The 121,896-nt window shown below is 43.4% G+C and overlaps 1 protein-coding gene across 2 annotated transcripts; it reads left to right on the forward strand.

Moving 5' to 3' along the window:
• The first annotated feature begins 29,427 nt into the window (after positions 1 to 29,427).
• CDYL2 (chromodomain Y like 2) lies at positions 29,428 to 120,541 on the forward strand. Of its 2 annotated transcripts, none has more exons than XM_048515925.1 (7): positions 29,428 to 29,746; positions 62,291 to 62,879; positions 79,909 to 80,126; positions 89,559 to 89,731; positions 93,057 to 93,267; positions 95,682 to 95,825; positions 120,374 to 120,541. In XM_048515925.1, exons 1-7 carry the CDS (start codon positions 29,723 to 29,725, stop codon positions 120,386 to 120,388), a joined length of 1,374 nt encoding a protein of 457 aa, XP_048371882.1. In that variant the 5' UTR covers positions 29,428 to 29,722; the 3' UTR covers positions 120,389 to 120,541. The 2 variants fall into 2 exon arrangements, with proteins under 2 accessions (XP_048371882.1, XP_048371881.1); XM_048515924.1 differs by lacking the exon at positions 120,374 to 120,541 and adding an exon at positions 99,816 to 105,895.
• Positions 120,542 to 121,896: the final 1,355 nt, after the last annotated feature.

The raw sequence follows: 121,896 nt of genomic DNA on the forward strand, positions 1-121,896 counted from the left end.
TGATGGGGGTCAGCTTCTTAATGCCCATCCTTCCTGATGCTCACTTTGATAGGTGGAGAGGTAGACTCTCAGCTACCATTGGCTCCAGTGGCAGGATGTGTGGCTCAGTGAGAGACTGCCTGTTTCCATAAAGAAAGCCCCCTGTCCAAGTTCAACCTCCAGCATTGGTAGTAGAAGTTGCTGGAAAGGAATTTCCTTGGGTGACAATCCAAAGCGAGTCAACAACAGAATCTATCATTTGTGTCCTCAAAGGAACGTTTAGAGTGGCACAAAGACAAAATGGGGGTGCGAAATGGTACAATATGGCCTGATTGCATCAGATCTCAGAAGCAAAGCAGGGTTGATACTTGGATGGGAGACCACCAAGGAAGACTCTGCAGAGGAAGGCAATGGCAAACCACCTCTGCTTAATCACTTGAAAGCTTCTTGCTAGGATCTCGGCAATTCAGTTGTGACTTGATGGCACTTACATACATAATGTCAAAATGTACAGTTTATTTTTAGTTGGGCAATTTTTTGAACACCTTCACAGTTCAAGAACTGCCCAAGGTGGTTTACACTCACTATAATTACCACTATAAAATCTTAAAGGGAAGAAATAGCAGTAAACCCAGAATTTAAAACTAGGATAGGCATTAGTTTTAAAAGGCCCTCTAAAATAATTATTTCAATTATCTTCTCAAGACCTGCAATATGGGGGACAGACCCAGACCTATAGAACATTCCAAAGATTCCTTCCATGCACATATAGAACTGGAGGCAGACACTGTGTGAAAGTATCTTGAGGCACTACTTTATGCTACTTTACATAAGTGTACACCCAGATTTGTTTTGTCCTGCTGTCCCATCTGGTCAAACAGGGTTTGCTGGTTTATGAAAGAGTAGAAAAACTTGCTTACCAAAGGTGACTATTTAACTGTATACAGTGGATTGGATTCCACCATGTTTTTCACCAGCAAATGTAGGAAGAGAAACCTCTTTTGGCTAACAAAATGTGGGGCCCATGCAGACAAAAGCGACATGATATAGCCTACAATGAGCCCAAGAACCATGCAAGAATGAGTAGAAAAGCGGATAGGATAAAACAAACAACTATTCTTTCAAATTGCCTTCAACTCAAATTGCTTTCAAATAACCTTCTCTCTCCAGTATTAAGTGTTCCTCCTGACCTTTGTCTCTGATGATTCATCCCTCCCACTCCATCCTGAATGCGACAGTATTGATGTGACAATGCCAAACACTTACAAGGCACTTTGGACTGTTCAGTTTGGTTAAAATACACAATCAAACGAATGCTGGCCCAACACTAAAAACTAGATCACTACTATCTCCATAATGTGAATAGGAGAGGACAAATCAATCAAAACCGAGGATGAGAAACTGCTTAATATCAGAACATCTGTAAATAATGAAGTAATTGTTTTTGTTTGAGTTGGAGTGTAATAGTGTAATATATTTTTATTAGGGCTGCAAGCTTTAATTAATATAATCAGAATAATCAATTTGCATGTTACTTTTTTAGTGGGCAAACAGCAATTTTACTGAGCAAGGGCATAATATAATTGGTGGGATGGTGAATTAAGGGCACACAGTGCCTTCTGAAGTTATTTTGTGTGTGATTGCACTATGAAGTCCGAAAACCCAAACAGCTAAGGAGGGACCTTTGTTGTAACAATGAGCGATAAGCCTAAATAATATACTCACCACAAATGATTTTCTGCTTTCACATGATGTATTTGTTTATTTCTAAAAGGGTTTATGATTCTCCTTCAGAATACTGGCTTCAAATACACTCTCTACAACTGCACTAAGAAACTCAATAATTGTAGAGTTGCCAGGTCTTCCTTAAGCTGCCAGCTCCAACTTGGGAAATTTCTGGAGATTTTGGAATAGAATCTGGGGAGGACAGAAACCTCAGTGGAGTACAGTGCCACTCTCCAGAGCATCCATGATCTTCTAGGGCCATGGTGGCGAACCTATGGCACTCCAGATGTTCATGAACTACAGTTCCCATCAGCCCCTGCCAGCATGGCCAACTGATGGGAATTGCAGTTCATGAACATCTGGAGTGCCATAGGCTTGCCACCACTGTTCTAGGGGAACTGATCCGTGTAGTCTGGAGATGAGCTGTAATTCCAGGAGATCCCCATGTCCCCATGTTAGAGACTGGGTTGCGGGAGGGGAGCTCACCTACAGCCCATGCATGCTCATTTTTAGGAGCAACGCCCACACTTTGGAACAGCCTGCTGGGTACAATGCAGCAATCTCTCCCATAAAAGGTGCCAAGCAGAGTTTTGATGCACCTTTGGCAGAAGTCAGCGGTGAATGTTTCTGATTGGCAGCAGGTTGTGATTATGTCGTGGAAGTACCAGTTTTAATGTAGAGTTGCCAACTCCTGGTTAGGAAATTCCTAGATATTTGGGGGTGGAGCCTAGAAGGCAGGGTTTGGGGAAGGGAATGTCCTCAGTGGGGCATAGCACCATAGAGTTCACCCTCCAAAGCAGACATTTTCTTCAGCTGAACTGATCTCTATTTCCTACAGATCTGTTGCAATTCCTAGAGATTTACAGGCTTCACCTGGAAGCTGGCAACCTTATGTATTTCATTGTATGGGCTTCAACTATTTTTTCAGCTGTGTACAATTTATATTTGGTGTACCTCCTTGGACATTGTGGAAAAGGGCAGGATGTGATATAAATATTTTAAATAAATAAATGTTGGATCTTCAGAGTCCCATGGAAGCAGAGAGATACACTCTGTGATGGAAGCTTTTAATAACTCCTTTACATCCCACAATGCTTAGTATCATTTGCAACCATCCACTCCTGGCCAGTGCTCATACCAGACATTCCATCATCAGCCAGAGGGAAGTATATCATTTAGTCTTCCATGCAATTTCTGTTGATCAATGTTAAATTATCTTGCTCTTCTTTCAATGAAAAAACACCTTGACAGCTTAGTACTCAAACAATTAATTAAATCTTTTGCTGATCAATCAATTAAACATTCCTTACTTGGCTGACAGGGCTATTTTTTTTTATCGTTCTTGATTTATTTGTTTAACCTGCAGAATCGGGGGGGGGAGGGGAGTAAGAAAAGGAAATGCTATAAATTGTCTTGAATAATTCCTTTGAAACTGGTGAGACTACACCAGTGTAAGCCATCTAAAGTTTGGACGCAGAGGTACTGTTTTGTGGCCTGTTTGCTTATTTGCGTATCGAACTTCTAACAATGAGATTCTATGTATAAAAGTCCTACTTCATTCAGTGGGGTTTTCTCTAAACAGTTTGCTCTAAACAGTTAGAAGGCAGCAGCCAACCTTGTTTACAGTCGAAACAGTAAGGCCCCTAATGGAATAGTTTATGATCTAATAGATATAACAAAGAAGGACAACTAGATAAGAATCCAGCAACACCTTCGGTTTTCTGTGTATAAGCTTTTCCCTCATTGGATGTTTCTTCAGAGAGTTTTGACTCTCCAAAGCTTGTTGGTTTCTCAGGTACTACCAGACTTTAATCTAGGGCCCTTTCTGCACAAACCTTTTAAAATGTCTGGAGGCGGGAAATAAAGCGTTTCCTCCATGGAGTTCCGCATTGCTTTTACCCCCAAATAATTTATTTACAGACTCAAAATGAGTGAGTGAATCTTCCTTTAAAACGATTCTCCGGCTGAAAATTTTTGAAAATGTCTTCAGTTGCTGTGCAATCTATTGACTACGTTTCTCATGCTTCTCTGCTTCCCTGAATTTCCTCCTGGGTCAGAGGCGTTCCTCCCATTGGGCAAAGTGGGCAGTTGCCCAGGACGTAGCCTTGTGGGGGGGCGTAGGTTCGTTTGTGAGATTTTTTGTATTTTCAGTGTTCTTTCCGTTTTTGGCCTGCAGGGGGCGCAGTTTTTAGGCTAGCAGTACCAAAATTTCAAGGATTCTTTGGGAGACTCTCCTGATGCTATCACCCAGGTTTGGTGATGTTTGGTTTAGGGAGTCCAAAGTTATAGTCTCCCAAAGGGAGTGCCCCCATCCCCCATTGTTTCCAATGGGAGCTAATAGGAGATGGGGGCTACACCTTTGAGGGTCCATAACTTTGGACCCTCTGAACCAAACTTCACCAAACCTGGGTGGTATCATCAGTGGGGTCTTACGAAGATACTCTGAAATTTTGGTGCTGCTACCTTAATAATTGCACCCCTGACAGCAGGCACCCCCTAAATTTCCCCAGATTCTCCTTTTAAATCCACCCCCTTCCTGCCAATGCTTGTTTTCTTTCTTTCTTTTATTCTCTCAATGCCTAATAAAGGTTATTATTATTATTATTAAATCCATCCCCTTCGGCATAGATTTAAAGGGAGAATCTGAGGTCCCTGGTTTAAACATTGAAAGTTATGCTGTTTCAGGATGGGGGAGAATCCACCCCAAAACAGCATCACTTTCAATGTTGTTTAAACGGGGGACCCCAGATTCTCCTTTAAGGTGGATTTTAAAGGAGAATCTGGGCTCCCTAGTTTAAACACCATTGAAAATAATGCTGTTTGGGGGTGGATTCCAGCATCACTTGTTTAAACTAGGGAGCCCAGATTCTCCTTTTAAATCCACCTTAAAGGGAGAATCTGGGGTCCCCTGTTTAAATAACATTGAAAGTGATGCTGTTTTCCCCAATTGGAGGGACTGGATACAACACTATAAAATGTTTTCATAGCAGTAATAAAACATTTTGAAAGCATTTTGAAATGTTTTCAAAAATATTTCTGCTGTGTTCAGATTTGTGAGCTGGGGCATGTTCTATAATGTGATGGTGACTTTGAAACAACCTGGTGGAAAAAATCATTGTTTGGTTACCGTGGGAGAGGTTGGCCGCCCATTGGGGGGGGGGATCAAACTCAAGTCTTGCCCAAGGCTCCAGTTTGCCTAGGTACGCCCCTGTCCTGTGTGCCATTTCCTGAACTCACTCAGTTCCCCGCACCTGTTTATTTGCAACACTTCTCTGACGGTTCTAAAAAAAAGGGGGGGGGATTACATAATGGCAGTCAGGAATCATTTCAAGGTGGGTTACAGGTGTACATCATTGTAAAGGGGGTGGGAATTGAAAACGTTTTAGAAACATTTTAGGGGATTTGTGGAAAGGGCCTAATTCTTCTACTGCTGACCAATGCAGCTACTCTCTGAAACTAACCAAGAAGGTTTAAGGAATAATTATGAACAAACATGGCAATTTGGATATCTGAAGTAATCACTTTTGCAAATAGGAGATAATTTAGCAGTAAATGTTAAGTCTTAACACCAAACATTTGATGTAGGAGGTTTTTTTTGAAGGACATGAAATGTATGTGGAACAGTTAAAACTAGTTTTCAGAGGATTTTTCCTAGGGCCTCTTGTGGGAACACACACACTCAACTCGTCACAACTAATCCCTTCAATGCCAGGGCAAGCTTCCCATCGCACATTCAACTGAATTTTAAATCTAATCTTATCCTCACAAGGGATCTGGCACAGTCATAGTGGTATCTGGATAATAAGCAAGTGCCTTATCTTTAAAAAAAACTTAGACATTACATGTAATATGTAGATGATGTGAAAGACCCACAGCTAAGAGAAAGATGCTGCGTGTCAGAGTAAACAACGCTGACCTTGATAGGTCATCTATCAGACTTAAGTAACTTCTCAACTAAATGAAAAAAAATGCTCATTTAGAGAGAGACCTGGTTCAGTGGTAGTGCATCTTCCTTGTGAAGAAGAAGAAGAAGAAGAAGAAGAAGAAGAAGAAGAAGAAGAAGAAGAAGACGACGAAGAGTTGGATTTATATCACCCCCCCCTTCTCTCCTGTAAGGAGACTCAAAGGGACTTACAAACTCCTTTCCCTTCCCCCCTCACAACAAACACCCTCTGAGGTAGGTGGGGCTGAGAGAGCTCCGAAGAACTGTGACTAGCCCAAGGTCACCCAGCTGGCATGCATTGGAGTGCACAAGCTAATTTAGTTCACCAGATAAGCCTCCACAGCTCTAGTGGCAGTGCAGGGAATCAAACCCAGTTCTCCAGATTAGAGAGCCCCTGTTCTTACCCCCTACACCAGGCTGGCTCTCACCAAAGGTCAATCTCCAGTTAAACTAATCCAGTAGTAGATCATGTGGAAGACCTCCGTCTGCCTGAGACCTTGGAGTGCAGCTTGGAGAGCAGAGTGAATACTACCAACCATGATAGCTGAGTGCTCTGACTCAATGCAGCTCAATGTGTTCTGAAGCTAAAGATGCATGAGTTGAACCGGGGATCCTGTCTCATACCAAGCATGATGTGGTGGTTAAGAGTGCTAAACCAGAGAACCAGGTTTGAGCCCCCACTCCTCCACATGTGCAGCGGACTCTAATCTGGTGAACTGGATTTGTTTCCCCACTCTTCTCCATGAAGCCTGCTGGGTGACCTTGGGCTAGTCACGGTCAGAACTCTCTCAGCCCCAGCTACCTCACGAGGTGTCAGTTGTGAGGAGAGGAAGGAAAGTTTCTAAGCCATTTTGAGACTCCTTACGGTCAAGAAAAGTGGGGTATAAATCCAAACCTTTCTTATTATTGCTATGGCCCCTGAAGGTGACAACAACCTCGTTGAAAATGCATTCTCATTTACATTTCAGCTCTCACAATTCATTGTCTCATGAGTATCAGCAATTAACATGAGTACCTAACGCTGTATGGTTCCTTGCTGATGTTCTTATGACAGTTGAACGTCCAGATTCTTCTCAAGCTGCTGCTTTGAATTGTACGAAGCACAGACAGAAAAAAAAATGACCAGAGCAGTTCAGAGAGCAAGTTGCCTTGCACGCAACTAGTTTGCACCACCTCTTCTCATAATTACCGTTTACTGTTTGTGGCTGCATCGGCAGTCTCCGCACACAGGAAACAATTTGCATTTCATGCATGGACATGCCACTACAGTGCAAATGAATAACCGCTCATGGTACTATCCTCCATGAAGTTGCTATTCTCCTTTTAAAACCAGCTGAGCCTCATGGGCATCTTGAATTTAGGGGACTTTAAGGGGGGAACACATACCAACACAAGCATGGCAAGTTGGTCATGGAAAGAAACGGGTAGGGTCAGCGGTAATTGTAGCTGTTTGGGCTTCCCACAGTGCCACAAATCTGGCTCAGAATATATTTGGCAGGCGTTAAGTTGAGAGCAGTTTTCTACCCCCTGGCAATGTAACAAGGAAAACAAGTCTTGGCAACAGTCAAGAGATCATTGCCCCCAGCGTCTAGATAAAGAGTACACTTATCCATTTCCAGTCCACAAATAAATATTTTCAGTCGCTGTTACAATGCTTGGCAGCCCTTCTTTTCCCATTAATTTGAAGAAATGCAACACACATATTTTCCCTGTTGTAAACCCAGCTGAAGGGAAATCCACAGCAAGTGCGCATTCTCGAACGGCAGCTTGATTGCAAGTAGATTAGTCTATGAAAATTACCTTGAAATACAGGCAACCCAAATTGACTGCTAGATCACGGGACTATCAATTGGCAAAGGTTGTTTTCCATTCTGGAAGAAAATGTGCAACTGGAAACACTGCAAGAAATTGCAGTTAACTTTGCGATAATGCTGTGAGGCATTGTTATTATTACCAGAGAAAGTGTGTAATTGAGATTCAGTTGAGCTTATGATACCAATGACCTCAGGTATAACAATTTCATGGAAGTGTTTTATTACGTGCTTATTTGGTCTAGAGTGTTTTAATTGGGGAAAATCATATGATTATTAAATGAGGGTGTGAATATTATTAACCTAGCTAAACAGCTAATTTTCTCTATTACAAATGCAATGAATGGTCCTTTAATCTACCAAAATGCCAATCAAACATTTTATTTTTGACCTCTGGACAGAGCACATGCCCCCCCCCCCCCCGCCTGTAATCTAACTGTTGTTTTACAATGAATTAGCAGAGCAAATAATAGGGCAGAGATGTGAGTTGTTCTATAGAATGTATTGTCAAAGGCTTTCACAGCCGGATTCAACTGGTTGTTGTACGTTTTCCGGCCTGTGTGGCCGTGGTCTGTGTACCCCTAAACCATAGGCTGTGTACCCCTAACCCAGTGGTGGGATTCAAATAATTTAACAACCAGTTCCGGTGGTGGGATTCAAATAATTTAACAACTGGTTGTTTACAAGCACCATTTTAACAACTGGTTCTACCGAAGTGGTGCAAACCTGCTGAATCCCACCACTGCCCTAACCCAAATCTGACCACTTTTGTGCCGGCGCTAGAGTTTTAAAATCTGATTGCGGAATCAAGCAAGCGAGCAGAGTCTTTTTCAGATAGGCAGTCTTGGACAAGCAATTTCTTGCTTTCTAAGCCACTTCCGAACTCCATGATGTTTTGATATTTAATAGTGTTAGCTCACTTAAACAAGGCTATTTCCATTTGCCACCAGAGGGAGAGATAGCTTGCAGTATGAACCAAACAAGGCAAGGGTTACAAAAGACAAACACTTTATTTGTGGTATAAAAAATGGCCATTGCCATAAATTTTATTGGCTTGACAGAATAGTGAGCGTAAGGCGCAGCATGTGGACTGATCCTTGTGGTGGGCAGCCCAGAAGGCTGTCCCCCCGGACTCAGGGATTCCTCAAACCCGCGTGTTTGAGGAAATGAAATTTGGCAGCAATGAGGGGGAAATATCAGATGGGTGGTAGACCGCTGCCTGGAACATTTCCCCCCATTCGCTGTGGGGCGCAAGCCAGCTCAGCCCACGTCTGGGCGGTAAGAACCCTGGCTTGCTCCACCCCAAACCTCCTAGGGAGGTTCCCAAAATGGTTAGCAGGCAGCTAACCTGACCAAGGATCAGTCCCACATGCGCAAACCGCCACAGAGCTGGGCCATGCCCTGCTCCCGCCAAACGCCCCTATTCTAACAGCCAATTGTACAGTTCCCACCTTAGGCTCTGGAGCCAGAGGTCCATGCCCCAGTCTGACAGGTGGACACCGTCCTTCCTATACAGAGCATCACATTTTTGGGAAATGTCTGAGTGCCAAATGCACCTGCCCCCTGCATTGGCAATCCAGTGTGAAACTGTACGACAGGTCTTCAGTTTGGCCAAGTCCACCTGCTTAGGGTCGGTGGCCCCACGCCAGGACCGCCGCTCTAGCATCTTGGACCAAAAGAGGGTCGTGTTAGGCAGCATGGTGGTGATGTCCTCTAAGTCCTTCAGCATGGCCTGTAACAAGGTGATGCGCTTGGAAGCAGGTAGGTCGTTCTCCCCGAGGTGAAGAACCAGGGCTTGCGGGTGGGCCCGCCGACGCAGCATGCCTTGCAGGAGAGGCAGCAAGGAGCTCCATCGCATTCCTCTGACGCCCGTCCAAGATACATTGACCCCTTGTGGGAGGCCCAGGTCCTGCCCCCATCCTGACGAGGAGGCATAGCGTGCAGCCCAGTAGAGCGATGCTATGCCCAGTCACCCAGCAGATATTTACAAGGTCTACCTACAAGACTAACTGAAGACAGGGAAAATTAATGATGGAACTGGGGCCGCACGTAAGCCTTGTAAGCCGTGGAACGCCAACGCCCCAGAGACTGGATCCTGTCAGCGGGGAGGCCCAGGGATGCAGCGGTGGTGGCATGTCTGGAAAGAATGCAGCCCGAACTCGCTGTGGGGGGAGGTTACACCTCCCAGCAGGCACAGAAGCAGCTGGCCCACTGATAACGTGAGAGGCAAGACCCGTCCCTGTGGATTAAGAGGGGGCCATGCTGCTGGGGGCGGGCTACCAAAGAAGGCCGACGTGTCAGCAGGGGCAGGGTGCCTGCTGGCATAGCCCCATGGGGGTGCCACGGGCCCCCTGATCGGTTTTGGACCGTCTAAGGAACACCCGGATGGAGTGGCCAGAGATGCTGACGTCGTGAATGGAATGGCCAGCCCTGGTCAGCCGGAGGCCGACCACGATTTATGCGAAAAGCCCGAAGAAAGCCAGAGAAAATGTGGCCCTGAACATAGGGTGTTTGTTGGTTCCACCACCAAGAGCTTTGGGAGGCGCCAGCCATAAGCGCTGCAAAGGCTCCCCAAGTGATGGGACGGCGGCCATCCCGGCTCCCGGAGGAGCGTCTGGCCCAACCCTTAACTGCTTGCCGGGCCAGGAAGGAGTGGGAAGGGTCAGGGTGCTTGGAAGCCTTGCAAAAGAATGACACGGCAGCCAAAAACACGCGGGCTGTCTTAGCTGAGCGTCCTGCGCTACTACAGGTGAAGTCAGATAGCGGGATTGCAGCTTCGTGAAGAGGTAGAGATGGGCAGGTCCGTAGGGCCCCCGTGGAAGAGTAGGAACGACTGCAGGGACCCATGGTAGGCCCGCCGGGTGGATGGGGCAAGGGAGTCCAACACCCTCAGAGCAATGCGTCGCTGCCAAGGTTCCAGGCGCTCGCGGGGAGCGGCTGGGGTGACCTGGCGTGTCGGGGGGCAGGGACCTGGAATCTCCATCTGGGCGGGACGGGCATCCGACATCGTTGCCCAGGCCTGGGAATATGCTGGGCAGAAAGCGAGATGTTATTCACTAAGCGGCAAGTAACCAGTCTCAGTTCGCGCGCTGACCAGCTCAGGCGAGAGGGACTGCTTATTAATCACCCGGACGACTGGCCATGTTGTCACACCAGAACGTGACCCTCCGGTTAGCAAACACTTGCTTCCAAATGTAGACGGCACCTAATATTGGGAAGAGCTCCAAAAAAAAAGTGCAAATCCAGACAAAGGCGAGTCCCTAGCCCGCGTCTTGCGGGCCAAGGTTGCGCACTCCACTGGCCCCGGAAATAGATCCCGAAACCCCAGCTGCCGGAGGCGTCGGAGTGAACCTGGAGACTGGCCTGCAACTGCAAAGCAGATTGCCAGAGGGACACGCCATTGAAGTGCAGCAAAAACTCCCGCCACACTGCCAGATCGGCCTTTAAGGCTGCAGTGAGGCGTATATGATGGTGCGGGGCAGTGACGCCTCTGGTGGCATGTACCAGCCGGGCACAAATAGGCGACCAGAACTGACCGGCGAAGCCCCGAGTTCAAGTAATAGCCCCATGTCCCTGAGGCTACACTTTTGCCTAGTGAGGAGCCCTTCGATCAGCTCTAACAGCTTGGCCAGTTTGTCCCGGGGAAGATGTGACGTGCCTGCGATTGTGTCAAGGGTAATGCCTAGGAAGACTAATGTTGTGGTGGGGCCCTCGGTTTTGGCACTGGCAAGGGGGACGCCCAGTTTACAGCAGAGCAGTTGGAAGGTGGCGAGGCCCCTTATGCATTCCCTGGTCCCATGGCTACCTATGAACAGGAAATCATCCAGGTAGTGCGTGTCACGGGGCTGGAGGCCCAGCCGCAGCCCGTCCATTCTAAAAAGTGCTGAATGCTTCGAGGCGCATGACCACTAGTACCATGGGCATTGCTTTGTCGGCGTTACCAGCACCCGTTAAAACTTGAAACCCAGGAGGGGAAAAATCCTCCGGGGTGCCAGGAGCAACCTGGCGGACTAGATAGCCGCGCCAGCCAATAAAGCACCTGGGCGCAGGGCCAGTTGAGGGATATGGTGATGGTGGAATATCTGACCGAGCTGAGAGCTGGGTCGATAAAGTCGTTAACCGACGACCCTCTGGGGTAGCTGAGGTGGTGTATCAGCCTGAACTCCCCCTGAGCCTTTGGGACCACTGGGGACACCCTGGGTGGGGAGGGGAGGGAAGAGAAGGGGCCGGCTATCCTACCGGCAGCCCTCTCCTTCTCGATCTTGGCGGCAACTACTAGAGGCATGTCCCTGGCTGATTTTAAGTTGCCGCAGTCTGTGGGAACGCGGGGGCCTGTATAGGGGATGTGGAAGCCGAACTGGAAGCCTTCCGCCAGAGGTCTTGGATCTTGACCTTGTTGGTGCGCGATAAAGCTGAAGGAGGACTGGGGTGCGGACTGGGGTGTGGGCCAGGGATGTCAGGGCGTGTTTGTATTCCGGATCAGATGGCCCCGGTGGCAGTGTTGCCTCCCGACCCGCCGTCCTTCTTATTGTTGGAGCCAGTGGCGGGCCGGCCCCTCCGAGGACAGAGAATTGCTTACCTTCCGGAAAGTAATCCGGGCGTGGGGGCGGAGCAGGTCCTCGCAGGCATGGTCAAATTTGCAGCGAGTCCGCTGACATTTTCCAAATTAAACTCCCAACAGACCAGCCCAGCACATCCTTACCGGCAGCCAGCTTCGCTGGCGCTAGAAATTGCGGGCGTAGCGAGGCTGGACAGAATAAGTCAAGCGGGTTGTAGGCGAAGCGTCTAAGCGGAGCATGGGGGGGGGCAGGCGCTTGCGGGCCTCCCTCGTCGCACGCCAGCTGATAGCGGCATGCGCCGCTATGGCCAGACTTTCAGAACATGGCATTGATCGCGAAATTAATTGCCAAACTTGCTTGATTGGAGTGAAGCGCCGTCAACCTGGCATACTCACTGTAACCGCCAAGCCAGTTCTCAAAGGACCTTTCGACTCTAACTTTGGGCTGGGTTCCATGGAAGGATTTTACCGGCCGGCCTGATGGGCCGGCAGGCCGGACGAAATCAAAAACGTCCACGAAGCAACCGTTTAACGCCCGGTTCCTGAGCTTTTTGGAGACATGAAAACCGGGGGGGTCTGGGAGTGGTGAAAGATCAGCCACCGCGTGGGTGGGGTTGGCCTCCGCGAAGGCCTGCAGGCAATCCGCCCTGCGCTTTGTTAAAGCAGGGGGGAGACTAGGAATGGCCCCCGGAGTTACCCAATAAGTCCTTTCGGCATGAGGAAACCCGTCATCTGACGGAGCTCACTTGTGAGCTCCCTGAAGACCGTGGCGGCTGCGGCTGACGTGCTGACTTCTTCACACACCTCTTTTCTTGGGCGAGATTTCCTGGCCGATCTGGAAGTCACCTTCGCCGTCCCGGCTAGCGAAGAGGGGGCAGCGAAACCTACGTGGGCCTGTGTGGATAAAACACAATCCTCTTCCCCCCGGGGACCCTCAGGGGGTGGGGAAGGCGGGGCGGAGGTGTTGGCGGGGGCACCCCTTCCCGGGGCGAACTGGGCAAGCGTCTTCGCCATGCCCTGTACCAGCAGGTTGCTCATCTCCTCCCACGAAGATGTAGAGGGAGTTGGAGGGACGAGCTGACGCTCTGCCCGACACCCGCCAGCGAGGCTGTGACCTGCGAGGTGGTTTGGCACCAGCGGCTGCACCCTGCCTTATAGTTCCCTCCCGGGCCTCTGCCACCTCGTTCCCTCCGCCGGGCCCCTGGGTCACAGCGGTGGAAGGCCCGGCCCACACGGGCCCTATTGTCAGCCGATTCCCCCAGGGAGATCTGGGCATCACGGATCCACGTCAAGGCCCAACAGGGCTACGCTGCGCTTAATTGGCTTGCCCGTCGCGGCTGAGGCGGGAAGGAGGTGTGGCCGATTGCTGGACGTTTTTTGTCTTTGCAGTGGCCTTTCTGCCTGTGGGTGCGCTGACCCCCTTGCCAGCTGGCTGTGAAGGCATGGCCGCGAGGAGACGAAGCCGCTGCCAAAGGCCCACCACGGAGAAAAGGAAAAAACGGGGCGGCTGGAAGCCTAAAACTGAGAAGGAGAGGAGCCTGCAGCCCGGCTGACTGTGAGCCGAGACCTGGATGCCTGAAACCAGCGGCGGGGCGGCAGAGGTGAGCCGGGGGGCAGCTGGGCGGCGGGGTGAAAAGCCGCCCGAGGCCGGGGGGAGGCCCAGCCGGTAGCCCGGGCGAGAGGGTCGAGGCTGGACCAGCAGTAAGGCCGAGGCGCTGGCGCCCGGCGGCAACAAACAAGCGCCCGTAAAGGAAGACGCACTGGTAGCGGGCCTGCGCGCGGAGGCGAACTGGGCCCGAAGCAGGAGCGGAGGCGAGTGAGGCTGAGGGCGGGCCTGGCGAGCTGTGCTCCGGCGGGGCGGAGTGTCCCTTTGGGGAAGCGTTGCGCCCGAGTCGAGAGCCTGCGGCGGTGAGGCCTACTGCCGTCGAAGTAAGCCCGGTGGAAGCGGCCAGGGAACAGGGCCAGTTACGGCTGCGGAGGCGGAAGGTGCGGTGGCCGCCGGCTGTGGAGAAGCGTGAGCTGTGCTCCGGCGGGGCGGCTGAGACAGCAGCAGCTTACGAGATGTCGCCGGAGGCAGCAAGTCCAAAAAAGGTGTCCCTCCCGAGCCCGGCTGACAGCGGGTCAAAAGGCGGCCCGCGTGGCCAGCCCCAGCCTATAAAGGCTGAGGGCGGCGCCGGGCCTGACGTCAGGACCCCGCGACCAGCCAGCCCCCCAGCCAATGGGCTGCGCCGCCCAGCGCCTGCGCAGAGCAGCCCAGCGTCGCAGCAGGAGAGGGAGAAAAGGTGGGGGGGGGATGCGGCGCCTCTTCCCCCGGCGGCAACGGCGGACCAGGTAAGTCTGGTCCGCTTCTTTGTTAAGCATTGCCCACAATAAAAGACAAAGGCCCTTTCCGCAAGGGCCAAAAACGGCGGCCTGGGGACGGCAAAAACGCCATCCCCAGGCCGCCGATCGCATAGGCGGCGCTGCTGAAACGCAGCAGCGCCGACCTGGCTCCCCTTCCCCTCCCTCACAGCGGCGTCAGGCCGCCCTCAAAAACACCCGTTTAAAGGGTAGTTTTTGAGTACACAGCGTGTTCCGGGTGGCGTGGTGCGAACAGCACCGCCGGGAACACACTGTTTCCCGTCCCTCTCCCACTTACCTCGTCACCGTTGTCGCCCTGCTGTCCTCCTAAGACCCTCCCTCGCTGTCCTCCGACCCCTGGAGGTTGGAGGGCAGCGTGGGCGGGGCTTGGGAGGCCAGCAGGGCGACGACAGTGACGAGGTAAATGGGGCTTGCACGCTTGCGTGCGAACGGCCTCCACCCCCACGCCTGCAGAATTCTTGCCGGTGTGAGGGCACATAGAGGCCCGTGCAGAAAGGGCCTTAGTTGGGGGGAAAAGACCTTGCATACATTCATTTGGCTTTTAAAATTTTTAAATCAATGAACAATGAAGATTAGCATGAGTCATGTATGAAAAACCTTGATATAAATAATCCGAACTATGCCATGTTACAGTTATTGTTTTTCTGAAAGTGCAAAAGAAGTGCTTCTTCCTGGTCCCTGGTGCCTTTACTTTTCTTCCCAAGCCAGAATCAGGTGACAAGAATGAGTCAGCATTGTTCTTTCCAGTGATTCATAACTGATAGTAAAAGGATATTTGCAAGACCGCTCTCTAACCTACTTTTCCTTAAACATTCAGTGCAGAGGAATGAGAAAGTCTATTCTAGGAATTTTGAGAGGAAATTCCAGAGCTATGTTACTATAGCTTGTCTCCAAGCCATGCTGAATAGATGCAGTCATAGCATCAACCTTCCTGCATGGCCAATGCACTGTGTTGTGGTGACTTTGTATGAAATCCTTTATGGTGTTTTTTAAAGCTGCTGCCGAAAAGAGCAAGTCCAATAACACCTTAAAGACTAACCACATTTCTGACAGGAAATGAGTTGTGACTCACGGAAGTTCCTACCTTGCAAGAAAGACATGACAGACCTAAATACTTCTGGAAAGATATTATCACCAAACATTGGGGAAACCAAGCTATCCCTAGTTAGAGAAAACTTTTAACTAAAGTACAGTGGAACCTCGGTTTTCGTTGGTAATCCGTTCAAAAAGAATCGATAAAAATCAAAACCGATGAAAACTGAAGCATACTTTTCCATAGGAATCAATGTAAATCCAATTAATCCATTCTAGGCACTCCAAAAAAATACCAAAAACACATTTTTGGTGAATAAACATAGTGTTTAATGCTGAAAAAGTAACAAACAATACCACTAGGACCAACGTCAGAGCCAGTGGACCAAGGTTGCACCAGAAAGCTGTCGAAAGAGGTCTGTTTCTGACGCCTCTTTAAGATTTGTCTGAAATGGGGCAAGACATTGTCATTAAACAAGTTGTAGACACGGCCTGCAACAGCTTTGTCCCGGTGATTTTTCTCCACAAACCCCTGCACCTTACTGCAAATCGATGAAAACCGAGGCAAATCGATGAAAACCGAAACCGATGAAAACCGAAGGCAATGAAAACCAAGGTTCCACTGTATAGGTGTAATGATCTCTTTATGTTCAGGTTACAGAAGCGAGACAATCCGTAGATGAGTTTTATGAGAAATGTTCTTCGTTTGCTTTACACCGCAATGTTCAGAATGAAGTCTGCATTACCAGCAGTCTTCTATGGTGTAATTTATCTTCTGGTTTTAATTTTGTTTCTTCTTGTTTATGTGTAATCTAAAATTGAAAAATAAAGGGGAAATATATCGAATGGAGCTAACTGCAACTGATTCCCAGAGGCGATGCATATTCTTAAACACGTTTGAACATATTTCCAAATACATCTTCTCTGGTACCATTCTGGATTAATTTAGCGAATTGTGGTTCTAGCAACAGCAAGGATAAAATAGCTATTGAATCATAGTTTTATGGTTAAATAAATAAAAGCGTATTGTAATGGAAGACAGCAGTAAGAATTAAAGATGTTTGCTCAGATTTTTGCAGTAAAATAAACTCGCCGGTGTTTTGTTTTAAAGCTGCATACACAAGACACTTGGTAAATTATGTTCTTTGCAACAATTTTGAAAGATGCTAAGCTTGGGGGCAGCCCTGGCATGAGCAAAGGAGCAATAATCTGCTGGTGGGGCTATGAGGTGTGTTTTTATGTATGCTTTTGGAATGTTTTCATACGTATCTATTGTTTTAATGTTTATTAAATTGTTCAGAGATGCTCAGGAGAGAGGAAGACATATAAATATTTTACATAAACCGATGCACTTTAAAAGAAAAACACTGAGCTCATTTCATTGCAACGGCATTTTGAAGAGATTTTTTAAAAAACATTGCATTAACATGGAACAAAAAATGTTCTTGTAAACCTGAAGTAATTGCAAGACAGCTCCTCCATTGCTGTAGGGGAAAACCAAGGCCAGGGGATTCCCAAAAAACTGTGGGTTAGCATGCAGTTCTGCAGTCTTGCAAATTCTCAGCCTTGCATCTCAGAATATAGCGGAGGCAGACAGCTTAGCCATGCGCTTATGAATCTGTTTGCTTATTGTTGGCTGGGATCCCAAAGGCTTCTTGCAAGGATAAAGCAGGTTTACTAGTAGAAGGCAGGGATCCCTGACTGCCTGCAAATTTTGCCCAGCACTTCTTCAAGCTTACGTATCACGTTGTTCTGAAGGGTCAGGGGTGGTTTTTTTGCAGAGGACTGTAGCAGGAATAAGGAACTGTACGTGCTACTTTGGAGGAAGAAAGTTGAGATTGCAATCGTAGAGCAAAATACTACTGGATTTGATCTTTGGAAGAAGGAGAAGGAGAACACGGAGAAGAAACATAAGTTCTTTGGCCATCCTTCCCTTCTGAAATAAACTCACATTCTTTTCTATCTTCTTCTGTCCTGTCTTTCTTTTCCCTGCCCCTGCGGCCTGACTTACATTAATTTTAAACAATTGGTGCAGCTCTTCAGGGCAGGATTTACTTTCTTGCACTTGGTGAAGTGCCATGCACATTCATGGTGCTGGATAAAATAATAATTAATAATACATCAAGGCAGTATGATGTAGTAGTGAGGGTGTCTAATGAGGATTGTGGGAGACCTGAGCTCAAATCCATGCTCTGCTGAAATGCTCAGTAAGAGATCCTGGGTCAATCTCCCTCGCTTTCTTAGCCTAATCTAATGTACAAGCTGTTGTGAGGGTAAAATGAAAGGCGGGAGTGCCATGTGTGCTTTCCTGAGTCCCTAGTAAGAACGAAATAGTGATAGTTATTATTAGGAGTAGCTTTGACACATTTTCTTTTATTATTATATTATATTTATTTTATTTGTAGCCCCCCCCCCCCCACCAACAGGCTCAGGGCAGCTCATGACATAACTTCTAACAACAAAATCAAGCACACAATCCCATTTAACGTCCCCATACTTCTGCACCATAACTAATAGGTGGCAATCAATTGGGCAAGAATAGACAAAATAACAGATATAATCAATACCAAGGAAAAATAAAGGAGAGGGGAAAGGAGGGCAGTCCAGTTGGAAGCCCTAAAAAGGCTACTCTGCATCGCCCTCCATTCAGAGCTCATGGAATGATTTGCAACTGGCGCATGGTGGCACTGCATAAGGCAGAAACAAGATAACTCGTACAAGCATGAAGGAAGTACATGAAACTGCCACATTCGTTGTAATCTGACTCAAACGCCTTGAGCGTACAAGTAGTCTGGCAATTTTGAAACACCACAAAATGGCAGCCATGAGGAGCCAATCACAAAATGTTGGGAAGGTCCAAACCAGATGTATGATGAAAGCATCTGCGTCCCTTCCAAAGAGGTGCTCCCTGCACAAAGTTGACACCTCCTGAGATCTTCAGAAGCACCTCCCATTCCAACAGAGCCAGGACTATCTCTTCATTTGGGGGGAGATGAGTTGTTTGGTTTTTGTTTCCAAAGAAAGGGGAGGGCTTCCTCTCTCCATGGCTACAGGGGAGAGGTTACCAAGACCTGAGACATAAGGAACACAAAGACATCTATGTCTTGCCCAAACATAAGGGGGTTTGACTAGCAAATCTGCCCAGGTTGTACTCAGCATTTTCTAGTCAGTCAGCTAGTGGGAAATGACTGAGATATTGGGGGGGGGGAGGGGATCCTGCCCCATTCAAGGAAATGTGTCAGTGGGCACAATTGACAAACACTTCTGGCCATCCTCTTGCGGGGGGAGGTGTCACTGATCTGGTCCAAACAGTCTTGAGAATATTGAGCATTCCGAAGAACTGTATGGCTAGCATGAATCAGCAGTCCCGTCACCAATAGCAGTCATGGAGTGAACCCACGGGGACTGTCTTCAAAGTAGTACTTAATTCTTGGGAATTAAGAGATTTTTGTTGTAATTATTCACCATGCCCTAGGCATGGACGGTTGATTCATCCAGTCCTCAGTTTTTGCTTTGTCAGTATCACATGGAATCATGTGTTGCAGTGGACAGAATGGCTCAAATACAGCTTCCAGTTACTATTCCGACCGAACAATTATGTTTCACACAAGCTGGCAAGCTTTGTTCTTCGGCATGTTAAACTGTTCCTTCCTATAAACAAACAGGTCACAGGAATAGGCACTCCTGTGAAAAAAAAAGCATCCCTTTAGGCTAAGTTGTTACTGTTCACACAACTAATGCTTGATTGGTTAGCAGGTGACTTTGTAGTTGATTGGATAAGGCTGTAATATCGAGCAGGTGTCAGTTTATGAAAAATCTATTGGGAAGGTATAGGAATTTACTCTTGATCCAAATGTCATTCAGGAGGATGTAAGTTTTTAGGGACTCAAACAAGACAATTTCTTCTGTCTGCTCAACTGTCTTTTCATGAGTTTCAGTGAGTTTAGACTGAATAACTCTGTGTAGGATTGTCCCAGTAGTGAAGATATTACAGAATAAAGGCCACACTGTTGCACTTATTATTATTTTTTCAACAACTTGGCTGTCTTTGGATGACTGTGAGGCACCACCCATGAAAGAAAGGAGTGATAGTGGGTATGAGTTAAACCTAGATTTTCAATTCTATTATGTTAATTCCCACTTGGAAACATGATGGCCACCTGGTTGTTAAAGGAGAAGTCCTCTTTCTTTCACCAGTGGAAAACACAGTTGGAATTGAATTCCAATCACATGCACTTTGAACATAATGGCAAACAATGATTTCATGTAAACTATGGAGTTTCCAAGTTCTGAGCCATATGCAAGGAGAGCAGGGAGGAAAGAAAGGTATGAGTCCACCAGGTTCTAAGATTCATTCTCAAGGTGTCTGATGAATGCAGCCTGTGACAACGGTTCTGTCTGATTCACGTACTCATTAACATACAACTCAGTGACATATCAGTCCTCGTCTCATCCCTTGAAGACACCCAGTTGAGTATATGAACTGCCTTCCATTGGCAAGTATGATATCTGATAAAATATGAGGTTATATTGTTTGAGCTGCACAGGGAGAGCAGATTGAGAGGAACAGCCAATTATAACACCTGAATTGTGCATTCGTTTGCTCTTCCTGTCAGCAGGTGCAAAGTTTGAGTGGGCAGGAGCCTGAGCCTTTGGGCACAAGTTCATAGCTTCTGCCCTGTGGTCTTGGGCAAGATGAGCAAGATAGATTCCACAAAAGTCCAGTGGCACCTTAAAAACTAACAAAGTTTATTTCAAATGAGCTTTTGTGATACACATCTCACTTCCTATATGGGAAGAAATGGGAAGAATTGGTAATTCTTTTCTTGAGGAGGATTACAAGGATCCAATACATTCCAGATTACACTGGATTCCAGACTACTCACAATATCTCTAGTTATTATTCGTTTATTTAAATTGTATTGCGATTCAATAATTTTTACTGCTGTAGGCTGCTTTAGAAACCTTCGGGATGAAAAGTGGGGAATAAACAATTTAAGTAAGTAAGATTGTTCAATCACATATTCAGCTAACCACCACCCAAGGGCGCAGTCACCCTGCCTACGCATTTAAGGAGGCACTAAAATCTCTAATGCACTTCAGTGCAATATTTCTAAGGCTGATGAACACTTCTTTCTTATTGTCTCTGTTACTGAGGTTGTGACAGCCACTCAGGAAAGCCATCCATCTGATTATTAGAGAAATACTGAACTCATTAAGTGACTGCTAATAGAATCCAAATGCAAATGTGAATTTGCCTCCTCCAATTCTTTGGAAATCAAAGCCAAAGTGTGCCTTTCAAGAATCCACAAGAGCTCGTGAATGCCCCACAGATGGTCTGAAACCAGCTATTGGGGTGCCATACTGTAAAATATTTTTTAACCCTTTACTGAGTTTCAAAAGTGGCAGCCCAAGAGGTTGTCATTTATAAGAAATGGTCTGTACACACAGGTTTTTTGCTTGGTTCCCTGAATCCTAGCATAAGCTTCCAAAGCCTGATCTTCATTCACATAAAACTGTTGCTTTTATCTTAAAATAAGCACATAGAAATGGGGCCCACCATGTTTTCCCTCTCAATTCTTTCCAGTTCCCCCTCCAGGATAATGTAGAGATTAAGAGATATAGAATCTAATCTGGAGAACTGAATTTGATTTCCCACTCCTCCACATGAGTGGTGGATTCTGATCTGGAGAACTGGGTTTGTTTCCCCACTCCTACACATGAAGCCAATCAGGTGACCTTGGGCTAGTCACAATTTTTTTCAGAACTCTCAGTGGTGAGTGTCAAAAGTGGCTCTTCTCTCCCTTCATTTGCCAGTATGAAACTAGTAAAATCTAACCCAGTCTTTATTAATAAGAGCAGTAATTTATAATGAAGCCTTCTTTCATTCTTTTAAGCTGATTGACATCAGGAGTGGGTGAGAAATGACTTGTCCTTATTCAAGCCCTGGGAAATATTTCTTGATCGAACATTTCTTGATAACATTGACTGGTACCTCAACAAACTTGAATACAGACCAGTCATTTCTTTACAAAAACTGGTAATTTCTAACAGTTTGAATAAGGGCCAGTCAATTCTTGATAAAATCTGACTGTAAGTTGTGAATAAGGATCAGTCATATCTCACCCACTACAGGTGTGAAATCAGTGTAACAAATCCATTGTTTCTATCTTGTATAAATTTGGGTTTTCCATGCTTAGCAATACTACAGCGTGTAGTACTCACATGTCATTTGGCCCTGCTATTGAGATTTCTTTTCTCTCTATAACTGTATATTTTTCTTTCTATAACACATTCTATGCACATGCCAACTAAGGTCACGAAGCGGGATCACGTCCAGTTAAATGTGCCCTTACAGGCTTCCACAAGTCTTTTTTTAAAAGTCTTGTCGCAGTGGAATTCTTCGACGTGTGGGGGAAACTGCCACCAAGTCACTGCTGACTTATGATGCCCCCTTAGGGTTTTCAAGGAAATTGAAGAACATAGGTAGTTTTCTGTTGCCTACCTCTTGACTTTTCTGCACAATTCATTTAAAATGTTTTGAGGCAAGAAATAAATAAATGTTTCCTCCATTGAGTTCCGCATTGTTTTTACCCCCAAACGTTTTATTTGCAGGCTCAAAACATTTTACATGAATTCCCTTTTAAAATACCAACCAGCCAAGCCTATATTGGCATATAAGACGATACAGGTAGGTTACAAAAAACAAATTTAAAGCAATCCCCAGATAATATAATAATAGAAAATCTCTTAACAGAGTGACACTACAAAATTAAAAAGAATAGAGCTATCCTTTAGGGTATATAATTTCTAGGGAAAAAACTTGGCCATCAATTCACAAACTACAGGATCAGAATGTTTTAGCAAGTATAAGATCTTTTGAGCATCTGATATCCTGTCACAGTTTAAGAGAAGAACATTTGCATATTTCCCCCTAATTCCCTCATATTTAGAGCAGTGGAAGAGGGAGCGGGCTAGAGTTTCCAGTTGATTTAAGTTTCAGAAGCAGAATCTCTTCGCTCCCGCTATTTTTTTTTAATCTACCATATAATAGCGCTGAGGGCAGAACATTAAACCTAGCCACAGATATGGCTCTCCTAAGGCTAGGGTTCAGCATTATGCATATATATAATCTGCTATGCATCCCTGTTTGAAAGGTATCAAGAAGCTAAGGGTGAACATGTTTTGGATGCCACTGCAAATAGGTTTTGAGATTCTATTTCTAGTAGCCTTTTTTTTTCAAACTATCATAGGCTTCAGCAAGGGACAACATACTCAAAGATTCAATATAAATGCCAATTTCTCCAATTTTGTTTGTAATTAATGGAGCCAGTTGGAAAATTTGGGTTCAGTTATCGATAAATATAAATAGCTTGAAGGATCCTGTTGAAAACAGATGCACAACCAGAACCTAAAAGTTCTCAACCAAGCTTTTGTTTCCAAATTTGATTGTCCAGTTTCTAAACACAATGCCACATAGGGCACATACCCCCATGATTTTGTGTAGAAATTTGGAGTGGACCAAATTTAAAGGATAGTTTGACTATTTAATCCAAATAGGAGCCCCATATAACAGTTGAGATTCTATTTTGGCATTGAAAACTTTCAAAGCAGCTGGGATATACGGTACTGGTTTCCCCCTGCTATAGAAAAAAAATACAGGATTGCATTTGAGTTAACTGAAACCATATCAAGGGCTACTTTCTGTTGAGTAGACCATGATAGATTGTGGCTGAATGTTATCCCAAGATATTTAAATTGCTTTACCTGTTTGATTGGATTAGCCTGTATTATCCACTTGAAAACTTTTAATTTTTTGGCAAATACTAGGACTTTATATTTTTCAAAATTTATCTTTAATTGAATAATCTCGCAGTAGATAGCACAAGCATTCATTAGGCAGGATAGTCCAATTCTAGAGTGAAACAGTAGAACCACATCATCCACATATAATAATATGGGAACATGGGAGGGACCTAGTTTGGGACTATGACCATTAACTTCTGAAAGTTCCAACAGTAAATCATATAAAATATGTTGAACAAGAGGGGGGCTAAAATACAGCCCTGTTTAACACCACGTTTAATGGGGATGCTACTTGTGAGAAGACCCTCTGGTGAACATTTAATTTGGCAAGTTGTATTGGAATATAACTGTCTGATTAATAGCAGTCTAGGTTCAATATTCCAAGAAGTAAGCTTTTCCCATAAGAAATCTCTCGAGACTGAATCAAAGGCCCCTTTCAAATCAATAAAAGCAGCAAAAACTTTGTTCGAGCCATGAAATATATACCCCACTAAATATTCCCTTCTCACTAGACACAGTGTATAACAGACTTCTGTCTGTGATACACCTCTGAAGATGCCAGCCACAGATGCAGGCAAAACGTTAGGAACAAGATCTACCAGACCATGGCCACGCAGCCCAGAAAACCCACCACAACCAGCAAAAAGTTTGTTCGAGCCATGATTTGCATATCTACTTGCTTAATGAGACAAAACTAGGATGTGATCCTTTGCAGAAACCCACCTGTTCAGGGTCTAAGATCGTAGCTATACAGGCCCACTTTTCAAGTTTGGCATATAAAAATTTAGTTTATAGCTTGCCAATTACCAAGCTAATGGAGCAGAAGTTAGCCGGGTCGTTGTGGATCCCCTTTTTTATATACGGACCGCAATGGCTTTCTGCCACATTTCTGGTACAATGCCTGAACTATTTATTTGAGTGAACAGCAAGGAGCTGAGCACACCAATCTGGGTTTGCCTTGAGAATTTCTGCAGTAATAATATCTGGGTCCAGGGCCTTTCCCGTTTTAAAATGATTCTGTGGCTGAAATGCTTTGGAAACATCTTCAGTTGCTGTGCAATCTATTGATTACATTACCTGAACTTCCTCCTTGGCGCCATTTTCTGAGCTCACTCAGTTCCCCCTCACCTGTTTATTTGCAACATTTCTCCACTTTGTACTGTCAAAGGCTTTCACGGCCAGATGAAACAGACTTTTCTCTGTGACACACCCTCTGAAGATGCCAGCCACAGATGCAAGTGAAACGTTAGGAACAAGATCTACCAGACCACGGCCACACAGCCCGGAAAACCCACCACAACCATTTCTACACTTGATCTTTTATTTGGGGAGGGGGATCTTTGAAACATCGAGTATACAAGGAGTATAGAATGCAGCTCAAGTCTATGAAGTATTGAAGCATAGATTCAACTCAGAACTAAAAGGGGGGGTCTCATAATGGTGGCCAGGAATCATTTCAAGGAAGTGAGTGCGAACAGAAGGGGGGTTGCACTCTAACTGGGTTGAACTTCCTCCAATATTTTGTCAACTATCCATTTCATAAAGGTTTTGCCACTTTTTCCATGGAGTTGTTTAACAGCACTCTTGAATTATCACACAGGATTCTGTTGTCCAGTTTAATGCTACAGTAACTTCTGAATTACTTAGTACAAGCATTCTTTCATTTTTTTAATGTAATGTCTTCCACTCCATTTCCAAGTCTGCCTCTCAATATTATGCTATGAGGAAACAGACAAAATGTAATCAATAAACTCCCAGTCCTTTGTCTGATTATTATGGTCTGCACAAGCTTGTTTATCACTTGATGGCTGCAACATGCAATAAATAATTGCATGTTGTCTAACTACACATTATATTCTACCATGTGTTAGCAGTGCCTCACCAAAAAAAACAAAGCTGCTTTTGACTGAAGATGAAGGTAGTGTTGAACCCTGTCATCCTTGGTTTTTATCCCAATCTTCTCCCTCCACCCCACAGCTTTTTCTCCAGTTCATTTCAAAATTCAAGCTTGCCTTATATAATTTGACCCCCAATGAAATCTGGACTACTTGGGAGCAATTAAAAATAGAGAAACACAAGCAGGAAAATGATTACATGTCCCATTTCTTCCAGCTCTGATTCTCTGACTCTCTCGAGGTGGACATGGTGTCACACAGTACATATAGATAATATGAAGTTTGCCCCTGCTGTCCTCAAATAAGCTATTGCAGATCTAATATCAAGAGAGAATTTGTGCAATCTCTTCTCATTAACACAATACTTTTCAACGGAGCTAGATCATAATTTTAGCTGCCAATGTAATCAAGTGTTTAGCATGAGTGGATGAATCAGGCCCAAGATCACAGAGAATCTGATAAAGGCTGAGAAAGAACTGGGATGAATCTGACATATGATTTCCAAAACTACTGGCAAGTAGAGCCAAGCATATAACTGTAAGACGAGGATATTTCTGTTTACACTAAGAGCCCCTGGGGTTATTGCGTCTGTCGGCACTCTGAGGTGGAAAGTATGGTTAAGTCACAGTCAACATATGGCAGCCCAATAGGGTTTTCAAGGCAAGAGATAAAGAGATGTGGTTTGCCATCACTTGCCCCTGTGTAGCAACCCTGGACTTCCTTGGTGGTTCCCCATCCAAGTACAAATCAGGCTCAACCCTACTTAGCTTCTAAAGGTCAAGGCAAAAAATGGGTACCACCACTAAATGGTTGCCATGGAAGTTAGACAAGGCCAATCACAAAATGGCTGCCATGACCAGCTGAGGCCAATCACAAAATCTTTGACAGTTGCAAGTAACACTTCCTCTAGAACATAAGAACATAAGAACAAGCCAGCTGGATCATACCAGAGTCCATCTAGTCCAGCTCTCTGCTACTCGCAGTGGCCCACCAGGTGCCTTTGGGAGCTCACATGTAGGATGTGAAAGCAATGGCCTTCTGCGGCTGTTGCTCCCGAGCACCTGGTCTGTTAAGGCATTTGCAATCTCAGACCAAAGAGGATCAAGATTGGTAGCCAGGGAGGCACTTGTTTCTAAATGGGTGCTCCCTGAAGAAACAAAGTTGGTGTCTCCTGGGTTCTGCTGAAGCACCTCCTGCTTCAGTGGTGCCAAAAAAATCCAGAACTGGTTATTTGCTTTGGGGAACAGATGCTTAGAGAAGAAGCTTGTGAGAACCAGAGAGTACCCACAGGAACCCTGTTGGGTAATGTTGGTTTATAGAGAATAATCACCAAAAAAGTTTCTGAAGCTACCCATTACGTCAAAAGGTAAATATGAATCACTGCTCCATGTCAAGTTTGAATGGATTGGTGGAAACATATATTAAGACTCTGATGGTCAAAAGATGGCCGATAAGAATTCCTTTTTGCATACCACATTTCAAAGAAGATCCTGACAAATGGCTAAAGATTCCAAACTCCTTGGTTGACATAAGAGCTAGAGGAAGACCAATGAACTGCATGCTGAAGCCTATGGAAAAGATTAAAGGGGATGTGTTGCCAGCATTCAGGACAATTAAAAGGATCTCCAAAAAGGGAGAACAACTGGTCATACATATTAAATCCAAGGGAAGTAGCAGCTGGTTAAAGTGTACTTCTGGCTGTTGTGGGTTCTCTGGGCTGTGTGGCCTGGTAGATTTTGCTCCTAATGTTTTATCTGCATCTATGCTGAAATCTTCAGAAGAATGTCACAGTAAGAAGTGTTGCTCTGGTTGTGAAAGCCTTTGATGATACTTCCCTCAATCCTTTAGGGTGTTTCTCACATGCGTGTTCATCCCCAGTATCTCTGGTGAAAAGGCTCACATAAGAACTATTGTGAAAGACCTCCGCCCAGGGTCCTGGAAAGCCCGGCTCAGTATAAGGCAGCTTCAGATCTTCATGTGCACATATAATAAGCCATCAGAGATTGTCATTAAGTTTCTCCTCACTTTACCTGAACATAATGCTTCTCAGAATTCAGGTTCCAGCCATCAACGACCCATCAACCAGGCATGGAGAGATTAAATTATGAGGAGGCACATATAAACTAACCTTTATAACTCTCTGATGAATGTCTCTGCTGCCTTTGCTAGCATGTATTTCAAAAGAGCTGTGTGGTGTAGTGGTTAAGTGCTTGCACTGCCACTCACACAGTCAGGAGTTTGAGCCCCCTGTGGATCAGATATCCTGGCAGCTGGTTCATGGTCAACTCAGCCATCATGGTAAATGAGTATAATTTTAAAAAAAATTCCACCAATGCCCTAACTCCCATTCTTCTGTCTTTCCCCCATCACTTCAGCACAAAATTGCAGGAGCAACAGTCTGCTCTGAATCACCACTCCCCTCTCTTTCCCTTTTCTCACTAGGCCGTTCTGTAATGCTACAAGGCATCAAAAGGGGGAAAGCCCCTTAATGAGCTAAAAGGAGGGGAAATGTGTCGAGCCATCTTGAAAGCAGACCTTACTTCTGCCCCCTCCCTCTCTGAAGTGTTACAGAGGAAGTGTTCACATTGTCATTCCCCTACCTACAACAACAAGCCTTTATCGGTAAATGAGTACCTAGCACATAGCTAGGGGGTAAAGAATAGCCAGGGAAAGCAATGGCAAACTACCCCACAAAAACGGCTTGCTTATGAAATCACTGCTTGCAGTGGTACCCCAGGGTCAGACACGACTGAAGGGGAAACTTTACTTTACTATTGTATTTCAAGTGGTAGGATATGAAACCTCTTTCTGTGTCCTGTGAGGGCACATTCAGACATGCAAGTAAACATTTTACAGCCCACAAGTTCAACAAGTGATGAGCATGTGTGTGTAAACTGATTCCTGATTACTCAACATTCAGTGACTTGCAAATAAATGAGTGAATTCCATGAAACTGACGAAAACTTTGTCCATTTCACTTTAGCAATGGCAAAGTTCTGTAGGAACTGAAATCTCATTCACACATCCAGTTTTCATGCCAGCATACTGGCAAGTGAAACATATGTGAATATCAGTGTTGTGGCTTGTAATGTTCACTCAGACCCAACCGTCACCATTTGCTAGCAAGTAAGACTTAAAATAAAAGGAGTAAAAGGTCAGAACATTAGAAGGCAACAGATTGCTTTTCGTCTTCATTGACTTTATCCGGATCAGTTTTGCGACTAGATTTATGGTTAGCAAATCATCCAAGTGTGGAGGAAACATGCTTCACCTTTGGGTTAACTTTTTCATACCCATGGAAACACAGCATACTACTTAGAAGGACAGTCAAAGGATCAGGGGTGTATGGGGACACCTTGTTGTTTATCCCAGATCTAAGTTTCAGAAGGTGCTCTTCCATTGAGTAATTCAAGGTTCTAGGATCAATCTCCACCTGCCAACAAGAGCTGAGTTGAAGAACATGGAATATGAAAATGGAAGAAACCATGTTTTTGCTAGATTTATCTGAGCAGCCTTGCAACTAGTTAGATTTTCTCCTTCGTGAAGTTCTAAAGCAGAAAGTCTTTCACTCATGGAACATGGAGGTCCCTATGTAGCAGCCATTTTGTTAATGCAGCACAAACATGCAAAGGTTCCATGCTTCCTGCCTCTTTTTATGCGGAAACTGAGAAAAGCCAGCAAGGTACTGAGGGGAGCTCACTTCCTGGTGGAGAGGAACTTTCTATGTCTCTTGACCTTGGCTTGTTCCTTACCCTACTTGGTGCTCAGCTTGAATTTGCTTGTTCCCACTTCTCTCACCCTAGTGCCCAGAGACATGGCTTTATCACTAGTGAGGTTAGATCTCTGACCTGTCCTCTTCCTGTGATGACATATGATGACATATGCCTACAATTCAGAGGGTCCCAGATCTGGGAAGTTCCACATTATACAGCCCAGAGAGCACAAGTAGCTTTTGAGAGGTGGGGTGAACATGGGGAAAGGAGGTCCGGCCAGCCCCCAAAGAGGGGGTGAGGGTATCTCTGTGTCCATCTCCAGTCCTCTTGAGATATCCCCCCAACGCAAGCTTCCATCATACCTCTCCTCCCTCCTCCTTTGGGTGGATGCCCACCGAAGCCCCATCCAAGTTGAGAGGTTGCAGACCCGACTTTCCCGTTCTCCTCTTTGCTTCCAAGAAACGGGGTGCAGAGGACCTCGCTTGCCTAGGGGTGGCACTGGACCCGTAGGGTGCGGAGGGATTGGCCTTCTTTTGGACACCCCCCACTTGGGATGGGGGGGGAGGTTCCTGAAGGCAGAGCCACACACTCGCGCGCGCACACACACACACACACACACACACAGAGGCGCGCGCGCATGCATAAGACTCTCCTTGGCTCGCACACATCCAAGAGCGCGGCTCTCTGCTCCAGAGCTGCTGCTGCTGCCGCCGCCGCTGGTTACGCCAGCCCCGCCGCCGTCTCCCTTCGCCTCGGATTCTGCGCACACGGCCAGCCCCGAAGCCTGTCATTCTGCACAACACAGTCGGGGTGTTTTTTTCCCCCCTGCCTTTCCTCCCCTCGCTCGAGCCGGGCGCCAGGAGAGGAGGCGCACCGGAGCCAAGTCCCGCAGCCCCAGCATGGCTTCGGGGGACCTTTACGAGGTACGCCCCAGCCTGGCCAGCCGGGGACAGGGAGAGGGGCAGGGGCAGCCCGGCCGAGAGCTGCGGGGGCTGGTGGGGGGGAAATGCCCTTTGCGCGGGGTCCCCCCACGGAGCTCTGTCTCCCCCCCCCCCTTCTCTTTTGCTCGCTCTCTCTTCTCTCTCTCTCTCTCTCTCTCCGCTTTCTTTTTCAGTTCCTGGGGATTGGGGAGGAAATGGCCAAGGCGAGGGTTTGGGGAGGCGGAGGCAGAGCTGCGGCGGCGGAGGGCTTGGGCTGGCGGAGGGATGGAGCGCGCCCCCTCCTCTCTTTCCCTCCCGACTTTCTGGGGGGTTAAAGCACAGCAGGCCTCGGGGAGGGCGAGGAGGGGTCCGAGGATGGGAGGAGAGACGTCCTCGGGGCGGAAAGTCCGAGGGAAGAAGTCCTCAAGCGCCCCAGCCCCCCGCGGAGGATTGCGCCCGGGCGCGCGGCTGCGCAAAGTCTGCCAAGGGTGGAGGGAGAGCTGCCCCCCCCCCGCACTTTCCAATGAGGGGCTGGTGCAAAGAGGGGCTAAGCAGGGGGAGGAGCTTTGTGAGTCACGGATGCATGCTGGGGGATTGGGGGCGGGTCTTCAGGGAGGAGAGCAGGAGGAGCTGTCAAAGTTTGGGGAGGTCTTTCCGAGAGATCTTGGGGGGAGGGGAAAGCAAGGTGGGGCTGTCTGGGTTGGGTCCACTAAGAGTCCCTGCAACTGTCATTGCTTTAATGAAATGTCATTGGTGATGGAGGGCAGGTCTGCACAGCAAGTTGTCCTCCTTGCCCATGCCCTGTTGGAGTGGTGGGTTGCAAAGGCAGGAAGTGCTCTGTGCAAGGGTACTCCATGGAGCCCCCAGTGGATTAGACTTTAGTTGTGTTGTGAAACTCCGACACCCATGTCAAGCCCACTGGTCCTCTGGTCTTCTGTTGGGACAACTGGGATTCAATGTAGTAGCTGGCACAGTTGCACTGTGGTTTACTGGAGACATAAAGTGTTGTGTCTGGGTGTCCAGAGCCCAACGCAAGCCCTAAGTGGCCATATTTAGATGCTGTCATACAGCTGGCCTCAGTGTTTTACTGGATTAGCTGCAATCTCTTCCTGCCATACTCCACCAAACTTCTTACCAAGCTAATCTTCTCTCTTATTCCAAAATGGACTTTACTGGGTAGATTTAAATAATGTCTAGATCCAGTTCCCATTACAGATTTCTACAGTGTGGATCGAACAATGGAGTGCCAGTGAAATCTTTAGTCCCGTCATCTGAATTTGATGTCTATTTGTGAAAGCATAACCATGTAGAGGAATTAACAGCTAAATTGCGTACTTTACAGTATGGTGCAATTCAGATTTGTCAAAATTTTCATTTGATATGTAGAGATCTTAAGACTCAGACTCTGAGGACACTGCAACTGATTCTGTTCCATTCAGGAGCTTTCTAATTGCTCAGTAGTGTAGGATCACCTGGAAGATTTCCTTCTTTTAAAAACTATCACCATCTGTGAAAGATTTTTCACTCAATTAACAGCCTAATTTGTAGCCAATTAATTGATTATTTAATGGGTTAGAGTTAGTGTCCAAGTCTTAATGGTGATTAATGCCAGTTGAAACATTGGACTATATTTTATTGCAGTGTGATTCATATGGCTTTGTTTAGAATACCCATGATCCATTGACATACATGGTATTTTTAAGGTATTTGATGATGATAACATTTTCATGGTCTGTAAGACAAATGAATGGTTTTTGCTTTGAAATTAATCTGTGACAAGATGATGTGTAATAATAACCATGATGGCTGTGTGCCAGCAAACTGTGTGGATGTGGAGATCTGGGTACCAATCTTGGAGGAGAGAGAACTATCAGCCCAAATCATTGTCCAATTGACAATGGGATAGTCAATTGACCCCAATAAGCAAGGAGATAATCTACAACAATGACTTTAGTCTTACCACCATTTCATGGGGAACAATATTGATTGAAATCCATTTTGACCCTACATTTTAAGTAATAATAAGTTAAGCAAATACATTTTTGGTACCCATAAGCCAACTGATGGTTTCAAAATCTACTTCTAATGTACTTTTTGGGTCAAAATTCAGTTGGGTCAAGTAGGGTCTCTGCATTGGTTAACAGAATTATTCTTATCTGGGTTCCACATCTTGCTTAGGTTCTTATAAAGAGCACTTGGAGCTTCTTGAAAGAAAGACAGATTAGAAAATGTATCCAATAAAACAATACAGATTTTCAGTTTCTTTTCTCAGTAGAGCAGATTAGATTTCTAGGTAGCTAGAAGAGTTGTGTTGATGATCTTCTGGGGTGGTCAAGATATGTAAGAGGTCAAGGTATGTAAGAATGCTCAGGATCTTCCCAGTGTGATTTATTTATACACATGGAGAGCAATTACTGTTTAAATGTTTTGTTGATGTGTCTCAGAATTTTTTCTGGAACAAACTGAACCTTTTGCAGTGACATTAGATGACCAGGAGTTATTTCTGATTGGATTCATCATCACTTGGGTCTTCCTGGCTTTGAGTTTGTAATTAGTCATGGAGTCATCTTTCTCTCTTCTTCAACTCCACCATACTCAATTACATTTTCTCCATGGATGACTTTTATATTCAATGGCTAGCACAATAGATGTGGTTGGTTGGGTATATCTTTTTCGGCCTATCGAATTATTATTTCCCACTTCTTTAAGAGGAAAACTTTCGTTGTTTCATGGTATGTACACCTAGGTGGGTTCTAAGTTGGCATTATGTTCATATGGGATGCCATCTAGAAATACATTATCTAATGTAGGTATTCCAGGATTGTAATTCAGAAGCTCGATGAATTACTGATTGATCTTATGTTTATTGAATATCCATTGAGTACCATGGAATTTCTGTGAGTAAATGCCATTCCAAGGGCAAGAATAATAATTAAAATAATATTTCACTATACAGTTAAACCATCTCTAATGCTAGAGGAATTTCAGAAAAACCATTATGGGATGGGATCACAATTGTGAAGCTGAATTCAAGGAGACCCTTCCTGTTACAGAGGTTCTTCCACTCGTTGAAAACATTCTTCTACACACAGAAGGACTATTCTGTTTATGTTAGGATTTCTTTGGTGGGTGAACATCTGCAGACTCCTACAAATTTTGGGTTAATAATAGAAATACCTCCTATGATATAAGGGGAAGGTGCCTTTGGTTATGAGAGTCAAAAACATTTTAATGTGATAAATTCTGCTGATATAGAACTTTGATTAAGCTGGTTAATCCAACTAGCAAACTGGTGGAAAAAAGTTCCTTCAAGTCTCAGCTAAGTTATGGTGGCCCCGTAGGGTTTTCAAGACAAGAGACAAAAAGAGGTGGTTCACCGTTGCCTGCCCTGAATAGCAACTCAGGATTTCTTTGGTGGCCTCCAAATCCAAATACTAACCAGGACTGATCCTACTTAGCTTCTAAGAACTGACCAGATCAAGCTGTTTGGGCCATCCGATGTAGGGCCAACAACAAACATATCCAACAAAAACAGGTATCAGAATTGTTTTCTTGAATTCTGAAGAACATATTTCAGTGTCATTTCACTTATTTATTTAAATTATTAATTTCCCATTTTCTACCGGATGGAAGGACTTCAAAAGGCTTGCATCATTAAAACAATCTAAAATCTCTATTGGTAGACATATAAGTAAAAAGAAATAGACTACAACTTCCACTTACAAGCTGTCAACAGCATGCTGGAAAAGATCCCCTTTTAGACAACCTTTTAGACAACCTCAGGAAGCCACTGAGAAAGTCTAATCATAACTTCTTCTCAATGACTTGAGTGCAAGTACTCTTAATAATCCCTGGTTATATTATCAGAGCTGCCTTGTTGACACTTACAAGTAGAGACATTCCTGCAGTTATGAGGGTCCCAGGAAATCTACAAAGAACCAATATGGTTCAGTGGTTAGGATGCTGGACTAAGACTGTGGACATATGGGTTCAAATCTTCATTTGTTCAGGAAGCTCACTAGGTGATACTGGGCTAGTTGCACTCTCATGGAATTATTATGAGGATAAAATGGAAAAGAGGAAATGGCTGAAGGGAAATCATGTACCTGAGCTCCTTGAAGGAAAATTAGATAAAAATGGGACAGAGGTTGTATCTTACTTGGACATGTCACATTTTATTGTCTTGCCTGATTGGATGTTGAAAACACTCTGAAAGACATTAACCTTAATACTATTAATTAGATGAAAAAAATTATTTCAATATGAGGCACTAGAAGAATGCTTTGATAATACCTTCACATTGCCGCGCTTAATACTGGTGATGGCACTCAGAATTTGCAGAGATGAAAATGATAATTAGTTTTGCCAAGGCAGGAATCAATAATGGTTGAAAAATACTGTTGTGGTCTCAGGGATCACTAATTCTGGCTAAATGGGGTATTATGGACATCGGGATGACAAAGCTCTATCTTAACCTTTTCCCATGCTTCTGTATGACAAAAATTAAAAAAGGAAACAAGTTTAGACACTAGAATTTCATCTAGGATTAGCCCAACACAATTCTATGATTGTTTTCCAGCAGCAGTGCATATTCAGTATCTAGTTGGCAGAGATATTGCAAGATGACAGTTATGGTAGATTGCTGTTGTACAGTGGTAACCTTTCTCTCATAGAACATATTTCTGAATAGAAATGTCACATATCGGTTCAGATCCATTTTAAATATGCAGATGTACCAATTGTAGGTGTGATTCTGGTTTCAATGGAGAAACATGCAGCATGTGTTTAATTCTCCCACTGAAATCTGCAGGTCTAAATAGTTCTTAACACTGATAGATTGTGTCTTGTGTTTTGAATGTTTGTAACATTGTGGAATTGTGTTTATGTCCTGTAAATCTGGTATATTAATATTAAAATAAGATGAAAAAGAATGTACTGGAATCTTCAGAGACGTCAAGTGACAATCAAACTAGTCATAATGTTTTATATTTTATCGATGTGCGTTTCAGTATAAAAATGTCTTCTAGAGATGTGGGCTTGAAATATGGTCAGCCGTGCTTCTTGAAAGGCGGTGAGTTATTTGTCATTTACACTACAGAAGGAGCTCAGAAGAACCTGAAGGAATCAGAAATATATCTTTACATCTTAGAAATCTAGCCATCAATCTTTCAGAAAGATTGACAAGAAGGTGTAAATTCTGAAAAGAGCAGAAAAATGTAGTGTCAGTGCTTAATTAAGATATCTGAATTAACAAATTGCCAAAGTTATTAACTTAAGTATCCTTTTCATATATGAATTTTAAACAACGGTTACATTGTTTTCGATCCCAAAATTCTCACTGATCTTTGTGAGGAAACATTTTTGGCAGCATTTATAAGTGACTTCCTGCTCTACTGTTTTAATCCCTTTAGCATCATCACACAGATAAAGCTGATTAGATGATGCCCTTCAATGTGTGAACCCTGATTGGTTGGGATCATCTATGTGGCAGATCCTGAACCAATGCTCTGTCAGTTGACTTGTTTTCATTCACTTATATCATATCACCAAATTTGATTGGCTATGCACAGTGAGATGATACCATCCACTGCATCATCATCTGTTATGATTATAATTATGAAAGGTATATTATTCCAGTTGTATATTCTCAGGTTTGAAATGGAGACCAAGGAGTTGAGCGAAAGGCCTCATAGGAGAATTGTATTTTGAGGGGAGGAGAGATCTGAAGGTAGATATGTCATCACTCAGGTGCTCTGGGAGGTCATTCTAGGAATAAAGGTGAGGAGGGGAAAACAGAATGGAATAGATTGAGGTAATAGGAGACCTATCTGAATGGCTGATTATGGTGGAGTTGAAGGTGTAAAAGTCAGGGCAAATTGTGAAAGTAAGAAAATAATAGGGAGAGAGAGTATTCACAAAGAATATTATGTAACTAAAATACTTATCTACCTGCTGATGAGCATCTGAGGATCCATTGAAATACATATAATATCTATTAAAGGCTTTATTCCCTACTAGTAGGATTTTCCTCCTTTGCCCATGCTCAGATTATGAAGGTAAGTGCCAGAATTAACAAGAAGTGTTGGGGTTTTAAGAGGGTTGTCACTTAGGTGGATTCCGCACAGCACAAATATAATGTCTTTAGGATATTATAAAAAAACGTTTTGAGGAAGAACTTCGCACAGCTCCCTTCCCCAAGACAAGTTCAGCCCATTAAATTCCTCTCAACCCAGGTTTTTAAAAAATCACTCAACTAGTGATCTTTCCCCCCCCCCAACCCAAGTTGAAGTCATTTCCTGCCCGTTGAGAAAATTCAGAGCAGGCAGGAAACGTTTTATTTCTCACACACACCTCTCTTACTGTAGTTTCTGCTGCTCACGCCCACCATTTTGTGTGCTGCAGCAGATTCTCTGTGAAAATTCCCCATGGAGGTTACCTCTGTTTTGTGCTAATCTGTTTGCTATTTCACTATGGCCCCTTCCGCACACGCAAAATAATGTGTTTTCAAACCACTTTCACAACTGTTTGCAAGTGGATTTTGCTATTCCGCACAGCTTCAAAGAGCACTGAAAGCAGTTTGAAAGTGCATTATTCTGCATGTGCGGAATGAGCCCAAAAAAGGTAGATGAATAAAGTTTGTTTTGCCTAGTGATCCCGTGCACATGTGGTTTTTCCAGTGGGCAGGAAAAAAGATCTATTTCGGCTGGCAACTTGTACTGTGGGAACATAAAATGCCAAAACAGATCTTTTTATAATGCCCTAAAGATGTTATATTTATGCTGCGTGGAATCCACCTTAGTTTGAACAATGAAGGAATGCAGTTTAAAGTTCCCAGGTATGACAAAGATGACCCAGACAAAAGTCTGCAATAGACAATGAGAGAGATTACCTGAAAGTAAACCAGATTTTTTTTCTGCTAAAGAGTTGAAAAGGAAGAACTATTTTTTGCAGTATTGTAAAGGGAAAAGAGAGGGACTATCAAGATCAAAAAGAGAAAAGTCAATCCTGCTCTCTACAATGGATAGTGATATTGTGATGTGCTCACTAGTTGGCTAGGATTACTCAGATAATTAGCAGTGCAGTCATTGTAGAATTACATGCTTCTAAGTCCACTAAAGTGATGTGACGTAATTCAGGAAAAAGGAGCAAACGGAAAAAGAAAAGGCAGCCCATCAGCTGATAGGAGAAAAAACTGATCCAAACAAGATTTGTTTAGAAAAATTAATATTCTTATTCACAATTCAAGAGTCTGAGGAAACTTTTTCTAAAGCCCACTCCACTATTTTTGGTCCCATTAAATTAGGAAGAGGAGACCATCAAGCACCGATATTGCCTCTGCAAATGCTGGGAGATTTGGAGTTGGTGTCTGGGGAGGGCAGAGTTTACGGAAGATGTGAAATTACTTCTGGGTGATCCTATAGCAGTGATGGTGAACCTTTTTGAGACCGAGTGCCCAAATTGCAACCCAAACCCCACTTATTTATCGCAAAGTGCCAACATGGCAATTTAACCTGAATACTGAGGTTTTAGTTTAGGAAAAAATGGTTGGCTCCGAGGCGCAAGTTACTCAGGAGTAAGCTTGGTGAAGCAACCGTGTAATGCTTCGAATGGGTAAATCATGACCCTAGAAGCAAGCCCCATTGCCAGCAACCAAGCTTACTCCCAGGTAAAGGATTGTGCCCAGGCTAGCCTAGGTGTGTGTGTGTGTGGGGGCGTGTGATTCCCCCCCCCATGATGAACTCTGTGCACATGTGCCCACAGAAAGGGCTCTGAGTGCCACCTCTGGCACCTGTGCCATAGGTTCGCCATCACTGTGCTATAGGATTCCTTTCTGCCCTCTGTGGTTTTTACCTAAGAGTCTACAGGAAATTCCTAAAGTATCATTGTGTATAGGCTGTTTTTATTCTCCTGCTCCTCAGTTTCTTAGGGGTTGAGTCTGGAGACGGCTAATTTTCCACCCTGAAGTAGGTAAATGTGAGTCCAAATACTGTTATATTATTTCAATATGAAAAACATACTATTTGTGGGTTTTTTAGTGAGAATAATTAATATTTCCCAGTAGCTAGTACAATGACTTCTGTTTCTCTGGTGTGGAATAGGGTGAATGAAGGGTTGTTATGCTTTGAGCTATGGAAGAGTGAAATGGACACCCTTCCCTGAAACCCAAAGACACAACCTTTGGGAGGACAGAGCACAGTTAAAAGAAAAGGAGACAAATCAGATTTTCACCATTGAAAAGATGCCTGCACTTTGTATTTAGCAAAGCAACTTGATCTTCCTCATATTTACAGTAAAGTGGAAACAATTTGATCTAAGATCCAGTTTTATTTTAGGAGTTTTATTTTTAATTGGAATCAGCTAGACTGAATATGAGACAGTGATTCTACAATTTCTCCTCATGATTGTCAAGCATCAAATAACTAGTTCAAAAATACATTTCTTGCCCTACTACTCAAGAGGTTCAGATCTTCCATAATGTCTTTATTGCAGATTGTAAATAGTGGCTTGAGACAAGAATATCAAATCAAATAACCTTTATTGGCATAGATACAAAAATAATTAATATAAATTTAGAAAGTTACTAGCTCTTAAACTTTTTTTCTTTTGTACGAGGTACAATTAGTACAAGAAGCATAGGCTAATTCCGCACATGCAGAATAATGCACTTTCAAACTGTTTTCAGTGCTCTTTGAAGCTGTGCGGAATGGCAAAATCCACTTGCAAACAGTTGTGAAAGTGGTTTGAAAACACATTATTTTGCGTGTGTGGAAGGGGCCATAGAGATTCAAAATGTTTAAAGCCATGGCAAAAAAACACCCTTGGATTAGGGGGAGGGGTCTGTGGGAATAGAAATGGGGGGCTTGAAATATATGCAATAAACATTCTCCTGTCAAAGCTACATTTATATCGCTCCCTTAAAAATAAATGCATAATTAACATACTTATAGAATTTTAAAGTGTAAATTTAGAACATCTCTGCAAAATTGCAAAGATACCAACACTAAGAGAGCTGCAAACTGCTGAGTATCGTGTTACCTATCACATAGATGTTAATTTTTGCCTATTTGAGCCACAGGAAATAATAAATGTTGAAATTGGAAAATAAAGAAAATAAAGTATGCTGTTTGCACTTACTGTCTCATGTAGCCACAACAGTTAGGTCTACCAGTGTATTTGAACAGCAGGATAAACACTAAAACATTGAAAAACTAAGTTCTTTAATAATTCATTACCATCAAACACATAACAACCTGTTAATTGCTGTCAACATTATTATGATTAATTAATAAAATGATGATCAATTAATTATTAGTAATTCTGGGAGATCTGGGTGCCTTGATATCACCGAACTTGTTCAATTTAGCCATCATGGTTCATGGCTGTTGAAGTCCTCTGTGAATGGTGTCGAGTCTCCCTTTAAATCATATCCATTACAGTGAAAAGTGCTCCATACTCTCACTGCAAAGAGAGGGACTAAAAATGTTTGCTTCTTTCAAAAAAGGCTATCAATGGCATTAAGTGGCTCCACTGGCTTGAATGGAAATTTGATCTTTGACATGAATTGGTGACAGTAAGCGGTCAGTCAAAATGAAATATGGTAATATTGTTGAAGTTATGTGGGCATGGATTTGAATATGCTCTTAGAAAAGAGACCCCTGGGATTCACTCTGAACTTTCCCAAGGAAGAAGAGGCATTGAGGGTGCCAGTGTGATGTACTGGTTACAATATTGGACTAGAAAATGGGAGACTTGGTTTCCAATCATATTCTTCTGTGAAACACAGTGGGTAACCCTGCGCCAATCGTCTCTTATTCCAGCATCCCTTATAGAGTTATCAGTATAGTAGAGTTAACAGAGAGTTAGTGTTTGGGGAAGGCCATCTGCCTTGTGGTGCCTGGAAAGATGCAGCTATGGTGGTGATTGTTAAGATGGCTGCTGGAGTTGTGGCAGTTGAGACCTATAGGCCCAGGTGTATACATAAATAAAACCTGCTGAATTCCTTTACAGGTGGCCGGGAACAGTTCCTTCTAGAACCTAAAGGATTTTCCTAGGTTCCCATTATAACATTTCAGGGTGGTAAAATAAGGTACCATGAACACCGTGAAGAAAGAGAAGACAAATAGGTAATGAATAAATGAGTGTAACAGATATTTAAATAAATGCTAGGAGGTAGGGATTCCCCATATCCAAAAGCTACTAACCATTTTAGCTCAAGTTTCATTTTACAATTCTGGCAACCGTTAAGTATGTTGATACAACGTCCTTCGTGGCTTTAATGACAAACAGAATTAGTAATATGCTCCTCAGTAGTAAATTTTCAGCACTATTTATTGACACTCGTTAAAGCTCTTGCTGTTGACTGGGGATCTATCCTGATGCGTTTTCCACACTGTGTTCAATTCCAACATGTACTGATAATGAACAGCTCAACCCTTCATCAACAGTCCTATTAAAGTTAAATAGGACCTCGGTGAATAGAGGTGCTTTAAGATCTTGCTGCCAGGCTTTATACAGGAATGAAGAAGTAAAAAACAAAGTGTTTCTGTGAAAGCAAATGTTAGAACATTCAGTCTTAATTGGCTGGGTTGTGCAAGAATAAACGCATGCGCATGTTGAGTTAGTTGGAGGAGATCCATTTTTGAATGCTTGTTTTCTAATGGAAGCAGCTTTCTGGGATTTCATTAGCTATCAGGAGCAAACTATTCTGTCCAAAGACCCGTGGTCTGTCATTACACGAATGTGTCTGAAATACTCAGTTTTGTATGTTCCTCATAAGGCCATAAAAATAACTGCTGGTTCAGACCAGTTCAGACTCTGGTCCACTCAGTGGTCCACCACTTGCCTTACACGTCCATCAAACCAGTCAGATTGCACTGTTCAAGTTGAGCTTCAGCTGGACTTCCCGTGGAAGCCTGTGGAAGGTGCCATGTACGACAAAGGATATCTGGGTGTCCAACTGTAGCCCCAGATCAGAAAGCATTTTTCAGCAGTGAACTTGCTCTTCCAGAGGGAGTGCAATCCTGTCCAGAACAGGTTGACTCCACAATTCCTGTTTGGGCCTGTGACTGAGCAACAGCTATTCCACCTTGTCTGGACTGAGTTGGGTGCTTCAACCACTTAGAATTTACTTGCTCACAAACGGGAATTCTAAACTTGGATTCATCTGTGGATTATAGTCGTTTGTGGGCAAGAAACAAATTGATTTGTTGGAACACGTGCAGTCAAGATACCACAGCAAGTTGTGGTGACATCCAAGGCTTTCCAGACCAAGAACTCTTGAATCTCAAACATTTCCTCATGAGCAAATGATCTGGCAGTCAGTGGCAGGGATTCCATTTGTTGTGCAGAGTTTCATTATCCCATCTTGGGTTCGTTGCATGTTAGAAGTCCTCTCTTCACACTAGGAATGAGCCAATGTTTCATTTCTCCTTTTTTTATTAGTGTATAATATCAACTGTGGTTGCAGTCAGTGGTGGGATTCAGCAAGTTTGCACCACTTTGACAGAACCGGTTGTTAAAATGGTGCTTGTAAACAACCAGTTGTTAAATTATTTGAATTCCACCACCAGAACCGGTTATTAAATTATTTGAATTCCACCACTGGTTGCAGTCCTCTAATTTTTGCTTTTGGACTTGTATATTTGTTTGAATTGTGTATGCAAGGTGCACAGATTTTAATGCAATGTCTATAGTATAAAAATGTGCAGCACATATAGTACATTGCTGATTTGTTATTTGAGTCATAAATAATATATTTTGCAGGGGGAAAATGGTGCAGAAAAGCAGCAAAGTGGTGTTAAACACCTGAAATAATCTAACCTGTTTTGCCTGTTATTGCCCAGTTGTCTATGGATACAGGCAGGAATCACACAGAACACTCACATGTAGCTGAGAGGATTGAAATGTATGAATTGACAATATATTTTTTTAGCTGGGTCAACTTCAGAGAGCCTGTGACACCTTTATGGTGAAGACCAAGCCTTATATTACTTGGGTGGTAGTGTGCTGCTTTGTGTAGCTGAGAAAAATACAGAATACGTGGGAAAGGTGTATGATGTGGCTGCTTCCTGTGAAGCTAATGACATAAAGCTCCTGCTGTGGATTTCCCATCCTCTGTTGTGCTACAGTAATAGAGAAAGTATCGTTGCAGTAAAAGCAGCAAAAAAATGAATCCATGAATGACAGTGTGGAAAATCTCACTACTATTCCACTTTCAGCTTCGACCACTAAGTAAAACTCCCAGTTCTCCTGTCTGTGTATTTTCTGCTTTTCAGCACACATTGAACTCAATATATTTCAAGTCAGATCTATTCCTGACTGAAATTTCCTCAGAGTAGATATTTTACACACACAGCTAAGGGACTCAATGTTAACTCGCAGGATTACAGATCCAAAAGCTTTCAAAACTTTTCCTCTTAGAGAGATACCTCCTCCCTCTCTGAGTCATCTAGTTGCTCCACCAATCAGAATACAGGTCAACTTTCTCAATCAGGGCACTTTCCTGTTCCCACGATGTTTTCCCCACTCTGTTGTGATAGCACCTTGTTCCACTGACAGACTTGCATCTTTTAATCCTCTTTTTTTCTGTGTAGTCTGTCACAGTCAACCCTTGAGCTGTAACTAAGTGATGGATTTTGCTATTAAAGTAGAAAAAGAATAAGCTATCAGAGAACGGATGTCAAACATGTGGCCCAAGGACCAGATCCATACCCTTGAGGGGGCTTATCAAAGCCATGAGCCAACTGAGGCAGCCCTGCCTAGGGCCTGGCCCAATTTATGTCATATCCAACCCTCATAACAACTGAGTTTTACGCCCCTACCTTAGAGGGGCTCTCAGTGGTAGAGATAAAAAAGATCTCGAGTAAGGTTTTTTGAAGTAAGGTATGCTAGGAAAGACTGAAACCTTCAGAAAAGGACAATTTTAAGCTGGGAAGCTGGGTTATGTTCACACAATTCCTTCCCATATTTCTGATTTGGTTCTGTGGTACACAACTAAAAACCAAGGAAGTATACTTGCAAAAACTAGAACCTTGCTTAATTCTACTGGTGCAGATCATGTCATCCCTTGTACTATAGCTAATAAGTGATGCATGTGCACGTGTCATCCTTCCCTGTTTTCTTTGACAAATAACTATAAAATCAAGAAGAAAACTAATGTATTCGGTACATACAAATCTTGGTGTTTGCATGCACGTTTTTATTAGGAGTCCACATCAGAGACACCTCAACTGCTTTTCCATGTCTTCAACGTTTCTCTCTACGCTTGTTTAAGTGTGTGAGTTTCCCTGACAGTGTTAGCACCCAAGCTTGGAACACAAGAACCTGACATAAGGAGAGACCTCTTGGATCATACCAGTGCGTCCTCTAGTTTAGCATTCTGAATCCTCAGTGTCCAGCCAGATGCTTCCAAGAATCCTATACACAAAGCATAAAGGCAAGGTTCCTCCTCTTCTGTTATTCCTAGAAAATGTTAATGGCATACTGCAGGTGGTGGGCCAGTTTAGTCTTTATGGCTAAAGATATCAAAATTTCACCTCTCAAGAGTCCTGCCTGCGGTGGCTTCCAAGTCTCTCAAGTCCTGCTGTCTGTGCCGATGTCTTCAGAGGTGAGGTGAGTGTTGACTAGACAGAGGGCATTTTTTGTGGAGGCACCTCACCTTTGGAGTGCCCTCCCGCTTTTGGCTTGCCTGGTGCCTACTTTACAGTCTTCTAGGCACCAGGTCAAACATCATTTTATCCAGATTTTTTTAATGATCTGCTTCTGATCTGAAGTCTGTTTTTGCCCAACAGCTTGCTTTTGATGGCTTCTTGTTTTAGATTGATCTATTATTTTAATTATTTAATTATTTTAATTGCAAACCACCTCAAGCAGGACTCTGGAGAGGCAACATAAAAATATTCGAAATAAATAATTATGCAAAACATGATAAATTCATAAAACAGCACAAAATCATTAAAAAAAACCCTTCAGAATGAGTCTTCAAAGCCATCTATTCTAGCGGCTATCTCATTGAAATAAATTCGATGGATTAACTGGGTGTTTTGTGAAGAATATTCTATCCTGACTCTACTACCACACTCTTGAAAATAAGAAATTCTTTTTTAAAAATATACACCATTTGGATGTAAATACACCATATACACCATTTTTAAAAATATACACCATTTGGATGTAATGTCACCCGAAACAATGATGGATAGTAGAAAGTGGTCAAATATGTAATTAGCTAACACTCAGGCATGTCCTACTCAAAACAATTATAATATTCAAATGTGATCAAAATCAGCTTTTTCTTTAATCAAAGGAGTGATTGTGAAGACTAACCATGCTCAGGAAAAATAGCTCTTTTGTCCATTCATTAGACACTCAGCAGTGTGGCATATCTCTGGCTCTATATATTATATTGGTCTCTCATCCTCTGTCTTATATTTGTGTGTGTCAGGGGGAATATTGTACAATTTTTCACATTAGCACCTTGATAGTGTCAACATTCTTCACTCAAGAATGGATTGTTCTTCATTGTGAAAAGGGCAAAAAAATTATCTGAATATCCAGCCGTTTGAACATATGAAAACATTTGTGGAGCAGTGGAATGGTTCCCATCCATATTTGTTTGAAAAAGATTAAATTGGAGCCTATTTCAGTTTCCTACAGGAAGAAAGCAGTGATTAATAACAGTATCAGGATAACATTTTTGCATTACACAAGTAGAGGTTGGTATATTTTCATCTTGTTTTGACATCCCACTGCTCTTGTAATATTGCCATCATTAAAGGATGGTGCCAGATTCATTCCTCTATACTTAGCCAACCTAATTGGAGAGCCGTGATCTTCTAGCAATATATTTATTGTGTCCCATGTCTTCCTTGGCTAGGGAATATCATATGTCCTGCTCAAATTCATTATTACCCAGTTGGCTGGCAAACAGATGATGCAAGCAAATTGCTGGTTCTTACTTTAAAGCTTGAGACAGTTTGTGGCTTGAAAGACCATTTCTTCCTGTACTGTCTAGTCTACAAGTTAAGATCCTCCTCACAAGCCTCCTCTCTATGGCCTGTGCAGGATAGAGAAACAGTAGACAGGGTTTCATTTTTGTTTTTGTAGTGGCACCCCACCTATAGAATACTCCCTCTTTCTCTTAATGCCTTCTCAGCACCTACCCTCATTTTTTTTAGGTGCCAGGCCAAATCCTTCTTTTTAAATCAGATTTTTCACTAAGGAGCGTGATCCTTTTCAGTTGTTCTTACAGATCGCTTCTAGCCAGAAGACTGTTTTATAAGGATCATTTAGGTCCGATAAATGGCTTGTGCTGTTTTTAATGTTTTAACTGTGCTATTTTAATTGCTGTTTTTGTGGCTTGTTAGTGTGTACAATTTATATACTGGTTTTACTTTGTGAGCTGTCTCAATGAGGTCTCTAGAGAGAGGGCATAGCCCTTTGCTTAAAAAAAACCAAACAAACAAGCCTTCAAATTTTCTTTCTGCAGATTTGGAATGTCTTCCCCTTGCCCAAAAAGTGAAACTCAAGAGATTAAAATGGTAGATTTGGATTGCTTACAAAAGATGACAGGCACTTAAAACATTTGGAGGGGAAACAGGACATGTTTTTATTTAATATTTTAGTAAATATTTTATTGCTGGTATATCTGCTTAGCTTTTGGATCTTCCCCCTCATTTTCCTGTTTCTCTTCTATGCGTGCATGAGAAATATGAGTAAAGTACCTTCTTTAGTGGAGTGGATCTGTGAAATCTAGCCCAATGGCTAATTTTTCTGTCTTTTTAAATTAATGATTTAAATTACGTTTTTAACCACTATACACTACAGCTCAAATACACTGCAGAACTCTACAATGAACCAATCACCCTAACATTAAAAACTACATAAACATAAAAAAACCCTAAAACTACTTGCCTTTCTACCCAGAACCCATTTCTAAATTTATCTTTAATATTGTATTATTACCATTAATATCTAAACCAGCATTTTTTAGAAAAAGCCATTCAATTACTCTTCCATTTCATATAAAGTACAGACACAATGTAACCTTATCTCTCTAACTTATTTCTCAGATTTAAAGGCAATTTACATTTTTAAAAATTCAAGGCTTCCTTTCTTTCTAACCCACAAAATAAATGCTTAAGACTGTTATCTGACAATCCTCTTGTGGATACTCTCTAGCATTCTAATCGGTTTTACTTGACTTCTATCTACTTTTCAATTGTTCTACTAGGTGTTTTTCAATAAATTCTTTAATGTTTTTCTTATAAAATTCTTGGCCACTTGCTGCAGACATGATTCTCTGTAGCTGTCTTTTGTATGTAAAGATGATTCCTTCCCATTTAAGCAAAGTGAATCGCTTCTGTTTTTTTCTTAGAGTGTCAACTGTATTCCTTTAACTTCTGCAAGATTCTCAAAGGACTTTTCTTCATAATAATGATGTCATTGTCATCCATCTTGAACGATGATTTTCGATGAACCTCCATAATTTGCTCTGCTGAGACTTTTGCATAGAAGACAGCAATATCTCTACACAATCCTTGTGATTTTGGATTTTTGGAGATTACTCTCCAAAATTACAAAGAGATTACTCTCCAAAATTACAAAGAGATTCCAAAGATTTTTTCAATCTTTGCAGCAATCTCTTCAGCTTGTATCATCATAAATTTGGCCAAAGCCAAGGATGTGTTCTTTTTAAGATTCTCTTTTGAAGGGTCTTGTTCTTCTGCAACCTTCCTTAGTCTTAAGGTTTTCTCTGTAGTCTGGTATTCCAATCAAAGTATGGCTTGATCATGTGCCTTGAAATCCATTTGAACTGAGTTAACTCCTTTTTTCAAATCTTCAGTTTCTTCTTTTGCTGCTTTTAAGTCTCCCTCCAACTGACCAATTTTCTTGGTCATTCTGTATTTCTTTAAATTCCTTCAATAATTCGACCATTGTTGCTGGTATTTTTCTTTCAACTCTAATTTTTATAAAGTCCATTTCTGACTGTAGACTTTTTACACTTGCAGCCATGGTTTTGACATTTTTGGGCAGCTCTTGAAACTCCAAAGAAACTGATCCCTTCCTTGTAATGATTTGTTTCAAAACATTGTCTGAAACAACCACTAGATGTCACTGTGAAACAGGCACCCACATTAACAATAGAGTATCACTGGAACAGTTCTCTCAGTCTTGCCACTCTCTATGATTCAGTAAAACTTCCTTATTTTATAGTGTTTCTTTCCCTGTCTTAATCTGGCATTCCACCAGATCCAAAGAACAATCAGTTCAGTCTTATTTTTATAGCCACAAAGAAGCTGTTACTTTCTAACGTCTTTCCTTCCAAGAGTCTCCTTTAAAGCAGTTTCATTTTTTCTGTTGCAAACTTTTGGTTTACTATAAGGCCCTTTCTCCACAGACCAATAAAAGCGGGAGAAAGGCAGGTTATACAAACCTGCCCTCACCTTGGCCACTTTGCACAGCCAGCACATTGGCTGGCGCACATGCCTTCATACGAAGGTTGCATCTTTTTTTCTTCCCTACTGGCTTTTTTTTCTTCCCTGGACCATGATATGGCCTGTTTCCCCTGCATGGTTCCGCAGGTGGGAGCCAGGGAAGGGTTTTCCAAGAATCGTGTTATGTGCATTAAAATCATGATCCATGCAAAGTTCCCCTAACCTGGATTTTTTTACTGGGGTTATCCCGGTTTAATTGGCCCATGCAGAAAGGGCCTAAGTCTGTACCTTTTAGAGATATCGGCTTTTTGCTAGGATCATCCGCAACAGATTTTGGACTTCTCTTATTGTTTGCTGTTCTTATCTTTATTTCTTCAATGAGAGGTGCATGATTTGGATGTAGTTTTCCTAAAAGAAGGTGAAGACTTTGGCAGGAAATGATGACTCAACTTCACTACCCCAGCGAATCACTACAGTAAGCATTGCCTTCCCATGTGATCCTAACTGGGGAGGCTGTCTTAAGAGTCTACTTGGCTTCCTTTGGCTCTCACCTTCATCTGGGAAGGTTAGGGTTAGGTTTCTGGGCCAAAAGAGCTCAAGATGCCAACTAAAGCTGGCCCCACCCCCAGGACTGCCCCCTTTGGCACTGGCTCCTGCATTGGCACTTGTGTATCATGCTACTGCAGCATGTCAGAATAAGGGCCTTTGTCTGGCGCAAGTGCACAGATCACGCTATGTCCTGAGCAGCTTCTTCTCCCACCTCCCAGGATTACACTGTTAAACTCACAACTCAGCAAAAATAAAAATAAACAAAACAAGTTTGTGATCTGGTTGTTGTGGGTTTTCCGGGTTGTTTGGCCGTGGTCTGGTAGATTTTGTTCCTAAAGTTTCACCTGCATCTGTGGCTGGCTTCTTCGGAGGTGCATCACAGAGAGAAATGTGTTACACACTGTGTCCACACATTTCTTCCAGACACACATTTCTCTGTGACACACCTCTGAAGATGCCAGCCACAGATGCAGGCGAAACGTTAGGAACAAGGCCTACCAGACCACGGCCACACAGCCTGGAAAACCCACAACAGCCAGTTGAATCCAGCCATGAAATCCTTCAACAATACAACTTTGTGATCCTTCTTCTAATAGGCCAGGTCTTTTAAAATCTTACTACTTCTATTATATCATTGGACTATGTGTGCTGTTTGTGGATTACAGTATTGTTTTATCCTGCTGCTTTACTGTAGTCATAACTACTTTAATCTTGCTGAAATATAGTGTAATTTTAATTATTCAATTAATTTAATTAATTAAAATTCTGTGAGATGGCAGAATATTCTTGCAGCAGAAAATTGTAAACATACACCATTTCATCTCTTTGGATTAAAAATATGTTCAAATGAACAAAAAACAAACTGCAGATGCTGAAGTTGTCAAGACTAAGGTCTAAAACCTCTGCTCATTCATTCTTCTGCCAAAAAACCCAAAAAACTTACATTGGAATGAGGACCACTTGGGAGGAATTCTGTGTTCTGAAATGTGGATGACTGCACAATATAGTAATGTTCAATAATAATTCCAGTGGAAACAAGAAAATGTAAGAGGGTTTGTGTTGGGAGATCTGTTTTTTATAAACCTGGCAACTTGGAGTGTGACTTCATGGATCTGTTTTTGGGTTCAAACTGTAGTCTTCAAGATTACTTTGCAGTGGCTATGCTCAAGGTGGCCTCTAGGGCCAAAGCCAGGTGCTTTCAGTCCTAATGTCATGGTTAACTGACTTTGGTATTAGTTGCTGATTGGTTCTACAATCTCTTTCTGGAGTGCCTGTGCCACCTCTATGTCTTGGCAGCTTCTCGCTAAGCAAAATGATTCTTGGACCTCCCAGGTCATTTACCTTTGCCTTGTAATTCTTTGACTTTCCTACATCACACTCTATTGTTTGCTTTACCTTCAACCAACCCAGAGCAAGGTAATATGACATCATCTGAAAGTGAAATGGGAAAAGGCATAAAACATGCCTTTATTCCCTGTGACAATGTGAAACTTTAAAAAAGAGGGGGGTGATAGAAGCCAAGAAGACTAAGAAAAAGTCTAGGATTCCCCCAACATTCATTTCAAGAAAAGCTATTGCTGTTGATTCACCAAGTATCACTTCCATATTTGTAAGCATAGAATCATTAAGAATCATTGGAACAATAACAGATTTGTCTGTTCAAGGGTCAGCAGTATCTGACTCATTCTGTAAATAGCAAAGTGAAGGATACACACAGTAAAATGTAAGAAAAAGACTATAAAGAGTTTACTTGAAAATCATAACCCTCATATTGGTGGCCTGAATCTCCCTCTGGGCCTGCCTTCTCCAGCATTCCAAGGACTCTGGCAACCCTGGAGAAGAGGGGAGGCTGGTGACTACAACACTTGTCCATCTGCCTCGTATCACATGGCACAGTGACATAAGAACGTAAGAACATAAGAACAAGCCAGCTGGATCAGACCAGAGTCCATCTAGTCCAGCTCTCTGCTACTCGCAATGGCCCACCAGGTGCCTTTGGGAGCTCACATGCAGGATGTGAAAGCAATGGCCTTCTGCGGCTGTTGCTCCCGAGCACCTGGACTGTTAAGGCATTTGCAATCTCAGATCAAAGAGGATCAAGATTGGTAGCCATAAATCGACTTCTCCTCCATCAATCTGTCCAAGCCCCTTTTAAAGCTATCCAGGTTAGTGGCCATCACCACCTCCTGTGGCAGCATATTCCAAACACCAATCACACATTGCGTGAAGAAGTGTTTCCTTTTATTAGTTCTAATTCTTCCCCCCAGCATTTTCAATGAATGCCCCCTGGTTCTAGTATTGTGAGAAAGAGAGAAAAATTTCTCTCTGTCAACATTTTCTACCCCATGCATAATTTTGTAGACTTCAATCCATATCCCCCCCCTCAGCCGTCTCCTCTCCAAACGCTTGCAGCCTCTCCTCATAGGAAGGTGCTCCAGTCCCTCAATCATCCTTGTTGCCCTTCTCTGCACTTTTTCTCTATCTCCCTCAATATCCTTTTTTTTTGAGATGCGGCAACCAGAACTGGACACAGTACTCCAAGTGCGGTCGCACCACTGCTTTATATAAGGGCATGACAATCTTTGCAGTTTCATTATCAATTCCTTTCCTAATGATCCCCAGCATAGAGTTTGCCTTTTTCACAGCTGCCATGCATTGAGTTGACATTCCCATGGAACTATCAACTAAGATGCCCAAATCCCTTTCCTGGGGCCTTTCCCCACTCCCCTTCCACATCCCTTTCCTATGCCGCCCAAGCGACTGCTCTCTCAGCCCTGCGGCATGGTCCAACGGCGTGCGCCCAGGCGTCCCCTAACGCACTCCGGCGCTTCTGTAAGCGGGCTCATCAAAAGGCCTGCTCGTTAGGAAGAGGCACCTGGGATGCCGCGCGCTAAGGGGGAAACACGACAGGCCGGGAGCCGTCCGGCTGACTGCCCCTGCCGTGGGAGGGAGGAGGAACCCCGCGCTACTCTCCTCAAGTAGCGCGGGGCTTACGGTAAGTGGGGAAAGGCCCCTGGTCTGTGACTGATAGCACTGACCCTTGTAGCTTGTATGTGAAGTTTGGATTTTTTGCCCCTATGTGCATCACTTTGCATTTTGCTACATTGAACTGCATTTGCCATTTCTTAGCCCACTCACCTAATTTATCAAGGTCCGCTTGGAGCTCTTCGCAATCCTTTGTGAAGTTTCCTCACCACCCTACATAATTTGAGTATCATCTGCAAACTTGGCAAGCACCAGTGCTACCCACCCTACTTCCAGTGTTCATTTATGGCAATAGGTTAAGAAGAGCGTTCCTGTCCCAAAACGGATCCCTGGGGGACACCACTCCCTACATCTCTCCATTGTGAGAACTTCCCATTTACACCCACTCTTTGCTTCCTGTTTCTTAACCAGTTTTTAATCCATAGGAGGACTTCCTGAGACTCCCCCTCTGCACTTGGTGGAGTCTCTACTTTGTCTGTTGGGTTTCTTGTGGTATTCAAACCTTGGGGCTGGCTTTTGTCTATCTGTTCCTCATCCAAGGAAATGTTGCCAGGCAGACCCACAACAATCATTGAGATGTCCAAAAGAATCAAATGGGATGCTCTGTCTCATCACTCTCCCACTCCCTTATGGTGATCAACATTGTTTCTATCCAAAACCAACACCTAATCATGGATTGAAATGGGACTAGCATCTCTAATCTCCAGAGAATGGGACTAGATATAGGACTATCCAGTCTACCGATAAGGTGACTCTGCAATTTCTCTGGACAACCTTTTTCTATTCTCCTATCGGATAGCTGGGACCACTGACATGGAGATCAGAACCAGGTGATTTCCTCTTAAAGATATGTAGCTGATTTATTTTCCCACAGCAGAATCAGCCTTCCCAGAGGCCTAGTAATCCAGTTGTTCTCTTCACCAATTGAATAATCCAGTCATTCTAATTAAATGATTAAGTCATTCTTGATGAAGAAGCATAGCAGAATCACCTTCTCTCAGCACACTCTGATTAGAAGGAGACATGTCTAGAGCAGAGAATCGTACAGAGATGCAATGGGCATTTTCTTCCATTGGTGTGCATGATGGGCTCATTGCATGTTTTGATTATTTTAACGGCTCGTTAATCATTCTTGCACAGCCAACACTTTGTGAATTACTTCATTAGGTGGCTTTCTAAATAAATGATTATTATAAAGTTTATATTCTTCTTGATTGAAACCCTTAAATTTTCCTTATGAGGTTTTATGGAATAATTAGCCCACAAATCACTTGAAAAGTACAAGAAGAAAATGTAGATGCTGTGCAACATGTTCCCTTCTTGGCAATATCTTGTTCTGCCTGGTTTAAATGATGCCTCAAAAGCCAGTGGAAGCAGAATGCTGATGCTGTGTGGCTTGTGTCAAGGAAGCATCCAAGGAAGCTTCCAAACAAATCATTCTGGAAAGTTCCAAATTTAAAGTCGGGCATGATTCAGGAGAGAGACCAGATGTCCATCTTCAATCCATTTAAACTCCCAGGCTTGGATAAATAAATAGTACAATAAACAAGGTACACTTCTCTCTCAACTAGAAATAATACAGTGCTATCAAGCTGAGAGACCTCAATTCTCCACTGCGCCATGGAAATGGCCAGATAACCTTGGACCGGTCATGCTATCTCACAGGGTAACTGTGATCATAAAAAGAGTAAGGGAGAACTGTATGTGCTGATTGAATATGTACAAGATAGATAAGACCAATTGTGATATTAATAGGACATTGCTCAAATCCTATACTGTGAGGCTGTGCATGACTTCCTGTCTTTGAACAGGAAGTTGGCACATGTAGGCTTTTCAAGAGGCTGTGACTGATGGCCATGGAACTAGGTCATCCAATGTACAGTCCTGCAACCCGCTTTCTTTGAAGCCGTCAGGCTATCTTCCTGTAAGAGAGAATGAAAGAGGCTAGCTGAGGCTTACAACATGACCTGAAGTTCAATGTGTCATGTTGCGCTTGTGTCAGAACAGCAGAGGAGTAAAGGTTCAGAGTTGCATGTGGGAAATACTTTGCCTCATCCTGGGACATGAGAGAGAGGTCTAATGATTCACCCTCAAAAAGCTAAAAGTTCTGCAGTTCCAAACAGCCAGTGGCTCTTTGAAAACACTTGAGACGACGTTTAGCACTGTGGTTGATGTTTCTGTGTGCTTCTGTTGAATGCGGTCCCTCAGATGATATGAGGGGTCCTCAAATGTTGTGATGGGTAGGTTTAGGGATCGCAGTGCTTTTGAAGTAAATTACCATTGCAGGAAATTTTTCTGGCAGACCTGATAAATCTTGAACTAGAAGTAATAAGAAATTAACAAATTGGGACTCCTGTTACTATAGACCTTGATGCTTTGAGTCATTTTCAGTGGCAGGGCACACAAGGGAGCAGAGCTGTGTGACTGTTTATACCACACAAGTGATACCACCAAGAGGGAAAGAGAATCATGGATGTGCCAGAGTCAGTATTACAGACCAAATTAATCCACTGTCCCTCAGGTGGGATCCACTAATCAACCTGGACACGGTGTGTAACAGACTTCTCTCTGTGATACACCTCTGAAGATGCCAGCCGCAGATGCAGGTGAAACATTAGGAACGAGGTCTACCAGACCATGGCCACACAGCCCGGAAAACCCAACACAACCAGACGAATTCATTTTTCCTGGTGTATTTCAGCAAACTGAAATATGATTAATATATCTAGTTTTGTAATATATTGATGTATATACCCAGTTGGTTAATTGTTTTATTTAGTAGACATTCTATTTTGTTTGTTTGTTTTTTAAAAAAGTCTTCAGCAATGTGTAATGGGGGAGACTCAACTGGTCATCCTTGGTGTGAGAGCAGGATTTTATTTATTTGAAATATTTATGCCCACCTTATCTCCACAAAGTCCTCCATGGCTCAGTTGTAGAGAATCTGCTTGGCATGCAGAAGAACCCAGGTTCAATCACCGAACTCTTCAGTTAAAAGAGTCAGGTAGAAGGCAATGTGAGAAAGCTTTACTGAAGATCCTGCAAAGGCATTACCAGCCTGAAGAAACAATAATGAACTTTATGGACCAGTGGTCTGAAGCTAAGGCAGCTTTGTGTGTTCATGTGACATTCCGATTTTCTCCCATGGCACTGTGAAAGTTTGTGTACCATTCACTCCCATCTGTCCACCTAAGTGTTCTGTATTAGAGCTTCTGAAAAGAGACTCTCTAACCTTTTTTGTGTGTGTGGTTGTGTTCGAAAAGGCTGCCACAAAAATTTCTCTGACTCTGTGAAGGCTATCTGCTCTTTACAGACCAAAGAGACTTCCTTTGCCAAAATTTTTTTGATTGTGTGGGAAAGTGCCATCTTAGGTAAGGGTAAAAGTTCTGGGAACAGCTTCATCAACTTCTGTAAGAATGTTACTATGACTTCACAATGTCATGAGAAAAGTTTTTTTTAAAGGAAGCCCTCACCATGGGATACATTCATTCATTTAAAATATTTATAAATCACCTAGGCAGATTTATGGAGGAGAAGCCCATCTATGGCTACCAATCTTGATCCTCCTTGATCTGAGAGTGCAAATGCCTTAGCAGACCAGGTGCTCGGGAGCAGCAGAAGGCCATTGCTTTCGCATCCTGCATGCGAACCCCCAAAGGCATCTGGTGGGCCACTGCAAGTAGCAGAGAGCTGGACTAGATGGACATTGGTCTGTTCCAGCAGGCTCGCTCTTATATTCTTATGTGTCTAAGGCACTATACAGTTATATAAATGTTGAAAAGCAAAACATAATGGCTTTGATACTGCAGTATATCTCCATTCACCCAGATTTTTGCTTCAGTGGAATAGGACTTCCTCAATTTCCCCTCTCCTGGTGCAGCCCAATTTTTTTTTCTGAAATGGAGGGCAGAAAACCTTTGGGACTAACGTGAGGGACAAATCATGGAAATCTGCTGTGAGAGAAGAAATTCACCAAAAATCACACTCCCTCCCTCTTTGGTTAAAATATACTGTAGAATCCCTTTCATGTAAAACTAAAACAAAAGCACCAGTAAACCAATAATGCAGATCAAATCAAGTTAACTATAAAACCAGTCTCAATAAAACCATCAAACAGGACAGGAAATGTAACCAAATTAGCCATTAAGCATCAAATGAAGCAGAGTCATGGGTTCATACAGGCAGTTTGCAAGAACGGAATGGGGTCTTCGTTTGATGCCAAAAGATGTCCAGAGATGACACCAGATAAAGGGAAAGGGGAGAGGACATTCCAAAACTCTGCAAGGATGCCTCTGCTCAGAGCTCATGGCAACGCCCTAGATAAGCAGTGGCCCACCAGGAATATTCTTTATAAGTTAGGCTGTTCCTAGACACAGAACAGGGTCTCTGACACCAATCATGACCAGGGCCGGTGACACCAAACAACACCATATAAGCTACATTTTGCCCTGCTGCCACTGGATTATTTTTTTAATTAGTAATTGTTATAATACTATAATAATTGGGTGTAACTCTATTGCTAAAGTACTACGGCAATTACCCATTTTATTTATTTATTTATTCGTTTTATATACCGCCCTCTCCTGAAGGTCTCTGGGTGGTGCCCAACATATAAATCAAAGTAGAGCACAGTTTAAAACATAACAAATATAACTATAACAGTGGTGGCGAACCTATGGCACGGGTGCCAGAGGTGGCACTCAGAGCCCTCTCTGTGGGCATGCGCAAACAGAGTCGCCCCCCCCCCCCACACACACACACACAGATCTAGGCTGGTCTGGCCTGGTGGGCTCAATTATTAGCATTAAACCTAAGACCTAGTTTTGGGGAAGCAGTGTAGGTAACCCTGTTAAGCGCTGTTAAACCCCACTGATTTTCATGCAAAGAACTAAAGCGTGATCCTTTACCTGTGAGTAAGCTTGGTTGCTGGCAATGGGGCTTGTTCTGAGTAAACCTGCCTAGGGTTGTGATTCACCCATTGGAAGAGTTGCACAGTTGCTTCAAAGCAAAGCCACCAACTACCACCAAGCTTACTCCCGAGTAACACACGCCTCGGAGCCAACCATTTTTTCTAACTAAAACCTCGGTATTCAGGTTAAATTGCCATGTTGGCACTTTGCGATAAATAAGTGGGTTTTGGGTTGCAATTTGGGCGCTCGGTCTCGAAAAGGTTCGCCATCACTAAACTATAATAACATATATATGACCCTATAGGATTAAATAGTTAAAGCCTCTATTAAAACACAGCGTTACAGTATATAATGCCTCACGTCCGGCAGCTAAAACCTTCCTGAGAGGGAAGTGGTAGGTCACTCAGATGTTATGAGGAGCATCAGAGAGGGGAGATCCCCAAAAGGGAGGGGCGCTGCATCAGCGGCTGGTCTCTCAAAAAGCCTGGTTTTAGAAGTAAAACTCTCCAAATATGCAGCTAGGACAATAGCAACCATAAGGAACTGATGGCAAGAGAAATATCAGTGTGGACAGGACCTTTGAAAGGTACACTTTCCCATCCAAATGATGAGATAATATACTTGAAGCGTACTCTTCCAAAAAGACCATAACTAAGCAGTCTTGGGAGGAAAGTACACTGTGTCCAGGGAGAAGACAGTTGGAGTTTGTATGACTTTCTGTGTATGCTCTAAAAAGCATATACTGCAGTTGGGGCATTTTGAAAAACTTCCATGTCTGAGCAATCATTGCCTATTCCAAATGTGATAGAAGGGATGCCAGTCTCCACATGAGACCTGGGGATCCCCCGTAATTACAGCTCAACTACAGATGACAGTTCCCCTGGTGAAAGTGCATGTTTTGGAGGGTGGACTCTATGGCATTTTTCACCCATTGATGCCCCTGTCCACCCCAGACTCTGTCCTCAAATCTCCAGGAGTTTCCTAACCTGGATCTGGAAGTCCTACCCAGTGGTGGGATCCAAAAATTGTAGTAACAGGTTCTCATGGTGGTAGGATTCAAACTGTGGCGTAGCGCCAATGGGGCTGGGCGGGGCATTCCGGGGGCATGGTCGGGCATTCCGGGGGTGGGGCATTCCTGGGCGGGGCTGTGGCAAGGACGCAGCCGTTGCGCCAGTCCTTGGGCGGGAAATGAATGCACGCAGGCACAGGCTGCCACACACGCCGGTGCACCTCCTGCTAGACTGCTTCAAGTTCTGCGCGCTACTGCTAAGAGGAGGGGCGTAACGAAGGCAAAAATCATGTGGCAAAATCACCAATTAGTAACCCCCTCTTGGCACACACAAATAATTAGTAACCTACTCTCGAGAACCTGCTGGATCCCACCTCTGGTCCTACCCCTCGTCTCCCACTTGTGGCCAGGAGGACCTGGCAATCCTATGTGGCAACTACTTGTTCCATTCGTTACCCTGGGAATGAAAAACAACAACTAGCAGGATTGCCCTCCTGCCTTTCTTTTTCCTCCTAGCTGTCAGACCTCAGGTCTGGAAACAACGGAAACTGTAGATTTGTTCTAAAGCCTTTATTTCAGAGCGTAGGTAACGTTTTCAAAGAGGAATCTGGAGATTCCCGCTCAAACCCACCAACTATATCCCATTGTCCCCTCCCACCAAGCCAAATGGCTCCTACTATCCCCCCTACAAACTACAAAGCTGGACCTTTGCCCAGTATCAAGGAATGGTAAACCACCTCCCCCTGCTCTGCCTGCCATCCATCACTGACAGGCTCAGTCCTGACACTAGCTCAGCTTCCGTGTGAGCCAACTAGCAAATACATTTGAATTCTTTTTTGTGACTCAAGAGATGCAAATGTGGCATAGCCACACCAGCTGAGAATTGTTTACTGATGATCTCATGATCAAACGTAGCCCTCTGGCAGTGGCAAAAAGGAAAAAGGAAAATATAACGGTGCATGCATAATGCTGTGTTAAATAAAAATCTTAACCTTTCATGCTTTAGTAGCTTTCTTTCAACAAGGACTCTGAAAAGAGATTTGCAAGTTTAAGCCTCATTAATAAATGAAGTCTCCTTATTCCCACAAGGTGAGCAAAGAGTAAATAAGTGAGATTTCCAGAATATTAATTCTTCCAAAATTGTTCTGCACTAGTTTTGTCAGCTTTCTTTACTTAAGGAGCTATGTGATAAAGTCTGTCCAGGAACCAGTGAAGCTGGTTCTTTGAAGTTATGGAAGCATAATCTTTGAGAAGGAATTGGGACTCCCTGATCACATTTTATAAAACAGATATTTGATCAGCCATTGCAAAGGAGGAATCCCTCTATGGACATAAATGGAATTCCAAAATCTTAAAGCCCTGTCTTAGAAAAAATTTACATCATTGTTTGTATGGGAAAAATCACCACAGCGTGAATTTTTCTCACACTGTTTTACAGGGAACTCAGTTCAAACCTAATGGACTACCCATTATAAGAATGAACCTCAGAACTCCTTGGGGTCTGTCCCATCCCCCCATCTGTCCTTCTCAACTCATCTGGCCCTCAGATATTGACTTATTTTTTTTAAATTAAAAATGATATAGCGGTCTTTCTCCCAAATTGGTACCAAGACAAGTAATAAAAAATAAAGCCATTTAGACCAGTACTGTGAACATCAAAACTAGGAAAAACAACAAGGAAAAGGTAAGAAATAAAATCCTTTACCAGACTCCCCAAATCCCAACAAATTATGAAACCATGAAGGGGCTAAGATTCATCCTCCACCACTTACAAAAATGCAATAAAGATGAGACATTCCTCCATTCCTCTGGAATACTGCCACAGAGCCGGGGTAGCTACAAAAGAAGGGCGCTAAGTTGATCCCTGAATGGTATCGTGTGCTCAAACTACAGAATATGTACATTCCCACTAAAGCTTAATAATAAAATTGACCAGATGCCCATCCCTATAACCACTCCTTTCTTTGGTATTCTTAGCTGTTAGCAACTTTGTGATGGCTTTCAGCTGCAATAAGCTGAGAAGCTTAGGTGACTTCGGCTCTCTGACGTAACATAACTAAATCAGCTTTCAGCATGCAGTTGCCCAAAGTGGCAAAATCCAACGCATGCAGCATTTTGCAACAATCCCATGATTTTCTCAGCTTTTGGCAGCAGATGGAAATATTAGTTCTGGCTCAAAAAACATGACTGGTGTCACATGATATGCACTTGGATATGCACTGTTTTATATCAGAGTTACGCAGGCAGAAACAAAAGACGTGATAACATGCAGCTCTGGTTCAGGCACCCATCCTTCATATGGAGAAGGAGCAGATGCATCTCTGGTAGTATGAATGTTACTTACCACCATGCAGGGAAGGGAGAGAATGTTCCATTTGCTTTGAGCACTCCTCTCACCCACTACCATAGGTGTGTGGAGTCTGAGAGCCACACAGTGGTTGGATAGTTTCATTTCAAGGGTACTTTAATTGTTCACTTTCAATATTTTTCTGCAGCAGCAGTCCTTTATGGCAGTGGTGGCAAACCTATGGCACAGGTGCCAGAGGTGGCACTCAGAGCCCTCTCTGTGGGCACGCACAAACAGAGTCGTCCCCCCCACACACACACACACACATCTAGGCTGGCCTGGGCCACTGGGCTCTATTAGCATTAAACCTAAGACCTAGTTTTGGGGAAGCAGTGTGGGTAACCCTGTTAAGCGCTGTTAAACCCCACTGATTTTCATGCGAAGAACTAAAGCAAGATCCTTTACCTGGTAGTAAGCTCGGTTGCTGGCAATGTGGCTTGCTTCTGAGTAAACCCGCCTAGGGTTGTGATTCACCCGTTGGAAGAGTTGCACGGTTGCTTCAAAGCAAAGCCACTGACTACCACCAAGCTTACTCCTGAGTAATGTGCACCTCGGAGCCAACCGTTTTTTCTAAACTAAATCCTCAGTATTCAGGTTAAATTGCTGTGTTGGCACTTTGTGATAAATAAGTGGGTTTTGAGTTGCAATTTGGGCACTCGGTCTCGAAAAGGTTCGCTATCACTGCTTTATGGCTTGCTATTCCCTGCCTGTCCCATTGGATTCAAGCAACTTTGCAATATTGATTCAGAAATAGATTTTGAATTGAGTTCTTTGAATGCTAGATCCTTCCCTTCGATGCCACATCACCGTCTGCTTTTGGAAGCCCCGTTGGTTGTTTCATTTGCCTCAGACTCACTTGACTCATTTAACTCACACTCGTGCATAATCTCAAAACTCGCTAGAATGGGGGAGGGGGTTGCATAAGAGAAAGGAAAGCATCTTTGAGCCCACCACCTGCTCCCAAATTTCTAAAAAAAGTTATCATAATTGTATCTGTTTTTGCAAAACACACAACATTTTGTTTGTCTCAGTTGCTTTAAAATTAAACCCGCAAAATAAATATGAGATATCAGACTACCAAATTGAACCAAGTTCCAATTCTAGTTGTAGTGCAACAGCACTGAGCCAGGCCAAAATGGTTTTAGCAGATTTAGTAAACTTGTGGTGGCAGATCCACAGTGAAAGAAATGTAGAAGTTTGACAGTAGAAGTGCTTGTAGGTCCTCTGTCTCTGCTCGAAGGCTGCCAGGTTCTTCAGAAAGCTCGGATGCATTCGTGCTGCATTAAAAATGTAGTACTATGTATGTAAAATTTTATTTTTCACACTCATGAACTTGATCTTTTTATGACTTTTCAAGATGATAGAAATCTAAAAAACTGTGTTCCCCCTGTTAAAATTGTTTAATCACTGAATAGTGTCTGTAGCTGCCAATTGTAAACTTTCTAATGTTTGGGCACAATCCTAGGAAGATATCATAGCTAGTGGTAAAGCTGAAAGTGCTGAAAGTCCCAAATTCATGTGCTGAAAGTCCCAAATTCAGACTCCCATAACTCCCTTTAAAAGGATCTCAAGTAGGTTGGGTGGTTCTTAGACTCAGGAGAACTGGTGCCAGTCAGAGCAAACAATGCAAACCTAGATGACAGTTGACCTAATTCAGTGAGTTAAATCCAACCTGTTTTTCCATTACTGAACCTGGAAGCTGGGGTGTCTTTTAACCACCAAAAAGGCTACATTGGGAATCATAGAATCTGCATGGAAAAAAGAAATATGGGCTGAAATCAGAAAAACGGAGAGGAATTGGAGAAGATTGAGTGAAAAACCTGACTGGATCCAACTCAGGATTTGTCAAGTTTATATGTTTGGACTTTCATGACCCCCTCAAAGATGACACCCATCTTTGCATGATACCCATTGTCACCCATGACACCCATTGGCCTCAGAGAAAGGATGTCCTACAGTTTTGTGATCTATAGACTAGAGTGCAAGGATAATATTCTTATTTATTGAATTAGATTCATGCAAAAATAAGACATTATTTCTATTGTGATCTTGTAGCAAATGGTAACATCTCCTTTTGCATATTCTTTCTTTCCAGTACCATGCATTCAACTGAAGTAATCAGGACATAAATTCAGTCTTGGAGATGGGAAAGAACATGGTCCATTAAAAATATATTCTTACATACTTGGTTTAGCTTCTCTGAGGAGACTTGGCTGCTGGGTTAAATGATACTGTCATCTTATTTTAGACCTTCTTGTTCAGTACCAGTTTCATTTTGCTTTTTGCCATGCATTGTCCACAGAGATCCCTCTACCTGAGTTTCCAAGATTAGATTCAGTCACACTGAGATAGCACAATCAGATATTCCAGTAGCACTGTTTTCATGATTAAAAAAATCTTCTGCCTAAGGTATTAGGGGCGCCTTGCAATCAACATACAAAATGGGACTGTAATCAGCATACAAAATTAACCTGGCAAGGGCCATCTCTTTTACCCATTCAAATTAACTGTAGCATCCTTTGACAAACACAGTAATTAACAGTGATGTGATACCTAAGTGGAACACCAAAAAGGGTCAGCTGAGTCTTCTGTTTCTGTTTTAACAGGGGGAACACTAATAGATGGCCAACTGGTATATGGGGCTATCTTGTTTGTTTGTTTGTTTATTTACATTTATACCCTGCCCAATTCCTGACTGAAGTCCGGTTCAGGGCGGTGTACAAGTAGAAGTTAAAATCCAATGCAACATCAAGTAGAATCACAATTAAAACACTACAATATAAATATGGTTCTAAATTAATACCTTAAAATCTTCAAGATGCTTAGTTTTTCAGCTCTGACAAACACAGCATAGACTACCATGCCACATGACACAAAGCTATAATTTAACAATGCTAACTGTGGTTAGGGTTAGCATGGTTGCCCAAATGCAGGCGTCTCTTCTAACTATGATCAGTTCCAGTACATCAAGCTAGCATTTGAAACCATGGTCTGAAGCTGGTTGGTAAACTGCAGTTAGTCCTTAATTGTGATTTCATATGATGTACAAAACATGGACATTCTTGCTTGTTCTACAACTGCAATCTCATTGCAAAGCCAACTGAGACTCTACCAGGGACATGGGAGAAAGAAGGCAAGTGCAAAAATGAGAATTTGTTGGGGCAAACTCTAGTTTCACATCTTAACTGCCAATAAGGGTTCACGTTATATCTGAATCCAGCTTGTATGTGTTTCCATTCCTGAATTATTTTTCCTTGTGGCAAATTATTGTGGTGTTTTTTGTTTGTTTTTCCCTCCCCCACTCGCTCTTAGGTGGAAAGGATTGTAGACAAAAGGAAGAACAAAAAGGGGAAATGGGAGTATCTGATACGATGGAAAGGTTATGGAAGCAACGAGGACACTTGGGAACCGGAGCATCATTTGTTGCACTGTGAGGAATTTATCGATGAATTTAACGGCCTGCACGTTACGAGAGAAAAGAGAGCAAAGCATGGGAAGCAAGCAGTCACACCAAAATTTTTACGAGAGAGCCGAGGCTCGTCCCTGGACAAAATTTCACACAGACCCACTGACACTGGGAAGAGTAAAGGTTTGTCTCATAAAAAGAAACGAATAGCCTTTCCAAAGCCAAAAAAGAGTTATGCAGCCAAGCCAGCATCTTCAGGGGACAGAGCAGCTAAAACCGTGTCTTACCGGACTACTCCGAGTGGTTTACAGATTATGCCCTTGAAAAAAACCCACAATGGCCTACAGAATGGAGATGCCACTTTTGAGAAGGATTCTAGACATTTTGGGAATGGCGCCCAAAAGCCAAACATGGATTTAAATGAACATGAAGGGGAACAAGACCTGCCTAGCGTTCTGGATGTTAATAATAAGACACCTGTCATGAATGGAATCGGTATGTGATTTTAAGCGCTATCCCCATTGTTATGGTTGTTGTTGTTGTTGCAAATGAGTGACAAGAACAATATTTTGCTGCCTTACTTATTTTCTTTGCAGAATTATGCCGCAAAGTGCTGAATAGCTCAGCCTTGAAAAATTTATCAATTAAGTGTTAATAGTGGGATTGCTCATGGGAAGTTTATGCACTTGTAATGTTGGAATAGTTATTTAGCAGGTGGGGAGAAAACAATACTCTGCCCAGCCCTTCCTGCATGAGTATAACTGTGCAACACAGTCTCTACAAGGAGAAACAATGCGATAATAAGCATAGTTAACAGCTATCCAAACCCAATGACCGTAGCAAACTTTGAAGGGTGTGATTTCACTTAGAAATTTACTTTTAAGATGTATTGCTTAACAGGTCTACTCTGAAGTAAGCTCCATTTTGTTCAGAAGTGTTTGTTCCTAGGAAAGTGTTCTTAGGATGGCAATCTAATTATTCTTTCAACTGTAATAGGACAGTGTTAATAATACAACCCTATGTTAAAGAGCTGTTGTAAGTCTTCCAAGATATTTGTGCATGAAGCCTTTTAAACACTGAAAACTCAATGGCCACACAACACAATGTGCCACACAACACAAAAAAATCAATGTGCCACACAACACAAAAAAGACGTCGATGGGGTGTCTTAAAAAGAGGCAAATGCTTCTTTTCACTCATCACACCCAGGGTATGTCTTTAAAAGAGGCTGCTCTTGGTTTGGTTCTGGACAGCAAAGGTGTCGGTGGGGGAAAGAGGCTTTTTCCCACCCAATGGTTTGCTCTCTGGTTAGTTTCACCCTCGGCTTGCGCCCAACATTTTGTGTGCTGCTGAAGGACTTCTCAATTTGTTGAAAGTTGCCCCAGGACTCCAATCCTGGGTGCCTTTTCAGCCCAAACAGTACATAATTGTACTCAGGTCTTCCTGCTGATTCCAACAATATATAGTTTGGCGGAGAAATATTGCCACCCCAAGGGTGGGAAACTCCTTGTGGCTTTCCTAGATCTGAAATGCGCATTTGACTCTATCCCCAGGAATCAGCTGTGGGAAAAATTGACAGTGTTGGGAATAGACCAGAGATTACTGTTTCTTATTCGCCAGTTGTATTCCTCAACTACCTGTCAAGTTCGTTGTGATCGTGCTGGCCGCCTAACTTCACCTATAGTTTCTAACAAGGGAGTCAAGCAGGGTTCTATTCTTGCTCCTCTCCTGTTCAATCTTTATTTAAATGACCTTGCTCCTCATTTATCTCAGACTGAAAGTCACGCACCCATTTTGGGACAAAGACCCACATGTGCACTTCTCTATGCAGACGACACTGTGTTACTGTCTCGGTCCAAGGTGGGCCTGCAAAGACTACTTCAAGCCTTTGCGACGTACTGCACAAACAGTGCCCTGTCGATTAATTATAACAAATCCAAAGTGCTGATTTTTTCGAATTCAAAAAAACTCAGCACGTGGAAAATAAACGGTACATTGATTGAACAGGTCCATTCATACAGATATTTAGGAATCACCTTCCACCATTCCTTAACCTGGGCCCCTCATATCCACCAGACTCTCAATACAAGTAAAACCAAAGTGTTGGCAATATCCAGATTTTTTCACACCAGAGGCGGTCAATTTTTTCCTGCCGCAATGGAAGTTTTTCAGTTAAAACTACTGCCACAATTACTTTACGGAGCTCCAATCTGGGGAGCAAAAACCGCTGAGAAATTAGAGAGTGTTCAATCTTTGTTTTTTCGTCGTTTATTGGGTCTTCCAAACTCAGTCACGTATCAAGTTCTTTGTTTAGAAACCGGAGCCAAGACGATTTTTTCCCGGGTTTGGCTTTCTTTGTTTAAATACTGGCTTCGCCTTCATTTTAGAGCCCTCCCGGGCAGTCTGACATATCTCCTGTTAAGCGACCACTTCCACTCCACCTGGCACACCAAAATTATCAATCAAATAAACAACATAGGTGTATCTTTTGACCAACTCCTACTGATGGACGAAAGACAGGCTTTCAGAGTTTTGAAACAACGTACTCTTGACATTGAAGGGCAGCTTCTCACAGCTGGAGCCTGCAGAACTTGTTCTCCCACATTTTATGGCATTTCACCACCATTGCCGGGTTTCATGGCTAAATATCTGAGTAATTTAATCAATCCACATCTCCGTAGATATTTTATGCTTGCTCGGCTTAATGTGCTACTGACTGCCCAAACAAGAGGCAGATATCATGGCATCCCACAGGAGAACAGGACTTGTTCCTGCGCAGCGGGCCTACCCGAAACCACGTGCTCCTATATAGTTTGTCTTTTAAAATTTTTTTCAAGGAGCTATCTTTGTAGTTACATGGACATGCTTAAGAGAATCTTACCCACTCCCAGAATTCCTATTGAAAAGCATTGAGAGCACAGAGGACAGGTCTACCGCCCATTGAGACCCTTCTTTTTTTCAAATATATAACTTTATTTGTTAACATTTTAAAAATTGATGCTTCTTTTTTATGGATCTTGTAAGGATTTTCCACTTTCTCTGGCTGGCAGGAATATACAGTGTTACTGTACACTGACAGTATAGCTCTTCTGTCATTTTCTAAAGTTGGACTTAGAAGGATGTGGGTGAGGCTAGTATTGTGAGATGAATGAGCTGAGAAATAACTACAGTAAAACTAAAGCAGTAATTTCCGGAAATAATATAATCAAGCATAAATGGACCATTTACGAAATAGAGCAGTGTTCGTCCTTCAGATATTTGGATATACACCTTCAGTCCACCCTGTTATGGCAGGCTCACTTCAAGGCAGATCTTATCACAGTGCAATGCACAATTAGCATCTTATTATTATTTTATCACTCAAAGTGCGGTCAGCTGGTTGCACCAGATCTTAAGGTATTCCAGAGCAAGGTAATTGGCCAACTTCTCTATAGAGCAGAAATTTGGTGATGGAATTTGAGTCTGGTAGAGTAGCTAGAAACTATTCGGAACACATTTCTGAGGAAGATCCTGGGTCTTCCCCAAGCTACCCCTGCGGCACTGTTAAGGTTGGAGGTGGGCTTACTTGCCATTTCTATAAGGTTTCATCTCAGATTGCTAATTTATAACAAACAATTAGAAAGTATCTCCTAGGACAGGGGTAGGGAACCTGCGGCTCTCCAGATGTTCAGGAACTACAATTCCCATCAACCCCTACCAGCATGGCCAATTGGCCATGCTGACAGAGGCTGATGGGAATTGTAGTTCCTGAACATCTGGAGAGCCGCAGGTTCCCTACCCCTGTCCTAGGACCACACAGTCAAGTTCTGTTATTGGCATCTTGTGAAGGATAACAAATGGTCAGATTTATTAGCTTCCATTCTACAATTATATTCTCTGCCATCAATTGAGACCGTTAAACTATGGGAAACCAATAACATTCATGACTGTTTAAAATGGATGCCCTCCAAGATATTGAGAGAGCCGTTGGCCAAAATGTTCAATCTGGCGTCCTAAAGTCAAGAAAAATAAAACCTATTCCTGATATCTAACTGATCTCTCTAAAGCCACCTTAAGAAAGGCATTTACAAGCCTTCACTTTCAGTCCTTTCCCACTGAATATCTCCATGGTAGATACCGGAAGATTCCCGGGGACCAGCATCTTTGCCCTTGTGGCCTTGGCTACAAACCATCTAGGGCCCATGGTGGCGAACCTTTGGCACTCCAGATGTTATGGACTACAATTCCCATCAGCCTCTGCCAGCATGGTCAATTGGCCATGCTGGCAGGGGCTGATGGGAATTGTTGTCCATAACATCTGGAGTGCCAAAGGTTCGCCACCACTGGTAGGCCACTATGTCTTACGGTCCCCCCTACACAATGTCATTCAAGGTAAACATCTCAACCCAATTTTATCTGAAATTATTGGTTCAGAAGAAGACAGGCTACAATTTTTATTGGCTGATGTGTTTTCTAAGGTCACCTCTGAGGCTGCTATTGTTACCTTCTCAGCAGCCACTTTAAGGAGGAAGCTAGTTGTAGGCCCAAATTTTAAAGCTCAACTGTAAATGTAACCTGCAATGTTTCAATTTTACTATTTTATATTGATATGTTGATAGAGGTACTGTGCCAGTGTATGTAGGGGATTGCATGATTCATGGTATTTTACATGATTGTGATGGCCTATGGCTTACAATAAATTACACCACTACACTACACTGCACTGGCTGTCACGTTGATGTCTTACATGACAACAGTTCTGCTCTGTTTTGGTGTGTCACCTCACCTATAATGACTTTTGAACACTATATGCAGGTAAATGTGTCCCCGATGGCCACCTTCTCTCCCATCGCTGGAATCTGTTTGATATACCCATAAGTGTAGACAAAACGTTCATGAAATGTGCATAGGGAGGTGCTATTTTTTATTTTTAGATTCATTGCTAGGTTTGCTTGTGACCCTTTGTTCTTGCACTACATGTGGAAGTGATGAGTAATCGTAAGTCCAAAATCCCATTCATCTCCTCTCAGATCCAAGCAATCTCAATAACTTCATGTTATCCTAATATGGGAGTCTATGCCAGCTTCCAAATATTTTTGCTGATCTTTTTCTCAGCCCTTTGCCTTCCTATTATATCCTTTCAGAAATTACAGGATCAGGACTGAGCACACTACTGGGGGAATACATGTTGTAGTGATGTGTTCTTTTGCAGGCTCTTGTTTCTATAGTCTAACCCTTTATGGGTTTCTTTTATCTTTTTTGGCACTTACACAAAGCAACAGTCTTGAGATGTCCGCTGCAGCTCTCTGTTTTTTTACTGTTTGAGACAATCATTTCATATTAAGCAATTTAACCTACTGGTATACATGTTGGCCTGCCTCTGTCTAGATTAATTAATAGAATCAGAGGCCCCTTCCGCACATGCAGAATAATGCACTTTCAATCCACTTTCAATCCACTTTGCAGCTGGGTTTTACTGCGCGGAATAGCAAAATCCACTTGCAAACAATTAAGAAAGTGGATTGAAAGTGCATTATTCTGCATGTGCAGAAGGGAGTGTAAGGCTCTAAGGTATCAAGAGAAAGATCCACAGCACCTTCAATTGGTGAATCACTGGATTAAATCCATTATTTTTTAGTCATCCTTCAAAAACCCAAAATAGTATCATTATCCCCACATTATATAGGAGAAGTGAGAGGGCGTCTTACCTAAGTGAATTTGTAACCAAGGTGAGATTTGAACTGGTAACATTCTGGATTATAGCTCATTTCTCTTAGCTATTGTACTACATCAGCTCCAGTGTGGGTCCTTTCATTGAGCAAAGGATAAGATAATTTGTATGGCTATGTGGGGATTCGAGAACAGAGCATCAGAGTAGCTGGATATTTCTGGATAGCTCTGAGCAAACAGACAAAACCTTGAGAATTTTCTTTAGATGAAATGTACTCTGCTGTTCACACTCCCACTCCGTTTCCTTTCCTCCAGCTTTGTTCATGCCTCAGCAGCGGCAAAAGCAAATCTGGATTCCGATCCCTGCATTCCTCATCCCCGGGCTCGCTTCTTCAGTGAGTTCTTTGCTTGCCAGGTCAGGATTCCAGCTAGTATTGCTTTGTGGTGGCCAAGAGACACACACACATATGCTACAGCCATGCTGGCAAAGAGAGATCTGGAAACCAGCTTAAAATAGGGGAAGGGGAGAAGCAGCAAAGAGGAGGAACCTGTGGTCAGGCTGGAGAGGACGATTAAAGAGCTGATTTAATAAGTGACAATGTTAATTGGCTTACAACAATTGACATGATGAAATTTCGATGTTTAGCCCAGATACCAGGGACATATTTAGCACAATACTACTAGCTCCAAGGAAATGATATGCTTGAACTTGGTGATCTTAACAATGAGCAAGCAAGAATAAGTGTGATAAAGTGGACAAGCCACCATGAAATGGGCAATCACTGGGGAACTCATCTCTTTGATGATTTAAGGACTGAATTTACATTATTAAGATTTCAGTGCTTGTCCTGGAGACTGCATTTAGACACACATTTTTGCATTTTTGACATCTGATGTTTATGGGCTTGTATACAAGGTGTATAGTCCCTTTTTGATATGGTTCGCATTTATGGTTGTGGCTGTATGCACATTAACATTGTCACTTATTAAATCAGCACTTTAATTGCCTTGTCTATATATGGTTGCTCGTAGCTGTGGTGTAGAAGGTTTGCTGGATTTCTCGAGTTTATTCCCACTACACTTCACGGACCTTTGTTGTTTGGGCTAGACCACCGCTTAGACCACCGTTTATAAACTACGGTGACAGATCTTCGGACTGGAGGGGTCTGAAAACCCAAAGAGTTTGTTGGAAGGGAAATTAAGTGCATGACAACTCCTGCAAAGGCTCACAGATGCTGCCTGTGTATCTAACCTTTATTCCTAACAAGGACTGAGAGCTACCATATAGAGATTAGAGAATACAGGGTATCATCTCTGTGACATGAGTTTGTACCAGAAGTGTTGTCATTCCATTGCTCTGATGGTAACCTCCATGTCCCCACCCTACCCCATTCCAGTCATCCACTCGGTGACAGCGACTGGTTGACAGTGCTTTTTTATCCCATTTTTCCTTCTGGGTAGCTGAAGTTATTCTCCCTGCCTCCATTTTTTGCTTTATGGCAACCTTGTGAAGCAGGTCATGTTGAAAGAGTGGTTGGTCCAGGATCATGCAGCAAGTTTCCTGGCAGAGTGAGGATTTAGACTAGGGTCTCCCCAGGTTTAGTCCAACAGCCTAACCAACAGTGCAATTCCCCAGGCTTCATTTAATAGCATAACCAGTACACCAAAGTTCAGGCTGCACCAGCGGGGTCTTTCTGACAAGTTCTGCTGTGAATGTTTTGAGTCTCCCTGTAAAACTACAGTTCCCAGGGTTCTTGAAGAACGGCAACAAACATTAAACCAACATTCCCATAGTCCTTTGCAGTCAGTGACTGCCAGCCAATCCAGTCAAACTGGAAAAATCCCTTTAATTGGAATTGATGGCTTAAACTTCGCATCTACCAGCCACCAGATGTCAAAAGTTCTCTTCACTCACCCAGCCCATAGTGGCCAAACTCTTGATAACATACAGAACATCTGTTGAGGTTTCTCTGGCTCGCAGTGGGGTTCCACCGCCTTCCAATGGCATGGCGGTCATTTATCACACTGCTGTCTTCCTCTTTCATGATAGTGTCACTAAGAGTGATCGTTATGTCAAATTCCTTGACAACACTTAGAAAAAATAATTCCATAAATTCTCTCTCTCTCTTTCTTTCCCTTGATCGGTCTCTCCACCACCTGGTTTCACATTTTGTGGTGTAATGTTCTTTTCTTTTTTCTACTTCTCTAGGAACAATCTGTAATTGAATTCTAGTTTCAGTCCCTAGTAAGTTCATATTTGTCTCTATTGCTTTGGAGGATACAGTTGATACATTTCTGCCACAAATATTTGCTTTACTAGATCATACATTAAGGCTGGACAAATTGTTGTGTTTTTGTTTTGTTTTTAGTGTCTCACAGAGAGTTAAGTTTCAGGGCAGAACACAGAATTCTTTCCTAGCTGGATTTTGCTTGTATTTTAAGTCACCTCTTCTTTGGATAAATATGAAGTCTGGGCAGCTATTAAATTGTCACAAAGAGCATGGGACAGCATGACAATTTTGTCATGTATTTTTATTTCAAGATACTAATTTTTACAATGTCTGTTCCTCTGTCTTCTCACAACTATCAGTAAATGCTTGCCAAAATATAGAAAGGGATTTGTTAAATGAATGATTTACAGCTGAATCCAGAGCTAAGGTGGATGGCAATGGCGCCAGTTGAGCGCTGCTTCACCCACTCCACAGGGCTTTCCCATGGCATGGGGAGCCCAAAAAAGTATTTTAAAAAACCTCCATGGCATTTTCCCCACAGACAAAATATCCTGGGATAGACCCAGGATCATATATGCCAGGGTGTTTTTATCCTGGTTTCTCCCTTCACACGGCTGCCCATCAGTGTGTTCAAGCTAAGAGGAAGAACTCCAGTGAATTATGCATGAGCCCCCGGTTTATTGTCACTTTCCACATGAACATCTACATTTACGTCGTTTGCGTACGTTTACGTAATTTACACGGATTCTGTTTTTCCAATGTTCTGATTGACTGCAGCTAAGGGGAGGGGAGAGCAGGTGGCGATGCCAGAAAAATAAATCGGCCCGTCTCTCATGGTGTTTGCACGGGCGTGGGATCAGCGCACTTTTTTTCAAAAGAACCGCCAATTTTATCATTTTTTTAAAACCTCGGGATAAGGCAAATCTTGCAGGGTGGACCTGATTTAACCATGGAAGCCTTGAGGAATTCATGCAATTCATGCCCAAACCGGAATGTTCACTTCCTTATCCCAGGATATATTGGTTGTGGGGAAAACACCCATCTCCCTCATAGGAGAGAATATTTTCATGATGTATCTCAACTAGCAGCTCCACCAATGTATGGAGGCCAAGAACGGTCTGTAGGGTTGCCCACATCCCTCGGAATGCCAACATAGCTGGGGGCAGCGTGGAAGCATTGGCACGAGGCCAGGCATCACAAGTGGGCATCACAGGGCACCTGAGCAGCCGGACACAGGCGAATTTGCCCTTCTGCCAGCATACGTGCTCCAGAGGGGGCATTTATGCTGGCAGAAGCCCACACCACATCCAGAGGGGGATTCAAACACACACACACACACACACACACACACACACACACACACACAGATTGCACTGTTAGTCAGCCATTAAAAGTTTTATTTCAGAAATAAACCATTCCCAAAAAGATCCTAGGAAAATGGGTTATTATAATAGCCCTCTGAAAAGCTTCTGCTGAAGGTAACTTACAGAGCCTCCAGCCGTCTATTCCAGAGGACCATGAGATATTGCTTGTGTAGGTACCACAAAGTCCCATTGAGCACCAAGGTTGCCAAGATATGTTTCCAGAGCAACAGCAATGCCCCAAAATCAAGAGCATATCCTTGAAGTGCTTGGTAGCTACCAATATTCCTTGGTAGTCTCTCTTTCCATTCTCTCTTCACAGAACCAGGTAGAATCTCAGTCTCAAATCTCAGTCTAGCTGGTAATCACATTTTATGTAACTACATGAAACTAGCAACCTGCTTGTTGGGGAAAGAAGCCAAGAAAGTCACAAGCCAACAGCTGACACATAGAGTTGATCCGTTTCTGCCATACTTCATGCTTTTCATTCTAGCTGTTTTTAGTGAAAAAAATTAGACATGGCAAAGAGCGGTCTGTGAATTTATTTATTAAATTTATGTTTTAAAATATTTATATCCCGACTTATTCTTGGCTCAAGGTGGCTAGTTAGCCTCCTGTTGTTTTGGAAACTGCAGAATAGCTGCAGAAGGGATTTTTGGATTGGAGTCATTGTATGGACAGGTGCGGTAAGTAAGCTGTTCCTTCCAAGTCATTTTCCATTCTCAGTCACACATACTACTATTTAACCCATAGGGGAAAACATGTAGGCATCCATATGTTACCTGTTACCTCATGGAGGAATGTAAACATCAGGTCTTGTGGTAACAGAGTCAATTTGATGTCGCAAAAGTGGCTACGAAAGAAAAAGTTTACTCTTCCATGTCATAGGTGTGATATGAATCTTTTATGAGTTTATGAGATTTCCCATCATCAAATCTGGCTTAACCCTATTACAGGCAGAAGTTTGACTCATACAGCTTTTCTCCTACCCTTGTGCTCCAAACCAGGAAAGGGTCACCTGTTGAATTTTCGCATCTCCTGCACTGGCATCAAAGCAGCAGAGAATATATAGCAAATATACGGGAAGGCAATTTCAGTGGCATCAAATTATTTTCCCTCCATCCAATGCATAAAGCTATCCGATTCTTGCTGGGCATAATCTGATGAACCTAATTTGTCTGCTCCTGTTGGTCATTTTGTAAGATCCAAGCAACCTGTGCAATTTCAGCTGTTGTTAGATTAGGCATGTGTAGAATAGCCAAGCAAGCAGCGCCTAATTGTCCGCCTCGGTGTCTCTTCTGCTTTCACTTTTTTCAAGTGCCACAACAGATCTCCTGTGGCCTTGCCATTCGTTGAATTTCTCTCCTCTCATGCATCTCCTTTCGCTTTGCCTGGCTGACTGCTGCGAGGTTAAGATCGTTCCTTGTTGTCCGTTCAACTTGCCCACTAGATCCTCTCCTCGAACAAATGAGGAAACAACAATGAACAAGGGTAGCCTGATGGCCTACAGCAGTGGTGGCGAACCTTTGTAGTCCATAACATCTGGAGTGCCAAAGGTTCGCCACCACGGGCCTACAGTGTGCTGTTGTTGTGCTTTATCATCCCCCTGAAGGATTAATCCCTCTGCCCTCTTCTCTTACCATCTGTACTTCCAGCAGCTGTTGCTTCTTCATCAATAATATGTAAATTACTGAACTGGTACCCTGAATTCAGCCTTCATCTGTTACCAGCTTGCTTGTGTCTGATCTTCTGGAGTTCTTCAAAGTTCTTCTGCCACTGAGCTAGCTCATGCTTTCTTAGACCTCATTGCACACTAAGAAAGACACCAAAACTGGGCCAGTAGAATCTGCCATGATACCTGTGCTCATTATGGGGCCCTAACAATGTTCTCATTATGAAAACACCCTCAGATAAGAGTGAGGATCTAATCGTACCACAGAGGATGAGGCACAAACTCCCTTGACATTCAGGGATGCTTAGTTGTGAAGTGAAATTCTCTTGGTTAGTGTTGTGTTTTTGATTTTTCTGTGACCCCTCTAACTTGGTGGCAGCAACCCAAGGCTAAAGAATTAGCCGGTAATTAGGCTGAGAGCAAAGGTGACTTTAGTTTTGTTTTGTTTGTTTTTTTTGGGGGGGGAGGGCTTGCCACAAAGAGACAGGTGATGCTTTCTTCCATGTTGCTGGGAATGTTAATGTCTCTCTCTTTTTATTTTGTCAAGTGACCTGATGCTTGCACATTAGATGAATCCTACCTTTCCTTTTACACAGCTGACTTGTGGCACCCCTGTAGGGTTTTCAAGAAGCGACTTTCAAGGGTGGTTTGCCCTTGCCTGCCTCCGTGTCATGCTCCTGCTATTCCTTGAAGCTTCCCATCCAAATACTAGCCAGGGTCAGGACGGAGAGTGTGTGACTGGCTGAAGGTCACCCACCATCCATGGTACCTTTCTTTGGCACCATTGTTAGACCAATACAGAAATTAAGCTAAATGAAGATCATATGATTAATCAGCTAAGATTAATCATATCCATGGCACAAGAGCACCTTCTTTTTCCAATTCTTGCAAGTGCCAGTTCAGATTCTGGCAACCCCAATAAAAGGAACTCAGGTAGCCCAGTAGGAAAAAGCTCCTACCTGGGACCCTGGATTGGTGCCACATTCCAAAGTAGATAGTTCTAAACTACACGGATCATGGTCTGAAGGACAAGCCCATCTGCTAAGTTATTTTGCCCCTGTGAGCTTACCTTCTCTTCTTCCACATTTGCTTTGGGAATCCTCAGTACGTATATAAAGGCCTAATGACCAGATCTGTAGGGCACCTCTTGTCTATCAGACCCCATAATTCAGTTAACAAAATCTTAGTTGATTAATCATGTGATCTTTAGTTAGTTAAATTTATATATAGGTCTAACAGCAGTGCCAAATGAAGGACATTGTTTCTTCACCTTCTTTTAGGTGACAATCTGCAGGTGTATCACAGATCAGAGAAGGAGGAATGTTTCTTCTAAAATGGTGCCATCCACTCTCATTCCATCACCTCTGGAATAACACCAGGAATTCTCCACACACTATCCTTGACTCATCTAAAACCTTGGTGGTGAAAAGTGCTGTCAAGTTGTAGCCAACTTGTGAGGAAGGGCTTTCAAGACAAGAGACGTTGAGGTGGTTTGCCATTTTCTACCTCTGAGTTGCAACCCTGGACTTCCTCTAAGAACTTACTCACAGTATATCTGTGTACAGGGCCAGCACACATACACGGGGAGCTGGAAGCAAATGCTCAGCTCTGCTTTCTTCACAAGTTGACCCAGTAAACAGGTGCATCATGAGTATAGGATGATATGGTTTCAATGTTACAGGACGGATCTGTCTCACAGGGTTATTGTGAGGTTAAAGTGGAGAAGGGAGAACCAAATGTGTTGCCCTGGGGTTCTTGATGGAATGACAGGATTGGAACACTCTGGATAGATGGTTCAGTAGATTTTAGAATGTGTTTCAGGGAACAATACAGTTTCCTGGAAATGTATAAAGGTTCTTCAGTGATGAGATTCAAAGGCATGTGGTTGGTCACTGGGGAAGAACAGTTTGGTTGTATTCAGTACCAGTGTTCTTCAGCCCTGAGATCTACTAAGCATGGAACCTGCTAAGCTTCAAGAACATAACAGAAAGTCTCATGACATCAGAGTGATAGGAAAAAAGAGAGCCAGTCATACAGCTTTAGAGTTTAAATCATTGAGCCCGGATTTGAATAACACTGCATAGGATTGCATTGCAAGCTACGCAGACAAAACCTACAAAAACTATTCTTTTCAAAACGTTTCCAAAACATTTGGCAAACATTGTAAATGTTTTGTGCAGAGACAGCCAGTATGTACCCACTGGAAGCAAGTCCTTCTCAAACGCAGCAATACACGCACATACAGAGAGCAACTCTGTATGGGCCCTAATCTAGCAAATGGGGGGACCCAGCTAAGAATCCTGAACTATGGGTTGATGACCAGCATTCTACAATGCACACTTGTATTGTCCATGGCAACAATAAGGCTTGGCAAGGTTGACCATTGGCCGGTGTGATGTGGGCCCTAGAATATCTTTTCAGCATATTCTGCTGTGCTCAGGAGTGCAATGGCAGACACGCCAATGTCGAAAATGTTCATGAAAAGTCAAGAGTCTTTCACTTGCAGATCAAGAAAGCCGTCAAGAAGCAAACTTGGGCAGGGAGGAAGGGGAGTAAAATCACTGAATTACATGGAGTTGCTCTGCAGTGGCGTAGTGGTTAAGAGCTGGTGCATTCTAATCTGGAGGAACTGGGTTTGATTCCCCGCTCTCCCTCTTGAGCTGTGGAGGCTTATCTGGGGAATTCAGATTAGCCTGTGCACTCCCACACACGCCAGCTGGGTGACCTTGGGCTAGTCACAGCTTTCCGGAGCTCTCTCAGCCCCACCCACCTCACAGGGTGTTTGTTGTGAGGGGGGAAGGGCAAGGAGATTGTAAGCCCCTTTGAGTCTCCTACAGGAGAGAAAGGGGGTTTAATCCAAACTCTTCTTCTTCTCTTCTTACCAAGCTGGTTTTAAGCATGGGAGGGTAACTCATTGTTCTCAAATAGCTTTGCGTCATAGTGCACAAATAATGCTGTATGAGCCAATAAATCACGCATTACTATTCTTCCACTTGTGGGGTGGAGAAATAATGAAATTCATTAACAGCTTCAAAATGAGATTGTGTAAACCAAAGTCCCATTTAAGGGCTTTTGTGCAGGATTGATGATCACCATCCATAATCATTATTTCACAGACTATATCTAGTCAAACTGCATTAAACAAGTTGCAGATGTGACTCATGAGGAAAATTAATTAAACACTGCTTGGGAAAAAAACAGTAATAAAAATACAAATATATAAAACCTGAATATCCGGCCACTATTAAATATTTAAAATAACTCCTTACTGTATTAATAAACAGAAGCACTAGAAAGGCAGTGGGTGTCATAAATTTCTGGAGAATCTTTAATAAGCAGTTGGATTAGTGGTCGGTCTGGTCACAGATGGTATTGAATTCCTCCTTCCCTTTCCCTCAGAAGCATGTAATCCAGACCTCCCTGAGTTAATTGAAAGACTTCTGTGGATCTTTGGTTACTCCCAGAGAGACTAATTTGTTTTAAATTCCCATGATAATGCACCACTCTTGTTTAACTAAGCAAAGATAGATCTGGTATACAAAATACATCTTTTGCTTACTTTTATTGCTTATGTCTATTTATATTTTGCTTTTCTTCCCAGTGGGACCCAAAGGCAGCTTACTGTATCAGTCTCCCCATACCACTTTATCCCCGCAAAACCAACCCTGTGAGGGTGACCTTCGGCCTGGGATGCACTCCCTCAGACTAACTCATGTACGAAGTCCAAGGTCACCCAGAGGACTGCCGTAAGTCTCAGGCCTCAGCAGCAAAGGCAGGCTGTAAATGAATCAAAATTAAATAAATGACAAAACAGGGATTTGAACCTGGTGATTCTATGTCCTAGTGTGACACTATAACTATTACACCACTCTGGCATTCCTGTTCCTTCATGCTGGAATCATGGCAAGTCAACCAAAGCCAAAATCAGTGATTTTTTTCAAACTAATTCATACCAGTTTTGAGATAAAAATAATTAATGAACAAAGCTGTTAGTTAACACACCCAACTTTCGTTCATTTTCTCTATCTCAGTTTGGAGAGTTTAGTCTAATAAGTAGGGCAGTGGTGGCGAACCTTTGGCATGGGTGCCAGAGGTGGCACTCAGAGCCCTCTCTGTGGGCACGCACAAACAGAGTGCCCCCCCCACACACATCTAGGCTGGCCTGGGCCACTGGGCTCAATTATTAGCATTAAACCTAAGCCCTAGTTTTGGGAAAGCAGTGTAGGTAACCCTGTTAAGCGCTGTTAAACCCCACTGATTTTCATGCGAAGAACTAAAGCATGATCCTTTACCTGGGAGTAAGCTTGGTTGCTGGCAATGGGGCTTGCTTCTGAGTAAACCCTCCTAGGGTTGTGATTCACCCATTGGAAGAGCTGCACGGTTGCTTCAAAGCAAAGCCACCGACTACCACCAAGCTTACTCCCGAGTAACGTACGCCTTGGAGCCAACCATTTTTTCTAAACTAAAACCTCAGTATTCAGGTTAAATTGCCGTTTTGGCACTCTGCAATAAATAAGTGGGTTTTGGGTTGCAATTTGGGCACTCAGTCTCAAAAAGGTTCGCCATCACTGAAGTAGGGAATGAAGCTCATCTTACGAAAAGGGAGCTTTTCATTTTCAAGGGATGCCTATTACATTATTAATATTCATATCAGATTTTGGCATGGGGGTTGCCAGTATGAAAAAAAAATGAAAAGGTTAAAAAAATCCAACCAAAATTAATCACTTTTAAATCTACTTGCTTGCACACCTCAAAAGCACGTTGCTAAATGCCCTATTTGTAACCAGTAGAGTAGAATAGAGTAGGACCAGTATAATAGTAGAGCAGGCCCAGAATAAATACTATAACTATACTCTGTCTCAGATAAAGATGTTAGTACAGTCAGTTGAGGTGCAGCAGTTGAGAAAATTGTATGCTTCTGCATTAGAATATAGTCCTGAACAAATATGAGAATTATCCTTCATTTTTATACACTGCTTTTGTCCAAACCATTATTTTGTGCATTACTGAACATGGCAGTTTGCATAAAATCATGTATTGTTCATTGAACTACTATAATCAAACTTTCAAATGGTGGAGCAGGGCTAGATAGGCACTAGGACCCATTCTACAACAAAGAAAGTCCGGCATGTTGAATTCTGTGGAGGAGGTACAATCTTTTTGTGTGACAGAGTGTAGCGAAGTGCAAGCCACAGTGACAGGCTGGATTTGGCTGGATTTGTTTTTTCCCTTACAAATTGGCTCCCATTGATTTCAAAATGTGTGAATATACAAAGCAGACTTACATTGAGCATAGTTTTTTAGAGCATAGTGCTGTCCACTCCAGGGGACCCCAGTCTTCCTGAACCTCTGGGCACTTTTGGAATTTTGAAAACGGATAGTGGTCACTAGTCTTGGTCAATACCCTAGACATTCGGTAAAATTCGGATTTGGATTTATTCGGGCATAAAATTATCTGTATGGCCAAATAAGACAAATAACATATTATACCCGAATATTCAGGTATATTCAAATTCACCCGGAATCAGGTCGAATCCAGTATTTGTTGCACCCAAATCTCCAAGCCTAGTGGTCACCATAACACATGCAGGGTTGAGAGCTGGGGGTGAGGACATGAGGCAGGTGCGATGGTGAAGTCACTCCATCACTTCAAGGTACAAGCCAGAAGAGACATAGAGCAGTTCTAGGAATTGCCAGAAATTCTGTGGTTTTATCATAGAGTTTTTGCTGATTCCTAGAACTAGCGCTTGTCACTTCTAAGTTTGGTGATTTTGCTGTTTCATTTGATTTTTCTCCCACTGCTGCTCCAAGCGATGGCAGACAACAGAGCTCTACAGCACGAGGCCTCTGGTATACCTGCTATTGGGAGTGGGGAGAGATAACAAAATGGCTGCAATGGGAGCTGTGTCCATTTCCAAAATGTTATGCGTTTCCACAAAAAGCTAGGTGATGCCAAGTCAAATATCATTTTCTGACAGAGGTAGCTGTTTCCTAATAGGTGCTTCTTTCAGACACAAAGATGATGCCTCCTGGGAATTTGTAAATCTTGTCTTGCCCCACCGTTGGGCAAGAAAGCCAGGATTAATTATTTGCTTTGGGTAAGAAGCAAGCAGGTTCCAAAATATACATTGGTGGGTTCCATCATGGCATCCCAGTGGGATCATTGGTGTACTCGACTTGCTGGCTTTTTCTGTTATCTGAACTTACCGGGATTCATACTTTCTGCATGCAATGCATAAGCGATTAACACCAAACCTCAAAACAAAGATGCTGCAGCCTTTACCACATTCTGAAAGACTCCATTGAACAGAGGCAGTATGCTCCCCAATTGCTGGGGAGCATGGGCAGGAGAAGGCTGTTGCCATCATCCTTCTCATGAGCATCCTAGAGGCAGCTGTGTTGACCTTTACGTGAACGGAATGCTGGACTAGGTGGACCTTTAATGTGATCTAGCCTGGCTCTCCTTGTATTCTTATGATGTTCAGCCACACCATGGATACATTGACATTGACTAGACCTGCGCTTGTCAAAGACATCAACGCTTGTCTCTTTGTGGGGGGGGATTGATAGCCATAATGACATGTGTTCCTTTTGGCTCTTTGCATTGAAAGGTTCTTCCCTGGCTAATGGCGGCCTGAATCTTCATAGCACTGTGAAAAGGAAACTGGAAGGGGAGAAGGATTACGTCTTTGATAAGAGGCTAAGGTACAGCGTGCGCCAAAACGAGAGCAACTGTCGGTTCAGAGACATTGTAGTGCGCAAAGAAGATGGATTCACGCACATCCTCCTGTCCAGTCAGACTTCAGATAACAATGCACTAACTCCAGAGGTATGCGAATGAACTCAAAGCAAAGGGGAAACACCCTGAAAAATGGGAGATCAGCGACCATGAGAAAGTTAAAGCTGATCTTAACCTATGTTTATGACTATTCCCTTGGTGCCAGTGAAGACCTTTTCTCAACGTGTGGCGTCATTAACAATATTTTAAATAGAAAATTAGAACAGGAGGCCTCACACCTAGGATTCAATGACAAGCGTCAGCGTAGTGTAGTGGTTAAGAACCGTGGACTCTAATATGGAGAGCCAGGTTTGATTCCCCACTCCTCCACATTAGTGGTAGACTCTAATCTGGTGAACTGAATTTGTTTCCTTGCTCCTGTGCATGAATCCTGCTGGGTGACCTTGGACTAGTCAGAGTTCTTTGGCACTCAGCTCCACCTCACAAGGTGTTCTCCAGGATATGATCAATCTTGCAGGTTTGCCATTGGTGAAAGCAATTGGAAGAAAGGGTTGCCACAATTTTCTGGTTCCATGGTGTATATGTGATTATTCCATATGGTCCACATTGCTTAATGTTGCCAACCTGCCTGGGGTCATGTCATGTCTGGTTGGTTTGTTGTTCTGGAATGGAGAAAATTTGCAAGATGAGAGGCAAATTCAAGCGAGAAGATTTATTTATTTATTTGCTTAGCTTCACGTCTTCACTTCAGGCTCCACCTTGAGGTCCTGGACACAGCCAACAACTACCTTGATTGGCTATGTGACCCCACCCAATGCTACTCTTGTACCTCAGGGACTAAGCTTCAGGGAACTAGGTTCAAATGTCAGTAGCCTTTAAATCCTTTGTGGCCAGCATCAAAACTTTGCTGCTCATAAGGACACTGTTGTCTGTGTCTACCATGAAGATTAACCTGTGAAAACTCAATTTTGGGTGTATTTGACTTGCACAGGCTTGGTCTGCCTGAGCACATTAGTTTTCCCAGAGAACTTGAAGAAGAAGAAGAATGAAGGTTGAGCTGGAAACCAATATATATGTATCACAAAAATAAACATATTTATTATAAAGTGTGCATAAATGTAAGTTGCCTAGAAATGCGGGCAATTATATATATCAAATGACTTGTGAGCCAATGATAATGGTGGAAAATCCCTGATTTCATCTACCAGACAACACCTGGCCACACATGAAGGGAGGTTTTGCATTTTCAGATCATTAATCCTACTGTGTTTACTTCCAGATGTTTATAATAATGTTTGTATGACCACTGAAGAAGGCTTAATCAGCTGAAATGCATCTGGTCCTTTATTGGTAACTGACATGTGTTATCGACAATGTTTGGAATTGTTACAATCTTTATGAACTTTTGATAATAAATATGTTTATTTTGTGATGTGTGTGTGTATGTGTGTATGCACACACACATATTTATAGATAGGTTCATAGCTCAACCTTAACTCTTTGTGGTTTCCTGTAATGCCCCCCCCCCCTTTTTTTTTTGCTTGAGAAGAAGAAGAAACTGACCACAGTATTTTTTAGGGTTTGCACTCATGCATACCAAGGGTGTACATGCATGATAAATGTATATGTTGCCCTTGTTCACACATCATGGAGGCTGGGCATATTGGGAAGGTCATGAATAGTGCACACTCCCATTAGGTGAAATTGGTAAACTCTGGGTATGCATGATTGTAAAATCTGAACAGGTTTTCAGTAGTGCAATCCCATGCAAAGTTACTCCAGTGTAAGCTCACTGAAATCAATAGGCTTGGTGTGTAGCAACTCTGCACAGGATTGCACTCTAACCTAAGACTTTTTCCCTGCAGGCATTTGTCTCTGTACAAAATGAACACCTGCAGGGAGAAAGAATCAGATTCATGTGGTGGAGTCTCCTTCTTTGGAGGTTTTTAAACAGAGGCTGGATGAACATATGCTGGGAGTGCTTTGATTGTGTGTTCCTGCATTGCAGGGGGTTGGACTTGATGGCCATTGGGGTCTCTTCCAACTCCATGATTCTATGCCTGCTAACTCCATCCCCATCCTCTGTCTCCATGATTCAAGGGCCTCATATGCGTGTACCTTAAACATGCACACCGCAATGCATTCAGAATCCATCCTCTCCATTTATCCAAGGTTCACAAATGGGAACCTGAACACATTTGGGTTTATACATCTAGGTACTGTCCAATTGGGGACCTTGAATACATGGAAACTGGAAGAAGAGCCATTGACTTATCTCTTGATACTTTGCGGGCTCATTTGCAGGCCAGCTTATTGACAAAAAGAGCATGCCAGGAAGGTCCACTCTCTGAACCTTCCTTGAATCCCGGCACTTTTTTGGCAGTTCAACAATAGCTCCATGCCCTCTGGGCTTTGTTTTCTCAAGGCAGTGGCTCATGCCACTTTATCCTCAATTAATTAAAGCTGCCTCCAAACCTGGTGATTGCATTACTGTTCTCTGCATGTATCAAAAGAGCAGAGCCAGCATTTGCCTGCCAGAAGGCACATACTCCAGCAGCACTGTGCTAACAGGAGGATTTCATTAGGCTTTGTGAAGCTCATGAATTGAAGAGAAGCAGCGTGATATTTTCGGGACACAGTTTAGGAAGGTGACCTGATCATTAAAGGGGTTCACTTTTATGTCGTTTGATGTCTTCTCTTTGCACCTTGACTGTACTGTGCATTTTTTAAATTCATAAAGCCAGTTTTCTATTTAATGGACACTCTTGCACAAAAAACGAGTCTTATTAAATCTGGTAGTCTATAAGGTCCCAGATGATTCCTTTTTCGGTGGCTCTGCAAGAGAGTAACGTGGCACCCCCAACTGACATTTGCAGTCCTGCCAGACATTCCAGCAGGCTCAACCATATTGATCAATTCAATTTGTTAGACTTAATAGGCCGGCCCTCCCCCTTTGGACTCAGGGTGGCTTACATCATTCTTATAAAATACATATAAATAAAAAATTTAAAAACGTTCCACTAATCCAGTCAATTCAGCTATGGGCCACAGAGGTACTGGAGAGGGGCAGAAGCCAAGTCTAGTTCCTCTTAACCTCTTCCTACTACTCTGAGCAAATCATAGAGTTGGTTCTGAGCACAAGGGAAGGCTATTTGGCAACTGCTTCCTTTTCCTCTGAGGACCTCAGCAGTAGCAGCTAGATGCATCGGGGCAAGGTCCTGAAGTTGGAACTGGGCACAGTCCTCTTCAGTTTGGAACACCCCAGCACAAAAAAGTTTTCTAAAGCATAACAGTGTTCATATTCCTGATCTCAGCTAGTAGCAAAGGCATTTTGTAAGTTCATTGTGTTGTATAAAGCATTATAAAAAGTACTATAATGTACTATAAGAAGTATAGACATACTGAGCCAAATTTTGGACATACTGAGCCAAATTTTGCTGCTGTTTGGAAATATAAAAGTCATACAACAAATAGCAGACAACTTCCATTTTGATAGGCACTTATCAAATTTGATAGGGGTACTGTCTGCATGGTTCTCCATGCGGTAAATTGTAATGGAGACCACACAGCAGTAAAACTTGGAGGAATTGCTTCCAAAACAGGGCAGGTCACTGACTAAGTGGTAAAGATCCTGTTTTGCACGTAGAAGATCCCAGGTTCCGTTGCAGGCAATTGCAAAGATGTGTAAGGATCTCTGAAAGCAGATGTTTGGAAAAACCTTGCTTCTTCCTGAGATCCTCGAGAACTACTGCTAGTCTGTTTGGGGACAATGGAGCTATATATGTTCAGATAAAGGTGATCATACTCTGAAATCAGTAAGTGTTAAAACAATGGATGATCTAGCCCAGGAGTCTGCAACCTGCGACTCTCCAGATGTTCATAGACTACAATTCCCATCAGCCCCTGCCAGCAAGGCCAATTGGCCATGCTGGCAGGGGCTGATGGGATTTGTAGTCCATGAACATCCGGAGAGCCGCAGGTTGCAGACCCCTGATCTAGCTAGTCCAATCTTACCAGATCTCAAACATCAAGCTGGGTCAGCTCTGGTTAGTACTTGAGTGGGAGACAAACTGCCCGCATTCGGCTCTTGCTTTGAAAACCAATGGGTCACCATAAGCCAACCACAATCAGACCATATTATATGCACATGCACACAAATAGTGGCAATGAAATCCTTACCAATCATTTAATAGAGGTCCATTGTGCACAGCACAAATAAGATGTCCTGGGGACGTCTTGAAAAAAGCCACCTCATTTTTTGTTCGAACATCACGGACCAAAAAAAAGGCATAAGAGGAGAAAGCGGCTTTTTTTCTCCCACCGAACCATTAAAACCTCTTGTCAGTTTTCTCTGCCACCCGACATTTTGTGCTGCAGGGAATCTCCATGCGCACAGATATTTGGTGAAGGTTACACTGGACACTTGCTCTGCAGACTCCAATCCTGGGTGCCTTTTCAATCCAAAAAGTTCATGGTTGTACATGGCTCATCCTGGTGATTCCGGCAATATGTAGTTTTCCCTTTTTTTATTTCTGATGAACTGTCTTCGAAGTTATGCAGACACAATATGAAAATCATCATATGAAAATTCTGAAATCATGTTTGTGTAGCTTTGAAAATAGCTCACTGAAAATAAAAATGGGGAAACTATGTATTGTCGGCATTGGAAGGATGAGCTGAACACAACCACGTGCTTTTCGGCTGAAAATGTGCCCTGCAGCAGAGCTGGGAAAACCTGTAAGCAAAAAGCTGCCGAACAGAGAATCCCTGCAGCACCACAAAATGTCAGGTGCTAGCAGCAAACGAAATTGACAAGAGATCGTTAAGAGTCAGGCAGGAAAAATAAGATGACTCCTCAGTCAGTAGTTTTGCATCCTCAAAATAGGACGGCCCGAGCAGAAATAAGATGTCCTGAGTCCGTCTTGGGGGAAAAGCTGTGCGGAGTTCCTCCCCGAGACGTCTTTTTTCCCATCCTCAGGACATCTTAGTTGTGCTGTGGACCAGAGTCGCTTATATGCCTAAAGGCACACATCTGCTACAATCCCATAAATAAATCCAGCTGCAGAAAATTCAGAAGTATGATCTTCTCTTGTGAGCAGAAACGTGATTCAGGGAAAGGTTAGTGCTGGGAGGAGAGGGCTTTTATTTTTATAATGCCAGCAGGGTAAGGCCTTATAAAATATTTGATGTGTGTTTTATGAATAATTTCAAAGTTGTAGTAAATCAAGATGTAAATTATTTTATCTTCCTTGTGGCTTTTACGGCTCCCTTCTTTCCAGAATTTAAAGTGTCACCAACCACCCAGATATACATAATAAATAAATGCGCTCTGTGTCTGGCATGCAGGAAGCAATGAATCCCCAGTGCCTTTTGATTTTAAATTACACTGAATGAAAGAGCAAAGAAGCTTCTTCCTTACCAGGGATTTATTGATTTCATTGAGCCAAGCAGCCGTTAATCTGTTAAATCAGCTCATTCAGAGAGTTGCTGATTTGTAAGTCTTTGCTGCATGAAAGAATCACGCCTCTTTGCTAAATACATGTCCTCAGATTGGAGGCAGGGATTTGTTTTGAAGTGAGCTGAAAGGGGTTATGCTGAAGGCCCTGCACTTTCATTTATAGCCAGATTTCTTTTGCTGTGGCTGTCCAAACAGCTTTCAGAGGGTTTTGAAACACTTCAGAAACCTGCCAAATCTTTTGATATGTTGGTAAAAGTGAACACAGTTGGTCTTCTATTTCCTTTGCAGCTCCAAGTGATCTGAGTTGTGTCTTGCACCAATCATTCCATTGTTGCTTTTAAAGAAAAAGAAAGGCGGCATCCACCCAATTTTAGATATTGTGCTCTTGTTGCACTAGACCAGTTGTTTGCTTCTGGGATTGTCTGATGCATGCAGTAGAATCCAGCTGTGAATGATGACTGTAGTCGCAATGATAGGACAATACCATCTGCCCAAAGGTAGAGCAAATTGTAGGTAAAAAATGGAACTTGTTCCTTGGCAATGGTTTAGTAAATATGTCCGCTGTCAATTTTCTCAGTGGGACAGTAGTGTAGCTTGACACCTCCTTGTGCCTGCAAGACCCTTAAGCATTTTGTCTGTGCTTTGTCTGTGCACTGTTCTTTTCTGAAAGAGAGAGGGCTATACAACTCTGGTTATCCTGTAGCATTTAAACTTGCGAAGTTTCCTTAACATCAAAATCCTCCAGTAACATTATAAGCCACTGCATACGTCAGAAGCAATTTCTTGTTTATGTCTTGCCCAGCTTGTGGCACCACCCCCTTAAAAATACATAGTCACTAGTAGATCTTAGATCTGATCTTTCTCCAGCCCAGTCTACATCAGCATATCCCAATAGTTCAGGATTATTTGTTGCTGGCAGTCTCAGTTTAAAGTGTGCAGTACCCTTTAAGTAACTCATCATCCTTTTAATTGCAGTTCAATATTTTGTGGTGGGTGTTCTAACCCTTCTGGATAATATACTTATAGCTGTTGCAACATCAGGTCTTGTTGTCATTGCTAAGTACAGAAGTTTGCCTACTGCACTCTGTAATTATTGTTGTCTGGCAGTGGTTCATCACGTACCTTTTCTTTGTAGAAACCTGATTCCACTTGTAGATTAACACCTGATTCCACTGAAGGATTAGCACCTTCTAGGTCTAGGCTTTGCAGTAGTTCTAGTATCTTCTGCCTTTGACTAAGAAGATAACTTCGATCTGGTTCCCGTTCAATTCGAATTCCCAAGTAAAAGTCAGCATTTCCTAGATGTTTAACTTCTACTTCCTTGTTTAGTTGAGATATAATCTCAGCACAGTCACTTCTTGGCAAATAATTAGATCATCAATATATATGTCAAAATAAATTTCCACCTCCCATCTTTGTGTCTACCATAAACACAGGGGTCAGCATTGCCCTCTCTAAAGCCCTAATTAAGTAGCATCTTGGTTAGCTTGTCTGACCACAGTTTTGCAGCTTTTTCATGTCCATAAAGTCCTTTTTGAAGTTTACAGACTGGATTTTTATTCTTGTTATCTGTGAACTCTGGCAGCTGCTTCCTCTATTTCACCAGTTAAAAAGGCAGTCTTCATATATAAGTGTTCTGTTTGCATGTTTCTGGATGCTGCAATGCTTAGGGCCATCCTAATTGTGGAGTACTTTACAACTGGTGCAAAAGTTTGATCATAGTCTGATCCACATTTGAGAGAATCCTTTTGCCACTAGTCTAGCTTTGTATCTCTCCACCTTTTGCATCCTGCGTAGCCTTAAAAACCCATTTATACCCAATGGTTGCTCCTTGGTTACTCATCAAACTGCACCATTCTGGTGGTAGTAATTTGGTTAGTACTTGGGTTAATAATGCTGTATCCTTTATTTTCTGGAGAACAGTCTACAAATATGCCTTCTTTAAAAAAATATTTTTCCGCATACAAAAATGGATAACACAGAAAAGAAAAAAGAGAGGAAAGGGGAAATACAGTAAGAGCAATGAGGATCTTCATTAATAGCTTGTTAAACTAAAAAAAACTTAATGGCATTCAAAATATAAAAGAGAAGCTTAATACATAAATTTACCAAATTCTACATATTATCATACTCATGTAAATAATTTAAAATGATGTATGATCATCTGTATATAATGAAAGCTATGTATATTAAAGAAACATTAATTTGTGTCCATATACTTCACAATTATATCAGCAAAGTGTTAGCTTAATATTAATATGCATAAAAATGATTAATATAGGATTCCCATTCTTCTTTTGGATTGTATTCCAATCTTCTATTCATAAAATTAGTTAGTTTTGGCTGTATATAAATATTCTCTCATATTATGTTTACAATTCTTTTAAATAAGAGTCAGATTTCTAAGTAAAGGCAACAAAACCTTTTCTACAATTTGTAAATATAAAATTAGTTCTTACTATTGTTTTATTAAATTTAACAAAAGCATACCTAACAGCTTACTTGTATCATAAGACCTTCATTTTTAAGATCCATCTAAATATTAATCTTTGATCATTCTTAAGCTTTCAGTGTAAATCAATATCCAAAAATTGTGTCTATTTACCAATCCATCCCATTTATAAAAAAAACCAAGAGTTTTTTTATTTTTCAGCAAGTAGTCTTGTATTTTTATTATTAACTGTTAAAAAAGTGACGTACAAGATCATTATACCAAAACATCTTTAATTTTAAGACCTGATTAAAAATGATATTTAGTGTTTTTGGAGTCTATATAAATTAATATCCACAATTCTGCTGACTTTTTGCAAATCCAACACTTATGAAGAAATGTCAATTTCTTCTTTGTATATCATAAATAGGAAAATAAACCAGGTTGTTCTTAACATTCCAACATATTCCCTTGCATTTCAGTATTGTTTTATTAATTGCTATAAAAAGTATCTAACAATATAGTTGTACCATACTTCCAGCTGTTTGCCTTGAGTCATCATTTCTGTGAAGCAGACTGAATTCTCGAAGTTAATCCTGAACCAATTCTGCAAAGTTGTGCAATATCAAATGTAGTTCTGCAGAATCTTGCCAAATTCTTTTAAAAAGTCTATTTTGCTTATTATTTGAGGAGTACTTGGTGTCTTGCCTATTCCTTGAACTTCTGACACCTCACTCACCTCGGCATTCTGTGTTCTTTTCTCATAACTGTCTGTTTGGTGAATATATTCTGGCTGAGTCTGTGCCAAGCATTACCAAACAGCAAAGACCCTTCTAAAAATGATGAATCTGAAAGGTAACTGGCATTTGGCTCCGATATCTCTAAAAACCTCTTGTGTTTTAGACTGCGGTGAAATAGAAATTTACATGGTGGTGGGAAAAGCCATCAAACTTTATAGGGTTTTCAAGGCAAGAGACAAACAGAGGCGGTCTGCCATTGCTTGCCTCCATGTAGTGACCCTGGACTTCCTTAGTGGTTTCCCATCCAAATACTAACCATGGCCAACCATGGTTACCTTCCAATATCTGACAAGGTCAGGCTAGCCTGGGCCATCAGGGAAAACATATATAAAATATTTCAGTAAATGTCATTATACCTATGAAACATTTGAAGCTTTTAAGAGAAGCACTGTTATCAAAATCTTGCCCACCAGTGCTCTCCCTGTGCCCACACAGCCTCGCAATGCCATCAAGTGGCCACCAAACACAAGCCATGCAAAAAAAATGTTTAAGTAAAGGAGCTAACTACTTCTAGGACAGCTACAAGAAGTCATGGCAAGCCAGATTACAGCCCACTAACATTAATTTGCCTATTTCTACGGCAACTACTGTTGCCTTTGACACTGGAAAACATCCCATTAAATAAGGCATAGATTTGAAATAATTAAAATGAAGGTTTGAGATGTTTTTTCAAGGACACAGAGATTTCAAGCTCCTTAAGGCAGGTACTACAATTATATGGGTCAAATGGACGTGAGACAGGCACCCACTGTTTGGCCAGGGTTTGAGGGCGGTGATCTTGCTCGGTGACACAGGTCAGTCAAAGCACCGTTCAACATTTTTCTTCTCTGCAGATCATGAAGGAAGTTCGGCGAGCACTGTGCAATGCATCAGCTGATGACAGCAAACTCCTGCTCCTCAGCGCAGTGGGCAGTGTCTTCTGCAGCGGCCTAGATTACTCCTATTTAATTGGCAGATTATCGAGTGACAGAAGAAAGGAAAGCACCAGGATTGCAGAAGCAATAAGGTGACTTTGGCGTGCTCGAGTCACTCAATTATGAAACATGAAGGGTTGGTTATGGTTTTTAATATATATATATGCTGTGACATACCTCTGAAGATGCCAACCATAGATGTGAGATTATATATATGGTTGGCATCTTCAGAGGTTTGTCACAGTAAGACATACATGGTAAAACATACAGCCTGGAAAACCCACAACATTCAGTTGATTCTGAAAGCCTTTGACAATACATCAGTCTTCATTTGTTACAACCAAAGATCAGCATGTCACAATAAGACATACACGGTAAAATGTACAATCCAGAAAACCCACAACACTCAGCTGATTCTGGCTATGAAAGCCTTTGATAATACATATATATCAGTCTTCATTTGTTATGACCAAAGATCAGCCAACACAGAGAGTGACACACACATCTACTTACAATAAAATTTCTGAACCATATAACAGACAGGATTTCAACAGTGCACACACAATTAATAAAAAGACTTAACCAGCTGCTTCCTGGTTGAGCATGCTAAGCAGCAAAATTTGGCCATCTTGGAAAAGCTGATAAGATTGGAGTTATGTAGAGACAGAATATCCATATACAAAGGACAGTACACTAACATGTGGTCAACTGTTTCAACCATGTCCAATCGGCAGGGGCAAACATGTTCATACTAACGGATATATTATTATTATTATTATTATTATTATTATTATTATTATTATTATTATTATTATTATTATTATTATTATTATTATTATTAATAATAATAATAATTTAATTTAATTTAATTTAATTTAATTTAATTTAATTTAATTTAATTTAATTTAATTATTTAATTATTTAATTATTTCTATTTTGTAGACTGCCTCATCCCCGGAGGGCTCTAGGCGGTTTACAACAATAATTTAAAACACAATTACAAACCTTAAAAACAGTAGCAGCGGACAGAGTCATAAAATAGAATCAACCCAGATTCCCTGTAAGTGGTGCCCGGTCCCAAGGCTGGGAGGGGCAGCAATGCCAAAAGATGGAATCGGGCATTGCTAAAGAAGACAACACATGGCACGGGCTCTCATCAGAGGGCAGCCCTGAAGATATACATATATACAACTATATGTATATCTTCCTTCCAAAAGAGCTGATGGTAACGCATTAAAGCTGACCAAGGTGATATGTGTGTGTTTTTGGAAGATGGGATTGGGTTCTTTTGAAAAAGAGGTGGGAGGGGAATGCTGAATATTTATATGAGGATTAGTTGACATCAACTATAGCCATGTTTAGTGATAAAAAGAAGGCTGAGGCTAAATCTCACATGCAGTAGCGTAGCGCCAAGGGGATGTGGGGGTGCGCAATGCACCAGGTATGCTTCCCTGCGGGGGCATGCAAGGACGTGGTGGGGCATTCCGGGGCAGATGGGGGCATGGCAGGGGCAGAGGGCACATGTTCCCCCTCGCTCCGCCCCTGCTCACATGTACATGGATCTCTGTCTTGACCACTGCTCCCATATGCAAAAATTCAATTCTAAATTAGGGAGGAGAATTTTAGCCCTTATGAGCTAGGAGCCCTAGAGCCCAGCCCGTTAACAAGATAAATGTATTATGCATTAACTGGAGTTGACAGTTACTTCTGTCACTGAGTGGTTTCTCTGCAACAGTTGCTTAACTGGAGAGAAGGGTGTGCATGGGCAGATATACTTTACATGAATCCATGAAAAATCAGAGTTGACTTTTCTTTCTTCCTCTCTTCTTTGGATACCATATACTCCTTTCAACAGTTCAGCAGGTTCATAAATTTCAGTACTTGCGATGAACTTAACGTGGTGCCATTCGTTAAAGGGAAAAAAAAGCCAGATATGACTATATTTTGTCTTAAAGTTAAAATTACTTCATTTATATGTAAATGTACTCACAGAATTCAAAATGTGCCTTTGCTCTAATTGAAATGCACACAGAATGAAGTGCTGTCACCAAATCTCGTTTCAAGCTTGATCCGAAAAAAAAAAACCCTGTGCAAATTGCTGTGCAGTTGTGTTTTAGGGTTGGAATTTTGTAACTGGAAGGCTGAGTATTCTCTTACAGATATGTAGTCCAAAGCCCTGGTTTCTATGAACAGCACAGTTAGGAAACTGGACAATCTAAGAGATTTTCTCACATCTCAAATGTCATGGGATTGAGCCTGGGAGCTGAGGAGGTTGGCCAGAAATTGTGATCCAGTGGGAAGGAAGGGCTAGGGCAGTGGTGGCGAACCTTTGGCACTCCAGATGTTATGGACTACAATTCCCATCAGCCCTTGCCAGCATGGCCAATTGGCCATGCTGGCAGGGGCTGATGGGAATTGTAGTCCATAACATCAGGAGTGCCAAAGGTTCGCCACCACGGGGCTAGGGGGTAGGATGATATTAAGTGGGTCAGAGGGTGGGAGTTTAGTGAGTTAGAGTGGTGGATGAAGCTAACCCCAAAAAGCACACAGAGAAAGAACACACAGGCTTGTTAGCCAACAGGAAAGTAAGAACAGCCTTGCCGGATCTGACTAGTGGTCCTTCTTAGGGAACTCTCGCGGCTCTTAGAATGTTCATGAAGACAATTCTCCAGATTCAAGCTCTACCACAGCATGGCCAATTGGCCATGCTGACAGAGGCTGATGGGAATTGTAGTTCCTGAACATCTGGAGAGCCGCAGGTTCCCTACCCCTGTTCTAGGCCAACATCTTATCTCATGAAGTGGGCAACTGATTACCATAGAGGACCAACAACAAGGCACAGAGGCCAAGGTCTTCTCCTGATATTGCCTTCTGGCAATGGGATTCAGTGGCCCCGCCCCAGAACGCCCCTTCCACACCCCGGCTACGCCCCCATCACGCCACGCACCTGGGGCAGTGTGCCCCTCCTTTCACCCCATTGGCGCTATGCCAGTGGAGTGGAGCAAAGTGATCAGGTAACAAGTAATGGAATGACAGTTCATGCTAGGAAACAGCTGAAAGAAACTTAATCCCCTGGGAAGAAATACCATCAGCCAGGATAACTAAATGGAACCTCCATCTTCAGAGGCAATAATCCTCAAATACTATTACTGGAAGGTTTCCTCCTAAGTTCTTCCCTCAGAATACTGGTGCTTCAAACTCAGTATTGTCTAAATTGACAGCGTGCTCAATTAGATGGCCCGTTGGCCTGATCCAGCAAGACAGTCCTTACATCCTAAATTAAAGTTTTTACGTCTGAAATCAGATGACAGAGTCGGAGGCCAGGAAAATTTAAATCCTGTTTTTGTTTTCCAGTACAACGAGTAAAATCTTAAAACACTACTGATAACCATCTTCCTCTTCTATCCTCCATTTTAGGGATTTTGTCAAGGCCTTCATTCAGTTTAAAAAGCCGATTGTGGTTGCAATCAATGGCCCCGCTCTTGGCTTGGGAGCTTCAATATTACCACTATGCGATATTGTTTGGGCAAGTGAAAAGGCCTGGTTCCAGACACCATATGCAACAATTCGGCTCACTCCGGCTGGCTGCTCATCTTATACGTTTCCACAGATCCTAGGTGTAGCTCTGGTAAGACTGCTTCCTGAAAAGTTATTTTGGTTCTGACCCAGATGCAGCTCCATGCAACAACCCAAAAGCACCCAGAGATGGTGGTCAAGAGTTCCAGTTTGAGTTGCACTGCAAATGCAAAGTGGGCTGCTCCAATGTCTCCCATCCTGATGCACCCACATGCCTCTTCTGGGGACACTCTGTTCTCAATTCCCCTTCTCTCTGAAATTAGGAGGATCATCATGAAGAGTAAGAGAAGATCTCTTCCATAGTGATGCAACCTCTTCTAGGGAGACTTATTCAGATTGTCCTAACTTGAGAAGAGCAATTAACTGTTGAGTTTTGAAGCATGTGTCTGCTGCATTTTTATTCTCACTACTGCCTGTTAAGTTTTGAAGTGTGTGGTGATGGATTTATAATGGCTTCAAAATCACACCTTATTCTAGATGGTATTTTTTAATAGGTGGGGCTTCACAAGGTGGGGGAGAAACCTTGAGGATGTCATCAGGATTATACAACACAACATAAATTTAAAAACTAACTTATGCGTAGGCTCCATATTAAGTTCCTGCTGTACATCTAAAAGTGCTTTATTCTGAATCAGGTCAACATTGGTTGGTAGGTCTCAATGCTGTCCATTCTGGCAGAGATCCTCCAGATGTTTGTTGCTAGACTGAAGACGCAAGCAATTGGACATGGAAACATGCATGCAAGCCATGTGCTCTGTCCTTGCCATAATGGATGGCACATGACGGTTCATCCATAGAACCTGCTTCTCTGCATGGCTGGATGAGGCCATTTGGCTGTCCTCTTGTAAAAGTAGCGCATGTTGAATATCCCATAAATAAAGCCACTGATCTCTTGCAATTCTGCACCCACTAAAGTTTGATCCGGTCCACCTGTTCCGATATTCATGTGGAGTACTAATGAACTCAAGAGCTTCTCTATGATCCAGGTACCCTTTGCGCATATGATGAACTATTTTTTTCTAACCCCAAATCCTGTAGTTAGCAACCTCTTGCATAAGACCAACCCCAAACCCACCCACCCCCGCAACCACTACAAATTTAAAGTTGGGTGCATAGAAACACCAGTCTTTGCAACTGTAAAATGGATTTTGCTATTTTGCCTCTGTGATGGCCAGGTGCTTTCTTGGTTTCCCCGCCCACCCTGTCACACTTTCCAGTAGCAGTGACCGAGCTGATTTTGTTATAGCATGGGTCACTGTGGCAATGCTGGGTTACATGCTGCTATTCACTCCTATACCTTCATTCCCCCACAGAATCTCGATTTACTTCTCAAAAAGTCTTTCATTCTCTTGGGCAGAAAACACAAATTTGGTTGTTGTTTTTGTAAAGAACACATATGTATATGCATGCCATCCATAAAGTTCGTGCAGGATTTTGTTTCTTTAGAACTCTTTGGAAAGGGTCTTCCCTCTGCTTTGACATGAGGTGGATCGTATGATTGGGACTCATGGCCCCTGTGGGGAATGATAGGGAGGGGGAGGGAGCCCGTCATCTGGTTGGGACCCACCCATGCTGGGGGGAAAGGTAGGAAGGGAGAAAAAAAGAATGAACTTATTGGGTCTTTCTGAGAAGGGCTAATGCTCAGTGGTTTTGTGGCATGGAATAAGTTATCCATTAATTACCACAAGAAATAGCAGAACTGTGCTTTAAAACAGTTACAATTTCACAAACCCACAACTTTACTGAACTGACAGAGTGTTTCTGCCAGAGAGAGAACAGTTTCACTTGGAACTTCCCACTAACCCAAGAATCTCAGCCTATTGAAAGAGGGTTCGTTTGTCTCTTGGGATATTTCCCTCAGTCCCTTCACAACTCACTAACCCACTATTCCCTAAGATAACAGAGGACACCTGCTCTATTTGCCCCGCTCCATTCATCCTTGAGCCTTGCGTACCTATACTATAGATGTCTGAGTTGTTTCCTTCACTCAGCAAAGGCTAACTGCCTAACTAATCTCCTGATAGTTTTACCTCAAGTCCTGAATTTTCCTCATCATAACTCTGTCTGCACCCACCCAAGAAGTTCTACAGCTTCTCACTGGCTGATATAGTTGAGTGTCTACTCTACCTGTAAACAGGGATTTGCTGTAATGCTTGGAGGGTGGAATTAGGGTAGTTCATCACAGTTCCCCTACTCGACATCTCATGAGCTGAATCCAAAAGGTTGCCATTTTCTGATCTAATGCTTCCACAGAAGTTCAGGCTGTAGGAAATCCATGAGCATATGAGCCACACCATCAAGGGCTAGAAGAAAATGGCTCCCATCTCATTTTCCTTCCCAGTCAAACAGTACTGGCTGATCCATCTGCAGTTGAAGTCAGAAGCCTTACTTTTAAGCTGCCCTGCCAACCTATGCAGCTTGTCCTCATGCCCAGTTTCTTGACAGAGGATGTTTTGGTCTTTGCAGGCAAATGAAATGCTGTTTTGTGGGAGAAAGTTAACAGCACAAGAAGCCTGCAGCCGAGGACTCATCTCCCAAGTCTTTTGGCCCACGACATTCAGCCAAGAGGTGATGCTGAGGGTAAAAGAAATGGCATCCTGCAGTGCAGTGGTAAGAAAAATACAGGGGCCTAAATTGAGAAGTGCCAGGCTCGAAGCTTACTTGGTAGCCAGTGTTGAGTAGTGTTTAAAAGCAGTGGACTGTAATCTGGAGAACCGAGTTTGATTCCCCACTCCTCCACATGAACTGTGGACTTTGAACTACCGGTAATCAGGTTTAATTCCCCCCCTCGTCCACATGAGTGGTGGGCTCTAATCTGGAAAACCAGCTTTGTTTTCTTGCTCCTCCACTTGAAGCTTGCTGGGTGACCTTGGGCCTGTCACAGTTCTCTCAGAACCCTTTCACACCGTTTTAAACCCTTTTACACCGTTTTCATCCACCTTAAACTGGGCGGGAGACCCTGTACTTTTAAAGCCGTCCTCCATAAAGAAGATGATACATTGTTCGGTCGCTTCCGCAGACGAAGTCGCTGGCTTCCACGCTTCTTCGGCAAGAATTCTGCCGGCGCGGAGGCGGGAGGCCGCTCGCGATGCAAAGATCGCGGGCGGCCTCCAGAGAGGCCGCAGGTAGACGGCAGGCGGCTCCGCGATGGAGTCGCCTCTTCCTCTTTCAGCCTCTATTGGCTTCCGTCATTGGCCTGTTGGCCGCCGATGCCCGCTTCACGCTGCCCTCCGACCTCCAGGGGTCGGAGGACAGCGTGGGCGGGGCTTCGACGGCCAGCAGGCCGACGACGGGGACACGGTGAGTGGAACGGGGAAGGGAAACAGCTTGTTCCCGGCGGTGCTGTTCGCACTGCGCCGCCGGGAACACACTGTTGAAGGAAAAACAACCCTTTAAAGGGTTATTTTTCAGGGCGGCTTGACGCCGCCCTGGGGGAGAGGGAGCGGAGTCAGGGACGGCGTTTATCCCGTCCCCAGGGTGCCATTAATGGGCCTTGCGGAAACGGCCTCTGATAGTTATCTGCCCACTCACCAAGTTAAAATAAATCCTGCTCCAACATTGGCATTGCACAAAGATGTACATTTGCTTCTCAACTAAGAGAAAAAGCCAAACAAAATAAACATAGTTCAATATGTTTGTTCGGGTAATGAAGAAACTAATAGGAATAACAACAAATAACCAAATGAAGTTAGTTCCATTCCTTTCCCTAGATATCTTGACAACCTGGTTTGGAGAGTTCAAGGAGAGGGAGAAGGAGCGGGATGATATGAAATTGACATGGAAACTTTCCAATCAAGTCAAACTAACCTTTCAATGGAAGACATCTGATTTCTCTTCCTTTCCACTGTGCCATCGATTGCTGGCTCAGGGGCTACAGGAGGAGAGGTTTTCATTTTTATAAAAGTAGGGGCCCCTCCTCAGCTCTCTCTTTGTCCGAGCTGGCTCTTTACTCTTTGGGATGAGGGCTTTCAGGGTATTTCGCTGGTGTTTAACTACAACATGTATCCCCTTTCCCTCAGTGATGTTAATTTAGGTCTATCTCTCTGCCTCCCTCCCACTACATCAGTGGTCACCTAACTTGTGGGCATCTTTGGAATTCTGACACAGTATAGTAAACACAGCAGATGATACATCGTCTAACTGTTATCTTCCCAGTCACCAAGTTAAAATAAATCCTGTTTCAAAATTGGCATGGCACAAAGATGTGCATTTGTTCCTCCGCTAAGAGAAAACAGCCAAACCAAATAAGCGCTGTTCAGTATGTTTGTTCAGGTAATGAAGAAACATGCAGTGGCTGTTCGAACTTGCCCTCAGTCACACAGTGAAGACCTTGCGCTGTGGTGGCAGCTGCTGCCAAAGCAACATTTTAAAAAATCAACACAAATCAAAGCAACACAAAAAATCAACACAAATCAAATCAAATCAGATGGTGAATCAGTAGCCTTGCTGGACAAAGGCCCCACCTATCCCTGCCTGCTTTCTAAAAACACTTGGCAGGCATCGGGTAAGGTAATGGTGGATGCCATGCTGAGGATCTTTGTCCTACATGTTTCAGGCAGGTGGCCAGCCTTTCCCCCTTTTTAAAGTATCTCATGTACTGTTATTCAATTAATTACATGTTCATGACTTGCCTTATATTTCATTTTGTTCCTAACATTCCCGCCACCTATTTTAAATGGTAAAACTGCTAAAGGAATGAGCAGCGGGGGTGTGCAAGACACTGATAATAGCCAGTCAGCTCTGTGTGAACTCGCAAAATCAGCTTTCCTGTGAGATCAGCCCCACGTCAGAAATGCAGCTTGGATCTAACCCAGCAGGCAGCCATCTTCCCACAATTCCCCACTTTGCAGGAGAAACCTCTGGCCACAGCCAGGCCTTAAATACCTGCAACAGGTGAGGTACAGAAGCATAGTGTGGATCTTACACAGCTGACATCATCTTCCCACAATTCCTTTCCCTCGGTGTACACATTTGCAAAAATTACTTCATGAGTAACTGCGCCTCAAATTCTCTTTTGTTTCCCAGAAGCTAGAAACAAGAGAGTGAAGATTTGGTTCACCTTCTGTCTTAAAGATGGTAACTTGGGCACAGAAGTAGCTGCTCTCGATTCCATTTAAAAACTCTGCAGAGACAGTAAGGCATGCAAAAATTTTAATTAAATGAATTGTAGATTACATCTCTTTGGGAACACTTGGAACGAGACACACAAAAGAAAAACACACACTGAAAAGGCATTGTGTAACCTTCTATGGTTGGGCAACTATTCACTGCATTGATATGACGAAACTCCAGATCTGATCTTGCCCTCTTCTTTTCCTATTGTTATCTCCCAAGGCCTCATTTTATCTTCTTCTTTTGTAAGGTGCTGTCATGGGCCTGTAGATCAGAAAACGTATACAACTAACAACTTAGGAGGCTTTCAGAAGTGGTCCTAAAAAATTTGGGGTTTTGCCTCAAAGCCCTTTTGAAAAATAGAATAGATGTGTGCGTACAGTTAACATTCACCAAGTCTCTTTATTATTATTTGAAAGGCAGCTCCTCATAATGAGTCTGGTGTGTGATACGTCATTAGGAAATCATCCCTCAATAATGATTTGGAACCTGAAGTGGCTTTTTGTGTTGCTTTTCCCTCTTTCTATCATATCCTCATCACAACCTCGTGAGGTGGGTTAGGATGAAATTGGGACAGGCCCAGTGTCACCTAGCAAACTTCCCTGACACAGCAATGACCTGGATCTCTTAATCTGACCCTCTAAACGCTATACAAGACTGGCTGACATATTTTCATTTCATATAGTGGGAGCCAAAACAGAGTATGCATGAATACGGGCAGTTAATTGATTTTGCCCATTTTGCCATTAAATTGATAAGTAGTCGATTCAGGGCAGGCAGAAGGAAATATTTCCTAATGGATAATTAAATTGTAGAATTCATCGTCAGTGAATGTGGTGACAGGTACAAGCATGAATAACTGTAATTAGACTGATCCAAGGAGGAGAATTTTATCAGTGGCCATGGTGACCATATTCACAGACAGCAAACATCCTAATATATGTGCTAGGAGGTACGGGCTGCTTATTCCACACACACACTTTAAAATGTGAAAAATCCTAAACTCAGATCTGTCCCTTCATGGCTAGTTTCAGTCTTTGCCAATATATTTTATCACAAAAGTGTAAATTTGGTCTTCTGCCTGGTTAGTCTTGAAACGATTATTGCCTTTGGTGACAGAATTTGCCGGAGAGATGGTCAATGCTAGACCATCCATTGCTTCACTGAATTAATCTGCTCTGTTTTGGAGCAGTATTCTTCCCATGGTAGTAATAGCTTGACCTGACCTAGATGGCTCAAGATAGCCCACTCTTGTCAGAGTTCAGGAGCTAAGCACAGTTGACTGTGGTAAGTACTAGGATGGGAGACCACCAAAGCATTCCAGGGTTGCTGCCCAGAGGTAGACAATGGGAAACACCTCCCTTGGTTCATCTCTTGCCTTGAAAACACTAGTGTGTTGCCATTGGTCAGATGCAACATGATGGCATTTTCAAATAGTGTCTTGATAGTGTTAATATATGAAATGGAGGATTGTAATTGCTTTCACAGGTATTAGAAGAATCTAAATGCCTGGTTCGGAGCTTCCTGAAATCCGGACTCGAAGACGTCAACGAGAAAGAGTGCCAGATGTTAAAACAGCTCTGGAGTTCTTCCAAAGGACTGGATTCGTTATTCAGTTATTTGCAAGACAAAATTTATGAAGTCTGACCCTCCCATCATGTGTCACAAGAGAGAAAAGGTTCCAAGAGAAGAGGGATTTCCAAGCATCACCTGGGTTTGGAAAACAAAATTAAAGATCAAGTCCAGGTCCAGTAAATCCTGCAGAGGAATTTGTGTGACAATGTATCTAACATACATACGTATGGCTGTGTCAGTTTCCTTATGAGTTATATAGAAAAGTTTCAGTGACTGTTCCTAGCAAGTTCAATTCTTGTTTGACAAAGGGAAAGAGGACGGGACCCACGCAAACATACTTGACAGAGAACTGGATCGTACACATGCGCAGATAGAGAGAACCACACATTCCGCCAGCCAAAAAGCACTAGCGTCCCTGTTCAAGGGACGCCAGGAGTTTGTTTTTGTTTTGCTTTTAATTTATTTTTTGTAAGAGACTTAGTTTAGAATTTGGGTCAAAGTTACACTTTTTTGAGCCTGCTTCAGAACTGTTTTACTACTTTTATGTTTTTCTGTTTTTTGAGATGTTAACAATGGGATGGATTTTTTTTTCTATAATTTATATGTTTGGTGTATTGGAAGATTAATTTGCAAAAAGAAACAGAAAAATATCCCCTAACAAGCCTCCTGGGGATTCTTGTCCTCTGGACGAATTTATTTAATTAATTTATTGTACCTCTGCGTCTATATTCAGTTGATTGCGTAAGACGTTATTGTGATTATTTTCATACTTCCACAGACTGGATAAATGTTTCGTACAAACGTGCAAGCTCTTCGCTTTGCTTTAGCAGAATCAATTGGGCAGATAAGAAAAAAATGGAGGGCGTAGCAGGTAACAAACACAACGCTGTGAGGCATTAAATGCAACAGCCACATCTGTCTTTCAGTAGGTTACCCATAAGACACCAAAGGGTTCAGAGTAGACTGAGTAGATTCCTCAAGGAAACCAGTGAAAAAAGCTGGACTTCTGGTTGTTACCCAAGGCCCTCTTTGCTTCCTGACGACATGATGCACAGTGTAGAGATTTTTGTACTTTTTTCCAAAGAGTAATATGTTTACTCTGTTTTCTTATTAACTAGACATTAATAACAGGGTGTACAGTGCCCAAACTGTGGTACTGGCAAAGGAGATAAAGCATCCCTTTGTGCTGTGAAACTGAGATCTTCACCCTCATGGGCCTCTGGTTAATTCTATTTTTCAAATGTCGGACAAACAGCATTCAGAAAGTTTAGAGAGACCCCAGCAAAAAAATGCTAGATTATTAATTAGATCAGGAAAAACTTTCATTCTGCTTCCTTTACCCAGTATTCTATGTCGGGCCTAACCACTCAGGTCTACTTTCCCACCAGAACAAGCTATAATCGTTTGTTCTTAAAATAGCACTCTGGAATTTTGAGGGGTAATAACTGACAAGATTTTCCCTACTACATTCGTCCAACACTTTACTGTGTGAAAATAAAGAATGGAAGTGGCATTGATGCAGAAGATTTGCACTTACAGTTGTTCCAGTGGTTTGCGTGTTATCTGGCCTTCTCCACATTGGCCGGTTATGCAGAACGTGTCTACTGCACAATGGGGGCAAATGTCAGTTGCAGCAAGATTTCCTGTATGGACCAATTTCCTCAAGCCCTGCTTTCATTTTCTATCCTCCCTGCGGCAAGCAAGAGCACTTCTAGCATTAATTTAATTTTGCTTCACCGACAGAGTGGGCAGATGTGCCAGAGAGCACAGCTTTGCCCTGGACCTCTTCCCTCCACCCATTTCCAGCCTCCCAGCACCCTTCTCAGTTCCTCACACTGCTGTTCATGTCTTCCCCCTCTCCCCTGTCCCTTGTTGCCATCTTCTTCCTGCTTCTCTAAATGCTTACATTGAGATCTCAATTTATATTCTCTTTCTGCCTCCACCTCCCCCAGACTGTCAGGGGGGCTTTCTAAAACTTTATTTGAAACAAACCTCTTTTTAAAAACAAGCCTCTCTTACAGCAGCAGCAAGGGAGAGGAGGGGAAGGACATGGACAGAATATCAGCAGAGTTCAGAGAACCAGTGATGGGCAGAATTAAGAGAAGCAGCAAAAGGAAAAGTTGGTTAAGATTAACAAGCAGCTGCAAGGCAGGCACTGGGCTGCCTCCTCACATGTAAGCAGAGAAACGTGAGGAAACCACACCTCAGCCCCAACGCTCAGCTACCAGCCCTGAGGTAAGCGTTCCATGAGTAATGGGCCATTGCTACAATAAGCTCTTGGCTCTTAGGTCTTTTCAAAATGCAAAACAGAACACTCCCTGCAAAAGAATACTAGGAAGGGAGAGTCAACAGTTTGTAAATGTCATGGAGAACATAAATAATTCCTATAATTTTTTTAAAACCCTTTGATTTTGTGTGTGTGTGTGTTTTTATCCATTCATTGCTAAAGGGAAAAACACTTTCCAATTTCTATTCTTCGTTTCTGAGCTTCCAGATGCTGTTTAAAGTTTGTTTGTTTGTTTGTTTGTCATCTGGGAAAAAAACCTTCTTGAAAATCTATGGCAAATCAGGGCTCAAGGTTTACCTGAATGTTTTTGGATGCAATATAGAAGATGATTTGTGGAATCATCATAACCGTATATGCTTAAAGCAGATATTAAGTTCTTCCTCATGTTCCTTTTACTAGTTCAGATCCTAGCAGCTTTTCCAGGGGTGAAACACGGGAGGAGGGACCACTTTTGACCACAACAAAAGGCTATGCTACAGGGCCCAGTGGGACAGGGCCACAGTGAGGGTGAAATTGAGCAAAAAAGCTGGTATGATTCAATCCATTCACTGTTGAGTATTATGGATGGCTTCAACCAATTCATGGCCTACTTGCTGTGTCTCATTATTGCTGACTTCTTGGGGACCCATCACATCAGCAACTGAAGTTCTACTCTTGCACAAATATTGGAGAAACATGATTTTCTTCTGCTAAGTGTAGACACTTCCATTGGTGTAGACACTTCTTATAGAAGGAGACTTATTCTGCTGGAAAAACAACTTTCTCTAATGATAGATTCCTCAGATAAAAACAGCTGGACACAACCTCATGGATCTTTTCTGCCTTTCCCAGAAGTCTGTGTGGGTGACCCAGATCCCTAGCATCACAGTTTTGGTCTTCAGAAGAGCATTGAAGAAGTGTGAGAAAGATCCACCATATATTTTGCTAGTGTTGCATAAAATCCAACCTTGTGACATTAAGTAAATGGGGGGAGGGGATTCAAAGCATATTATATGGCAAAACCCATTTTTCCTTTTTCTCCTTCTTAAAGAGATACAACTCCAATTGATGTTTCCAATATGCTAAACTGGCAGAGAGTTGGTGCTAAGCCTTGCTTACCAGAGATACCTATTGGGTGACTGAACGTCTGATTTTAGAACAAAGAATCCTCATAATACAACTGATTTTTCAACACCGTGTTTTCAAAATATTACCATCTTTTCTTTGGCAAATGAATGACTGAACCACACAAAACACAGTTTCTTCATAAGAACTTAAAGCCTTTCAGCTGTTAAAGATAAATTTCATAAGTGGTTAATCTTTCACTTTTTTAAAGGACAGTCTTTTTTAAATAAAAAAGCTTCCTTATTCAGTTTTCTCTCTCAGCACTGGGTATTCTGCCCTATAGGTGTACTGTATATAAGATCCTGGGTACATTTATGAATATTCACAGTATTTAAGAAAATAAATGCAAATCTGTTGTTAAAGTATGTTGTATTATTTTATGTAAATGGTTTTGTACAAATCTTTAAGAATGGGCAGTTTTGCATTTGTAGATATGGAAAGGTAAAGCAGTTCATTTGTGTGTTTGTCATGCATGTATATTTTTTGCTGTATATAAACTGTGGCTTTGTTTATTAGCTGGGTACCCTTCTGTTTCAATTAATAAGCTTTCAGACTTTAATACAGTATATATTTTCAAAAGTATAAACTTTTATATTTCTGTGGTAGATTAGGGTAAGCGTTTTAGGCAATCTTTTCCACTATGGTTACCCATTCTTTTAATCTCTACAATTTTCAGGTTTTGTGCCAATCGTTTTCCACTTAGAATAATACTTTTCTTTTCTTTTCTAAATATATGCAGGCAGGGGTTGTTTGTGTCTTTGTTCCTTCCTTCCTTCCTTCCTTCCTTCCTTCCTTCCTTCCTTCCTTCCTTCCTTCCTTCCTTCCTTCCTTCCTTCCTTCCTTCCTTCCTTCCTTCCCAGTCTTGAAATAACTGACTTTAAAATATAATTTGTAATACTGCATTTGTGAATAAGCCTTACCACTAGGTGGAATCATGTGATGTTGACTGCATACGTAGAATTGAACATCCAACTGGATGCAACACTGGGGGACTGAGGCTTTAGAACATGGGTTGTCACCAAGCAGAGGGTAGGTGGGCACTTTTACGCAGAAGAGGCTGGATGTGAGGGAGATGCTAAGCTCTGTCTCCACCAACGCCTGCCCCACCTAACTACCATTTTTTCCAACTCTAAAACCAGACAGGATTCTCACAGGGAGAAAAGCACCTTGAAGAAAGTGGTTTGGAGAGGAAGCATAAAATGAAAGAAAGGCTGGGTATCTTCTCCCTCAGCCACGTTTTTGCTTGAAATGCCCTTTCAACCATCAGTTTTCATATAACCTTCGTCTAACTAGTGGGCTGTGTTGTATCTATTTGGATGCTGAGGACTTCCCCCAAATAGCTTTGTGCAGATGGCTTGCAAATTCAGATTGCAAAGCCTTAAGCTGTGGTGTATTTTTTTTTTTAGTGTATGTATGTGTGAAATGGATAATACGGGTTGTTTCTTTCAAACAATATAGTTAGGCTTGTCAGTGTGGACTTTGTTCTCTATAAACTGTGCATATGGTCCACCCCAGTCATACCAATCAATCTCAGGCTTGTGTTCTGTGGCTGGGCCTATCAGAGTCAAATCTGGCTGAAGCCAACTCTCTGTCAGAGACACTAAAGAAGTTTACATAAGAGACTTAATGACAATCTTAATAGTAGTGCATTTAAGTACTCAATATCCTAGATGTGTTATTTGTGTCTACCCAATTAACTACATGTTTTTAAGCCATACTAAATCTCTTTGCCACTACTTTAAATACAACCCGGAAAGTAATTTGCTAACATACTAACATTGTCAACAGGTTTTCGACTCTTAGGGAATAAATAAAGAAATATATATATATATATTATAGAAGAGAGGTGTATGTGAGGAAAAATAAACCAGGACCAAAGAGTTCAATTGACTAAATATCCAGAAGTTTAGAAAAATGAAGCAATTTCAACTGAACAGCAAAGAGCAGCTGCTGATTCCCTTCTCGTCAAATTTTCATTTCATTTCTTATTCATTTCAGGGAAAGAGAGAGAAAGAACAGGGCAGGGTGGCCAGAGTAGGCCTATCCTCCAAAAGCTAATTAGAAAACAAAGAGATGGCCAGTAAACGATAAGAGTGTCTATTGGTAAGGCTTATTACCAAACCTCAGAGATAAAGCAGATAACCAAAAAGGAAAAAAAAGTTAAAATTGCAAAATTTATGTGGGGCAACTTATTTGATTAGTAATGAATCTCTTGTACAAAGGAATTAAAACTTTCAGCGTAGGCCCTTGAGTTATTTTGTTGTTTGGATGTCATAGGCTAAGACGGAAACAGCTTCTAAACATTTGTAATGGATGACAAGTATACAGTATATGAAATACAAGGGTATGGGGCACCCCTTAACCACAGTGTTGTAAATAATCTTTCTGAAACTGGGACAGTGCTGAGGGACACATTATCTTCTGATATATCGAATATTGACTGTCTAGATCAAATTGTACACAATATATTTGTGGATGGTCCTGTAAACTAGTGTATGGACACATTTTTCTAGGTGCCTTAGAAGTTGTATTTTTCATGTGTGTTAATATGCAGTATTTATACATTGTGAGAAGCTGCTTTGAATAAAAACATTGAACCTTCCATTTGGTGACTTTTTTTTACAGAGTCAGTCATGATGAGTGTGGCAAAATAATGTCATGATAGAGGTTTAACTACCTAGAGAGTTGACAAAGAGAACTTTGCCCCTTTCCGCACAAAGGTTTTTAAATGTTTTCAGGCAAGCAACAAAATGTTTCCTCCATAGAGTTCCCCACAATTTTATCCCCCTTTGGTTTCAAAGGCATTTCATTTCCAGCCTGAAAACATTTTATCTGAAACCCCTTTTACAACTATTCTTTTTTCTGAAACGTTTTCAAGATGTTGTCCCATGCTGTGCAGTCAAATATTATTCCTTCTCTGATGTGTCCTGGTTGGACATTTGCAGCTAAAAATACCTCTTTGCTCTTTGTTTTTAAAATCTTCCTCTTTGTTTGTTTTGGGGCATTAATGAAGCAACAAAGCTATGGATTTTAAAAGCCAAACGTTTGGAGGAGGTGAGTGCTGACGAACATTGTGGCAAAGGTTTTTTTTGAAAATGTTCTTGGAACATTTTAAGTAACTTGTGCGGACAATGCCTTTTTCTCCCTCTCCCAAAATTCTAGAACTTGAGGACATCCAATGAAGCTGATGGGTAACAGATTCAGGGTGGACAAAAAGAAATACCTCTTAATGCAGTGAATTATTATAATGTGGAATTTGCCTCAAAGCTTGAAAAGTTACTATTAGAGTTGTGCATAACCTTACTGCCTGACTCTGCTGGTTGACTCTGTCATCTGTAGCAGCCATTTTGTGGCTGGCTCGGCTACCTGTGTTAGCCATTTCATGGCTGCCCCTGACACCCCAAGTCAAAATTCCAAGGGTATCTGTAGGATGAAAAGTGTCACATGACCATAGCTACTGTGCTACACCAGCTCCTAGCACTGGAAAAACCACATTTGGAGTGATTAGGTTGAGCCCTTAACTGTCACTTTACCTGGTCTTTCAATACTGTTAGTTTTCCCCTAAATTTGGCCTGTATTTGCATGCATTAATTAAAACAGGAAAGCCTAGAATGACATCTTTTTCCATTGGGGAAGAAAATCAGCACTCCAGCTGTGAAAGAGTAGTTAAACACTCTCACAGTATCCTGAATTCTATAATTCTCCAGACAGGACCAACATTTTTTTTCCCTGGCCACAGAGTGTTTTCCTAGTGGGAAAGAGAAAGGAAATTAAACATTTCCTTATGTTTTGGCAGGTGCTTCACATTTCCTGTAACAATAATCTCTTCTGCATCGATGTAAAGATATAATGATATTTTTACCTGCATGCGCTATTTACTCGCTGGCTGCAATGACTTCATTCTAAAAGAAAAATTGAAACTGCTGAAACGTACTTGAGCAAGATAAAAAGCCTTCGATGTTATTTTCCTGCTTGGTTCCAAAGGTGTCAAAACAATCTTTTTACACTGCTTCTGCTTTTCACTTAATCTATGGCAGAAGCTAAATTTAAATGGAAGAGCTATAAAACATTTATAAGGAAGTACTTTGCTTTACAATCACAGAGTCTTTTTAAAAAATGAAGTCATGATATGATAGCTAGTACAAAAAAAATGAGCCAAACCAAATAGGAAAAGAGAAAGGGTTGGTTTTTAGACCCCATTTTTTCTCTCCCTTCAATGAGTCTCAAAGCGGTTTTCATTCACCTTACCTTCCTCTCTCCACAACAGGCCCCTTCCTTGTGAGGTAGGTGAGGCTAAAAGAGTTTTGAGAGAATTTGAAAACCCAAGGTCACTCAGCAAGCTTCACGTGGAGGAGTGGGGAAACAAACCCAGTCCACCAGATTAGAATCCACCACTCTTGTGGAGGAGTGGGGAATCAAACCTAGTTCTCCAGATTAGAGTCTTCTGCTCTTAACCACTGCATCACACTGGAATGAAACCTCTGCATCCGGTCCCTTAGATCAGGGGACTGCACAAAATGTTGAGACAAATATTGGAAATCTTAAAGGGCCAAACTACATTTTACATTTAACAAGTTGGTCCACTTCTCCAGACCTGGTGTACTTTCCTTGCAGCCACACAGCAGCTCCAGGAAATTGCTTTTCAGACGATTGCAGGGTCCCGATTTGGCTGGAGACCATGGTGTGCCTAAATAGCCCAGGCTAGCCTGATCTGATCAGATATAAGAAGCTAAGCAGGGTTAACTTTGGCAAGTATTTGGACTGGAGACCTCCGAGGAATCCCAGGGTTAGTATGCAAAGGCAGACAATGGCAAATCGCCTCTGAACTTCTCTTGCCTTGAAAACTCCACCAGGGTCACCATAAGTCAGATGTGACTTGATGGCAAAAAAAAAATGGTGTTCTTGGTGTGTTACTCCCCATGCTGTTTTTCCTAAGCCAAAATGGCCTTAGGGGAAGTTACTTGCCCCATTTTGGAGCTGCATGTGCAGTATTCCACAGCAAAACGCATTGTTTATTTTGATCCTAAATTAATATTGGGGTTCTAGATATAATGAGGATGGAGTTCTAGAGTAAGATGATGGGGTTCTAGAGTAACCAGGATGTGAAGACAATGGCAGGCAAATATTTTTTTGAATGAAAGTCGGCTTTTTGGAGATGCTTGGAGAAAGAGAAATGATGTTTTCAGTTATGCATTTTACATTCTTAGTGAATCTCTTGCTCTGAATTTCACCAACATTTTTTTGTTTGTGTATGACATGGGACTGCTAATCTCAAAGTAGAGCCAGGTTTCCAGAATCAGAATGGATCTTCAGATTGCAAACATTGGTTCCCCATTTGGAAAGGGCAACTTCGGCGAGCAGGCTATATGGTATCCCACCCCCAATGAGCTTCCTTCCCTCCCTAAACGACTACTACAGCAGGTCTTACACTAATCATGAGTCAAAGCAGACTAAGGCCCTTTCCGCACGGGCCATATACAGCGCCCTGGGGATGGCAAAAACGTCAGGCTGCCTCCAAAAACCTCCCTCCTGGAAAACAGCGCGTTCCCGCCGGCGTGGTGCGAACGGCACCGCCGGGAACACACTGTTTTCCCCGTCCCCCCCCCGCCACTCACCTCGTCGTCCTGCGTCGCTCTACTGGACTGCTGAGACCCTCCCTCACTGTCCTCGCCACGTGGGTGGGTCTTAGGAGTCCAGCAGGGCAACGAAGGCAACGAGGTGAGTGGGGGGGGGGACGGGGAAGAGGAGGCTCCGTGCAGAGCCGCCTCTCCCGCGCCAGCCTCTGCGGGGGCTGCTCGCACGCTCCTGTGCGAACGGCCCCCACCCCTCCACCGGCAGAATTCCTGCCGGTGCAGGGGCGCCCTTTCCACAGTGCAGAAAGGGCCTAAGAGTTCTGTGTTTCCAGCTCTAATGCATGTCCTTTTCTAAACAGCAGATATATCAAGACTTCCAGATTTTCCCCAGCATCTTTTTCCCCCAGTTTTCTCTTGCTACCACTGAAAACAGCTGGGAGCACGGCATGTCCCACCTCTTCCAGATGGCCAGGGACTCTATTGAACTATTTTCCTCTAAGCTTTTTACCTGGCCTAAAATAGCCCTCCGTACAGTTAATTTGCCCTGTTCGGTCAACATACATCCGTTCTCCACGATAGTTTTATTGTTGTCCCAATGGAGCAAAAACCAGTTCCATGGGGCCATATCAGAAAAGGTTGCAGAAGAGTTAACTGTTTGGGTTAACTGTTTAAGTCAGAAACTCCTAGCATCACATGTAGTCCAGCTAGGATTGCAAGACCTCCCACTATGGCGGGAAGTCTCCTGCTGGCTGTTCTCTTTGCCTGTAGATACTTCAAGTGGCAGCGGAAGAAAAAAATTAAAAACAACTGTCACCAACATTGTTCTATCAGTGCCACATGGTAGCTCTAGGAATTGCTAGAAATTCTATGGTACAGTTTCTGGAGATTCCTAGAGCTACCATAAGTCACGTCCAGGTTTTTCCAAGAAGTGGTGCAGCAATATCACCAATGTCTCATAGCCCGTATCCCCTCCCCCAACCCTCTCATCGGTTGCCATCTTTTGTCTGCTGGTAACCCTGAGCTTCTCAGATTAGGACAAGTTCTTCATTCAGAGGAGAAGAAAGGGGGATGTATATTGAGAACTCACTTGCAGAAATGGGTTAAACTTTTAACTGGAAAAAAATCCCCTAAGTTAGCCAGCCGCCAAAGCAATTTTCTGAAGTTTGAGTCATCTTACTTGAAAGTCAATGAGCCAACAATCAGCACACAGAGTAGGTTTCTAGCTAGCTAGAAATATGAGTAGCTTGCAACATCAGAGCTGCACTTGGAGAAAACACGTCTTTCATTTGTACTTCTGTTGGCTCTTGATTTTAAAGATTTGATCATTCCTATTTGATAGTAATTTTTTTAAAAAAAGAATCATTGTAAGAATTTCTGAATATCAATTATTGTGCCTGTCTGATCCAACATGGTAATTTTCACCTAGAACAGTCTTTTTTATTTTAAAAAGGTGTAAAGAAATGTTTGGAACAGTAAGGAGATTCTACTTGAATAAACATAACCTTCATTTTGTAATTTTTTTTTGCAATTTACTTACTGGAAGGATTGATTTACGGCACTCAATATTATGCTTCCATGACTGGGCAAAACTCTGTGATATTAACCAAATATTCAGTACATATCTATATGCAACAGAATAATACGTAGCTTTTTTTTGTGGTGGTACTCACATGTACTGCGTACCAGCAACTTTGTTTTCATAAGTCCTGAGGGGAAAATTGGTGGAAAACGATGTAACTTTATACATGAGTACCTGTACTTTAAAGAAGAAAAATGGATATATCACTGTATCAATTGCCTGGGAGTCACCCCAAAATCCCCCTGGTCATTTGGGGGGGGGTAAAAATGGCAACAGTGGGGACTGAGCTGGGGGAAATATGAGGAGAACTGCCTTCTGGAAACCCTGTTGCTGTTGCACTGCATTAGCTGCCACAACAGTGACAGGGTTTTTTGAAAGAATATGTCACCCATGGCACAGCCCAAAGACAATTGTCAAATTCTTGAGAATCCTTTGTGATATGAAATCTCAGAGGAGGTTACAGTAGTAGATATCCTGTGTACTTCCTCACTGGATGGATGGTTCCTAAATGGTTAGAACATATCCTAAATGGAAAAGGATATGTGAAAGGTTACACAAGGATCAATGGCCACAGCAATTCTAAATGTTTGAATGTTATTCCAAATTGAGACAGTGCCAAGGTCAAAAGCTGTTAATGTTAATAACCCTATCAAATGTCATAAAATGATTAAAATGGTCAATTTTGTGAGAATGGCACAGCTATCCAGAATAATTTTATAATTAGTTCTTGCAGAAAGGTTAGTTCGTTCAGTAATGCTGGAGGCTGTTTTTGCCTTAAAGTATCAAGCAATTGGCTTGCATTCTACCTGGCCCTATTCCTTAGCATTATGAAAGGATGAATATTTTCCCATTCTATTCTATTTTCCCATTCTATTCCCATTCTGTATGCCATTTCAAATATATGATTAAACTTTTTAAGGTGTTCAACATTTTTTGAAATAATAAATTCCTAATAAGGAACAAATAAAAAACAGCAATCTTAAAAATAATTTCCTTGGAGTAAACCCCCTTGAGTAGACCTGTTTAGGATAGCACCACAGAGATTTACAAAAATTGCTCACGATTTGGGGGAGGACAGAGTTTGGCAAGGGAAGAAAGCTCAATGGAGATTAGATTCCAAACACTCCAAAGCTGCTGTTTGATTCAGAGAAACTGATTTTTTAAGTCTGGTGATGTCGTAATTCTGACAGAACTCCATGTCCTGCCTGGAGGTTGACAATCACATGTTTGGTATTTGACATTATGACTTTCTAGGTTGTGTTAATACGACTTTTATCTCTCTAATGTTTTACCCATATCTCAATTTACTAATCTGTGTTGACAGCCTGAAATGCTGCAGCCTCTGTCCAAACCACATCAGATGTAATTAGGGTCTGATATACAAGACTCATCCTAGTGATTTTTTGAAATATGGCTTGTTTTTTAAAGCATTTGCTTTCTCTGAAATCGACCCACGTGGTCAGCGCAAGAACGAGACGAGACGCGGAGATAACATCTGGTGGAGATCGCCAGCAGCGGGAGCGCGGAGGTCCGTGTTCCTAGCGAGTCTCCCGCGTGCTGGTTCCTGGCACCTTTTATTGTGATTCTATCGGGGGCGTGTAGAAGGGAGGAACGGAGGGAGTTCCGGGAGAGCGGGAGGTCGGGAGATCATCATGTGATGCATGATCTCACCTGGCTACGTGCGGAGAGGAGCGTAGGCGTCTGAGCCTAATCCCCACCTGGGGGCAAGACCATTAACCCCTGGGCGCTCGGTGAGGACTGAGCCAGACAGTTCAAGCGACCCAAGGGACTCATAGGGGGATGAGGGAGTGGGGGCGCGGTATGCGACCAGAAGGCCGTAGAGATGTGAGGGTGTTCCAGCGCTCGACCACGGGTGCTGCTGGGTCAGCGGTGCATTACTACATCTCCTCCTTTTTTACATTTTAGAAGGGGAGGCCTAAATGCTGAGGGGCAATTTAGGGGGACGCTTTGTCTCCTCCCGCTGTTTGGTCGAGTTGACCGGAGCTGTTTGGTGCAACATTAGAACTTGGCTATGGGCAGGGGAAAGTCGAGGGGCTTCTTTAAGCACACGCTACAGGTAATATTAGATACACATTGAACGCAAACAAGATCCGGCGATGAGGCATACAATCAAACCAATGCAAAGGTAAATGAGCAGCACTTAACCATCCTCCCGGCAGCCAGCGCCAGATCGCAGACCACCAATGGGGCCATCCATCACACTTTAGACAGGAGACAACCTTTTGCAATTCAAGCGCTTTCATATGAATCAATCGGGAGATATCAGAGAGATTAAAACAACACATACATGTACATTCTCACAACCTTGGCGATATAATAACAACAAGTAATCAATAGCGGCACGATTATCTAGGGTCGCTTGACGAAGTTCCTGTTGCTCGGAGGCTAGGGCATCCAGAAGGTGGAGGTAGAATTGATGGACTTCGCATGGGCACAGGCCAGCCGGGCCAATAGTCTTAAAGCATTGTAAGAGGCGAACTGGGACTCCCACTAGGGAAGTTATGTAGGGAGACGAACTCCTCGGCTTCGGAGAGGGGCAAACCGCATCATCTCCGGCAAGAGGGGTCGAGGGGCAGAGTGGAGCGGCGGCGGCGGCGCTCGGGCTCCTGGGGTGGAGCCTGGGAGGCAGGATCATTGGTGAGGCGACCAAGGCAACAGAGAGTCCCGGCAGAGAGCCGAGCAGGGATGTAGCTGAAAGTTCTCTCCCCGCAAGTCCAGAACCAACCCTTCGGGAGCAAGATGTTCCCGTGCCCGGGGGGAATGTCCTCTGTGCGCGTGCAGTAGTTCCAGTTGGTCGAACCGGTGAATGGGTTCGGGTCGGTTCCTCGCCTCGTCATACCGGAGATGCGGGCGCAGGTGTTGGACTCGCGATTAGCTTACAGTCTTGGTGACAAGGGAGAGAGCTACCGGCCGGGAGGGTTTGGACTTACCAACCCCAGTCAGCGCTCATAGAGTACTCTGATGGATGAAGCATTCATAAAGGGGCTTGGAGCCAGACTCCGCTTAGGAAGTCTCCAGGGGCTTTGCAAACCGGGGAGCAGGCAGGAGCTTAGCAGGCTCCCCGACTCCTGGGTAAATTGGGCCCAGGCAGAAAGATGAGACGCTGGTGCAGCGGCAGCAAACTGTCTCCCAGATGTTGGTCTGGTGAAAGCTCGTCAGGGTGTGGCCGATTGCCATCAGGCAGGAGGCAAGGCAGAGCAGGCAAAGGATGGTGTGGTCACTGAAGTTGGCGGTGATGATCGCAAAGAGAGCGGCACAGAGGTTCTCGGGTGTCTCGCGGTTTTACATGAAAGCAGCTCTTGAGCTTTATTGGCGGTTACTTTGACGCTTCCCCAGGTCATCCGGGTCTTTGGACCGCCTAAGGCCAAGGCGTCATGCGTTCCCGCTGAGGCCGCTACGGGATCCTTCAGAGAGATGTGTCTCCATCTCTGGGATGGGGTTGGTTTCTTCCCTGGCGCCTATCTCCATGGGCTGGCCCGGCCATGGCGAAATCGGAATCTACAGGAGCCTGTAGGAATAAGGACTGAAACACACCCCCTTCCCCAGGTTATAGGAGGGGGCCGGGTCCCGCCCCAGGCTCCGGCTCCTAGAGCTGGGTGGCGGGAGATCAAGATCGAGTTTTTTATCTGAAGCTAGAGTTTAATGTGTGAGGCTATTTTGCAGGACCGCGTGTAGTTGAAGGTTGCTTTTAATGCAATTCTGCTGGGGGCCGCCTATCCCTCTTTCTTAAAATACCATATTAGGACAGGGAGGGTAGGGGGTACGGACCCTGGGGGAACGTGGGTATGCATGCTTAATCAGTAGTGCAACGAAAGGGGCTTTAGGGAGCTCTTTTTTGGGGGGATGGGCGCTTCAGGGGAACAAGGCATTCAGGCGGTTGGAAGGCAGAGGACCTCACATGCAGAGGGGGGGGGTTTCCTTGTAAGGGAAATGTAAATTTACCGCGGACCTTGGTGGCCAACGCAGGGGGGGCTGGATGGTGCTAAAATTTGTGGGATCGAATTATCTTGGGGAAATGCCGCTCAACAAAACCACTCCTTAAGGGGCGGTTTCTGCTGCGTCTTAGAAGCGATGATGGTGCTATAATACCATGACCACTGGAGGCTTCCAAACTGGTTTGGCGCGTGAATTTGGCGCGGTAGCCTCCTTTTTAAACTGGGGCCCGTCCTGGCAGTGCTGCGGTGCACAGGATCGGCCCAGATTTTAATCCAGGGAGGGGCCAGTCAGCCACCATCTCCTCCCGCCTCTGCTGGTTGAAAGATAGAGGGAAAAGAAAGGAGAGAAAAGGGGGTAGTTTCCCATGGAAGTCTCGAAGGCAATTCGGAGGCAAGGCCAATCGGGATTAGTGATCTGGCGTGATGGATTTATCCATCCCAGACTAAGGTCGCTTTGGACCTGGCTCATGAGGTCCCTTCCCCAGAGATTAACATGGATGTCCACATCTATGGGGCTGCACTGCGAGCTGTCGCTCCAGTCCTGGGCTGTGGACCGTGAGCGCATGGATGCTCCCACCCGCTGGGTTTGTTTCCCCCCCACCCCCCAGATGTGCTGGGTAAAGCCTCGGGTCGCACACTGGTCAGGGCTACCTCGGCTGCCCTGGATGACAGTCACATCAGCGCCGAGGTCTACCAGGCTCCCAAACATGCATCCCCCCCATAGCGCAGCTCCAGAGTACGGGCATGGAGCCTCCGATGGGTGTTTCCACCGCTGCGCTGGTGGTGCTGGCTGCGCCATGTTGGCTGCCGGGCCATCAGCCTTTATTGGGTCGGCAGCGGGCAGCCGCATGGGGCAGGAGGATCAGCTGTGCGCAGCTGGTTCCGGTGGGCAACTCCCGCGGGATGTTCGCCCAGATCTGGAGATGGATGGGTCCCTGGCGCGTGGAGTCGATTACTCCGGGAATGATGGAACACTCCCTGCTCAGCTGGAGGGAGGCCTTAGGCAGCACCCAGCCCAATAGTCCCGGTAGGGATGGGGTCACTGCACTGGGTTGGGGCGACAAGGACCTCGTGGGGGAACTTGGAAGGGAGATGGGCTGGGTGCACGCGGAGCTTGTGATGCCACGAGTGGGGGGCGGCTTGGGCGTGGGCCTTGGGTGTCTGGGTCTGCTCTAATATTCTCCTCCTTCCTTGGTCCTGGGCTGGGGAGACGCCAAGCGAGTTTCCGCATCGGGCAGTCGCTTCTCCAATGGAGGCCTCTCTGGCATCGTGGGGACCGGGCCTTGGGCTGCCTTCTCCTCTTGGGGGAGGACCCTCCTCCATCGGGGTTATAGGCCCTCCAATCGGGCTGCCCCATTCCCCTCTCGAAGTGTCCGGGTCTGCCGCAGTTTAAAGCAATCATCCTGAGGCTGTCCCCTGGCGGTGGTGAGTGCTGCGGCGAGGAGGCTAGCTTGGTGGGCGGAAGATCCACCGTCCTGGCAAGCTTTGGGCATGTCGGCCAGTTCAGGGTCTTTGCCCAGGTCTGCGATTGCTCTTGGCGGCACTCCGTGCAGGCGCTCTCCTTAGCGAGGCGCATGAGGAGCTCGCTGGGCCTCTTCGCCATCTACCTGCCTCTTTGAGCGCTTCCTGGAGCCCGTTCACAAACTCGGCATAGGGCTCTTGGGGCTTTTGCCGCATATGGAGTAGCGCTCTGTGTGGGCTGGGCAGAATTGGGGACCTTGACAAACGCCTTGTAAGCGCACTCCAGAGGCTGGGCGCACCGTAAGGGTGGCCTCTGTGGCGGTGACAACCCGACGTTGGCATTGAAGGCATCGAAGCCGCAGTTGTGCGGCGGTGTAGGCGCCGCCGGAGGCGGCTGCCCTGCTAAAGCATTGCTGGCGGAACTCGCTCTCCCAGATCACAAACTGTGCAGGGCTCTAGAGCATGTGGAAGGTGGTCTCCCAGTCGCCCGGAACCATTAAGTGCGATTCCTCGCGATTGCCTCTCTAGCATGCCCTCTCAATGAAGGGGCTAGTGAGTCCTACGTCCCGCATCGCTTGGCGGAGCTCAGGGAGGAGGTGATAGCTTAGGGGGCGGTAATTACAACCCGTCGAACAATGCCATCCTCCCCCTCGGTATCTGCAGGAAATGGACGGGGCACAACGCGTAGAATATCGGTATCGCTCTCTCCGTCAGGGTTTCTTTCTTTTGCAGATCGTACCTAACACGCTTCTATGAGCGAAACCCGCGCCATTACGCATGCTGACGGAGGTGCGCGTGGCTTCCGGAAAATGAAGGCGGAGCAAGGGGATAGCGGCTGAGCCGCTGAGAGAATTTGGAAATGGGCGGAGGAGCAAGGGGGGCAGAAGGAGGGCCAGGCGCCCACCAGCGGATAGAGAAAATTCCGGGGTTGAAATTGAAGGTGAAAGATCGAAAGGAGGGCTAGCTCTGCCAGCAAGCGGTTTACAGGTCTGGTGCAGGCTGATGGCTTACATAACATTGTCTCCATCGCCAGTAGCAGTGACATCGGCGCGCCACAGGCTCCAGCTAAGAGTACCGATGTTTTCCCATAGTTCCTTAAGATTCAATGTCCCCCCTTCTGGGTACCATGGACATTGAGCTTCAATCTCCTCAACCAATTTACAGCTCCCCCCCCCCCTTTACGGGAGACCCTGCCAGCCCGCTAACGCTTTCAGTTCGCTAATCGCAGCTTGTCATAGCAAGCCCTGCTTCTTTGCAAGCTCCCATAATTTCACCGGTGTTCCGCCGGACGAGAGAGTGTCCTGTAGGACGCTGAAGTCTCTGGATGCTCGATCCAGAGGACAGGCGAGCATCAAACGGTGGTCCTTGGATGCGCCGATCCAGCTGGATCTCGGGTACCGCTGCCCCTTCCCAGGCGACGGTGAGCAGGGTGGAGGTTCGAGGGATTCCCGGGTTTCGGCACCAGCTTGAAGTCGTAATCTAATGGGTCAGCGCAAGAACGAGACGAGACGCTGGAGATAACATCTGGTGGAGATCACAGCAGCGGGAGCGCTGAGGTCCGTGGTTCTAGCGAGCCTCCCGCGTGCTGACTCCTGGCACCTTTTATTGTGGGACTCTATCAGCGTGTAGGAAGGGGAGGAACGGAGGGAGTTCCGGGAGAGCGGGAGGTCGGGAGATCATCATGTGATGCATGATCTCACCTGGCTACGTGCGGAGAGGAGCGTAAGCGTCTGAGCCTAATCCTCACCTGGGGGCAAGACCATTGTCCCTGCGCCCGGTGACTGAGCCAGACAGTTCATGACCCGTGACTCATAGGGGGATGAGGAGTGGGGGTGCGGTGCGACCAGAAGGCCGTAGGAGCGTAGGTGTTCCAGCGCTCGACCACGGTGCTGCTGGGTCAGCGGTGCATTACTACATTCTCCATCCCACTTCAAATATTTTCACCTTAAGTGTCTTAAATCCATAATGATATGGTTAATCTAATACTACTGTGGTAAAATTTGAATGTGAAAAACACATGGGACGGACATATGATGTGGTTACTCTCCATGGCAATGGGACTCACTGGTAAAGACAACAATACTTGGAAAAATTGAAAAAAGTAGGAAAAGAGGAAAACCCTACTGAGTCCCTGTCCTCCCCTGGCTCCATTCCCAAATCTCCAGGAATTTGCTAACTTGATCTGGCAACCCAACCCTACCCCCGCTCTTCCTCACCGGAAGCCTGGGGGGCGGGACTTGGTGACCCTGAAGGGAAGAGTTGCCAGATCCATACAGCAAAACTCCTGGATATTTGAGGGTAAGCCTGGGGAGGTCAGGTACTCAAGTGGGGTACAATGCTAGAGTTTACCCTCCAAAGTATCCATTTTCTCCTGTGGAACTCTCTGTATCTGGATATGAGCTGTCATTCTGGGGGAAGGAAGGGCCAGGTCCCACTTGGTCGCTGGTATTCCATTGTGAAAGAGAGAGGAAGCAAGCAAGCCTGAGGGAGAGGGAGCTGGGTGGAAGCAAACCACTATCCTCCAGGGCCATCTGAGACCCTCTTAAGGAGCAGCCAGGAAAGAAGGGAACCTTAGAGGTTGCCATGGCTACAGGCTCCAACCCTGTGCCAGAGCAATTGGACGCCTACCTCTCTGAGTTGTTATGAGTATGAAATGGAGGCGAGAAGAATGATGTATGCTGCTTTTGGTTCCCACTGGAGAAAAACACAGGATAAAATGTGTAAATATATTAAGTAATAAACAAAAGCGCATTATGTGCATTGATGAATGGTTAACAGAACTGTAAGTTCATGACTTCCCACTCAACTACCTACTCGTTACAGTAAATAAATACAACAATTTCTCTGATGTTACAAACCAAACCTTTTGACTGCTGTCTTCAAGGAACAATAACAATGTTTTTGTTTGTTTGATCTCCATACAAGACAATATTTTAACACATGCACAATAATCAAGACTGGTCAAACTCTCAATAGCATTTTAAAATCCAGGTAACAATTGCCCTCAGTCACAAATCTCTCAGAACCAAATGTGACATTACATTTTTTTTGAGAACTGTCCGGACTCCCCAGATTTTACTTTCTCTCCCTCCAGTCTCAGAAGTCTAAATTCTAAAACCATAGAATTTCTGGTGGTTGTTAGATCTGCATAACATCATGTCCAGGTTTCCCTGAAAGTTAAGCCATGGGGCTGACAATGATGAGGTTCCCATGGTGTAGTGTGGTGTAGTTGTTGAAAGCGGTGGACTCTCATCTGGATAACCTGGTTTGATTCTCCACTCCTCCACGTGAGAGGCATATTCTTAGCAGGTGAACTGGATTTGTTTCCCTGCTTCTCCACATAAAGGCTACTGGGTGACCTTGGGCTAATCACAGAGAATTCTCTCTGCTCCACCTACCTCACAAGGGCCCCGTCCGCACATGCAGAATAATGCACTTTGAATCCACTTTCGCAACTGTTTGCATGTGGGCTTTCCTATTCCGCACAGTAAAATTCACACTGCAAAGTGCATTGAAAGTGCATTGTTCTGCATGTGCGGAAGGGGTCAAGGTGTCTGTTGTGGGGAAGGGAAGTTCTACCTCACAGGAGAAAAAGGCAGAGTATCAATCCAAACTATTCTTTTTGTCCCTGTCCATCCATCACGCAACCCTACCAAATGTGATGACAATAACAGTATACCTAATAAATTGGGGGGGTACTGCAGGGGAGTGTTCCCCTGAAGCATTAAAAAAGTCTGTTCTGAGGCTCCTCCAGTCACTCAGCTCCACAAATACTTGCCCACGGAAACAACCTACTCACAAGATTAGTGGAAATACTATATTCATACAAGACGGACACTTCCATTCTAGACAACACACTCAGAACACAGAGGAGGATCCACACTTGAGTTTGTAGTCCTGACCAGTTGCATAAGTAATTATTGGGCAGGGACAGGGTGCACTGCAAAGCTGACTGCAACCATTTGGGACCAACCACCTCTGACTGTAGCAGAATATTAGAGAAATGCTCCTCCACGATCACACAGCCATTTCGTTTAAATCTCCTCCAAACACCCTTTGAAAAAGTTGTCTCATCCAATCAGATTGTCCCAGGTTTAACTCCTTGCATTTTTTTCCAGCGTGTGTGTGTATTTTAAGTGCAACATCATTTCATTTATGACGAAAATATTCATCAGGCTCCGAGCAACAGTCTTGAGGGCTCGTGCCAATCAAATGATGAATCAGCAGTTGGGTGAGGCAGTTGGGGAAGGGAGGCATCCAAAGTCAGCAGTGAATTTTAATCCTCAGTTGAAACAAGCGTTTTCTTTTAAAGCAGCATAAAATTACCGGCAGCAAGTAATTAATTATTATGACAATAATAATAGGATGTGGGTTTTTCAATTCTAAGTGTTTGTGTCTTCTGCGCTCTCATTTGGCAATACAATCTATGGTCTGAACATGTAATAAGGGAACCTTGTTTAGACAGAGAAATTGGTAAACAACATGGTAATATAAGAACATTCTTCTTGCAGACCCTGCACAGATAAAATGACTGGCTGGCTCCAGGGTGTGACTGACCTCCGTTTTCAACAGCTCCTGGCATTCTTAAGTGCAAGTGTGTTTTAAAATTACCATACAGCTGCCATTCAGGACACAGCATCTGTTTTAAAAGCTCCATTGCTCTGATTCAGCTGGAGTACTGATACCCAATGCAGTGCCTGTGAACGCTAAAAATGCTAAATAAAACATTTTTCAATCCCTTTATTTGTTTATTGTTTTCATTTAGGGTCTGACAGGTATAGTGCTGCAAAAGGTACACAGTGTACAACTTATCAATCGGGTACATAAAGAGGAAACAGTGGAAGGCAAGCATTATTTGTCCTGAGTGGCATATGAGCCCCTGTCGTGTCCTTGGTGCATCCAATAATCAGACTCAGTTGATAATGAAATCCATTTATTGAAAGACAGGTTTCTAGTGTGTTACACAGGAAGGCACCAAAATTTCCCAAGATATACAGCTCCACTTCTCCTGCCTGTTGCTAACCAATTCAATCCCCTTCCATTGCTCAAAGCCTTGCAAGGTTCCCAGACAGACCATCTTCCTTATCTCTCTGTTTGGGAATCTTCTTGTTCTTTGACGCTTACCTGCAAGCAAAGCAGTGATTCAGCAAAAAGTGAAAGTAACCAGAAGAACAGTTGGCATAACTATCTAAAGGCACAGATGCCACATCCTGTACAGGAGACATGGCAAGAACTAACCAGGGTTTGACAGCACCTCATCCAGGCAAAACAAAACAGAAGCAAAGAAACTGACTCGACCGTTTCTACACAGGTACATTTTCTTCCATCTCTGCTCCTCATGTCAAGTGTTGCACAGGTACCTTGGGTGGAGGACAGCTGGTGCAGATTTTGGGCTGTCTCTTAGGACAGGACACTGTGCTTATTGTGTTCTGTATGTTTCTTTGGATCATTCTGTGGACACTGCAGGGGGTGGTGAGGTGCTGAAGTCTGTGAACAAGCATTGTGATTTGTTCTGTCTTTGGAAACAAAAGAGTTCTACTTATCCTGCAGGAATTCACCAAGCTTTTTAAGTACATCAATGGCGGCCAGTATAACAGTCATGTTCTGTTTTATGGGAAAACCATAGAAAATTCTGCTGCATGAAATAACTGCAGAACATTCAAACCTACTGCTGGAGACACCCAAACATGTGTGGATAATAACACAAAGCCTGAAACAGTTCAGGGCCTCACATAGTAATGATGCATGTAGGAAAAGTCCTTGTATGTCCTATCCTGAATTCTGTGAAAGAAAAGTAGGACAAAAATATAGTAAATCAAGAATGAATATGGGGAGATCTTGTTTAAAACATCAATTCTTCCATAAAGCAATGGAAGCTCAGTTTCTAATTCTAATATGAAAACATTTAGAAAACACATTGGCCCCTTCCGCACAGAGGCGGAAGGGGTTGGGTCGGCATAATCTATGCCGACCCAACGACGCTGGGACCGTCCGCATGGACAGTCCCAGAACCGGCTGGGACGACGGCCCCGCG

This window comes from Sphaerodactylus townsendi, linkage group LG14, assembly GCF_021028975.2.
Source record: "Sphaerodactylus townsendi isolate TG3544 linkage group LG14, MPM_Stown_v2.3, whole genome shotgun sequence".
Classification (NCBI taxonomy): domain Eukaryota; kingdom Metazoa; phylum Chordata; class Lepidosauria; order Squamata; family Sphaerodactylidae; genus Sphaerodactylus; species Sphaerodactylus townsendi.

Bases quoted from the DNA above. Each gene is read 5' to 3' on its own strand.
- CDYL2 (XM_048515924.1), top strand. From the start codon at position 29,723: ATGGCTTCGGGGGACCTTTACGAG. The intron at 62,880-79,908 runs GTATGTGATTTT...TTGCATTGAAAG, and splicing joins ACCTGTCATGAATGGAATCG to GTTCTTCCCTGGCTAATGGC. The intron at 80,127-89,558 runs GTATGCGAATGA...TCTTCTCTGCAG, and splicing joins ACAATGCACTAACTCCAGAG to ATCATGAAGGAAGTTCGGCG.